At 44.2% G+C, this 144,179-nt stretch overlaps 1 protein-coding gene across 1 annotated transcript; it reads left to right on the top strand.

Moving 5' to 3' along the window:
* The first annotated feature begins 40,552 nt into the window (after positions 1-40,552).
* On the top strand, positions 40,553-116,219 carry xylt1 (xylosyltransferase I). Its single transcript, XM_069704959.1, has 11 exons — positions 40,553-40,912; positions 81,015-81,621; positions 86,374-86,546; positions 86,654-86,856; positions 92,213-92,293; positions 93,703-93,919; positions 94,341-94,517; positions 98,212-98,477; positions 102,759-102,957; positions 109,872-110,205; positions 112,540-116,219. Exons 1-11 carry the CDS (start codon positions 40,628-40,630, stop codon positions 112,860-112,862), a joined length of 2,865 nt encoding a protein of 954 aa, XP_069561060.1. The 5' UTR covers positions 40,553-40,627; the 3' UTR covers positions 112,863-116,219.
* The last annotated feature ends 27,960 nt before the right edge of the window (positions 116,220-144,179 follow it).

The following is a 144,179-nucleotide window of genomic DNA, read 5'->3' as shown; positions in this document are numbered from 1 at the left end:
CAGCACCCCATGTTGACAGAAAAAAACAGAAATGTAGAAATTTGTGCAAATTTATTAAAAAAGAAAAACTGAAATATCACATGGTCATAAGTATTCAGACCCTTTGCTCAGTATTGAGTAGAAGCACCCTTTTGAGCTCGTACAGCCATGAGTCTTCTTGGGAATGATGCAACAAGCTTTTCACACCTGGATTTGGGGATCCTCTGCCATTCTTCCTTGCAGATCCTCTCCAGTTCCGTCAGGTTGGATGGTGAACGTTGGTGGACAGCCATTTTCAGGTCTCTCCAGAGATGCTCCATTGGGTTTAGGTCAGGGCTCTGGCTGGGCCAGTCAAGAATGGTCACAGAGTTGTTCCGAAGCCACTCCTTTGTTATTTTAGCTGTGTGCTTCGGGTCATTGTCTTGTTGGAAGGTGAACCTTCGGCCCAGTCTGAGGTCCAGAGCACTCTGGAAGAGGTTTTCTTCCAGGATATCTCTGTACTTGGCCGCATTCATCTTTCCTTCAATTGCAACCGGTCGTCCTGTCCCTGCAGCTGAAAAACACCCCCATAGCATGATGCTGCCACCGCCATGTTTCACTGTTGGGATTGTATTGGGCAGGTGATGAGCAGTGCCTGGTTTTCTCCACACATACCGCTTAGAATTAACGCCAAAAAGTTCAATCTTGGTCTCATCAGACCAGAGAATCTTATTTCTCATAGTCTGGGAGTCCTTCATGTGTTTTTTGGCAAACTCTATGCGGGCTTTCATATGTCTTGCACTGAGGAGAGGCTTCCGTCGGGCCACTCTGCCATAAAGCCCCGACTGGTGGAGGGCTGCAGTGATAGTTGACTTTGTGGAACTTTCTCCCATCTCCCTACTGCATCTCTGGAGCTCAGCCACAGTGATCTTTGGGTTCTTCTTTACCTCTCTCACCAAGGCTCTTCTCCCACAATGGCTCAGTTTGGCTGGACGGCCAGGTCTAGGAAGAGTTCTGGTCGTCCCGAACTTCTTCCATTTAAGGATTATGGAGGCCACTGTGCTCTTAGGAACCTTGAGTGCTGCAGAAATGATTTTGTAACCTTGGCCAGATCTGTGCCTTGCCACAACTCTGTCTCTGAGCTCCTTGGACAGTTCCTTCGACCTCATGATTCTCATTTGCTCTGACATGCACTGTGAGCTGTAAGGTCTTATATGGACAGGTGTGTGCCTTTCCTAATCAAGTCCAATCAGTTTAATTAAACACAGCTGGACTCCAATGAAGGAGTAGAACCATCTCAAGGAGGATCAGAAGAAATGGACAGCATGTGAGTTAAATATGAGTGTCACAGCAAAGGGTCTGAATACTTATGACCATGTGATAGTTCAGTTTTTCTTTTTTAATAAATTTGCACAAATTTCTACATTTCTGTTTTTTTCTGTCAAGATGGGGTGCTGAGTGTACATTAATGAGAAATAAAATGAACTTTTTCGATTTTAGCAAATGGCTGCAATGAAACAAAGAGTGAAAAATTTAAATGGGTCTGAATACTTTCCGTACCCACTGTACATAATAGACAAAATTACATAATGTAACATTTAATGTAAAGCAACTAATGTGATGTATGTAACTTAGAATAACTCACTGTAACCCAAACTATGATCTTTTTCTTAAATTTAGTCAACAAAACAACAAAACTAATGTCTTATAATTAAAGAAATGATCAAAACCATAATCTGCACCAAAAACTGAATATTTTTCTTGGCAAAGTCATGTTTCACCATATCCTACTAATGTCCTTAAGCTGTTTTTTTTTTTAAATATCCTGCTAACAAGACAAACAGAACTGAAAACATAATCTCCTGACAGAGGAAACACTCTGAACACATGTAGTTGATTTTTTTTTTTTTAATTTAAGGATTAAAAGATGAACGTGAAAACAAAAGTATTACAACTTAATTCACGGTGAGATTATGTAGGCGTGACATCAGAACTAACAATTAGGATAACACTAGTATTAGACGGGGTTTAATACAAATATATCCCAAGCAATCGCTGCCATGTGATGGAAATAAAAGGAAAGTAGGAGGACGCACTAAAATGAGGAGGAGGAAGAAGAAGAAGAATGGATGGGGATGGAAGAGAAAGAAGTCAGTGTAGGGATCTTTCATCATAATCCTGTTACTGTTGAATAATTTAAGTATCTCCTTGCAGACATTAATTTCCTATCATCTACTTTGCTTCTAATTCACTGGGAGAATTAATGAGGATTGACATGGCTGCTCTTTCTTGTGCTGTGAAAGCCAACATGGAGCGGGTGATAAGCGGGACGTGGCACTGGAACAATGGCAGCTGGTTATAGCCTAATTACTTATTTTACATTTCATCCCAGCTTTCATTAGCTTCCAAGAAAATAGGGGTGTGAAAGTATATGAAATAATGTTAATTATCTGCCGTAATAGTGATTATCGAAATGATGAAAGTACTGCAGATACGCTGCCTTTCCTTTCCTTTTCTCCAAAAAGTCAATTTGCTTGAAAGTAAATCAAGCATATACCATCATCTTTAACGTGCATTATCTTTAAAAGGTCACCTCCATACAGTGTAGTCGACATGTCGAGGACAAAGCCATGCAGCTGATAGGCCATCTGTTTCAAAGATTGATAGCTCACTGCTGCTATCAACGATACGCCCATGTGCCTCTTAGCATTCTCCAGATCTTCATTGTTTTCCTTCAAGGACATCAGGGGTATACAACACCATATAAAATGACGTTTCTGAATAATAGAGAGAGAGACGCTGGGGAAAGAGCGGGAGAAACCGAGAGACGACGTTCCGGAGAGTCCAGAGACGTACGCCACTATCGACGACGGAGGGTTTGAAATACAGCGTTGTAACGTTGCACAGCTTTCAGAGCTCGTTGTTTTAGGGCAGGAAGGAGAGGAACGTCGCTGGAAGGAGTGTGTGTGTGTGTGTGTGTGTGTGTGTGTGTGTGTGTGTGTGTGTGTGTGTGTGTGTGTGTGTGTGTGTGTGTGTGTGTGTGTGTGTGTGTGTGTTGGGGAGGTGCGGCTTCAAAGATCTGTCATGTTCCAGGCCGACTTTAATGGGCGAGCAGGAGAACGGTGCTGCGGTGACATTCACAGAAACCCGAAGGGAAGGTTTTAAACGAGATAACAAAAAAAAAAAGGCAGGATGTCAGTTTCTACAAGTAGAGCGCTGAAAAGGGAAATGTCTTAATTTTGGGGGGGCTGTTTTTTCCGTGAGGGAACAACAGTCCTCGCTGTTCCCGCTCCTCTTTTATTGAGATGACTTCTTTTTCTAATAGCAGACATCATTTTACTGTCAAGCGCAGCGAAACTTGTGACCGTTTCTTGGCACTTGTATCTTCCGCACATTTCCCTTTTTAAAATAATTCAGATCCTTCAGCTTGTGCATGATATGAAGTCAACAGCACTCTTGGCACCTGTGATAGCAATTTAATTGAAATGTCAGTTGAGAGACGGCGACTCCAAATCTGCAGAATCTCATCTCGTTCTCTTCTTTTCTCTCTTTTGTACCTTCGCTGAGTTTAATCTTTCATCTCTGAGCCGGCTCAGAGGACGGCGAGGCCGAGACATGCATCAGGTGACGCGCTCAATGCCGCACTCATTTGACCCATCACCCCAACAATGCAGTCTGACTCCCCCAATTAATCACCTAACCTGCTCTTCACACCAACAACTGCACCCCCTCCCCCCTCTGCTGTTTCCACCCCCCCATCCCACCCCTCCGATCCGCGGTGACCCGCGGCGGCCAAAAATACCCCTTCGCCTGCGAGGGTCGAAGACAGTCGCCCACCCTTCCGCACGACTGCCAGTATAAATCTGGTGGAAGTAATTACCCATCATCCTCTGGGGGGCCGCACGCAGGCCTTCCCACCCCCCTCTTCAACTTCAACGTAGTTCAACCTTATTACAGGCAGCTGGGAGGAAGACGGCGGTGCGCGAGCGGGGAGAGTCGTATTTAGAGTTAATTGCCTCTGGCAGGTGAGGACATCAGTTCCACTGTGTGCCCGGGCAGATGGCTCACTGGAGGCAGGTTCAATCAACTAATTGTGAAGTTGTGATACGGCTTTGGGGAGGCGGTGACCTCGAGCGGCGGTTGAGGGACACGAGACAGACGTGAAGGTCTGCGAGGAGCGGAGTTCATTTCGTCTTCTTCCAAATGTTCCGCATTCGCTAAAATCCCCCCTTCAGACATTTCTGGAACTCTGAACATCAGCTGACATGCGCGGGTAGACGTTTTGGAATTCAAAACACACACACACACACACACACACACACACACACACACACACACACACACACACACACACACACACACACACACACACACACACACACACACACACTGCGCGCAGGTATGCATAAACACATGCGTACACGTACAGAGCGAGGCCCAGCTCAAGCTCGTGTCCTTGCCGTTGCCTTGAGCTGTTGCCTTTTATTGCTGAGGGAATTGGGGGGTGGATGTAAATAAAGTTGTAGGCTGAGGTGAAATTACTTTGCTGGCAAAAACAACAGTGGAAAAAAAAAAAAAAAAGGAGGTGGAGGAGGATGGAGGAGGATGGAGAAGGATGGAGCGGACTTCAGAAAGCAGAGGAAGAGGGACGGCAGGTCAGGTGTGCCCCCGGAGCTTCGGTCAGTGGATAATCTTCCCATAAGTTTTGACTCATTTAAATAATATGGATCACTCAGCAGATGTGAGAATGTTAAACCCTCAGCTGAGTTTAAACGAAGCAGAGTGTATATGAAATACACTGAACTTTAACAGACAGAATTATAGTGCTGTGAATATGAAGTTTTCAGAAATGATTATAAATCACCTAAAAAGATGGAGTGCAGACAGGAATTTGTAGTTAAGAGCATGATGGACTCCACAATCCAATTTAATCTGTCCCAAAGCTCTCTTTCCTTGTTTTCCACCATTCAAGCTCTTTAAATTGTACCTTATTTATTCTATTCTATTCTCGTAGCAACTGCTGCCACTGTTTCCATGTCAACTGAAATGTACCTCAGTGATGTTGCTAACTAGCAGTGCTGGGCACCTTAATATAAAACTTTACTCTATCATTACACATTGTTTAATAAATGTGAGCAAAAGTACTTGTTTCCAGTACATAGCAGCTCATTTTATTACTTTAGTGCTTCGCCAGGTGTCTTGAACAACTCTAAAGCCTCCACATCCACAATTGACACTTACATAATACATAAAATGATAGAATTAGACATGGTTAACCATAGATATTTACAGGTAGCCATATACTCATTTAATTTCATAGCACCGGACATTTTTTTCCATTCATCCCAAACTGTATTTATTTTTGTATTTCATTTTATTTGTTTGTGTGTATATAGTCTGTGTGTGTATTTATTCCAATATAAATTCTTATTTCTTATATCTTGTACATATTTGTAAATGTTTTCATATTGTGTGCACTTTTTGTTTTTTTTTGTTGCCGCTGTGATGACCGAATTTCCCCACTGTGGGATTAATAAAGTCAATCTTATCTTATTTGATCTTATCTTAGTGCCCATCACCGCTCACTACTGATTGTTTTAAACAAAACAAATGAATCCCTTCTTCCAACAATGAAATTGTCTCCCATTAACTCAGTCTGCATAAATGAAGTGAAACAAATTCAGGATGATTATCAGGCCACCCTGTTGAGTATGATGTTTAAATAGTTACTGTATTACAGGCTTGCAAAATCAATTTAACATTTGTTTTTGGACCGTGTTTCATTACTTCCAGCAGCACCGCTCGCTTGCACCACTGCGGCACAATTAAAAATCACTGCAGCGCTGCATAAAATGAGAAAAGCTATCCGGTCCTCTGAGCACGGATCTGACCGGTGCCGTTGGAGGCGGGAGGTCACGGATGGGTTCGTGTTCAAGCGGTCGCCGCTTTAACCAAACAAATAAACCATAATACTGTCTTTGATACATTGGGTTTAATTGGATTCTTTTGTGTGGGAAGGAACTCGTTAACTCTCCTGATGTTGGGATGAACTTTTACTCAGTTTTCTAACTTTAAAAAAAAACAAAACATTTTTTAATCAGGATGTTTTTCAAAGAAATCATAAAAATGGGATTTGTGATAGCGGGAGCGGCTTTGCTCGGGGAAAGTCCTTTTGTTTTCTCCAGGTGGCGTTAATCTGGCAGCAGTTGAGATGGAACATGTGCTGTAACGCTCTGCCGTCTCTCTGGCAGGTTATCCGTCATAAAGCCTCTCATCACTCCCTCTACCGCCACCCTCTCCTCGCAGATTACGCATTCGATCCACTTTGGATCTCTCTATCCGTCATGTGTGAAGTGTTGTGCCGTTGACCGCACTTTGTTGTGGCGATGTCAGTTGATAAACGCCGGCGGGGGGGCCGCTGACCCTCAACCTGAGAGCTGCGGGCGGCCAGAAAGGAGTGAAACCTCGCCTTGACACTGACGGGTCACTACAGCAGCAAAAAAGCAGCCGTGAGGGCGGCTCGGCTGCAGAAACAGCCAGCGAGAGTTTGAGGGATGAGTCGAGGTGGCGTTATACTCATCAGGCACAACGACAGCACTGCTGGATTGGATTTGTCTCCTTTTCTTTTTTTTCTTATTTTTTTTTTTATCCCAGCCATAACTCATTGAGGCCGTGCAGCTACTGAGCCGCAGTAGATGGAGAAAACAAGTGTCGTTCCAGAGGGTTATTGAAATGTTTTTGTTCTCTTATTTTAGTGCAAATGAATTCAGTTTATATTTGAGAGCAAAACGCTTTTAGCTCAAGCTTGTGTCAAATGAAGTGTGTTATACAAGCTCCTGGGCCCGGGGGAGAACCGCACTGCTTTCACTCAGCAATCCCTTGTGTTTGTGTTTGTGTGAATACAGTCTCTCTGTTTTCCCCTATATGTATTGTACGTGTGCAGACACTGATGTGCATTAGTGGGCGAGGAATAGGGATCCAAAGTGCTTTCGCAGAGGTGAGAGCATTGAAAGTTGGGTTGCCACAACAACCGCGATGGCAACTATAAATCATGTTAATGGCGCCTCTCATTGTGCCTCCATCTTAATCAAATTCAGGTGCTGAAAAAATGACGGGGCGCAGCCTGGAGAGCAGCTGAACTGTCAGCCAACAAGGAATAATGACAGAAAGTTTCAGTGACAAGCTGGCAGCTCCATGTGTGTTTTCTGTCAACACCGTCATATCTTTCCCTTCAGACGCTGCCCGTCACTGCAGTTGGTGACGAGAGCTCGCAAATTAGCTTTTTTACAGGAGCTTTCACTGTTGTCAATAAATGCTGAATAAATGCATGAGATTCCTGTTATCCTGTCGGCAAATATAATAAAAATCCATTTTAACGTGGCATTAATATATTTGACCCTTTTTAGAATGAGACACAAGTGAGGATAAATGATGAACGTCATGTGAAAATGTGTCTACGGATAAAACAGCAAAAGCATCAGCGCAACTTAGAAGCTACAAATGTATATTCGTGCATGTGAAATTGTAAGTGAGATGGTGTAAACGTCTCCATAGCAACACCTCTCTGTACTTTTGTTTTACTTCCCTGCTGTTTCGTAGCTGGATCTAATTGGTAGAGTCTTAAAACATGAGTGGGGATATTGATAACGAGTTACTTGCAAACAGTTGGATTTTTCTTTTAGTAGTAATTAAACGGCAAAATCATGGAAAAAATAAAGAGGGTTGAGAATTTGGAGCTACTCGTGGGTGCTTCAGTGGTACACCCAGAGGCTTTACAGAAATTAATCTTCTGGGAGCTCTTCCCATCTTTTTCCAGAGCTGTTGGTGTCTCCTCTAATAACCTCCCACCCAAGAAAACAACCCTAAATATCGTGCTTTACATTTTAAAACTAATCATTTGTGACTTGACAAGCTGAGTTTCAGGTGTCACGGTCGGCTGGTTTGAGTCGAGCTCTCATCAATTGTTAATATAACATTGATTAGTGCTGCTTTAGAAGCAAATATAAAATTCATAGAGCTAAAATGAAATTGCCTGCATCATGATGCACAACACACAGCTGTCTTAACGCACACATCTGGAAACAACACGTCCTGTGTGCTGGAAATCATTCAAAGGTGACATTGATAATCTTTATTAAGATCAATAAACATGTTGTATACATGTGCTGCATTTTATCTGTTGTATTTTAGCTGCGGTAGTAACTAACTTCCCTCTCTGGGATCAACAGAGTTCATCTCATCGTCCTCCTTCAGCCTCTTTCACAATGAGGTTGCAATAAAAATGCCTTCGGTCAACTATGATGCAATATATTAATTTTCAAGTAGTTCAAAACCAATCCGATTATTTCTGTTTGACAGACCAGAAAGTTTAGCCGTGCTGTTTGTGTATCTATCTACTTAAGTATTTCCCTCCAGCTCTGTTTTTGTGGACATTATTTTTAAAGCCTCTCTGTTTGACTGAAGACAGTAAAAGAGCAAAAGCCTTTCAAACCAATTGCCACACCGGGATAAACATCAGTGACTGTAAAGTGTCCTTTAATCTCAGGCCCTTCATTTTTACAGGCAGGTTAGCACAGTCACTGGTGAATCCAGCAACCAATCTACAAGACCTGCTTACACTTGCACATAAAACTACACACAAGTACACATACACACATACACACACTCCCAGCCGTGTACTGTGAGCTGCCTCTGACATGAAGGGGGCAGCCGCACCGAGGCGTGACCGGGGTTGGAGGGCATGAATCAAGATCACCATAAACAGAATTAAAAAGAATAAATACTTAGCTATCATAGCGGTCGAGTGATTTATTCTACACTTTCACAACGCTAGCTGAACAGCAGCCCCCGAGAAATCAATATGTAATTATAGACATCCTACCCTGGGCTGTTCCTCTCCCAGCATCCACCTCCCTCCACCCGCCCCGTGCCGACACCACCACCCTCAAAACAAATGTCAGAACAGGAACAAAAGAAAAAAAAAAAAGAAAAAAAAAAGGCTTCTCCCTGGTGAGCGCAGTGTTTTAGTTTGTTTACTGTCTGTGTTTGTTTCTTAGCGGCCATTTAGCATTTCTGTTTTGGATTTGATTCAGCTTCATGTAATTTAAATCCTCCAAAATGGATGTAAAATATTGTACTTTGAATAATAATTTGGGTCTTAAATGTTTTTTCCAACAAAAACGATTTATCTTGTAAATAATAATAATAATTCATAGAGCAGGAGGAAAGTAAAACCCGAGTAAGTTACTTCTTTACTGTTGTGCAATGGCACCTGAAAAGGGACGTTTTCTGGGCCACAACAACGACACGATTTTGTGTCCCTGCTGCTTCTTTCTGTTTCCCGATAATTTGTCGCAAACTTTGATATGAGCTCTCTGCTGACGTTTCCGGTGCATAAAAGATTTGCTCAACAAAAACCACTTCTAACTTATTTGCTGGGAGTACTTACTCACGAAGGTTGCAGCCTCACGATGCTGCTCGACTTATTGACTTCACTGTCGAGTCCCTTAAAACTTGGTATCACATTTTTCTTTGTATTTTCACTTAGAATCACACATCTGACTCCATATTTTATATTTTGTCCTTGTAAAAAAAAAAAAAAAAAAAAAAACCTTTCATCAGAGCTGCCTCTGGCCTTTTTTTTTTTTTTTTTTAGAAGTTTACACGTAGTTTTTTTTTCAACTTGGACACTCGGTGGCTCACTGTTCTCAGAGGAAACCACTACAAACGTTCTGCATGTACTGTACTGTATGTTGATTTGAGTAATTGTGTAAATATACAGGGCAGACGTGCACGTGACCGTAACTATGTTAAGGATCTGTTGTTTCATGTTGTGCACGCCGGGCTGTAAAAAGCGATGCTCGCTCCGGTTGTGTTGCTGAAGTGAGCAGCGTTCGCTCCGGTGATGCGGTCGGAGAGCCGGGCCTCGGCGGGCGCTGCGCGCCCTGACACATTGATGAACAGCTGTACCGGTGTGAACTGTGCTCATCGCTCTGTGCTCTCTCTCCCGGCTAAATCAATGAGGTAACCAGTCGATGCTTGCCCACACTCAAGCTATTGCCAAGCCCTTATCTGGCCCTGGCAGTTTAACGCCGACCCCCGCACAGGTAGCAGGAGACACACTAATCCATCTCCCCTAGCCCAGACAGACTCATCTCATCCCACAGCTGCAACCCCCCCCCATCCTCCGCCCTCCAACCTCCCTCCTCCCCCGTCTTCCAGCCTCACCCATTCACTTATTCAAACACCTTGTGCCTCTTCTCATTCTCTCCTTTACTCTCTCCCTTCATGTCTTGCACAGTTTTGTTTCCTCCTTATCTATGGACTCATCCATTTCCCCCCCGCTTCGACATCTCTCTGTGAATCCCGATCCATCTCCACCTCCCCCTCCTCCCCCACCCGCCCGTCTCCCACACCTCTCCCCTTCCTCCCGCTGCGGTGCCTCTCGGTCTGGCCGCCGGGAGACGCAGCTCTGTTCAAATTGACACACACATCATTGCCTATCAATATCTGCTCTGAACGAGGACCGAGATGATCGAGAATTTGAGCTGTTTTGATTCACGTCTCCCTCCTTCCGCCTCGGGCTCCGGCTTTCATTACAAAGAGATTCAGTTGAGCCGTACAAGAATGTCTGGAAATATCTGAGTATCCACAACGGCCAAATGGAAGTGAAGTCATGTGATACAACACACACACACACACCTCGAGGATTATTGCAGAGGAACAAGTGTCGTAGCAGATTGAGAAGCAGACCGTGAATGTTGGAACCTTTAAATCACTTATGGTGCCGTCCTCGTGGAAACAAAGCACGTAAACACCGTCTTTACTAAACGCTGGTTCTATGGTGAGAAAAAAACAGCCCATACAAGGTCTTATGCATCGCCATCTTGGTTTTCTGGAGCCAGAAATGACCATATTTGGACTCAAAGCCCCGCCCAGCTATACCAGAAGCCTGACGCCCCCCCCCCCCGGGCATGTCAATCAAACCGGGCACGCCTCGAAACATGCCGTTCTTTTAGGCCATATTTCTCATTAATTACGTTATTATTGTCAGAAGGAGTAAATTGAGTGGATGACACTATCATGATTTGTGTAAAAAAGAAAATGATTGACTTTTTGAACGTGGGTACTCTGTAGCCAGAGGTTTTTTGGAACCAGCCCCTAGTGGCCCTCAGTGGTATTACACTTTCAGGCACTCTTCTGCAACGGCTTCACTTTTACCAGCCCAATGCTTTTGTATCTCATCTATGGTGAACACTTACACCTCTTCATGTTGTACAAGACAACAAAGCTCAGGAATTAAAAGCTCACTTTGTAGCTGTGAGGAATTTTTACAACACACTTAAATGGCAAAAACAGAAAACAGCCCGCTTGTCAGTCCTTTCAAAATGCCACGAGCCCACCTTAACGCTCATAATGATTTATGTGCCTTCTTGCTCACGACACGACGACGACTCTCTCATTTTCTGTGCTGTCGCTTGGTGGTGACTTCAAAATATAAATGCTAACCTCTTTCGACCTATTGTGATTTTTCCTCTTCATTCTTCCATACCTTTAAAAAAATAAATAATAATAAATCCTCACTTGGCGAGGACCTGTAATCCAGATCATAAATATTTGAAAGGTTACCCATTTTTTCTCTCTTAATTAGAAATTAAATGGATCCTTCATCAAAAAGCCCGGTCTGAGTTTGATTATAAATGGGTCTGTGTGGGAAACGCAGCGCGTATAACACCCAAAAGTTAAAGGTCCAAGTACAAAAATAACTGGAGGCATGAAGTCAAACAAACTCTAAATAATTAACATTTTATTTGAAATACTTTTGCAGTCGCTGACCCACAAACATCATCAGGAGCTTTCTTCCCTGGTTATCTTCCTCCAGGATTTGTTTGTCGTGAAGTCTCTCTGCCTTCGTTCTGCTTTTTTAGCAAATAAAATGCAGCTCGGTTAGATTGACTGAATTCTCCTGTTTCTTCTGTCAACAGAAGTCATCAATAAACGTTGGAAGCCACGTGTCGGGCCGTGACAGGAGCAGCGCCATGTTTGATAGATGAGGTATGTTTCGGCTCATGAGCTGCTCCTTTTTTTATATTTTTCTCCATGAATGTTGCTGTTCACATCTTTTGATCGGGAGGTGGTGGTATGTTGTATACAGACGTTTTGCTTCGTCAGTCCACCGATTTCTTTCTGTGTGTTTGTGAGCTGCAGCTTCTCTAGTTTTGTTTGGAGGTTTGTAATTTGCGGAGAACATTTTCTCTCACATACATACGACGTCCTAAAGATGTGTTTTCTTCTCCGTGCACATGATTTTGCTCGTGCTCCTCGGTCTGCCAGGCTGTTTGCTAATTTTCCTTTTAACACCTGAATATCTAGAATGTTTCTGACTGTTATTTTTGGTGAACAAACTACCTTTGATATCTTCTTCTGACGATCTTGTTCTACGTTGATTATTATCTTCACTTGCATGGTCGCCTCTTTAACTTGTCATGTTGACAAGTATCCACAGAAGATATGGAGCAAATATCAAAAAGTATATATACGTGAGGTGGAATGGATCTGTGTTAGTGAGCTGTAGAGAAACAACTTTGTGCTCTTTGTGTGTCAAACACATTATTCATGCTTTGCCAATTATAGTCACCCTCTTTCTCACTTGTCTGTGGAGGAATTTAAAAACACACATCCGTCTCTTAAAGTGTGGATGGAGGGGAATATCTGACAGGAGAAATGCAGCGGTTGTGATGGTGGTTACCTTTAAATGATGCTCGTATGGGAGCAGGAAAAATATATAATTAAAACTATCAACAAGTAGGGTGGAAGAAAAAGTATGAGAAGAGAGAAAAAGACGTGCGTAAGAGCATCCTGAGATCTTCAGCTGGCTGTCGTACAGGCTGTCTGCCGATAGGCCGCTGATACGCTGAATTGAAGAAGAATAAATGGGAGACAGATAGAAATAGAGAGCGAGAGAAGCTTGAGAAGCATATGAACAAGAGCCAACAAAGAAATGGAGAGGGAGGGAGGAAGGAAGGAATATTGAAAGAGCGAAAGCTCTATCGCCAGTAGGCATTGGCATTTAAGATTCATTATGGGCAACCACGCCTGTGTCAACAGAGAGAAACTCAGCTGTCACCCTGATATACGATAGCAATGTTTCCCCCTCAGTCTGGATGGCCCACAGTAATTTGGTATTTAGTAAGTCATGTTTATCCGCCCTCCTTCTCTTTCTCACCCCCGCTCGTCGTGGTAGCTGCACATTAACATTTTGGCTAGCTTTACGAAGTTCCTGTAAGTAAGCAGGTCTCTCTGGATGTGTTTGTTTTTGCCTCCGAGTTGTTTGATGTGAAGCGACGTCAGGTTTCTGCGTTCGACGCCGGCTTCCAGGGTTTCACCAGAACATCTCGGACTAGACGTGACAATCGCGCTGCTCCTTCAGATAAGGTGGCGTGATTTCAACAATCGATGAGGCGGGAGCCGCCGTGTGCCGGACGTCTCCTTCATATGTGTGAGCTTTAGGGTTGCAGCGGCATGACAGTCGACGGTTATCATACCGCGCACAAGAGCTTATACCGGTATTAAAAACATTATAATATCGCTATCACAAAATGAACATGGGGGTTGTCGTCGGGGACGGATATCCAGTTTGCAAAAAAATGTGGAAAGGAGGAAATTAAACATCCTCAAAAATCACTCCACGCAGATCAAAGTATTTTTTAATAACTTTAATGCCGAACAAAAAAAAGGTGTTATTGTTTAAACATCAATCATAAAATATGCTACAAAAATAATTTTCCACATCACGGCTCGCAAATCCATCTGTTCGAGATGCGCCGAGGGGGGCTGACATCAGAGTGACAGCTCGGAGCCGTCACACACCTGCAGCAAACTGGACACTTTTTGATAATGGTAATAATAATAACAATAATAATAATGATATACTGTATAGTGATACTGTCGTGATATTTTCTGAGGCAGTTAGTAGACCATGAAAAAACTTTCGTGAGCTTTGAGAACAAACTCTCATTTATGTGATGATTAACATATTTACTGGTTGTTTCGTCTCGACCAAGTGTCAACATCTTTGACTTTGTATTTAATGACAGAAGTTGCCGCTTTTTTGAATGGGAGTCTACCAGAGCCCTTTTTGAAGACAGCTCCTAGTGGCCCTCGGTGGTATTGCATTTTAATCCTTTGAACCCGATTGACGCAAATTGCAAAAAGCGAGTATTAATTACAGCGATGCAACAAATATCCAATGAAACCGCAGTGTTCATGGTCAGATATTCACAGATTCTAGAGATCTCAACGGACAATATTTTATGATGCGATACATGTAAAAACATAACAATCGCACAAGATGAATGTTTTTTTTTTTCTTTATACAAAGGTTAATATAAAAAAAAACATTAGTATCATCAAATTAAATGATGCCTAGACTGCTCTGAAAAAACAAGATATAGAATGAATGGTTAAATCCAACAATGACCAAGTTATGAGCTTAAAAGTGAAATTACTCTGAAAAAAAGCCCAGAGTTCATAGTTAAGACAACGTCACTTTCATATACACTCTAAGAGCTGCAGCTGTGTGTGTGTGTGTGTGTGTGTGTGTGTGTGTGTGTGTGTGTGTGTGTGTGTGTGTGTGTGTGTGTGTGTGTGTGTGTGTGTGTGTGTGTGTGTGTGTGTGTGTGTGTGTGTGTGTGTGTGTGTGCGCCACTGGGTTTTAGAATTTCCACTTTAGCATTAACAATTGAAATGCTTGAAATGCAACAGGGGAAACTGTTTACTACTTTTAATGTGACAAAACTGTTGAGCGTTTCACTGACATTTTTATCATGCATCAACATTGCAGAACCACTCCAGTATATTTTTGTAACTGGCTTCCTGACAGTTATGCATCCTGAGGTATTCACTTGTAACCTTTTCTCATCGTCTGAATGCCTGCAACGCTTACAGGGGTCTTTTTATAGCTGAGCTGGCGCACCACAAACTAGGCCTGCGCTTGGCATGCCAGTGTTTGTTTTGTGATAATGTGAGCATGAATAAATGTTACGATTGCGCACGAGTGCGTGTGACGGTGCAGCTGAGGTTCACATACATGCGTTTACTTGGCATGCGTCGGAGGAGCACAAAGAGTCTCTGTTTGTGTCTGCAAAGTCACATTAGCTGATTACAGCTGTGTCTCCGGAGCACACGGCAGATTTTACCCGGCTCTGTCCACTGGAGGCATTTTTCCCAAAAGATCTTGGTATCAGTGAAGCAAAAAAAAAAAAAAAAAAGGCCTCGAATCCGAGCAGCTGCATCCTTTGCTTTGGGCCATGTGGCAAAGATATGAAGGCCGCTCCGCTCTTCCTCCGTGCAGACTGTTGTCATTCACCCCCGAGCGGAGTCACGCACAGCCCGGCATGGCACAACCTCTGCTGGTTGTCTCATCATCATTCCTCACCTGGGGAGCTGCATCCAGCCACGGATGCATACATGACGAGAGGATAAGAACAAGAGGGAGGGAGGGGGAGAGGGAGATGAAACTTTCATGAGGCGCTGGGTTGGTGTGGGCTGCCACAATGAAAATGCAAAGATTGAACTTTTCTCCAGGACCGAGGGTGGGGTGAATGAGAGTACAGACAGCCAGGAGGCGTGTGGGTGAGGGGGAAGAGAGGCAGGTGAGGGGCTGAGGGGAGTGGGGGAGTGGAGATAGCCCCTGGATGTGATGAGGGAAGAAGAAAGGATTTAATCCCACTGTTTCTCTCTCTTTTTTCTTTTTTTTTTCCACCAACTGCTCCAACTGTTTACTCCCTTTAATCTCAGCTCCTCTTTTTTCCCCATTGGCTTCAATTTTCATTTATTTCACTCGCTATCTCATTTGAACTTCCTGCTTTATCACATTTTGCTCCCCACCGATGCTCCCGGATGTGGCTGGTGCAGAAAGTCTGGCCACAGGAAGCACCAGGAGACCGGCGTTGGGAGGTGGCAGATGTCTCGGCTGCACCTCCGAAGGGACGTCTGCAGAATGTCTTTCAGTCATCTATCGTATCCACACACACACACACACACACACACACACACACACACACACACACACACACACACACACATATATATATATATATATAGTACACACACACACACACACACACACACACAGCGGCTCCACTGTTCTCTCTCTCCGCATCGTCTTGTCGCCCTCTTCCAGGAAATGTGCGGTGCCATGTTATGATCGATGGGTTGTGTTCGGAGACGGAGCAGCCTCCACTGTTTGTTTGTCTCTGTTACGCACGGCTTCAGGATGACAGCTGGGACCAGTACACGGCTTCCAGTCTGTCTGGCAGGAAAAGTTGAGCTCCTTTTGTTTAACTCGTCTTTTGTTCCAAAAAAAAAAAGGAAAGAGACGAGTTCCTTAGTGTCGTGTGGCTCAGCTATGAATACCCTCTGGTAAACCATATTCACCCCGGGCACTTCAGGAATTTAGAATATGACATGCTGCTGCGAGAATTTATGTCGTCCGAGCTTGATTGTGCAGCAAAGGAAATCAGAAGGATGTCAGCTGTGTGTGTGTGTGTGTGTGTGTGTGTGTGTGTGTGTGTGTGTGTGTGTGTGTGTGTGTGTGTGTGTGTGTGTGTGTGTGTGTGTGTGTGTGTGTGTGTGTGTGTGTGTGTGTGTGTGTGTGTGTGTGTTTAGGATGTTTGCCATCTGATGGCGTCTGTTTGAGGAAGGAAAGACAGGCAGGAGATGTGTGTCTAACGTGTGTGAGGATATGAGTTTGCAATTATATCTCTGTGTTTTATCATTTCCTGAGTGTACATACATGCTAATTCAATGTTCTGTGTGTGTGTGTGTGTGTGTGTGTGTGTGTGTGTGTGTGTGTGTGTGTGTGTGTGTGTGTGTGTGTGTGTGTGTGTGTGTGTGTGTGTGTGTGTGTGTGTGTGTGTGCATCACACAAGCATGAAAAAATGAGCAATCAGCAAAAAACCCACACTGAGATATGTTTTCGATCTGGAAGTCTAAACCAGGAAATGAGAAGAGGTCTCATCTGAGTTCATCTGCAAATAAAATCCGCTTTTAAAGCTCGAAAAATGAAATCCAAGCATTTCCTGATCAGAACTGCGGATGTCTCACTGATCCACTAATTACCTTTATCTTGGCACGGTGCTTTGGAAATTAACCAAAACTCCCCTGATAAAACCCCCACGCTGTAAACACCGCACGACGACTAATCTCACAGTAACTTTCCCCGTGTAAACTCTTTCCAGAGGCAGTTTTGTCGGCCTAATTCGGATCAAACACACTTTTATATCCGTCCAACTGGTAACACGAAACTTTGTTTTGATAGTTATCGACATTTTGACAACAAACGAGAATAACGAGGTGGCGATAAGCTTCAGACGTTCACGTTGGAATCGGCGGTGTTCAACTTACAGCAGACGAATCACACAACGTCCTTCTAATGTGGTTTTATTGGACTCTTATATTTTGATTAAACTGAGTTTCACTGTATAAACCTCCAACTATCCATCTGTCTGGAAGCTGGGTTTGCTGAGTGTGACCTCTATAATTAATGGCTCTAGTGGGTCAAGTCAAGAGATGTTTTTTGAATAAATATGAGATCATAAGAATTCAAGATGCGACTCTCATCTTGTCTTTAAACATACACGCAACAAAAATATAAATGCAACACTTTTGTTTTCACTCCCATTTCTAATGAGTGTGTGTGTGTGTGCGTGTGTGTGTGTGTGTGTGTGTGTGTGTGTGTGTGTGTGTGTGTGTGTGTGTGTGTGTGTGTGTGGGCAGGCTACACTGAAGTATGTTTTGTAACCGTTTTCAGTCAGATGAACACATGCCTTAATAAACAGCTAATGGACACATTAGCAGACAGCTAAAAAAAAAAAAAACACCTAAAAAGGTGGTTCAATGAATGTGAGGAATATTTATTGATTTTTACTTGCAACCAGGAATAAATCTAATGCTCTAAATCCACACAAGGTTTTTTCCTGAAACTCTTTCTCAGTCAACAAAATTGTTTTTTAATTGAATTATTTCCAGAATTTTGGCTGAATAATAAAATTTACAAAAATTAAAAGATGCACACTTTGAAATTATTTATTTAAAAAAAAGAAGCAAAAGAAGTGCACACATGGCAGCCTCCCGCAGCCACACCGCCTCCTGTACTCATGGAGACATCAAAGAATTTCTCTTCACAGCAGGGAAAGTTTTGAAGCTGGTTAAAATTATACGGTTGAGCATCAGTTGTTGTATCATCATATCATCATCCTCATGAAACATACAGAGAAACGCTGGCTGGCTTCACAGCTCTCATGGATCCTTCTGCCAGATAATGTTGGAACAACGATTCAATGTCTTATCACATCAAACAGCTTCATAATGGAGGGTTGATGATACTGTAGGTACTCATACAATAAACTGTATACACAAAATATTCACCTACACTATGCATATATTCATATTTTTACCTTCTTACACTGATTTAGACTGAAATACCGACATGAAACTACACAGATCAGTCCCTCCAGGATGTCACTAAGTTTTTTGTGATTATTGCGATCAAAATTTTAGATTTTGCGGGGGATTTTCTCAAAAGTGAGTTTTTTGCTTAAAATTGCGGAAATTAGAAAAAGTTGCACGTTCAGAAAGAAAAATGCGATTTTTTTTTTTTTTTAAAGCACAAAGGAATATATATGTAATCACTTCCTCTGATAATAATCATGCTGCACATCACAGAAATATTTTAGTTCTAATCTTTTTTTTTATGTATTTATTGAACTTTAGAGAACCATGGAGAGAACCATTACATAAATAAAACATAAAAGTGAAGTATCTTTCCAGAACAGCCAGTCTGTGACGGTATAACAACCTTTTCTGTAGCGGACAGTAATATGTAATCACTTCCATTGATAATAAGCATTTCATTAGAAAATATTATTGTGAAGGACACTTTTTCCACAAACCCCGCCACTTCCTATTTTTCCGTTTGTTCCGGTTTCCTTAAAGTTTATTTTGTTGAGGTGTACGGAGGAGAGCCGTATTGACAGTAAACGAGGAGTTATTTCTGTTCAAAAGTGAGTTTTGTCTGACAAGACGTACTTTATGTTGTTAATACTTTCAGCACATCTTGTGATGATAAAAAAGTTTTGCGGGAATTAAAAATAAATCGCAAGCTCCCGCTAATATTGTGGAGATCGCAAGATCACGATTTCCTGGAGGGACTGACGGATACATAAATATACATAAAAATCACTGTTGGTCGTAATTACTAAACAACCACCATGTAACATACCAATGAACACAAACATACCAACACAAGTGACACCCATGACTACCGGGACGTACACACATGAACAAACAACACATAAACACCAACAAACAGTGCATACACAGAATAAATTACACATGCACATAGTATGAATAAATATACCTGCCTTTTTCTCTGACACACACACACACACACACACACACACACACACACACACACACACACACACACACACACACACACACACACACACACACACACACACACACACGTATATGCAAATAAATCCCGCCTCTCTGGAGACTCTCGTGCATAAATACTTACACAGGTGGCAGAGCTGCCCGGGGTTTTCTGCGCACCTTTCCTCTAAACCTTGATGTTCTCTCCAATTCAAACACATCTGCTTAACACGTGTAGCCCTGAGCCTTCACTTCCACCTGACAGCAGAGAAAGGAGAGATGAGGAGAGAGAAGGATTTGGGGGATCGGGTGTCTCCAGAGAGTCTGATTAGCATTCAGAGGCGCATCTTCCAGTCCTCGTGCCCGGCATCCGTTAGAGCTCCACTCGGCCTTCACAAGCTGCGGAGAAGCCGGATGGAGTCTGCAGCGGTTCCTCGCATGTTTCCTCGGTCTCCTCTGTTGGATGCTACTCAGTCAGCAGCGTTGAGAAATGCTTCGGTGCGTCGATAAACTTTGCCTTCACTTGAGTTTTGTCCAGTTTTGGTGACAGTTGTGGTTGAATAGTAAAAGTTTAAAACCGCTCACGGTCTGATTTATGTTGCGTGCTTAATTTACACACAGCAACAACAAGCATGGCGGAAAGCTAGCTCCAAAAAGGTGAAACGACATCACTGGTGTGGGAAGTCGTTTGATTACAAAAGATAACATTTCCAATCATTTCCAATAATGTTTGAAGGCATTTAAATGCTGACATATAATAATAATAATAATAATAATAATAATAATAATAATAATAATAATGCATTTTATTTATATCGCGCTTTTCAAGATGCTCAACGATGTTTAAATGATCACAAACAACACAATAAAACACAAAATAAAAGCAGCTGATAAGATAATAAAACCAATATGAATCACATTAAAAGCAGCTCTGAAAAGGTATAAAACTATAATGCTTCTTTTATTGCAATGGTATATTCTTTAAATTTATAGTGGAACACTTTTACTTTTTTATTTTGCTCCATCGTCAAGAATATCATGACAACAGAAACATAACCTGGTTAGCAAAAAACACTGGACAGCATCCAAACTCCCTTTGGACAGAAGTAGCCAAAATAATTCATTTCAATAATTACATTTTTAGATGGTTTTCTTGGATTTTGTTCTTTTTGTCTGTGCTACATATTAAAATCTCCACGTCTCAAATATTAACTGTCATTTTATGCTTCTGGGGGTATTTATTTCATCTCTGGAGGACGTTACAGACCTTAAAAGGCAAACAAGGACATTTTTTCTTCTGATCACAGACTGAAACGTGGAAACATCTTTGGTTACAGGAAGAACAAACCTTGAGAATGTGTGTGTGTGTGTGTGTGTGTGTGTGTGTGTGTGTGTGTGTGTGTGTGTGTGTGTGTGTGTGTGTGTGTGTGTGTGTGTGTGTGTGTGTGTGTGTGTGTGTGTGTGTGTGTGTGTTGTTATTGCTGAGGGCATAAAATCAAAGGGGAAGAGAAGACAATCCAGGCGATTCTCTCCTTTGTCTCCCTCGGTGCTTCTCATAGACCTGCTCCTCTCGTCTTAATATCTTCTTCCTTGTTTCACCTTTTTCCTTCCATCCTCTCTGTGCCCTCGTCTCTCTTTTTCTCTGCGTTGTATGTCCCCCGTCTCCACAGCTTTCTCCTCCTCTCGGTCCCTGCGGAGAAAGACGACTGAAGCCGTCTCTACTTACTTAGGGATTTGCAGCATGTAAGAGAATGCTGCCTCTGCCTGTAACTTAAAACAGTGCCTAAAGTGAAAGAAATGAATAGTGACATGCCCACACACACACACACACACACACACACACACACACACACACACACACACACACACACACACACACACACACACACACACACACACACACACACACACACACATCTTCTCCAACTCATTTCGAACGTCCACATTGGAGTCATGCCTCCATGTAACAGCACATCCTGGGATAGTTGTTCCTACTCCCGAACCACTTCACCCCCAACCTGCAGCTTGGATAAACAGCTCTCATCATCTGGTAGAGTATCCTCACTTCCTCTCTGTTTTCTGTCTGACTTTGACCGAGTCCTCAGTGCATCATCCTCCCTCGCCGTTGGCGTGACGTGACTCTTAAAAGTAGTCGGGTCCTCGTGGACAGACTAGTTCCCGTCTGTCCATTTGTGGCTTCCATTAGCCCGGCCCATGCAGCCAGCCGCGCTGGTTTTCACACTACATTTCCCTTCATTCACTTTAACACTCCATTGGGTCTCAAAAAGAAAGGGGGAGGAGGGGAGGTGGGAGGGGGAGGGTGTAATTGCATTTTGAGTGATGTTTGTGTCATTACCTTGCTTCAAAGTCAGCGACAAACAACAACCGTTTAGCGACACACTCAGCGCGCCTGGAAAAGTCGCAGCTGGCAATTTGGAGCAAAAAATAGACGGTAGGTTTCAATAACTTTTAATACTCATCACACATCTTGGAGCAAATCAAAGTTTAGTTGGAATTTGAAGGTACTCATAAAGGACTTTGTTAAGAAACAACATTTAAAAGACCATAAAAAAGGTTATTCTTGGAAGCAGCATTGAAGCAATATTTGGACAAGCTGGGGGGGAATGAGGGGACACTAAGCCCCGCCCACCTATACTAGTATCAAGCTACACACTTTCCGATACATACCTCTTTTTGAGGCTTAATATCTAATTGATTATGTCATTATTTTCAGAAAAAACACCAAAACACTGATCGCAAGGAGTGAATTTAGTGAATGACACCATAACGACCTGTAGAAAAAAATTCATTGACTTCGTAATTGATAAGAGAAGTTGACACTTTTTGAATGGATGTCAATTGAAGCCAGAGGTTTTTTTGAAGCCACCCCAAAGTCATTTCTGCATTGGCTTCTTTTTATTTTATACATTCGATGGCGATGACGCTCATCCCTCTTCCATCTTCACACGTTTTATGCGATGCAGTGATTTCCAGTGAATTGTATCAAAGAATTTTATTATCAGACTACAATTCACCATTATGGTTCAAATGTACAATCCAAGTAGTAATAGAAGATGTTTTTTTAAAATGCGATAGTCACATCTTTGGCTTAATATTTTAATTCCACAATTAGAGATCACACTGAATGCGTAGCATGTCTTACAGCAGGCACGGTTCAGTGTTTGTTTTTTTACTTAATAGGCTACATGGTCCTGTTGAATATTGTTCCTGATGGAAGAACGATTTTAATATATTCTAGTTGAGAGCTGCAGTTGTTGTGTCACATGTAATTGTTATCATTTGGCGTGTTGTTACGACGGGGATTTAAAAAAAAAAAAAACCTGAGCCGGTGCTAGTAATGCCGCTGATGTCAAAATATAATTTCCTTTTTGTGAAGCATAAAATTTTAATAACTATGTCCAAGATAGAATTAATTTATAAGCCAAGCAGACTCCCAACAGTTGCATCAACACAGCTGCTGTTTGTTTATGTTTATAAAAGCTTACAAGCGCCAGTTGTTCCCCACTTTCAGATGCAAAAGATAATTGAATTATGTGCTCAATTTCTACCCCAAAGATGTGCGGAGCGCTGACCAGAAATAGACTGCTGTTTGTCAGATTAATGAGGGAGTCATTTGCCAAAGCGGGAGATGCTCAGCTGGACACACTTATCAAATATCCACATTTCAACCCGAAACACAGCTTCGATTCAACCTGTCAAAAAGTCAAGAATCATCTTCTCGTCTTTGTATCTTTCGTTGCCAATCATCTGAGACGGGCATCCCGCAGGGCGCCACGGCGACCTAGCCCTCCTCCTCCCGACAGTATTGGAGTGCGTTTGCGTACGTCTGCAGCGTGCTTATGTGAATACGTGTGTTGTGAACTTTTGCTGTTTTGAGCGTGTTTTTTTTTTTTTTTCCGCTGTGCTTCGAATGCTAATCCGCTCAGACAACAGGACCAGTCGTGTCCAGCGGCTGTGGGCTAAGGACAGAAGGACCTTGACAGCACTGAGTCTGTGTGAGCGTCAAGGCTGACCACCACCGCCCCCCACCCCCTCCACACACACACACACATCTCCTCTCACCCACACCAACTGGTTGGCCTCTCTCTCACCACGCGACTGTCAAGACAATTATGATTGTGCCTGTAGTGTAGAATTAGACAAATAAAACTCAGGAGAAAGACAACTGCCTGAAATGTGGACAACCATCTCATGTGCAGGTTCAGAAACATGTTTTGCCATCTTCGCAGAGGCAGGAGGCGAGTCCAGTTTTTTATTTTTTAATATTAAAATAAAAAGCCTGAGATAAAATGAAACACGGGCGAGCTTAATTGAGTGACAGGACAGAGAACAAGATAGCAGCTTGAGAGTAGCATAGAGATAGTGGAGCTCCAGATAAAGAGGAGAGAGAGAGATGTGGGCAGGCAGCCAGCGGTGGCTCTGGGGGGAGTCGGGGATTGCAGGCGGTTGAAAAACAGTACGCCAAGCACCTGGTCAGTCCGTGCTATTCACTGTATTGGCCTTAAAGCACTGCTGAGATGAAAGCTTCCAACAACCCCGACCCTAACACACACACACACACACACACACACACACACACACACACACACACACACACACACACACACACACACACACACACACACACACACACACACACACACACACACACACACACACAAATCCATATGGCATCCTTTGAGCGCATGCACCTGCACTCCTGTGGCTAAAAAGGCAACTCCAATTATCTCATAATAGATCTTTGCCCCCGTTGCTGGAATCGAGCCACCTGGACATCAGATGAGCTAAACTTCTTCTGCTCTGAGTCAGAGAGTGAGTTCAAGCAGGACAAAAATCCACATATTTGTCAGGTCAGTCCAATATCAGCAGTCGGCATTCACAAAATCACATGCGTCAACTGTAATGGTGCTCATTCATCACGGAGGAGGACCAACCTGGTGCGTGCCGTGCTCCCCGCCGAAGACTTATTGCTTGTTGTCAGCGTGAGGGGGCACTTCACAGATTAGATTCATCACTGACCTCATCAGAAAACAAATTGGCTGAAAATGTACAATGTTTGTCATTAGTTGACATGTGGCCTATTTCCCTCTCCCTCCCCCCCACCTCCCTAATTTGAGGCATCGGCGCTGCAGGCTGCCCACACAATGCAAAGAAACGTACCAGCGCTGCTCCGCTGAGAGCGGGCGTTGACTTGTATCTAGACAAACAAATCGATAAGCGGTCTACTCTGTTCCATTATTGGGCAGAAAAGTTAACCACCAGCACCAACAGTGGGAGCGCAGCAGCAGAGGAGAGTTGTGCGGGGGAGGAGGAACAAAACAAAATGAATTCCCAATTTATTTGAGAGTAAACACTCACACTGGCATCTTATTGATTGAGGACACGTTGGGTGGAAACTATTAGTGTTTAAATGCTGAATTCAGCAGAGCTGTTCCCTGCAGTGCCGCCACGACCACTGCCAGAAATGCCAAATATGGCATTAAAGTTTGACCTCACTTCCTCATAAAGTTCCTCTCCAAACTTTGGAGCATTAGACTTTGAAAATTCATGTGATATTTCTCTGTTCAAAAGCATGTCGTGACTAAGGTGGTACTTACTGTAAACATCAAGAAGCATTTCCAGGACATCTGTTGCATGTTTATCTTTTTGCATTTGATTTCATATAATCATCCATAAATGCAACATGTTATGCTGGAAGGTAGATATATTCATCGGACATTTCCTTAGAAAAGAAGGTAAAAATAGGTACTTACTGGAACAATGGGAGAAAAACGAACTATAATCTTCAAGTTGACTGACTTTAATCATTTGAATACAGGTACGTACTGTGTAGCTGCGCTTTAAGTGAGCTAAAGAGATTCATTTGTGTCGTCGCCTCCTGTGTCGTTGAGGTCATTGCTAATCAGCCAAACCAGTAGGGGCCTATAATCTCTCTCACCTACGCAGCTAAAAGTTGGGCTGCTCTGAGGGCTTTTGTAGCCGGCACATATATTTCCCAGGCTCGCTCCCTCATTACCTGCCTCCTTTCCTTTTTTTTTTTCTTCTTTATTTTTTTATTTTTTTTATCAACACCGTCTCTTGCTTCTCTCAAATCCTCGTTGGCGTTGCTATTTTTACCAACCTAACAAGCTTGCCTGGTCACAGAGGACTGTGGGGAAAGCAAGGGAAAGAAATGCTCAGCGATCGAAGATGTGGAACTTCTGTTCCGCCGGCCCTCAGAGCAAATGGCCCCGGGGGCTTACAGTACAGCCTGTACAGCCTCAGGATGGAGAGAGATGGTAGAAAAATAAGAAGGCAGAGTGGGAGCAAGAGCTGCTACAGTTCAGGCGACGGCGGGACAAACTCTTAACCTTGAAGGCAGATGAAAAGAATCAGCCTGGAGCTGAGTGAGTATGAAGGAAATCAGGGTTTAAATCAGGGTTGTGCGGTGGAAAAGTTTCAACCTTTCAAAAAAATGAGAGTCTTAGACTTTGATGCAGCTAAGTAGGAAAGTGGAACCACAGCGAGCTGTAAGAAGTGTTCCTACCCTCTCACAATGTCAACTTCACTCGTTCGACAGAGCCAGGCTGTCTGTTTCCCTTCGTTTCTGGTCTTTATGGTGAATTAATTGGCATCTCGATCCAGCTTCATTTTCGATGGAAAGACGTGAGAGTGGCACCAAATCTCTCTCCTGATTCTCAGCAGGAAATGTCAGTCTGTCCGGCAGTGTTCATACACTCACGAGTCAAAACATTATGACCGGCGCTGCCTCGGTGCTTGTCCTTTGCGTGCTGCCAAAAAAGCTTTGACCTGCCAAGGAGGAGAGTCTCCAGGACCTGTCAGGGTGCCGTGTGATCTCTGGCATGAGACATTAGGAGCAGATCCTTAAAGTTCTATAAGTTCGAGCTGGTCTTTCTCCGCTCGCCTGTCACTCACAGTTTTAGTCATCGCTGTGATTGCAGTCTGGAAACCCCGCTGGCACGAAGGTTCGCTCGGCCAATGTGAAGGCCGGACCGATCGCCGACCAACAAAAGGTGTCAGCGGTAGAGCTGGATGAAGCCCTACGAACAATTGCAATACGAGCAAATGTGGAGGAATTGAAGCTAGAGCGAGAATACAGACAGAATTTCTCAAAGTTTGCGACGGTCATTTACCGACACGGCGCTGCAACCTGCATCCTGCTGAGTTTCAACATGTTAAAGTTCCTTTGACAGTTTACGCCCATCAGGAACGTCTGGAGGGAATCTCCGCTGGAGCCCGGCTAGACGCATATATTCATAGGGTGAACTGTTGTAGGTCAGACTGCCAGCACATTGTGACCCAATCATTGTCTGTCCCTTCATGGACCATTGATTATCCAATAAACCGTCGTCCGGCTATAACAATGTTGGCCGGGAGAACCGACTCTTCTCCTTCCATCTGATATGTCCCAGACCGCAACATGCATTGTTGGTGTTAGATAATCGACATTAGTCAGTTGGAGCACATCTAATCTGTGATGGCTCCAACTTGCACTACTGTTCAGAGGTGGTTGATGGTTTTCCTTTTCATAGAATCACTGTGTGCAGGCATGCTTTGACACAGAAGTCAAACACAGTCCATTCGATATTATCCACTGGCTCCCGTTGTCACATGAATAACTTACGCTCAAAAGAGAGGAGCAGGTCTCAATGCACAAAAATCATTTTCTGTCTGTCAGACACGGAGACTCTTTGAACCCGTTTAACTGGGCTTTACATTATGTCCAGTCAGCGAAAAACTCAGTAGGGGCCGGTCCTGGCAGGGATACATTATTCAGGGCTGTAATATCAGCACAGCGGTAGATTTGTTCGGTAAAATGCGTTCCTGAGAGAGGAAGTTCACCGAGTGACTCGGGACAAACAGCATCTCTCTAAGGTCATAGAATATCAATATTAATAGATGTAAAGCTTCAGAGAGCTCTTCTATTCCCTAAAGGTTAATGCCACTGACAGGTTACAGGCCACGCCATCTATACAGTCTGGCTGAGAGGGAGGAAGGTTGTAGTCAAAGGTGCCCTTTTTTTTGTGGCCTTATTCCATTATGGTGACAATGGTGGGGGTTGGTGGGGGTGGGAGAGCACAGCCAATTACAGTACATCCTAAATGGACAACATGACTACTGACAGAAAAAAAGCTGTTCTTTGTTCAAATGTCATTCAAATCTTGTACCATTACGTTCCTGATTTCAATGGATTTTTCCAAAACAATTGCAACCAACAGGTTTATGGCCACGCTGGTGTCACGCGTCAGTTAATTCTCCGCTTTGTTCCAGATTATCACAACAGATATTGATGGACTTCTTCTATCAAACAATTCTTTATCCTGTGAACTGTCAACATGTCCTACATGGATTGGTTCAAACCTTTGTACAGACATTTATGGTTCTGAGATGATGAATCTTGGTTACCGTGACAATACTCTTTGACTTTTTCTGTAGTACTCTTATTGGATGGATTGCTGTGAAGTTTGGTAGACATTAGTGTTTTGACGTAACCTTTAATAATCCCTGACTATTTCTGGTTATAATACTTTTTTGGCCCAAATGCCTGTTGTGAGTTGTTTATGCTGCCGTGACAAGCATCTACTAATGCTTTCTGAGGCGTTTAGGCAACATCTGTAAATTGCAGCGTGCTGTGATCACTCGCATGTGAGGTGTTTAGGAGACATCTGTTCATTTCTGCTACAGTACACATCCCGGGTTAAACTCTGTCCCTCTAAATTACATGAAAACCAAAGATTTGTAGTGTAATTTTCTTTTAGTTAAAATGGGTTTTAAAAAAATAGTTATAGCTGAGGAACTGTCATGGTATAGACCATGTTGCCTGAGGTTGAATGGAAAATACCCTCTTTGATGGCGAGTCCATCGCACATCTTTTCAGAATGACTCTGGCTCATCCAGATGTTGCTTTGCAGACTTCAGTTGTGATGAGATCAGCTTTCCTTTTGATGACCTTGTTTTTTTTCATTAGCTGGTTTGGCTGGTTTTGGTGGAAGTTCTCTTGGTTTTTCAGGTCTCGGTTTCCACAGTTCCCTTCTAGTGCCATTTCTTAATGACAATTTGGACTGTGGAAATTGCAAGCTGGAAGCGCTTTGATATCTTTTTTTTATAGCCTTCTGCTGCTTGTAGGCATCAATTAGCTTCATTTTCAGATCCTAAGTCAGTTACTTCTTGGGTGCTACCACAAGGTTCGAAAAGTCAGAGAATTTACAAAGCTCTGAAAATGTCATCCAAATGACAAGTCTGACCTAAAGTCAAGTCAATTAAGGCCACAGGAGCGTTTAACAAGTAGAAGTGCAGCCAAACGTTTGCACGTCACAGTTCCTGCTCTTTATTAATTCTTTTTGTTTATGTTTCAGTTCATGAAATAGAAAGTAACGGTGTATTAACATTTGAAGGTTTGTTTGCTGCAGGACTTGTAATTATATCAGTGAAATGTGTAATTTACCTCGAAGGGTGCCAAACCTTTCCATATAATTGTAGAGACGACCACTCTGAGCCACTAAATTCACTGTAGCCTTGTTAAATCTCGTATCTCCTCAACTTTCAAACAAACCAGTAAGACGGCACTCTAATAGTAAAACGATGTATGATGATTGTCATGTTGAGAGACCACCGCCGGACTTCACTCGGACTGTCTCGTCTGATTACCTGCTGTCGACAGTAAAGACACCATCAGTATCTTTATGTGCTCGCTCTTCCACCAGACATTTCTTTTCACTTAATGGCCAAAAATGGTTCACAGTAAGTGAGAGAAAATCAATTATCAGAACAAAGACGGCTGAAGATTCCTTCAGTCGCCTCGGAAAACATCACAGTCAGTAACCCAGGGCTGCTGCGATCACTAGTTTTGTTCCAGATTTACAGTATATTTTATATCTTTCATCTGAATGCTGGTATTAAAGTAAAAAAGTGAGCTTTGATTTTACACTGGATGGGCCATGAATTTCAAATACCATTAAGAAAATGAAACTTTTTCCTTTTCCCTTGTTTTTACCGGCACCTGGTAGCAATGCGTTAGTACAGCCAGCAGGTGGTGGTAATGCTCCAAAAAGCTGTTTGCTAACCTCCAAAAAACAGCAGCATGTACAACAACATGTAACTGACGTGTAAAAAGATGTCAGATTAAATGTCACGGTACAAACAGGAGAAACATGCAAAGATTCAACAGTCAAAAGGTTGTGTTCAGTTCATCACTTGCTTGTTTTTATAAATGTATTTATTTTACTAGTAAACTCATCTCCACTGTATAACAGGTGTACTGTAGAAACCGTAGAACAAACTGTTAATTTCTTATTGAGTATGTTTTGCAAAAATGTTATACCACTGTCATTTTATTTGATTCCTATCAAGACTGAAGCCACTGATGCAGTCAATTCTTTGAGGTGAACACAGATTACCTGTGAATATTTTTCTGCATCACAAATAATGATATAATAATATCATGTGAATCGGACCTGAACTGGAGCTACTGCAGGCCGTGATCCCACTTCTTCCTTGTTTCTTCTCTCAAAAGTAGTTACTGTCTGTTCTACACTCAAAGGTCATACAGACATGAATAATTTGCCATTTTGAATGTCACACAGTGCTTTGCTCTTAAATAAAGCCGCTTCCGGTGTGCAGAAACATAAACAAAGAAAATAGAGATGGAGTACAAAACCCATTCAATTTTTAACAGGTTTTAATGACTCCAAACTGCTCTGATGAACTTGCAGACATGAAAACACCCAAATCAGACTGTTTTTCTTGAGCTGTGTGCAGCATGCTAAATATAAATCTTGTTATCTAAGTAAGTCTACAGTTCTCCCATCTTAAAAAAAAACCCAACATTTCCTCACGTTGTCTAGCATTTACAGCATCTGCTACTTCGTTGCTAGGCAACAAAAACATGTTATGGATGTGTAACAATGATGGGATAACCTTTTCGTAACTTTCCAGTGGTCTTTGAGGAGGACACTGGGAACCAGAACGGTTGCTGTGATATTTAGATTATTTCTGTAAAAGGCAAATAAAACTCTTTAATACACCAAACACGGACATCGTCTCCATTCCATCACATCAAACCACCACTCAGATGTGCAAATACGCCTCTCCATCTTTTGTTGGTCTTTGACTTTCCAGACCAGGTGGTGTTAATGCACTGTCTTGAAGAAATTTCCTTGTGGCTGACTTGACTTTTCCTTATCCAGTTGCCCTTATGAAGCTGTGGCTTCACATTGTCCTGGATGGTCTGTTTTCCCCGGGGATGCTTTGAGCTCTGTGCCTGATAAGAAGTGTTGTGTTCCTCCAGGGTAAGCTGTCTGATGTGAGGGAAGCTTAGTAACCTGGAATGCATCCATTTTCTCAGGAAACACATTCATGCACATGTGCACACGTGTCAATGGAAACTGACACACAGACTTTCACCGTACGGGACGCAGGAACCGACTGCAGATCACCAAACTGGCTACGAAATCAACCAATTACAAATGCAATATTTTGATGATACACCGTGACTACTTACAAAAACTATGTCAACGTCATCGACTCCCTGGTTACTGTTGCTGCTATAAAACAGTGAATAAATTGTGGATAAATGAATAAAAAGGCAACACAACCCCCGACAAATGTCTCTTTACACGATCACAAATTGATTGACTCAGTCCGACGGTTTGTCTCTGCTGCTCACGCTCTGCCCGGTTCGCATTTATCTGGCCAGCGTGAGATTGTGACACCAACAACAGATGTAAAACCTCAGGGAAATACAGAGAGATTGATCAGCTGGTGTATTCAGCATCATGTGAACCCATTTAGCATGAGCTTGAAAGTAATGGCGATGATCGAGATGTTGTCATCCAAATGAAAATACTTTTATTGGTTCTGTGAAAATAAATCATAATAGCTCATAATAATAAAAAAAGATTATTAAATGATCTTGTCTGCAGATTGAGGTGTTATTATAGTCCAGCTGGAAAAAAACCTTTCTGTTGAACATCGTTTTGTTTCAAATCGTGGGCGCCATCTCTGCAGTCTGCTGTCCAGCTCTCATAATACACCGGTGGATTTCTGATTCTGACATTTTCTGTCTTTGACAGGCACTACAGAAGACTTGAAACACTGCATTAACTTTTTAGCAGCTCTCTGCCATCAATAGTCAACAGGTGCTTCTCCTTTCCTGTGCATAAACCATCAGCCATGCATGAACCACGTCTGCCACTTTAGTCTCTTGTCGTATCGCAGTGGGGGGGGGCTGCCTCCGATCCCCCCGGGGCATCACTGTCAAGGACACCTGTCTGCTGCTGCGTTTCTCTGTGTTTGTACCGCGCTCCAGTCAGCACACTGCCTGATTACATAAAACGGCGAGTGCATGAGAGCTGCCCTACAGCAGGACGCCTAAGGCTTCACCAGTCGTGTTGTGCAGAGTTCCCCTCCCTCCCGTCCCAGACTCACTCCTACCAGCTGGCTGCTCATCTGTCTCTTCCGTCCTCTCCGCCGGTGGACGGGCGGCGTTGTGTTTGTGAGAGACGGCAAGTTACTCCGGTCAGCGTATGTGTGAGTGTGTGTGTCGGTCTGTCGGAGTGACAAAGAGGTCGACTCTAATTAAAATCAGCATTTGCTGCTGCAGGGAATGGGAACCATCGTCGTGGCGACAGTCGGCCCACTCGGTCCCCTCAGCAACAGAGCTCCAGCTAATGAGAGGGGAAGACATGGCTCTGCTGCCAGAGGAACATGTGCAGCTCTCCATCACATTTTATTTCTCCTTTTTCTTTGTCTTTATTCTCTTTTGTATTGAACATATAAATGCTTCTCTCTCTTCCTCCAACTCTACTCTCATCCGTCTCTCCCTTTCACTCTTTTACTAATTTAGTAGACCTATAGGCACACTTGCCACGCTTTGATTATATTTTCTATCCTCTGTCCCATTATCATGACTTCACCCCTTACTTTCCAATTACATCTATTTTTGTCTTTTAACCATTCTTCATTTCGCTCTTCTTTCATTTTTCTCCCATTTATGGCACCATGTGCATCTCCTCCCTCATTGATTTCGCCTCGACTCTCCTACAGTGGTTCTCATCTCAGTCGTAATTATCAACTGAACATTTGTGTAGTTTGCAGCCTCTCTTCCCCTCCTCCTGTCCCTCACGCTCCTTGATGAATAATTAATATTTATAAGATGCTCAAATATCTTTCCAGTGTCTGTGAGCTCATAAAGACATTTTGAAATTCCCTGCCACATGCATCTGTGTGGTCTGTAGCCTTATCTCCGTAGCGTTAGCTCTGTTTGCCTGCAGAAATACCACCAAGTTAATAATTTGTGAGGCAATTCAAATGATAACATACTGTATGATGAGAATACAGATTAGACTCCTGAATGTGGAGAAAGCTTTTACTATTAACCCGTCTTTGCCACAAGGGCTGCGCTCAAGCTGAAACATTATATTCACGCCTGCATAGCTGCATAATAGCCGGCAAAATTGCCGACACAAACAAATGTTTCATCTTTATTTTCCTTAAGTTTGGATAAACATGTTGGGTTGCTTCTCGTTCCGTCTCTTTTCTACGGGAGAAGTCGACAGGGACAAGATTAACCAACAGTCAAGCTGAGAATGAGCAGCTATAAAAAGCTCAGATGTAACTGGGAAAATGGCAGGAATGTCTAATTACTTTGTCAGTCGAAGAACCACAAGGTCAGCCGCTCGCGCTCCCAGAGAAACATCTTCCTTTGTCTCCTGTTGCGCTGTTGTTTTGGACTGTGAATGTGCTTTGTATGCATGTCAGTCAAAGCGTCCCTAAAGATGAAAACCGCAGTGCATACCTCAGAATAGTTCTTCTTCTTTTTTTTCTTCTTCTCCCCTGTGTTTCAACAGTATATAATTTACTTCACAATTGACAACATGATATATGCAAAACATTGACTGGTGGTACAATTTGCATCCAGCAATTTTATTGTTTTACTCCTCCAATTATGTTATTTTGACCTTCATTCAACTTCGAACCAGCAATCAATTTGTCAGAAAGCTTCAGCTGCTGTCTGTCAGATCTTTAATCTTATTTATTCACCTCAACGCCTCGTAGCTCTGAAACAAACTAAATGAATATCTTTCACAAGAGGGTCGATTTGTTTTTTCGCCATTTTATCATTCTTCAAGTAACACTGTATTCTGTGTCCCAAAGCTTCCTGAACTTTGGTTTGTAATCAGCTGAGTTAGTCAGGATGCATCTTTTAAACAGGGACGTTGGGACCGTTTTCTTGGAGCGGGTTCTGTAAATCCTGTAAATCTTGCTTCACTATCACTAATTTCGTGGTGCCCCCCCCCCCATCCCCCCCCCCCCACACACACACACACACACACCTGGAAAGCGCTGTCCAACACAGCCGAGCTATTTAGACTGATATAAATGAGGCCAACCGAAAGCTTTAACTTCAACTATCAAATAATTATTAGAAAATACACTATTAAGCTGTCAAGAGTCAGATTTAGATGTTCAGAAATCCTATTTAATATTTTAGTAATAAAAATGGTTTATATCATAGATGCATGTCACGTGTATCAGTCAGTGTTGAGAATCAGGTTGAGGATTTACTTGTGGTGGTTGGTACAGTTTTATTCCTCCTCAGACCACATCTCACATCTTATATGACTGAAAGGTTCGTCCCGGTGCCGTCTTGGTGCTTTTCAGAGATCTTGAAGAGTTCTCGTCTCTTTGCCTCTTGAAGGAACCAACGACACTGGTGGCCAAAATGTTTTGACCCAAAAGTTTTCCCCTTCAGCGAATTCAAATCTCCTTAAATTCGCCTTTAGAAAGATGTTTTTGAGGTTTATTTCATAAACGTATACTCCCTGCTCAGTACAGCAGCTTTCATTGGAAGCGTGAATGAGAGAGACTGGAACCTTGACATCAAACAGCGTTGTCAGTTTTGTATAATTAAGACGACCCAACGGTGTACTTGGTGGACCTTAAAACCAGCCGTCTTCAACCCGTCAGATCGAGGCCTTTCTCACTGTGTCGCAGCGTCTTTATTGCTGCACAGTAATCTGCGTTGAGCAGGTGGAAGCGATAACTTCTGTGAGTACGTCTTCCATGTTACGTCACTTAATCAACATTTAGCACCTGTGTTTTATACATTTATGTGACCGTAGCTACGTGCTTATTTGCAACTTCACCAGGGACCTGAAACTTTAGCAGAGAGGACACATCAAAGTTTGGGTCAAACTCGTGACATCGACAATGGAGCCCTTTCGAAATTCTCCAGATCTGCAGTAGTGAAGCAGTGAGCCAGGCGAAGTGTTTTGATCGTCATTTGCGATGCAAGAGAGGCCGAACGTTACAGTCCGAGACCAAAGATGGCGCATCAGGTCAGCGGCGCGACCGAGAGCATTCTAGTGGTTTCCGTTTACATTTGCAGGGTTTTTGCACCGTGAAATTGTCCCTTTAGGGTCAGACTGTCAGTGCCAAGTTGATCTGCAGCAAAACATTCGCTGGAAATGACCAAAGCTGTGATGCGATGGCAATCGGGTTCTCCAACATGACAACACGCCTGCTCACCATGAGTTTTAAAACCGATTCGGGCTCCCTGCAAACTTCTCTCTGTTCCCCAAAATGAAGTTCAGGATTGAAGATTCATCGTTCTGACACTGTAGGGGAGATGGTGCTCGACGCGCTTATAGAACAGGACATCCAGGAAGCAATCGAAGCATGGCATATATGTACATATATATATATACTGTATGTTGTTTAAAAGCTGTTGCTCAAAGGAAATAATGGTCAGCTCTACAGACCATTTTAGTGTCCTTCAGCCCATCGTTTTGGTTTTCTGTCCTGGTTTTGGTCTGAGCCCATCGAGGCGGCTCTTCTCCAACAAAACTGAAAGCCTCTTGTACACAACCTGACCAGCACACGACTGACAACTTGGCGGCTGATCAGTAAACATAGTGAAGCATTGAACAGCTAAACCACACCAGAGCTTAAAGGATTGGATGCGCATCGGATTTGCATATTTTAGTCCGACAACAACAAGATGATAATAAGAAAATAATAAACAACTTCATTAAAACATCAATGCGAAGGAAAATATTTAAAGAACACGAGTAACAAGACCCCAAATGAATGCCAATGTTGGTGTACGTCTACTACATATATACAGTCAGCGTGTTGTGTTATCAGTTGACTGCCTCTAAATGCTCATTAGCGGACAAAGGGAAATTGTGGAGGTTAGAATATATGAGAGTATATCATATATTTATAGTCATATTTACTCAAGAGATATTACATAATTATAAAATATCTTAATGGAGATCTTGAATGTGTGGCGAGTGTGCGACAGCCACAGAGAAATTCAAGTTGTAAATATTGGAGAGAATTGGAGTGATTGTCCAGTTCTCCTGTGTCCACTGTGCTGAAGTGTAGAAGCAGTAACCCGAGCATGAGGAGCTCCTTGTACCCTGAAGTAACGCCACCAGATCTGGTGTCAGTCTGCCCGGCGTGGACTTCTCTCAGGAAGAGTTTATTTCCAGGGCCGGCACATGCGCAGTCTTTAGTGCATTAAAACGATGTAATTTGAACCTTATTCTAATTGAGAAACACACTGCTGCATGTAAAACATTGTTAATGTGATAAAACGTGTTGTCAGCTTCTGAATTATTGAAGCGCACAGCACAGAATGTGTCCGAGTGCAGTTAGAAAAATGCCCAAAGACTCTCCAATGGAAACTGATGGGGATGTGTGATGACATCCAGTTGATTATAATTAGAGGCTGCGTCCCGTCACCCTCACCTGTGCCCTCCATGGACCCCCAGGTTAGCTGGCAAATCAAATACACTTTATATCGAATAGGCACCTGTCGTAATACATCTCCAAAGCCGTATTCAGCGTTACATAGTGCATGTCCTGCCATTCATCATGATCTGCTGTCCCGCTGTTTACTGCTACTATGTTAATATCATTTTTATGCACATACGGTACCGAGTACATGGCAGTCAAATGACAAACATACAAATGACCAAAAATACATTCATTATTTGCAGGACTGTAAAAGTGAGAATTTTGATGATTCAACAATGAAAAATAAAACTATTTTATTTATGTAAACAAAACGAAATTTGTTTGTCAAACCAAAATATTTTATACAACATACTTTAGAACCAGTTAACTTTGTATTATTTATGATATATTATTGATCTAGTATTCAAAATAGCTATAGTCTGAAGTCTAATGTTGACAACATAATTGTGCATTGTCAACAAGTGAAGAATTACCATGCAACATGGTCTCACTGTGCCTTACAATTATACTGAATACAAGCAAATAAAATAACAGATAACCCCATAGCAACATCAACGTTCGGGAAATATTTAAAACGCATAAAATATTGCAATAAAAAAATGCATGGAGGACAGGTGCTCAATGCATCATGGGAAGTCCCTCCCCAGCAGCCTCAGCAGCATAACTCAGAGATAGTTCAGGGTCACCTGAGCCAGCCCTATCTGTAAGATTTATTAAATAAATGTTTGCTTTGATGAAGGATATTTAACACTGCATAGAAAGAGTGATGAGTGGAGTTTCAGAGGTGTGCACTACCTCTTGACGGCATGATGCAGCCCTGACTTATAACCTTTGCAGGCCTGTGATTGGCTGATTCAGTGTTGAAGGGAGAGCATTATTTAGAAGACACCACTTGAAGTTCAACACTCATCGTACTCGAATCGGATATAGCTGTGAGCTTTTTTATTTTAACTCTGTGCACAGTGCTTCAGTCCTACTTTTGCAAATCATTTCTTGACTCATAAGTCATATTATTCATATAGTATTCCTTTTCTAACCGGCGCTGTTCCTAACCCCGGCGGCGTGAATGTCCTCCAACTGCACAAACAAAGCCAAACCAAAATGTAGATGTAGGTGGAAGTTGAAGTGTTGAGCTGTGTTCCTACCGGAGAAGCTTCCTGTCTCTGTTAATCACGAGGTGTCCGTGTGAGGAGAGCTCAGGAGGCATATTTAACAAGCATCTCTGAATCACTCCGAAGAATTCGGCCGAGTTTGGTTGGACTAAAAATATTCCCACCTCAGAGTCGGACTTGAGAGCTATTTAAGAAGCTTCCTACACAAACTCTCAGTAAACTGGAGACGAGTGTGAATGACATCATCCTTCTCAGATTTTTTTGAAGTTTTTCTTGGTGGTTACTAAAAACAGTCAAGAGTAACAGACTGATCTACATATATGGGGAATTTAATAACACAGTTAAGTGAAGTAAGACTTCAGAGAGTGCTTTGGATTTAGTGGGGTATGCATATTCAAAGATATCTTTTATGTGAGATATTCAGGGCCAAATCCAAGGTGACCATTAGTCTGAGCAGGATTTCTTTATAATCATGCTATGAAAGGATTAAATTCTGCTGTTGAAACTCAAACAGGCAAAAGAAAAAAACTAATCACAGTTATTGGAGACAAATAATAAAATCATTTGTTTTCTGTGGGCAGAGACAATTGTGGGGACATTATAGCGTCAATAAATCAACATATTGATTTTAGGTGCAAGGCATGTTTTAACTAGACCTAAAAATCTGCTTTGAAAAACAACCAACAAATGAAATAAGATCTTGTATCCTTATGAAGACTCCAAACATAATATGAGGGTGGATTGATAAGTTATGAAACTGCTCCTGCACGCTGCACATGAACGGAGCGCAGCATCGTGACGAGCACGGAGCGCAGACAAGCTTTAACCTTTGTGGGTAAACACGCCGACTTTCATCGCTTGATCGAAATGAGCGGCCGAGTTACACGTGTTTTAGTGACCAGTGGTCCGGAGAGTCTGAAACAACTTCTGCCCTCTGGTCACGTCCACAAAGACAATTGCATGGATCACAAAAAGTTGTGTAACTGAGGAACCGATGATGATCAGGCGAGAAAATTTGCAACGCTTACTCATCAGAGTTGTAGCTTCATCCTGCTGCGTGCACGTCGTGATGCGGCGGGCCGTTCGCACACAACAGCATCAGTCCTGGAACTTATTGATCATAAAGATCACTGCTAATGGTTTTCTTTCAGATTTCTAATGTTTGTGTACTGTAAGTACTGTTTCAATTTCAATATATGCTTTGTCTGCTTTTAACATAATTCCCAAAAGTATTTGCGGTACGTACGAGACCAAGTTTTACAAAGAACGGCACAGGGTGCAGTGGTTAGCACTGTCGCCTCACAGCAAAAAAGGTTCAGGGTTCGAATCCGGTCCTGGGCCTTTCTGTGCGGAGTTTGCATGTTCTCCCTGTGCTTGCGTGGGTTCTCTCCGGGTTCTCCGGCTTCCTCCCAACACCCAAAAAACATGCACCTCAGGTTAGATGGCGCCGCGCTAGTGGCAGCTTGTTGCAGCCGCTCCCCCCCGAGATGCTGCTGTAGCGAAAACATTTCCCCTCGGGGATTAATACAGTACATATAAAATAAAAAATAAAAATAAACCAGCATAGAACAAATAACACACAATACAGAGAAAAAAATACAAAGTAGAGAGAGAAAAATTAAAGTTTAGACTTCACAAACAGAAACAAACACACCTGGCTCTTACAATGTTTTTCTTCTGTTTGAATTACAAATTAAATTAATAAATTATCGACATCTGCATGAATGTGTGTCACCTGCTGGATGTTCAGACGGCTCAGCTTTCCAAACACAGGTGTGTTTTTTTTTTTTTTTTATACAAGACACTTTTGTATGTCTCGGTAGGATTTCATGACGATTGAATTCCCTTTAGTTTTTAGGTTCCTGGTATTTTTCATGCTCGCTCGCTGCTGTGACACTTCAGTATAACTGTATTCATGTTTTTAGTAACACCAGTACTTTTCCTTCCCACGACAGGTCAAAATGTCTGCTGTGTATAAAAAGGCCTGTTAGAGGAGATATCATGACCTTTTTTTTTTTTTGACATTATAAAACCTGAGAACCGCTTCAGCAGAGAGGTTTCACCTGAAACTGCATTTTATTTGTGGAAAAAATGAAGTAGCTCACTCCTGAGTTTCTGAGATGTTTCTAATTTTGAATTCGTTTCATGATTAATCTCTCCCTGGGTGGATAAAATGACTGTCGGGTGGTGTTTCCTGCATCTATTCTATTCCAGAATCTTGTTTTTGTGGCTGACGGAAAGAAGAGACGTTAGATAAGAGACGAGAGAGGCTGCCAAACTCAATGCTGTCAGGAAATGCATTCCAAAGTGGCAGTGCTGATCACAAAATCCACAGAACAAACACAGAGAAACCCACAAGCCGTGATACATAAGAACACACCCTGCGCATGTCCAGACTGTCGTTACTGTCAGCAGAGAAAATCAGGCAAACAGACCAGCGCAGAGTGGCACACGTACATTTAAAATGACTTTTGAGCTTAATTACACTTCATGAGATTCTGATATTGTTTTATTTAGCATTACAATTGCTATTTATTTTCCAGATTCTGGATTTTCTGGCTTAGGTCTTATTTGGAGGAGCTGTAACCGCCCTCCATCACGGGTCCAGACGGACGGCAGGTTGGCACGTTGGTTCAGAAGACAGTCAACCACATGACCAACCTCCGTAATTACAATTATCGCCCATTTTGGACTGTGAGCAGATCTCCAGCTCCGTGGTGCAGCTGTAACACACGTCCTGCAAAGCAGGGAGGAAAAAGTTAATTTCCCTCCTGGATTCCAGCTGGGCTCCTGCGACTGTGGTGAAAAGTAGAGATAATCTTTCCAGAACTTAGAGAGGCCCCTCAGAAATTTCACTGGGATGTATGAATTAGTTAAAAGCTGCCTGAGGCCATCATATATCTGGGGAACCGCAGTGCCAACGAATCGGTTTACTGTCTGTCAAGAACCCCCAGAGGCCCCGTAATACTGCTATTTTCTGCCTTGTAATAATTATAGTGGGCATTTGAACATTTGCAGGTGTTTGGTTATTATCAGAATTCCTTCTTGGAAAAATGAAAAATGAGACTATAATTTCTCAGAGAGCAGAGGGGAGTCGTACCGTCGCCTGGAGCTTCGTGTCTGTCCCTGAAGTTTCACCACACGGTGGCGCTGTGTCTCTCCTTCCCGACGCTCCTCCTCGTCTCCGCCACCGTACAGCTCAACCTCCCTCCCTCCCTCCCTCCCTCAGCCTCCTCCTCCTCCTCCTCGTCCTCCCTCTACTTCCACTCGTTCCTCCCGTCGCGCTGCGCAGAGCCCCAGACGGTCCTCCAGCTCCGTGCAGCCCCGGTGCGAAGATGGTCGGCGGCTTGTGTGCTCGCAGGTTGGCCCGCCGGTCGCGGTCCGCCCTGATAGCAGCCCTCACGGTGCTGCTGGTGCAGACGCTGATTGTGTGGAACTTCAGCACCCTCGACTCCGGAGAGGAAAGAGAAAACGGAGTCTCCAACGTGCGGGAGAAGAGGGACCGGGTCGCGGGCAACAAAGCCGCTGGCGGCGACTATTTCCAGCACGGGGTCCAGCAGCAGCAGCGGCAGCATCTTCCTGCGCCTGGGAGGGGGACGTCTCGTCACATACAGCAGCCGGTAAGACACGAGCGCTGCCGACGCATTCTGATCATATCCCCGCTAAAAAGAGACCGTGTTGCCGGGGATGCAGGGGTTGGCAGGCGGGTCAAAACAGCTCCGGTTTACGCGTTTGGGAGAAGCGCACGGCGGGGCCTCCAAATGAATGTTTGATTGTTGACACTTGAGTGGAGGCTGCCTGGCAGGGAAATGATAGGATGTCTGAAGCGAGGCAGATGCTAAGCGAGCCCTTGTTTTTTGTGTTTTTTGTGTTGTTGTTTTTTACTCCTCTTCTCTTGCACTGGGAGACGGGCTTCCTGGGCTGAATGCTTGCTGAGGACGTTTGAATGAGTCCAGACTCCAGTTATAAATGCCAAAAGCTGAAATGTGAACTCAGCGTGCAGATCTGTCCAGTGCAGAATGATATGATGGAGGAGCAAATCCTTTCGCTAAGACTGTAGTCTCGCTGTGAAGGTGCCTGAAGAGCAGAGTCACTGGCTGGGGTTGTAGCCTATACCTGTCACGGTCTATTTGCTGTTTCAAGTCAACTACTGTAGCTGCATGGCTCAGCAGCGCTGTCTGAGCAAGGCCAAATTGAAACATAACCTAATTTGCAGAGTAGTTTTTTGATGAGTGCACAAAGATAGGAGTCATCTGATGTTTGCAAAAACATGAACAGTTGTGTTGGAAGTGGCAAGAGGCAACAGAAAGCAAGCAGACCTGCATAATGAACATCTTGCACACAGAATGAACAAATCAGGTTAAAGATAGCCTGTGGAACTGCGCCCGTTCAGACTTATAGGATCTAATGCCAGGCTGTGCTCATTGAAAATTTAAAAAATTGGCTCCCAGAAATCCAAATATTTATTTGCAGATTCCACCGACTGAGCTTTGCACCCTGGAGGCTTAACACGCCGAGCAGGTTTTGTATTTGTACAGTGCTTCCGTGCAGCATGTGATTAATTTTCACAACCTGATGTCTGGAATTAAATTCTCGAAAAACGGAGCTCCTTCCTCGCGTGGTCTCTGAAGCAGTTCGGCTGCCCTGAAGAAGTTGGACGCCGCCGTTTCCCTTCATGAAGGCTGCCAGCCATCCGAGTGTAGCCCGGCTCCTCAGCCACCACGCAGCCAGTAGATAACCGGCTCTGATGGTGTATGATACACTGTGTGTCAGTCAGTCAGTCACTCGGAGCCGGCGCACTGTATCATCTGAATCACTCACTTCATCTGGTGGACTGTGTCCCACCTGCCGGCGTCTCCGCAGTGCAAAGTCACGCCAAGGACGCTTTTTATTCGAGTCAATTGTCTGTTTTTTGACAGAGAGCATCCTCTAACAGAATATCTCCTGTGGCGGACCGTGGCGCTCCTTACTGATTATTACAGCTTTTTTTTTTTAGGGTGTTATTATTATTATTTGCTGCATGAGATTATTATATTGCACATTAATCACATCACAGGAACTGAGGATGGGTCGTGTCAGAACCTTTTCATGCTGCATCAACACTGATTTGTCCAAATGTGTCCCCATTAAAACACTTAATGGATCTGCACACATGACCTTTTAAAAAGAAAGCCTTTTTTCATCCCTGCGGCTCTCGAGGCGCTTCACACTGCCTGAACGCCAGTCAGTCCACCAGCCAGTCAGCTGCCTGTCAGATGGCTCTCTGCAGCTCAGTGGCCCCCGGACCATTCAAATTCAACCGGTCGCCCCTCAGCCACATTCCCTAATCACTGCATTTATTACTCCCCCTCTTCTGGGCGGTGTGGGCAGTGTGTGTGTGTGTGTGTGTGTGTGTGTGTGTGTGTGTGTGTGTGTGTGTGTGTGTGTGTGTGTGTGTGTGTGTGTGTGTGTGTGTGTGTGTGTGTGTGTGTGTGACTTGGCACGGCAGAGTTGTCCAGCTCTAAGGGGTGACGCACAAAGCACCAACTGATGCTATATGAGGCTCCAACGTCTGAGAGAGTCGATGGCAGCACTTTGATCCAGAATAGAAAGAGCCAGAAGCTCCAGGATGACAATAGAAGAATATCTGAGAGAACTGGTGTTGGGTGGGAACGTTATGCATAGCTGAGGATGTGTCATCGCAGCAGGCGGCAGCGGCAGTTGTCATTAGTGGTTGTTCTCCTGGTGTGTCTCTCGAGGGAAACGTCTCCACCGCCGTATACGTTTCCACATTTACTCACATTAAAGACATTTCGTCAGCTGTGAGTTTTGTGTTTTCTCTCTGACTGTGGCGACCTGTTGCAGATTCCCAAAAGTTATATTCCTTAATTAGTTGGCTGTGTTTTTCCCGATGTTTTTGTTCTATTATTATGAATAGGTGCTCACTAAGCCGGAGTTAAACCATCCTACCTTCAGACTAAAGCTTTAAAAAGCGTCTGGCTCCGAGCTTCACATCTGGTCGTCTGCGCTTTCTTTCCATCTTCCGCGGTAGTCGTACACCATCATGATCCCCATGTGCCCGGCGGGTGTCCACACGGCTCACACATGTTGTAAAGAGTTTCCCCCCATTAGTCATGGTAATACACGTAACGTTACCCCTGATGTACATGTTTTCCATCGCGCTAACTTTTCCTAATGGTTTCCGATGGCATAGATGGTATCACGCACCATCTGGAGGTCTGAGTTTTACTGGCTTTCCCGACATGCTTTCACCGTGTGGTGACGATGGATGACGTGCTGAACCACAAATTATTATAAATTATATTGCAATATAAAGATGTTCTTCTCAGTTTTTCCCCACTTGGCTTTGCTGCAGGCTGAGCTTTGTACAAAGAGACGAGTGCCAGCTGATATTTTAATAGAATAGCTGGTGATTGACAGAAGACCTTATTCATATTGAGTCGGAGGAAAACACAGAAATTAGAGAAGAAAAATGTGCAAGGAATTCAAATCAGCTCTGCAGAGCTTCCCTGATATTAAAGCTCTCGTGTCCTTAAAACCACTTTTTTTTTTTCCAATCAAAGTGAAGCTGCTTTTAGCAGTCGAACGGCAGGAACAGAGCATCAGGATGAACACCGATGGGTTTATAAATGAGAACTTCCCCCCAATCATGCTGGAGTTATTGTTAATCATGCAGCGTTACCAGCAACAACACACTCCACATGCGTGTTGTGTTTTTGGAGCTCTGCTGAAATCCATTGTCTCCAACCACCAGCACAACCACGTGATTCATCCCACTGTGTCCATGATCACAGTGCTGAGTCACGCTCACACACACACACACACACACACACACACACACACACACACACACACACACACACACACACACACACACACACACACACACACACACACACACACACACACACCAGAACTCTCGCAAACACACAAAATGATGCATGTACGTAGATGCACGGAAGCAGCTCCCCACAAACTCACCCATATCCACTGAGCAGTTTATAACTCCACACACACTCACGTGCACACAAAGTATGAGTCATTTCTTCTTTTTTTCTAATCTCTATTTTTGAATTGTTACATAGTGCTGCGACATAGGATGTGACATGGGGGCGTGCTGTCGTGTGTGTGTGTGTGTGTGTGTGTGTGTGTGTGTGTGTGTGTGTGTGTGTGTGTGTGTGTGTGTGTGTGTGTGTGTGTGTGTGTGTGTGTGTGTGTGTGTGTAGCCGCTGGTCTGTTTGTGTTTATGTATTGAGGATGTCACCTTTAAATTAATTTTTTCAGTAGAAATATGAAGGTTTGGCTAACCAGCTGACTTCCAGTGCAACTGCCCGATGGTAATGTTAACTTAAAGGTCCCATATTTTATGGGATATTTTTGTCATTTTCAATACTAAAATCAACTTCAATATAGTTTTACATCTCCTTTCTACAGCGTCTGTCTGGAGCCCGACAAAGAACAGATTGAGTTGTGTCCGTCTTGAAATTGCATTGATATCAATGAGCCTCTCTTCTGATTGGCTGACTCTTTTCTGATTGTGACACCTGTAATTTTGTCAGGTCAGGAGGTTATCAGATGATAATGTAATTATTCTTATTGTCTTGTAGCTTCCTTTCTCCAAGACAGTTTATAAAAAAAAAACTTACAGAAGCCTAAACAGCACAGTTGCTGAATATGAACTGTGTGCATCTCGCGCTTTTACCGTATTTATGAAGCACTTACACCTGATTTATAATAAAAAGAAAAAAGAAATGAAAATCTGAATGAATGCATTTGAGACCTTTAAAGGCCGCTCAGGTGAATCAGTGTGAATCACTCAAAGGAAAGTCAGTTCTACGTAAGTCGTTTGAGGATTAGAGCAAAGCTTGTTGCCTTCGTTTCATTCGAACAATTTCACTCTTCTCATCAACAATAACTTGAAGTTGATAAAAAAATGAGCTGCACATTACAGAGAAGTAATAAATAGTGCAAATGACGTCATGTTTCTTGGGGTCAGTGTTCTCATCCGTCACTCGGTCTGTCGTTCGTAACAAAACCTAACCTCCTTTCTCACCTCGGCAGCTCAGTTCCCGTCTCACATCTCGGTCGCCGACGGTGTCGTCTGTTCACTCACTGTCAGCCGGGTTTCGTATCGTATCAAAGCCGCTTCTGCAGTGGTTATAGGCAGTTAAATTGGCACTCCCAAAAAGTAAATCGTCTTGAAGTGTGAGCTGATCTGCTTTAAACAGACCTGTGAACGTACATAATTACAGTCCTGAGACACCCAAAAGATCCACTGTGTGATTTAAAATTTCAAACATCCCCGTCATTACATCAATAAAGTATTATTCTGTAAAACCTGTAATGAGGGGGGAGAAGTAAAGTACAGTCTGACCAGCCGTCCGTCCATCTGCCGTTGAGGTGTTTTGTATTTTTTTTGCATCCGGAGAGAGAGAGAGCTTCTTTCTGGAAGAGCGTTAGTCTCAGTGAGAGGTGGGAACCTATTCGGATCTGAGGGAAGAAGTGTGCACCTCAGACTTGAAAGAAACGCATCGCAAAAAAAAGACACTTTGATGTTGAAGTGTAATTTGTATACATGACACCGGGCTTCTTCCTGCAACAGAAAAACATTTTATCATTACCACAACGTTAAAGCCCTGTCATGTTATTTCACTAAGCGGATCCTGCTAATATGCAAAATGTCAGTGTCAGTGGGGAACCCAGAAACTTTAGATTATGTGCCGAGCAGTTTGTGGACTGAAAGTTTGGGTCTCCACAGCAGCTGAAACACAGACACTTCCCGGCTAAACACTCGTCCAGCACAGCTGCTGCTAGAACGTTAGAAACACACTCGGGAACCGAAAACAGTCACGTGACTCGCAACAGTACATTACGTGGACTCTCGCTTAGGAGACGAGAGGAGAGAAAGTTCCTTGATCATATTATATTTAATAGGGCAAAAGAATAACCGCAACATCCAGTTAATGGCGAACGCAGCAAACAGAGCCGGCATCAATACTTTTAACTTTCTGATTAAAGAACCGTGTTCCCCGTCAACTCGGGCATGTCGACTTCTCAAGGTTCTTTATCCATATATTTCCAGACAGGTTATAGATGATGGTGAATCTTGGGCTTCTGTTCCCTGAACCTCTCCTCTAAACTACATTTATCGCCTGTATCATGATAACTGGAGGAGGCAGAGGAATAAACATGTATTTGCGATGCTTTGACCAAGTACAGGTCTTCCTCAAGCAACTTTTGGCAAATATTTTTCTTCCTGAAGGTGAAAGTATGAAGTGTGTGTGATGCTCTTCTTTCTCTTTGATGTTTTTTTTTTTTTTTTTTTTTTTTTTTTTTTTTTTTTTAACTCTGTCCATCAGGGTTGCATTAATAAAGTCCTTTAAGGGAAAACTAATCCATGAACTATTTAAGTCATTAAAAAAGCTGAATATTCTCTTGGTCCTAATATGATGATTTGCAAAACATGCACGATGAAGATATTGAAGATATCACTTTGGGAATTTGCTGACTAAACAATGAATGTAAAACCTAACTGATAAGATGAATGTGTAACCAAATACAAATAAACAGCTGCATCCCAGCTTATCATTGCACTGCAGCTCCTTCCTTATTGACTGTTTTTCTCCTTGAATGTGATTCTTAAAGGTGGGATAAGTTTCTGTAAAAAAACACGTTAAGAATTTTACCACAAAACATTCGAAAAATGTTTTTAAAGCACGTTTTCCAAAAATACCCCCAAAAATAATAACATTGGAGGAACATTGAAAAACGTGCTACTGAAAACTCAAAGAGGTTCAGTGACTGTGAAGGTCACTGCAGATTTGACCCTTCGTGTCCCGTGTGGAAGAAGTTACATCTGTTCATTTATTACCGTATTTATTCAGTAGAAAGAAAATCAACTCGGGGAGTCTATTTTTTTTTTACAGTGCATTCACAGAGAGTTCTGAACAACACGTTAGACTCTGTGTGTGTGTGTGTGTGTGTGTGTGTGTGTGTGTGTGTGTGTGTGTGTGTGTGTGTGTGTGTGTGTGTGTGTGTGTGTGTGTGTGTGTGTGTGTGTGTGTGTGTGTGTGTGTGTGTGTGTGTGTGTGTGTGTTGATGCTCTTTGTGTGCCCCATCTGGAAAAAAAATTGCTAAAATCAAAGATCATAACCGCTGTTCATCTGTCTCCTGTCACGACTACTCAAAGCTTATCATTACCACCAATTACAGAAGCAGCACTGTGTTTCAAACACCCCCCCACCCCCACAATCTTTCCCTCATCCTCTCCACAGATGGTTTCATTCCCCAACACATTAATAACGCATCATCCAGATGAATGAAGCTATATAATACCTAGCGTTGCCAATAATCCCGTAGGTAAGAGGCTTAGCAGACAGCCCTGAGAGAGAGACAGAGACAGACAGAGGGAGAGATAGGGGGGGGGAATTAGTTTTATCTGAAGACGGGTATCCATGTTGATATTTAGCAGAGAGCTAAAAGGCTACACACACACACACACACACACACACACAGGTTGGGTCCAGACCCTGGCCATATGGACGGGTTATTAGTCCCATGCTGTTTAGTAGTTTCAGGGTTATCCCTTTAAAGAGATCTCCTTTATTTAATAAAGAGATTAGTGCACACTGGACTCCAACTACACGACGCTGCATTGATCAACCTCATATTAAACTTTGTAATAATATATTTTGGCACGTTTTGATAGTCGTACAGTTTGATCCTATCACTTTGGTTCTTTCTTATTAAAGAAAGGTTTCAAGATTGAAGTCTCACAGCGGGGTTCAGATTTCAGTGGCCACCGGGGTTCATTTCACATGATAAAGGGTCCTTCGGTACAAATGACTCAAGAGTTCCAGTAGCCATGATTTGCTTTTTTAATTTCTTAAGCTCTCACAGCATGTGTCCGGGCTGAAGAATAAAATTCAAAAAACTTCTTCTGATCAAAGAAAACCGAATTTAAAGCCCCAGAAAACAAGCTTCTTTTCTCAATCTGGTTCTTATTATGAGTTTTCTACATGAACATGAGACAGTCTGAGAAAGATGGAACTCATTCATGAGATTGTTTGTTTCTGACCTTTGCTCTTTTCTCCGATGGAGCTCAGCTGGAGAAATTTAACATCAACCGCACGGAGCTGCTTTTTTCTTCAAGGATATTGAGTGTTATAAGAGCGATACTTCAAACCTATTGGTCGTGGATACTCTTACTGATGAAAACAGTTGTGTAAGCTCTCTTCTGTGGCTCTGGAGAAGCCCTGAGGATATCATAGTGATGTCATCCGGGTCATCTCAAGCAGCATGGAGACACTTTAAATTTAGAAAGCGTATTTTGCACCGTCGGTGTGGAGTTTGAAAGATGTGGACGTTTACAACACAGCGAGGGTCAGTTGAAAGATGGTGCATTATGGGAAATGTAAGGTCCAGCATTTTTGAATCTGAACCGTGGCTAGTATATATATAAAAATGGTCATGGTCTCTGCGTCTGAAGGGTGCAATACCACTAAGGGCCACTAGGGCTGTCTTCAATAGATTCCCGTTGAAAAAAAGCGTCAACTTCTCATGAAATAACAAGTCGATGGATGTTTTACACGAGTTGTTATGAAGTCATTCACTAAATACACTCTTTCTGAAAATAATCACAATATTAATTAGATATTAGGCCTCAAAGAGAGGTATGTTTTGGGGCGTGTCTGGTTTGATTGACATGCCTGGATTTGCGTCCAGGTTTCCGGCATATGTCTCTGACTCCTCGGCGACGGACAAAATGCCAGATTCAAGACTTAAAACCGGTCGTCCACAAACCAACGGGTGATGCCTCTTGATCTCGACCCACAGTAGATATTAAAAGTCCCTAAAAGTTGCCCAACTTTATGCGACCGCGGTACTGGAGTACTTTTGAAACCCAAATTTTAAGTAGCTTTTAAGGTCCGGCTTTAAAGTCCAGTTTGATTTCTAACTATGACGTCACAAATTCAGATTTTAAACTGATTTATTCAACAGTTGCATTTTTTTTAAAGCAGATACTTCTTACATGAAACATGCAAATTACTGCAGCTAAAACATCCTGCATCTAATCTTTATTCATCGCCAGTAGAGTGGCAATCAATTGTAAAAGTGTGGTGAAGTGTAATGTTATATTTATGGGTTTTCGACGGTGCTATTTTGAGGAGGATCAGGTCGTTTTTCTATCGTGGAACGTCGGGGAATTTTCTCGACGTGGTGTCGGCCGTCGAGCTGGGACATTTGTCTTTAGTGGCACTTCGTCCAACGTCCTTGTTGCTGCAGACTTTTTCAGCCTTGATCAGAGTGGCGTACTGTATGTAAAGAGTGTGTATTGTAGCGCCTGCTGCACTCGCCGTGAATAGACTTGTGTAGGGGATCATTAGACCGTATGGAGTGTGTTTGCCTTTCAAGCGTAATGGTGGCATCTCGCTGAAGAGACACTTGACAGCCTTGTCATCGGGGGAAGAACGAGGCCCACTTCTCTCAAACCGCTGCAGCGCCGCCACATCGACGTGCAGCACCTCGATCCACATGTGAAATGAACATGGAATCACAGCCACATGGACTCGTGACACGCTGCACTGAGCCACGGCCTTCCTACTTCATCCCTAACGCACCGTACACTAATCTCTGTGTATTGTGTTATTCTAATAAGACAGGCGGGAGAGGGGGGGTGGGGGGCGGGAGAGGGGGGGGGGTGACAGAGAGGGAAAAGAGTACATGGCAGTGTGGCGAAGACACGGGGCAGTGACGTGACGGCCGGGGAGAGATAGGGGCGATCCGGCCTGTCAGGGGAAGCTTTTGTCCTTCTAGTCCCCTGGAGCAAGAGGAGAACTGACAGCGGTGCTTTTCTTCCTCCTCTTCCTCCTCTTCCTCTTCTCCTTCTCCTTCTCCTTCCTCTCCTTCTTCTTCTCCTTCTTCTTCTTCCTCTTCTTCTCCTTCTTCTTCTTCCTCTTCTTCTCCTTCTTCTTCTTCTTCTTCTTCTTCTTCTTCTTCTTCTTCTTCTTCTTCTTCTTCTTCTTCTTCTTCTTCTTCTTCTTCTTCTTCTTCTTCTTCTTCTTCTTCTTCTTCTTCTTCTTCTTCTTCCTCTTCTTCTTCTTCTTCTTCTTCTTCCTCTTCTTCTCCTTCTTTGTCTTTCTCCTTCTTCTTCTCCTTCTCACTACTGAAGCTGAATGCCAACAGTCCAAAATAATTGTCTGTGTGATAAAGAGAGAAAGTGAGAGGAGAAAGAAAGAGACAGATACAGATACAGAAGAAAGCTGGAGGAAGAAATGTTGGGGGGGGAGAAAAGATAAACGTCTCATCCCTTCTACAAATCCGTTGTCGACTCAAATCCTGGCGTAATCCTTCGGGGAGCCCGGTTTGGTTTGAAGGCTTGTTAGCGTAGCGCCGGGCCGCGGCTGACAGAGACGGTGAGGTCGGACACCGTTTCTGGAAACTAACCTGAGTCCAAATGACGTCCAGTCACACGGAGGACGTCCGTCATTTTCCCCTCCGTTGGTGAAGTTAAGGATTTAGAGGTAAGCTGGTGCCGAGGCACTGATCAAGCTGGTCTTATCAAGCATCACTAAACAGTAGCTCTGATTCAGGATTAGACCGAGATGGATGCATGTTCACGCTGCTGCAACGTCTCCCCGCTGCATCCTGGAACAGCTTCGTCTACAGGTGACATTTTTCACAATACAGGTAGAAGTTCTGTATGAGAAAAATAATAATAAACTTTAGTTGTTCAGCATCTTTCATACAAAGAAATGCAGCTCAAACATAAAATAGATATAAAGGAACATTTGAAAATGTAGAAAAGAAATGAGATGCATGAAATTAAACACAAATAGAGTTCAAATATAAAATGAAGCAATATGCATTTTAAAGGTCAAGTGCAAGAGAGCTTCAAGAGCAGCTGGTTAAAGGCTGAAGTAAAGAGGTATGTGGTGAGCTTTCTTTTAAAACTATTAACTGAGCGAGCTTCCCTGATATCTAGAAGCTGAATCCCCAACATAAGCCACATAAAAAAACGCTTCCATTGCCAGTAGGATATAACCCCATCATGCCAGCGTGTTTAGGTGGATGTTCAGGGTCACATTGCGTAATCCCTCACCTTCGGGTCCCTGAAGCGGTTCAGCTGGAGGCAGCGACTGCACAGGATATTGGAAAGGTACTGCAGACGCACTACGAGACGCAAACACACACACACACACACACACGCACACACACACACTCCTCAACGTCACACACACACACACACACACACACACACACACACACACACACACACACACACACACACACACACACATTCCTCAACGTCACACACCTACAGAATGCATAAAAATCATAAAACACTCACCCACACAATCTCTCTCTCTCTCTCGCAAACACACACAGACTCTCTCTCTTTGAGAGTAAATAAAGTTATAAAACCCTCCGTGCACTACATGAAAAGCCGCTCCTCAGTATTCATGTTCACCCACCAGGACCGGGCTGAGAGCTCGTACTCATTACCGAACAGGTGTTTTTTCCATCAGCGGTGCGTTTAGATTCTGTCTGTTCTCCCCGCCGACACGCACATCACCACGCTCTCTTCATCTCCCTCCTCCTCTTCCTCTTCCTCTCCCCGATCGCCCCCTCCCTCCCCCCTCCCTGTCCCTCCCTCCTGCCTTCCTCTCCCAACCTGGAGTGGGGACGTCTCGCTGCGCCGGCCGCCCGGTCCTCCAAGACGCCGCGGGTCTCCCAAATCAGCTTCAATGAGGAGCCCCGCGGAGGCTGTCGCTGCCGGGGAGAAATTGCGGTGTAATTGAGCTGCGTGATAATAATACGTTCTTCTCTCTGATTTCCTACCAGCGGTGAATCATCAACACCATCATCATCCTGCCATCACATCAGCAACGCTCCGCGGACGCTTCCACACCGCCGCCGCCGGAGTTGACCTGCTCTTTCACTAGATTCCCTCTCTCTCGTCAATTGCTCTCGTTCCACTTATTTTATTCCCATTTCCTCCGTCGCCAGCTATCCTTCCAGTTTCTGTTCCCTTTCATTGGACGCCGTGCCTCAGAGGTATACAGAAATTACAATATACGAAACAAGCGTGTGTGTGTGTGTGTGTGTGTGTGTGTGTGTGTGTGTGTGTGTGTGTGTGTGTGTGTGTGTGTGTGTGTGTGTGTGTGTGTGTGTGTGTGTGTGTGTGTGTGTGTGTGTGTGTGTGAGCAGAGGAAGATAATTAGGATGTGATTGTGAATATCAAACACCTTTTTGCTTCATACTTAAAGCCATTAAATGCTTCTATGGTCGGAAGGGTGGCAGCTTGGTCGTTTCTCTGCATCAGCTCTGGTTTCCTGGTTTGAAAAATATTTGAATTTCAAACCCTGTGAAGATTTAACCCATAATTCCTCTGTTTGTCTCGCTCTCTCTCGGCCGCAGAAATGCTCACATGTTCGTGCATTCCCGCACGTCACACTTTCACGGGGTATAAAGGCCTCTGTGTTTCCCTCCATGGCATTTGCAGGCACTTTGTTAAAGGTGAGGGTGTGTGTGTGTGTGTGTGTGTGTGTGTGTGTGTGTGTGTGTGTGTGTGTGTGTGTGTGTGTGTGTGTGTGTGTGTGTGTGTGTGTGTGTGTGTGTGTGTGAGAGAGAAAGCAGGAGGGGAGTTTACACAGCTTTCAGTGCTTTAACCATCCCCATGAAAATTCCCTTCACAAAGAAGACAACCATTAGGAAAATCATTGACTGCTTATTGGTGTCAGCACTCTATTTGTGTGTGTGTGTGTGTGTGTGTGTGTGTGTGTGTGTGTGTGTGTGTGTGTGTGTGTGTGTGTGTGTGTGTGTGTGTGTGTGTGTGTGTGTGTGTGTGTGTGTGTGTGTGTGTGTGTTTGAAAGAGCTCAAACAAAGAACAATTCTGCTCCTTTCTCTCTCTCTCCAGTCCGGACAGCCAGCCTAACTTTTGCAAGAGGTGTGTGTGTGTGTGTGTGTGTGTGTGTGTGTGTGTGTGTGTGTGTGTGTGTGTGTGTGTGTGTGTGTGTGTGTGTGTGTGTGTGTGTGTGTTAGTTTGCAACCCCCCCACCAATCCATTTTATTTAAATAGGCCTACAACAATCTTTTTATGTAACTCCCGTTTTTTATCCGGTGTTTCGTGGCGAACACGTCGTTCCTTCACGAAGGGCCGAGTAAGTCTCTCGGCGCTCCTCCAGCAGCTCTCATGCATCCTTAATGGTTTTCTGAGCTCGTCTCTGGACGAGGTTTGGCTGCTCCTGTCGGGGCTGAAACCCGAGAGCACCAACCACATTACTGTACCTGTACACGCAAAACTACAGCGGCCGGCGTGTACATGAACTGTCGGAGTGTGACCGAGTTCGCTGCCTTTATTCCTATTAGCCTCGTGCACGGCGTGCATGCGCTCCAGAGGCATTATGGAGTTCGCACGACATCATTTTCTTAACTGCTGAGAAAAGAGATTCGGTCAAGGCACTTATAATTCATCCGCCGCACGTCTGCTTGCTTAGCACTCAGGTCTATTTGCCTAAAAGACACAAATGACTGCAATTTAACAGCAATAGAAGAGGACTGTAATGAGTTGGTAACTATTTGCTTGATGTGAGCATGTTGCTGCAAGGTGGGAAGAATAATCAAAGGAATGGGACTATATTTTTCACCGGCACTGTGGCCAGTGGCAGCAATGGAGATTAATGAGCAGGAGGATTACAAGCTTCTCGAAAATTATTATGCTACAGTTTTTTTCTCTGTCCTTGTTTTTCTTTCTTTTCTTTGTTTAATAGACTTGGGATTTAGCTTGTACCGTATACTATATTGCTTCTGCAGAAATTATTCCATTTGATTTGTGGTGGAGGGAGAGGGGGGGGGGGGCTGGTGGTTTTAAATGGTGCCTGCTTTATGCAACTGGAACAGCGAATGCGAAGCTCCCCTCAGTACATGCACACTAGTAGCTCTGTTCAAGGAAAAGCTGCACATTTACAATAAATCATCTATTTTTTTTAATGGATGACACAAATATAAAACGTGTTTATTTGCTACCTATGGACACACCCAGGCTTTTTCCTCCACTTTCCAGTCTAAATGCCGAGCTCGGTGAACTGGAACTGGCTGCTTACGTCAACTAGATATTTAATGTACAGACATTAAAGTGTTATTGATCCTCTCATCTAACTCTTGGCAAGAAAGCAAATAAGCAGAATTCAAAGTATTCCCTTAGAAGTGTTTTGATTATATTTGAGGGATGTGACATTTACATGGAGCTCTGGGGAACCTGAATGCATCCTTGTGTCAAAGCCTTTGATTGTCTGTGTTAGTGTTAGTTTTTGAAGAAAAGGACCCAAATGCACCACAGAGAAGGGAAGTTGTAGACGCGGAAAAAAAAGAAAGAAGCAGGTAAATAAAAACACAAAGACCTGCCTGAGGCGAACGTCTGAAATGCAGGTAATAAGCAAATGAAGCACAAAGAGCAGCCTGAGTGAGAAAAAAGAAAAAAGGATAAACAGAAGCTTCACAGGGAAAACACACAAAGCCTGAAATAGGGAGGAAGGAGATCCAAACCGCCAGACGGGATGTACGTGCTACACTGACAGGGCTGATTAGCAGAGAGGCTGCAGGTGAGCAGATTAGCGAGCAGGTGAGGTGGGCGTGGCCGAGCGGAAGGACAGCAAAAGTTCAACTGACGCTGCGTTCAAATGTCATCGGATTTACCGCGCACACGAGAAGAGTCCGTATGAACGGCACCCTCTTGGGGTATTCACGACGACACAACGGAAAGGTCAGAGGTCATGGAAGGTTGTTTTCTTAGTTGGATGTTAAGCTGCTGTATTGTGATTCTCAATCTGTGGAGTTTGTCTTCATGAACTTAGATAACAGCCGACGTCTGAGGGAAATGTCCATCTTCCCGACGGCCTCGTCTTTTCCCTCTGCGCCTTTGTATTTCCTGCATTACGTTACCCGCCTGTTAGCTTGCTAAGTCGTTAGCCTCTGTGGCTTCTTGACGCTGTCCACATTGACGTTGCCTAGCAACGGCGCTTTTACGACTTTTTACCACTCGACCGCCGAGCACGCGACTTCCCGTGTCGCGACCACGAGCTCACGAGCTCCGTTTTGAACGCAGCATGTGTAAAAACAGAAGAGCAGAGAACCGAGGTTATGACGCTGCACCGTCTGGGTGAGTTAGCGTAACTCCACTTTGGTTTCTGGCTGCCTGAACACTGCAACGTCTTAACGGTGGCCATTTCAGATGACAGTTACTACTACATCACACAATCCCCTCCAGCATGGTCGTCGTGAGCAGATGGAGTTGGATCATTTTAGTCGTGGAAGTGTAGATGTTCAAACTTTCCATTATACCGAGCGCCATCTGCTAATGAGAGTCGTGTTTTACGCTCCAAGGAATACGAGAGGATGAGGAGACCTTCAGTTGAGATTACAGGATCATCGTCTGCACGCAAACATCCCAACTGGTTATTAGCATAAATGTGAAGAGTCATTTCGTTTTAACCCCCTACCGTAAAAACATGTTTTTAACCTTGTCAACATGTCCACGTGGGGACAGGTTTAATATCTGGGGGACAATTTAATGAGTGAAATGAGCCTGAGCAGTGACGGCCTCAAAAACAGACGCAGACAGCCGGGGTTTCATATGTCACATACCTCAGGAAACCATCCTGCCAACTAGAAACCATGGAGCTGCAGGTGAGCGGCGGGGCGGGGCGGGGGGTGGGGGGGCTGAGGACGGGGACTATTTTAATATTCAGCTGGGAATGAGGAAAATTCGTATTTGGGAAATGATCAAACTTTAAAGTGAACAAACCCCAGAAAACAGGAAAGTGACAAACAGCCTCGTCATCGTCCGAATAAACGGGAATATTTTCACCTCATTTTCTTCCTTTAAAAAAAGAAAACGCCATTTCAAGTGATGTCAAACCAACAACAACGTCCCTCCTTCCTCGTGGGATGTTCCCAGTTGTGTTTTCGGGCTCGGAGGTCAGGACATTCCCAGCTGCTCGTCAACAGTAGATCGGTGTCGAGTTACGTCGAAGGCGATGGGGGATTTTCTCTTTGGAATAATGTCCAAAATGTCATTTTGATGCACAGATGTGAGTTTTTAGGGGTTCAATCAAGAGCAGAAAGAGGAATTAAAGCATGTTGTCGGTACAGTTTTGGCTCCGCTGCTCTTCTTCGTCACATATATTACTCCATGTCGTGCCCTTTGTACAACGATCCTGTCTTTCCTCCACCTCGCGCCACTAACCAGTTCTTTACATTCAATTTACCCAATAAGAACAGAAACATGATCCTGTGTGAGAAGCTGCAGCTCTGTATATGCTGGATTATACAAACCGCTGCGTGTCGAGTGTCAGAAATTCCTGAGATCCGACTGTGTTTGTAGCGGAGCTCAGTGTAGACGTCAGGTAGAGGAACCCATCACCGTGGTCCAGGACGGATGTTTAATGGATGAAGAGTTCGGGGGATTCACGGCCTTGGACGTACACAAAGGTGTGCAGGAGTGTGTGTGTGCGGCATTTGAACATCACAGGTCAGGGAAGGTGGTAGTTCTGTCTCGTGTGTGTGTGTGTGTGTGTGTGTGTGTGTGTGTGTGTGTGTGTGTGTGTGTGTGTGTGTGTGTGTGTGTGTGTGTGTGTGTGTGTGTGTGTGTGTGTGTGTGTGTGTGTGTGTGCCAGCAGCTGCTAACGCTGCAGCCGTGTGTTGTTTACGTCGTCGTGTCGCGTACGTTCGTCACACGCTCGTCGCGATTAGTTTTCACTCGTCGTCAACGATGTGCGTGTGTTGTTTGTGTTTTCCATATCAGCGTGCAGCTGTGCGTATTTAGCGCCTGCTGGGTCGCCCGCCGGCACCCGGCGCCCTGCTTCGGCTCCGAAGGGCCTCCAGAGGATTTTTCTTTCTTTCTTTTTTCTTTTTTTTTTTTTGCTGACAAATCGATGCTGCCGGACCGGCTAACTGCTCCTTCTGTGGCTGGCAGCGACAGCGACGTACTCTGAATACCAAACGATGGCCATGAGCACTTTTCTCCCTCTCTTTGTTTGTGACAAATACACACACACGCACACACACACACACACACACACACACACACACACACACACACACACACACACACACACACACACACACACACACACACACACACACACACACACACACACACACACACACACACACACAATATGACATCACTGAGCAAACCCCGACTTTCAGATGGGCCCGGCTTAAGAAAAAAAAAGCTCCAAATCCGGCCTAAAATCTGGATTCCAAACCTAATCCTCAACTCTCGGGATGTGATCAGAGTCGCTCCGGGGTGCGGCTATCGGCCGGCGCTCCGTTCCTCGTTGCCCTCTCGCTCTCCCTTCTTATCCCTTGCCCCCCCCCCTCCTCACTTATCCTCTCCCTTTTTTGGGGACAGCTGTTTCACACTGTGAAAACGGGGGGAAAGTAGCTTTAATTTTGCCAATAATGCCTCAGTCTGTGCATCTGCTCTGTCAAGAGTGATTAGCGCAGCAGAAGCTGCCGTTGCCGCGGTGACGAGCCCATATGGTTTCCGTATGTACTGGTAAGCATTCGGCTTGATCTGTCACTTTGTATTAGAATTTGTTTTACGTGGTAATATAATCATTAAATCTTTCCGCAGTACGGCGAGAACAGGGGAAGTGTGTGTGTGTGTGTGTGTGTGTGTGTGTGTGTGTGTGTGTGTGTGTGTGTGTGTGTGTGTGTGTGTGTGTGTGTGTGTGTGTGTGTGTGTGTGTGTGTGTGTGTGTGTGTGTGTGTTTGATTAAAGGTACATGAGGTTGTAAATGATGCTCCAGGACACGTTAACTTTTAAACCCGACGACAGTAAAACGTCTCCGAGTTCATCAGAATGTTTCGTGTGTTTGGGAGGATTTTCACTAGTGATTCAGTAAATGAGAGATTTCTGACTTTGTTACTGTGCGGTATTCTTGAGCCTAATCTCACACAATCCCCCCCTACACACACACACACACACACACACACACACACACACACACACACACACACACACACACACACACACACACACACACACACACACACACACACACACACACACACACACACACCACATGCACACACACACAAGGCAGTCTTTGCATTCACAGTGACTGAACCCAGTGAACCTCAGCTCTCCTACACTCTTCAATAAAGGTACTCGCTGCATCACACACACACACACACACACACACACACACACACACACACACACACACACACACACACACACACACACACACACACACACACACACACACACACACACACACACACAGGATGCTCTGTGTGGCTCTTTAACAGTTTCCTCTCAGACTGAGGGAGTACAGCTCCCGCCTAGTTTGGGTTTGCCACACAGTGCGCCGCTGTAGCCGGCTTCAGCTCCCGGTCCTTCAGCTGTACCAGCGATCAGCTCGTCTCCACCGTTTGCCAGAGCTAACCACATAATTACAGCACTCGTCTGGCCGAATCGCTCCTCAATGCAAACCAGATTGTGCAGTTGCAGAGAGCGGCTTTTAGCCGAACTCTCAGAGCGCCCGGGACGACGAGGCCGGCGCTCGAAGGCCCTCCTGACCTTCGCGGCGGCGCGGCGGAGACGGAGCCGACTCCCTCGGCTTATCTTTCTCAGAAGGTCGAGGATTAGTGATCTTTGGGTCTCGTAGCGTCGACTCGTGTCTTATGGATCGGCATCGAGCGGACACACCAGAATCCCAGCTCGCAGTGCTCTGAGCTGTGGTAGGAAAGTCTGATTGGTGGAACAGGATCTTTCTGGCATTCCTCTTCATTATGTCGGAGAAGGAGCAGACACACCGAGTCAACTGGTGAATATGTTTTGGGAATGTGTGGACATGTCAGGTGTGTATGTATTTGTGGCTGAGCGTGCGTGTCTCTGCCTTTTGCACGTCTAATTCGTGTACTTATCTGAAAGTGGATATGGATGACATGGATTTCCTGTGGCTGCATCCCGTCTCCAACACAGGAAAAAGAAGACGTAGACAAAACTCAGCCAGGAAATGCTTAAATCGAACGTCTCACAAAAAAAAAAAAAAAAAGAAAGAACCCGGGGACTTCCTCGGCTTTCAGTGTTTTCCTGCGCTGTACTTCAGAGAGTAAAAGCGGAACTGGAAAGAATGGAAGATCTAAAAGAGACAAATTGGTGTGTCAACTAAATGAATGATTTGTTATTGTCGCCTTTTTCTCTGCTTGATCTGTGAATCAGCTTCAGCAAAACCCCGCAATCACAGCAAGAGGCTGTCAGGGAATGTTTGGTCTTCGCACTCAGCGTCTATCAGGGTCAACACATGTTGTCTTCCTGTTTCTGATACTATTCCTTCTCATTCAGGTTGATATAGACCTCATACTGATGGAGATGACATATAAAACATCTGCAGGATCATTATAAAGCCTTCGGCTCATTAGGATAATTGCAACCATACTGTTGGTGCTGGCTCCAACATCTCAACTGTAACTTCTTTCATTGTTCACTTTATTTCATTCTTTTTGTTTCATTAACTCTTCCTCACAAGGGCAATTTTTTTAATTTTTTTATAAATATATATATATATATATAAGGTAAAAAGTTCACGCTTTTTATCGAAGGCTTCAACTAACAATTATTTTCATCGATGATTCATTCTAAAAACTTTTCTTGGTTTATAAAAGAGAACGTAGTCCGACATTGTCTATCACACTTTGACGGAGATGAAGTTTACATTGTTCATCGCTAGTCAGGAGTCCAAAACACCAAAACTAGATAGTTCTAGAAATCAATCAAGTAATTACATGAGATTTAATCAGTCACCAGATTTGGTGCAGACCAGTTGATTTGAGTGTGAACAGCTCCTGCTGTGAACTAAGCAGAATCATTTTAAGTCCAAAATGTCAAAACCATTGAAAAAGTGATGTCATGGTTCTGTGATGGAATAACCTGCTAACGCTGTTGAAACGTGTCGTTTTCTGTAACTTGAATTCACTACCGGTTCCTGAATGATACTTTTTTTTCGATATCAACTTTATAACAACACAAGAAAAAACTTTGACGCTACAACATATTTCCGCGTAAATGCCTCACAAACAAGTTATCGCCAGATGCACCCACATCCTGCAGAACACGTAGCTCACGCTGGTGTGTGGCCCAAGATCCGCTTTTGAAAAGTGAAATGAGTCGTTCAAATGTCTGATTTTAGTTAAAACCGTGTAATTTTATTAACGGCTGCCTAAGTAGAGCTTACGTATGCTAAGGCTAACTGACGCTAATGAGATTTACTCCTGTGTAAATGTACAAAAACCTATTAATGTTGGTTTGGCCTATAAGGTATGAAGGCTTTTTTTGGTATTAGATAGTATCGGAGGAATTTGTAAAAAAAGTAAAAGTATCAAAGTATAGTACACTGCGCTGGTGTATATTGTAATATTAGGTTCATTCAGAAAATCATCATCATCATCAGGGAGAATCTGCAGAGCTGCAACACGCTGCCCAAACGGCAGGTGATGTTTAACCACGACTCAACAGCACGCTGTGAGGGAGGCGCTGAGGAGGCGCTGAGGAGGTGCTGAGGAGGCGCTGAGGACCCGCGGACCGGTCGTGTGCTGGACGCCTCCCGGTACGCAGTACGTCCTACTGCGCCGGTGGAAAACAGGGGAAGGATTTTTTTTTGCCGTGTCAGATGCTTTGCAGAAAAGTAATTTCCTCCTGTTTTCCATCGGGGCTGGAGATAAGCCAGAACTCCTGGCGCACGGAGGAACAACAGATTATACATATTTTCTCTTATAGCGGAGAACAAAGAAACTCACACTCAACGACAGTGAGAGGAAGGCTGTAAGACGGTGCGACGTCGTACGAGGTCTGGAGAAGTCACTTCTTACACCCACAGTACTGTCGATAGTGACCAAATAAACATACAGTACATGTACACCAAGACCGGCACAACAAACATCCCAAAGTTAACAGCAGTTCAACTCACAAATCTCTGAATTTCTCATTTCACCACAGAGACACTGAAAAGAGATTTCTTTATTTAAACCCCCTCTCATTTATTTATTTCCAACGATTCAATTATGTATTTACCTCCGCTGTATTTACTTTTGGCAGCAGCAGAATTCGGTCGTCAAAAAAAAAAAAAAAAAAAAAAAACACCGCACATCATTAGCGAGATAACCCCACTGAGCAAAACTGACAAGTGCGAGAAAGAAAAGGCAAGCGAGAGAATGAGAGACGAAGGAGGCGAACGACAAACATGATGAAATAAAAGTTTTTTCGGAATAACGCTGCGTGGGAGGAGATTTGGAGTGACCTAATTAAAATGTTGGAATCCTGAGAGGAATAAATTAAGAAAATGTCAGTTAGGCTGAGCTGGAGGAGGAGAGATTAAGAGGCGCAAGCTCCAATACTGTCTGATTTCTGCTCTTCTTCTCTTTTATCGCCGCTGCATGGGAACATTGGTATTTAACAACAACGTAGTGAGTTGGTGTTTTCCCTTCATATAAACCATCCGAGTACACGGACAGAGTCTGTGATGACGTGAAGGAAAAAGCAGAGGAACGTGCGTAACCAACTTCAGAAAGTGTCACGAGATAGAAGTTGAATAGGCTGCAAGCTCGTCTGACATGGATGATCAAACTTCCCGAGGAAACTCTGAAATGAAAATGGAAATGTGACAATAGAGAGAAAGGAGACGGGGAGCGACGGAGCTGCACATAATAGTCCCACCTTACAGTTTAAGCAGCTTAAGTTTCCACATCGGCGCTGTGCTGTAGCGCTATAAAAAGTCACTGGTCTGTTAGCATCACCTAGCCAGCATCCTCGCAGACTTCCACCAGCCATCGCAGATACCCCCCCCCTCCATCCTCCCTCCCCCGGGGGGAGCTCCATATGGGGCCAACACTTTTCTGCTGTGCTGGACAGGATGGGACCATACGGGCGCCGTCGGACTGCGTGTAGCGTGTATTAGAGCACATGACAGCGATGGTAATGTGTCAATTGTCAACAGGGAGGGGGAGGGGGGGGACAATGAGCGGTAGTTGTAGAGGGGGAGGTAGGGAGGAGATGGAGGAACAGACAGCTGGTACCAAGATTGGTGTTATTTAAGGATGACTAAGTGACATGTTGACAAGAGGCAGATAAGAGGACTCCGTGGAACAAAGATGAAAAAGTCGGTGAGGCTCTGATGCCCGTGTGCTTCCGCAAAGCACGAGATCTTTGATTCTGCTTCCCTTTGAAGTGATTCATGGAAATAACACCATGTGGCATGCATGAATTTCAGCACCGGATGGAGGAAGGAAAAAAAAAAGGAGAGTCTGGTGCAGCATCTCTAATGCCGAGGCTCCACGCTCTCCATCGACTCGCACAGCCGCAGCGGGTTGTTTCCACCTTTTGACGACGCTTCACCAGCGTGTGCCGTTTGTGCAATAATCACTCACTTTACTCTGAATCGCAATCAATTCTGAAAGTTGAAATCCATCAAAGTTTTAACAATGAAAAACTCCTGCGCTGAAGAGGATGTTAGATCTAATCTATTGGGCCATAATCGGTTGCAAATGAACAGTAGTTTCAGTTTACATTTCTCAAGGGAGCTGAAATGAAAGTAACTTCCCCCCCAACACTCGCATGCCGCCCTCCAGCACTCAGACCTGCGCCGTGTAATGCGGGCGTGGAGTGTTTGCTCGGAGTCACAACAACGACAACAGCAGGTCATTTGTTTCAATCTAACAAGAGATGGTTGCAACAAAGCTCAGTTTTTTGGGTTTTTTTTTTTGTTCAATTCCTCCCAAAACCTCTCGTCAGCTGACGGGAAGCTTTACATAATTTCTGTCATGATTACTTATCCCGACCTTAAATCTCCTGCGGACGGTTAGGTGTGTGATTCTCTGCTCTCCTGTGCAGCGCCCGGTCTGGTCTGCTGGTTATTGGTGATAGTGTTACAATGGCTGTGGGGCTACACTCCACTTAAGCTGTCACGCCTGTAATAAACAGCAAATTTCAGTGTGAAGCAGCTCATCTGCTGGTGTGCACGAGTCTGAAAGAGAGAAAGAGGAGGGAAGCCAAAGGCCACGGCGAACATGGCGCCTCACGGGAGACGTCTGCCTGACTACGTCGGACGCGGTGAAACAAAAGAGAGACTCAAGGATAGACAAACCACAACTAACACGTTGATCATCTTATCAGGCAGAAAGGTTCAAGTGAAGCCGAGTCGTTTAGTATCTTTACTCTGGCGGTTGGCTGTTTGCCAGCGTTTTGCCTCGTCAGCAAATTTACACGCGATTACCAGCGAATATCTCCCTCGAGATGTGATTTTATTTCTCTTAACTCAAATCAGCTTCATCTGAGCCTTTAGACTATGTTATACAAGCATAATATATCAAGTATACAACTCTATCTGTCCACAGCCAGTATGGACAGAGAGAATGAGCCAGTAGGCAGGATTTTAATCAAACGTGAAGTCGGGATGGGTCACACATTTTGAATATTCGAATAGTCGTTTTAATCTCCAAAATCGATTAGTACACAACATTCATCGAAATGTTTTATTTATTCAAGCAACTTACTACTGAACGTCACACCTTGAATATGACGCTTGAATGATAGTTGGATGTCAAGCCAACTTCAGAAGTGTTTGTGTGAAAGTTTGAACGTCTGTCAGAGTTACTGGTGGAGGTGGAGAACTTGGTCTTTTCTGCATCGAAAGCCAGTCTGTGGTTAAAGGAGGCAGATGAAACATGAAGGCTGGGGGGAGCCGAGAGCTTATAAAACGGTATCATCAGCAAAGAAATTTAGAATTTAATTGGTAGAATTGCGTTACTTAAAGATAAAGTAAACAACAGTGGACCAACAATAGACCCCTGTGGTGTCCCAGCTCTGGAGTTAATCACCGAGTACCTTCAGAAACAACAATGAGTTGCTGGTGCTCTATTAAATTCGAAATCTTGTGATGTCCTGCTGAATATATTTATACCACTGCGTTTGAAGGAAGCGCTTATTCGCTATTCACATTTAATTTTGCAGAAAAAAATCATCCCAAAGAGGCTCGATGCTGTTTGATCAACGAGGCTGCTGTTGTCTGGCAGAGCTCACCAAGTTCTTCTCTCTCTCTCTCTCTCTCTCTCTCTTTAGTTTTTATCACTCGTTTTTAAAAAACAATAATTTCCCCTCATTTTCTCAATTGCCCACATCTTTGTTCTTTATATGTATCTCATTTGTTTCTTTTCCGCTCTTCTGTTTTCTGTTTTTTTCTCCACTTCCTTTCCCTCAGCAGCCCGTCGCCTCCACTTCTGCCCCGTGTGACTGCCGCTCCTCCGAGTGTGAGCGTAACACGTGTGTTTTCGTTTTCTGGTGACATTTCTGTGCCAGGTGTGACAAATGGCAGGCAGAGAGGAAACATTTATTCCCCGTGGTGAGCTTAATTAGCCTATCAGCTAAGCCTTGGCACCAGCTTGTTTTGAGAAAATCACACACACACGTTTATCCACGAATAAGAACCCACCAACACGCAACAGACAAATCACTTCTGTCAAAGAGCCGCGCATATAATTGGACAGTACAATTAAATGATGTCTAAATCACTGCTCCAATCCTTGTTTTTCTCCTCTGGCTTTCCATCCAGGGGGACTCGGTCGTAGCCAACCTCATCTTTTCTCTATTAAAAGGTTAAATCATTTACAAATTACAGCTCTCCTCCAGCAATTAGCATATGGTGGGTGTGTAGAGGCCATACAAGGCCAGCAGGCAAGACTTGGGGGAAGAGGAGGAGGAGGAGGAGGAGGAGGAGGAGGAGGAGGAAGCATGTGTATCTCTGCTGTGTGATTTTGTGAGCTAAATATTGCAATCAGTGCAGTTGTTCATCACATATCCATCTACGCATCTCAGTGTGTGTGTGTGTGTGTGTGTGTGTGTGTGTGTGTGTGTGTGTGTGTGTGTGTGTGTGTGTGTGTGTGTGTGTGTGTGTGTGTGTGTGTGTGTGTGTGTGTGTGTGTGTGTGTGTGTGTGTGAAACATCTGTTTTGTTCTGTCGGGCCAAAACCGCACATCTGGATCTCGGGGATGGAAGGAGTCCTGGTGTCCAGCCACCCTGCAGCCGAGCAAGACGGTTGTAACACATCACCACTAATTACACACAGACGGGAACACAAACACACACCGGCTCATAAACGTGCTTTCAGCTGAGCGAGTGGTGTCTGAGGGCTTTTTCTTTTGTGTCCTCTCTCCTCAATCTGTGGACAAATTACACACATTATTGGCTGCAAAAAGAGACTCCCCGTCTACCCGCTCAGGCTCTTCCTCTTTCACACTGAGCCGGGGCCTTGGTTTGTCCCCGTGCCCCCCCCCCCCCCCCCCCCCCCCCCCCGCTGTGGAGAAGGAAATGAGAGCCAGAAATGTTGCTGATGGGTCTTCCTGCAAAGCACCAGGGTTTCCAGGCTTTGATGCCAGCCAGGTGGTGGAGGGGGATATTAAGGTGCCCTTTCAAGGTAGAGGTGGAGGGTGGATGGAGGGAGGAAGAGAGGGAGGGAGGGAGGCGGGGGAGGAGGGGGGGGGTTGAACAATGTAATTTGACCAGATTGTGTTCTGACTTGTTTTGGGTGTGGCCCGGTCAGGAGGTCCTGCTGGCAACAAATGTGGTGTGATGTTGGGTTTAAAAGGTTTGGTGCGACTCCATGCTGCTCTGAGGTGGGATTAACACCGGCAAGTCAAGAATACAGTGGTTGTTCTTAAACACCTTAGAAGTTACTCAGCAGTTTTCTAGTTACTGTCAATGTACTGTAGAATCGGAGGTCACGTGTTGCTTGTTAATGGTGTTTTAAATCATTCACAAAGGAAAAGAAGGGTGCTAGTAGTCTACTTACCTGGTCAAGCAAGAGTTAAAAATTTGCATGTGACACACTGGGTTGATAAAGACAATCCACTTTGTCCAGGCAGGGTTTGGCATTAGTGAAAAGCCCCTTCTCGACTGCCAGGAGATTTAGAGTCCTGACTGACTGAGAGAAGAGAGCCGCTCTGTTACTGAAGAGTTAACGGGAGGATGGAGGCGTTAACAATCTCTGCGGGCAACGCTGGTTGGTCCATCGTTCACCGTTAATTACCGTTGCCAGATTGCCACTGAATGTTGTACAGACGTCCCGCGGGGATAAAGCTTTTGGTAATTCTTGTACTGGCGTCTCCAGACAGTATTTAAATTTGAGTCAATTGTCTGAATAACTATTAGATGAACTGACTTCAAATTTGGTACAGCCATTCATGTTCCCTTCAGGAGGATTTGTAATTACTTTGGCGACCACCTGACTTTTTACCTGGAAACCGTCACAAAGTCAAAACTTTTAATTTTCAAGTTCCGTTGATGCAAAATGAATAATATTGCCACCAGCCTCAGCTGTGCTAATGAGCACATGTTGGTAAAATTGTGAACATGGTAAACATAAGGATGTTCGTGAGTATATTAGCATTAGCATTTTGGTGTGAGCATTTATTCGCTGCTGTACCTGCAGCCAGAATTAGTAATGATCTCGAAATGACTCTTTTGGCCAATCTACCTCCTGAATGTGATTGACAGACAGCTTTACAGATTTTTAACACTGCCACCACTAAAGAGCACCAGAGAGTCAAATCAACAAAATCCTGAAAGCTTTACCGTTGTTACTGCAGTTATTGGAATAAAAGGGACTTAAGACTTTCTTTTTTGTTTTCAAGCCTGTTTATAATTTTTTTCTCTCTACAGGTTATCATTTGACTGTTGATTTTCTTTTCTTGGATCCATTTGACGTTCTTAAAACTATCAAATCAGCTTAAAGCCTGAAATCTCTTTTCTGCCTCAGGATCATCTGTGCTGGACAGTGGGGCCTTCAATCATTTCGAAGTTTTAATGATCCGAGTGTCAGACCAAAAGATTGTATCGGCCGTCTGTGCTCTCGTTATTGCTGGCTTAGGTGCTTAACTCCTCACCTTCACTTTCTCTCCCTCCGACTGCCTTCCTGTTTTCCTCTGATCTTTATCGTGCTGTCATTCCATTAGACAGATAACTCCGTGGTCTTTTGTCACTTTAAAAAGTTATCAACCGCCTTCCTCTGAAATAGTAGATTGTTACGAGAGTTCGCTTCTTTCATTTGGCGGTGGCAGCTGAACCGTGTTGTACAGAGGCCGTGTGTCTCGCTGCATCGCAGCTGTCGCTGGAGAAAAAACATCCGTTGTGAAAATGCAGATCTGACCACACCATGTGATTTCCAAATGAATTGATTATAATCATTCGGAAAATTGTATTCAAGACAAATGTTTTACTGCTCAGCCTGCAAAATGCATTAAGTGAATGTAAATGCAACAACTGAACCGTTCACACTTTTGTAAAAAGTCATTTTTTTTTTAGAGTGTTTCTCTGCTTCGGTTCACGTTCATGCAGCCGGACAGATTTTCAACCCTCAATTCTCTCAGCAGACACCGAACCAACGGCTTCCTCAACAGGCTTCAGATTCCTCCAATACGGCCTCAATCGTTTCTGTCTGACAGAGAAGAAGTCATTATAAGATTGTGTCCAGACCCTAAATATCTGCTCTGGGAATAACTGCAGCCCTCGAGGGATCCTCACTTACATGGTAATGCGGTGCAAAGCAGATAGAAGCCGACACAAACCGTTTTGGTCCTCAGTGAAAGCTGAAATATTCATTCATAGTCTGAATCGAGGCTTCATTTTTTTTTTTTACAAATCAATTGTAGCTAACAACTTCATTAGCAGGTCGACAACAAGACTTTAACTTAAAAAAAAAAAATTGCATCGTACAATCAATACTGAACAAAATACACATAATAAACAAGGCAACAGCCACTGAGGAGTAAATGAATAAATAAAGCAGGTTGACATTGATTGAGTGTAAATGAACCCACTGACAGATGAAGTCCTGTCGTGAAACACAAAGCAGACAATCTGAAACGATTAGTCACTCAATCAATTAGATGATCACGTCATGATTTGTTTTTTTGTTTTTTTTTTAAAGGAAAATGTCTCCCAGGCTTCTGAAACATGATAATTTCTCTGTGTTGAAATTGATAAACTGAGAAAATAGTATGCAGATGAGTTGCTAATTAAAATGTGAGTTTTACAGTAACATCGACTGCTGTACCTCCGTTAGCACTCATCATCGAACAGCCTAATTACATTAATAAAAATCATCTATTAATTTAAATTGTCTGATTTTCAAACAGCATCTGAAAACCCGTCTCCTCGCATTCAAGCCAACGTCTGAATTTGTGATGTGGACAACAAATCTTTGCTTTCAAAAGTGATAATTTAACATGAACAGACAGTCACAAACATTATCCCCATTTATGTGATTATCGTGTCTTTGTGACTGTCTTGTGTTTGAGTGGTAAACGCCTGTAAACACTTTCTTTGCGACGTGAACAGATGACACCGTGTGAAGTAGTTTGTTTCAAGCTTTAAGGCCTGACTGAGAACTCACCAGCCTCGTGGGTGGCTTTAATCATGTGTCTGCTTCATGATATATTTTGAATCCAGAATTTTTAAGATTGACATCTGAAGCGAGCCAATTTAATCCCTAAAGCTTCCTCAGCACGAAGGCCTGAATATACAGAGAACTCAAACGTCTTGATGATTCAGTCTTCGCCCTGAGCTGTTAGCTCTTCACAGGAGCTCTGCACACAAACCTGCAGAAACTTAAATGTCTTTTGCACCTTCTCAGACCTCGCTATCGTTACATCATCTTATCTCAGCTGAATGTTGTTGTTTTTTTCCTCTTAAATATTTTGAACTCTAGCTCTCTCTCTGGTTTTCCTGATATCCTGCAGCTGTCAGGGCAGTTGGCCTCACAGGAGCTCAAGCTTACACGCTTCCAGCTTCAGGTGATTAATTCTGGGCCTCCTCCCCATCGTTTTATAATCTCGTTCGCCGCACTGTAAGTCTATCAATGCACAAAAGTTAATTTCCTCCGCAGGTGTAGACGGAGCAGATAGGGTCCTAACTTGTATGCACGGTACGTGTAATCCTCGTATTGTTAGTGACAATCTGCGTTCCCAGAAAAATGTCTGGTGTTATTGGCCGGTTCGGTGCTTCGCTGCCCGGAGCCGGATTCTTCTTCACAATGAATACAGATGAGAGAGACAGAAATGATGAATGACGAGACGCCGGTCTCATTTGAACTCGCTGTATGTTGTGCGTGTGAATCATCAGAACCAACCAGGAAACCAAAACATAATTAAAAACACATAATTAACAGGAACCGTTCACGTCGGTGAGATTTACGCACCGAAACCTCCGTCGGGAAAAAAAAAAAATCACGTTTTCTTTTTTTCTTTTTTAATTGTGACTTGTGAACTGTGTTGTGTTTTAAAGTTACTGCCTACTTGAAGTTATGCAAACTTCGTCGTCATGGCAACTGCCCCGACTCGTGGTTTAAAAGAGGAAAGTGAACAGCGGTCTCCTGCACCCAAATATGATGTTATATTGTAATTTTGGAACGTTTTTTTTGTATCAGAACAGATTTAGACATCAGCAATTTTTCTGTCTGTAATACAAATCTGCCTATTATTAGATATTCCATTACAAAAAGCAATAATACACATTTTATTCAATTCAAACAGACGTATTTCTATTTCACTTTCACACATTTTGATGAAAATAAAATTCCCGTTTAAATGGTTGTTTGTATTCACTGAATTAGCGACAGACTTTTAGAAACCGGTTCTATTTTCGGACAAATTGGTCATCAGGGAATAATGTTTTTCAATTCTCCATATTATTTGTGACGCAGTAACGTGCTTGTTGAAGCTTGTGCTGCCGGCAGAGTCTGCAGTCGTATTGTGGAAGTGAAACCATACTGCACCGCTGTGACATATTTACACATCATTAGCATGCCAGACATATGCACGACTGACTTTTCTTTCTTCTTCTTTTTTTCTACCCGTCGTGTCCAGTGAAGTTACAGTGATGAATGAATATTGCATGAACCTGGATGCTGGCATGTTCTGTTTTGCTGCGACACGAAGGACCGAACCCCGCTGTGACCTCTGCATCGGGGTCACGCCGGGATCGTGCGCTGTCACCGCATGTCACACAGATGCGCGGCATCCCGGCCATGTTCCCTGACACACTCGTTACAGACCTTACATCAGGCGTTCCCACCAGCCCATTCATGCAGGAAGAAGAAGCCCCGCCCCCAAACCTCCTTGTTCTCGCTGTTTTACTTTATCTTACATGTTCGCCTTCATCCTCTTCTACTTGTAATGTCTCTCTCATTGCCTCCCCCCTTTCTCTTTCTTTTTTTTTTATCTCTCTTATCCTGGTCCATTTGGGACACACACACACACACACACACACACACACACACACACACACACACACACACACACACACACACACACACACACACACACACACACACACACACACACACACACACACACACACACACACACACCTCCTTTGCACCCCTATAGATCAGCTGTAGGATCCCACCATGCTGTCAGATGTCCATGTGGCCTCAACGCATAGAGGGGACCCTGTGTTGGGATGCCATTCAGCGGGGGCCCTTGATGTCACAGAGAAATTGCCTCCATCTCACACACACACACACACACACACACACACACACACACACACACACACACACACACAGTGCATAGAGACGCCACCCCTCCCCCGCTCGCCTTTCTCCTCATGGCCGTGGTGAATGGAATCGCATGGCTGTGCAGTTCAATCACTGTCAAGTGCAAAGAAAAGGGGTCTCTTGTGCAAAATTTCATGATTCACAATTGATTAAATAGGGGTGTCATTTCATGGCTGAATAGGGAGGTGTGGGAGGAGGGGGGGTAGGAGGGCTTTTTCATGCCCTTGTGAGATATGTCTCAGAAAATCTCCTGACGGGCTCCATTCAGATCAGGAGATGTAAAGTTGTGGGGGGGGGGGGTATTCAGGGGGGCAATAAGGGGCCGGTATATGAGAGAGGAGAGGGTAAAGACACACAGTAGGAGAATTGCCAGTATCTTTCTCCTGCCTTGTTAAAAGGGCTTTCATGCTCTTTAGAGATATAGAGCTAATATACTGTGTGTAAGCTGTATGATTTAGATTCCTGTTGTCGTGTGGAAATTCCCAGGTTTCACCCGGTGGGGAGGCAAAGGAGGCCAGAAGACAAGAGGAAGTCGTCTTAAGAGTAAAAAGAGAAGCAATCGAGGTGGTTTTGAGAGCGTGGAGTGATTTCAGTGCGTCCTACAGGAGGACGACATCATGGTTACGGTCAAATATCTCGGCGTTGATCACATCATATCACAACTTCATCTGCAGAATCATGCTGTGTGGTTATTTGATGATAAGATTTAGTTTCCATTTTACTGTGAAAAGACTGCAGTGTAGAAAAGTTTTTTAATTATCAGGTGCCTGCTGTTGATCGCCCCACGTAGCATCATGTCAGGTTGTGACTTGCTGTGTTGGACCAGCTGTTGACAGTTCAGGAAGCTGTGGCAACTCTGTGTGAAACCTGCAGACTGGATATAGAAGTGTTTGTAGTTCACGGGTCTGAAAACTGAGGCCGACGCGGGAGCGCCTGAAACTGCAATACCACCGAGTGCCACTAAAAAAGTCTCCATAGACTCCCATTCAACTCGTCTCATACGAAGTCAATTCACAAGTTTATATCACAAATAATCCCTCATTCATTAGAAAATAAGCCTCAAGAAGACCTGTTTTTGGGGGCGTGTCTGTTTGATTGACAGGCCTCTGGTGCAGTCAGGTTACAGCTATCAGTGGGCGGGACGTAGTATCAGATCAGATGTCATATCCACCGCTGGCTCCTCCCCCAGCTCGTCCAAATATGGTCACTTCCTGCTCCAAACCGCTCCGAACTAGCAAGATGAGGACGGATAAAAATCCGAACTTGAACCCACCGACCGCCGGGCGACTTCACGGCTGGTTGCCACTTGGTTACACCTCTGAGGACCCGCCTCCGGGAGCAGCACAGTGGCCCAACCGTGTTACTGCAACGTCCGCATTCACACACACTGCATCATGGGAAACCGAGCCGGTGTAAAACAGCGAGTACATTTTTCTGACCTGTTACGCACTCCGCAAAATCACTCTGACATGGAAAGTCTAGAAGAGCCACACGATTATTATATTTGAGTCCATTCATGTGTGTCGTGAGCCAACAGGAAGTCAGACGGCAGGAAAACCCGGTGGTGCGTGATTTCTACGGGAAGAATGCAAATGTGTACGCAGGAAGGACCCGGTTCTGTGAAAGCTTGCAGAACATCTGGGTACCTGATGGAGGGAAACTCCTTTGACTTGATACTGTTTGGTGCCGCTGGGCAACCGTGTGGTTCAGATGGTGGAGCGGGTAGATCGGTTGGCGGTTCAACTCCCGGCGCCTGTAGGAAGAAACGCGGATGAAAATAGAATTCTTCAGTCTACAGGAAGTGGCCTCGGGCAAGGCACGGAACAGCTGACTGCTCCTGATGGCAGGCGACACCTCGCGGTGCAGCTCTGCCAACTGGTGTGTGAATGTGTGTGAGATGGTGAATGTGTGTGTGAGATGGTGAATGTGTGTGTGAGATGGTGAATGTGTGTGTGAGATGGTGAATGTGTGTGTGAGTGTGTGAATGTGTGTGAGATGGTGAATGTGTGTGTGAGATGGTGAATGTGTGTGTGAGATGGTGAATGTGTGTGTGAGATGGTGAATGTGTGTGTGAGATGGTGAATGTGTGTGTGAGATGGTGAATGTGTGTGTGAGATGGTGAATGTGTGTGTGAGATGGTGAATGTGTGTGAGATGGTGGTGTGTGTGTGTGTGTGAGTGTGTGAATGTGTGTGTGAGTGTGTGAATGTGTGTGTGAGATGGTGAATGTGTGTGTGTGAGAGGTGAATGTGTGTGTGTGAGTGTGTGAATGTGTGTGTGTGTGTGTGAATGTGTGTGTGAGATGGTGAATGTGTGTGTGAGATGGTGAATGTGTGTGTGAGATGGTGAATGTGTGTGTGAGATGGTGAATGTGTGTGTGAGTGGTGAATGTGTGTGTGAGATGGTGAATGTGTGTGTGAGTGTGTGAATGTGTGTGTGTGAGTGTGTGTGTGAATGGGACACTGTGGGGTGATGAAACGCTGTATAAGTGCCGACAATTTACCATTTTGAAACGCGTGTTCACGTGTGATGGAGTAAAAATACCACGTCAGACATGAAAATTGTACTTGTATTCTTTTTTATTTTTATTTTTTTTTAACAGTTCTCTTCACTCTACATAACTACTGAGTTACTCACACTGTCAAACTCAATGCTCTGCTGCCTCCACAGCAGAGAAACCATATATTACTGCAGTCACACACATACGTGGACACACACACACACACACACACACACACACACACACAGAAATACACTCAGGCCCCAGGATAAATGTGACTTGTACTAAACCTGTGTGTGTGTGTGTGTGTGTGTGTGTGTGTGTGTGTGTGTGTGTGTGTGTGTGTGTGTGTGTGTGTGTGTGTGTGTGTGTGTGTAGTAATCCGTCTATGTAAGCTTCTGGGAAGCCAACTAAAGATTTTTTTTTTTAAGGAGAGAAGGCAAACCAAACCTTGTGAGACTTCATTTTTGCCACATGCTTTGGGGATTTTAGCTCCCACATTGTTCTCATGGTTTCCGTGGGTTTGTTACACACTGAGAATACATTTTTAGTGGAGTTATTCAAAGTCATCTCTCAACTCTTATTTCTCCTTAATCCAATTTAGGGGGAAAGTTCCCAAAGAGAACTCAGTATTTTACTGTATTTTTTTTTCTGTTTCTCTGCAGTGGCCTCAGTTCATTTAACGGTTAGCAGATTTTAAATTAAATCATGACTGTTGTGCAGCTCGTTTACAGTTTGTGCATTTATCTGATGCAAACAGACTTGGGGCCAAAATGAGCACCTCCGAAGTCCGGCAGCGCCTCCTTCAATTACAAACAGCCCTCCTCCGTCGTCCTCGCAGCTGCATGTGATGCACATTATCACCTCTCAATGTTGGACGTACTCAGGGAGAGGATTCGCCACAAGTTTTACACCAATATTTATCCAGATAACTAAAATTGACATCGTACAGACTCCTGAGGACACGTGGGCAGCTTGAATTAGATTCAACAGTATGTGAAACAGTTGGATCTGACTGAATTCATATTTTTCAGATGAACCAAAACAGCCAAGAGTCGGGATTTTAAAGGTCCATGTTGATGAGCCCAGAATACAAATATACATGATGTATAAAGATTTTTTTTCTAAGGCAGGAAGACAGTAATTAAAACACCGAAGCGGCTGTATTGAACATTTGGTGCTGAATCTGATGACAAAAACTGACTTTTGGAACAGATTCTTTAAAAAAAAAAAATTTTTAAAAAGGAATTTCCCATAAAATTCTTCTATATTTTTTTTGATAACATCCCCTTTTTATAATTTTTTCCAATTCTTACGCAATGTTTTCACATTATTTAGCAACTGATTTTATTCAATTTGTTAGTCCAGACACAGAAAACAGCATGATTATATATATTTGGTCCTTTTTGTTTACTTTCTTACAGAGAAGTAAATGAGAAGATTTAAACTTTGCTACGCTGAAACACAAAACTAAAGCTTGCAGGCGATTAGCTTAGCTTTGCATAAAGTCTGGGAACAGAGAGAACCAACAATATCTTTAATCTGCTTACAAATCGTGCAACATGCCATCAGCATACCTTGAATTTAACTTAACCAAAAATGGATTCCGTTTTTTTTCAGTTTCATTTTAAAGATATACAAACTTAACAGTAGAAAAAGCTCCTTCAGAAGCAAACGTTAAGTTAGATAATGTGGAACAGGAGCTGCAGACATTTTGACTTCTGTCACAGAAGTAAACACTCGTGACTCCGGCTCCTGAAGAAAGACACAACGGCGCTCTTCTGCTCGAGTGTACCGGTTTGTCATGAGTGAGCGTGCACGACGCCAGCACCCTGAAAATAACTGTGATTACTAAATTGAATTCAGCTGTCATAATTTTGTACTATTTATATTGATGCTTTCCTGCTGTGGTATTTCCAACAAGTGAAAAGCAGGACTTTGGTGTTTAGCATCGGACAAACATTCAATCTAAGTAGATCACAGAGTCACATAAAGCTGGATTTAAAGTTAGCTCCAAGTCCACATGTGAGACAGACAGCAGAACAGATAAATATGGCGGCTGAGTCGTTATCACCCTTTAAATCTCTTTCATAAAACGGAGCCCTTATCTACTTTTGATTTTACTCGGCTTTTGATGCGTTATCTTTATAAATAGTTTGGTTATTACGGTTTTTCTCACCCAGACAGCTGCAACAAAGCTAACAGGAGCGCGAGGCAGATGCCAGTCTCTCGTAGTCTGAACATGCCAACGAGGTCTAATTGGCCAAAGCGATCATAATCGCCCGCAGCCTTAAATGTCGTCTCTGTAACGCCTGAGGAGGATTTCGGATGAGCCTTTGCAGGTTTCACATATCAACAGGCCATCAAAGCACGTTGGAGAAAAAACCGGTGCAAAGTATTTCTTTAATTCCACTGTGGCCTGGAAGAAGCACCGCGGAGAGTTAAGAGGTTTCTTCATGTCTCTGTGGTGAGCGGGAAACAAAAAATAAGGGAACTTCTTTCTTCCTTGTTTCTGCGGTTATGAGGTCGGAGGCTGGGGGCTTTTTGTCTACTTGCCCAGTTAAAATCCTCACACGCAAATATAGTCAGTAAAGTTAAAAACAAATATGTATGACACAAGAAAAGTCCATCAGAAAGAAGTGGAAACTACAGCAGTTTATGAGTTCACCTCGGAGAACATCCACAAACCCTCGCATCATTGTCTCTGCAAGTGTTTCATCTTTCCTCAGTGCTTTTCAAAGTAATAGATCGCAATCATTTGTCTTTTTATCAGATTCCCACAGGAGAGTTTTTGTTATTATTTTTTATTTTGTTAAACATTAATCTGTTTTTCTTTCCACGTAGTGCGTCCTTCCTCCAAATTTAATTTCCGAGACTGAAAGCTGTTGTAATTTTTAGCTCTTCTCACTGTCTGCCTCCTCTGTGGAACACACACACACACACACACACACACACACACACACACACACACACACACACACACACACACACACACACACACACACACACACACACACACACACACACACACACACACACACACACACACACACACACACACACACACACACACACACACACACACACACACACACACACACACACACACACACACACACACACACACACACACACACACACACACACACACACACTTACACTTGTCACAGTACATGTGACCCGTTTCAGCCTGTGGAACAGAAGAGAGTTGAAGGATTTGGCCGAAGGGGGAAAAATAAATGTCACAGGAGCTCCCGAGTAGAAGAAAGAAAACAACGACAGCAACATGTAGCGCGTTCAGAAAAATGATATTTGTACTTCTGCACTTCTGTTTCATACATCATTGTTCTTATCACAGTACTTCTTACTCCACCTGGGGTTATTAATCTGAGCTCATTAGCCATTAGCGGGCAGGTCGTAGCAGAAGCTGGCCGACGCGCTGCCATGGCGACACGGCGCCTTCCTGTACTCCCACACACACACTGTATTTATTCAAATAAAGAAAACTTGACTGTATGTACACTGTGGTGTGTTTGTCCATAAACAGCTCACACAGTCACTTATCTCAGCTGGGGAGGCGGAGGTGTGAGGGGGTGGGGGGGTTGCTGCTACCTTTTGCTCCACCTCACATTTACCATGGGACTGCAACAGTAAATGATGACATTAAGGAAGAGGGGGGGCAGGGGGGAGGCAGAGCAGTGCCGATGAACTGCTTTCCTTCCTAGAGGGAGGGAGGGGGTAGGGAGGAGCAGAGGGGTGAAGCTGGACAGGTGCTGAGAGAGAGATATGTGCTTTTTCTGTGCTGCACAGGAGATTGGAGAGAAAGGGAGGAAAAGGAAAAAGGACAGGTGAAATATTTCCCCCTGTGGTAGAGCAGATGAGGGCCAGCGCTTCGTTGAGAAATGGACTAAACCATCCCGGGGGGAGGGGGGGGGAGGGGGGCTGAAACTCACAGGCCTCTTTCTAAATGTACCAACCAGCGATGGATGATTCTTACGTTTTCACTCCTCAACTGAGCTCAGGGAGCTCGCTGTGTGTGTGTGTGTGTGTGTGTGTGTGTGTGTGTGTGTGTGTGTGTGTGTGTGTGTGTGTGTGTGTGTGTGTGTGTGTGTGTGTGTGTGTCCGACATTCCCAGGGAGCAGAAAACATATCGCCTGTAACAATCAATACCCCCCCCCCCCCCCACCACCACCACCACCACCACCACCACCACCTCTTCCTGCTCGGAGCCCCGTCCCTGAGATTAAAGAGCAGCACAGCTACTGGAGGCCTTTGCTCACAGGATGGAGGAGGAGGGAGGGGGGGGGGAGTGTGAGGAGTGTTTATCCGGAGGAATCTCCTCAGTGCCATCTTACAAATACGACTCGTTCCCACTGCAGGCCTCATGGGGCTAACCCTGTCTGGATCTTATCCACGTCAGTTAATTAGCAAAACAAAATGAAAATCCCTCCGATGCCAAAACGTTTGTTGGATTCAGGTTCTTAAACGAGATCGTTTTTCTGCTTTATATCTATATGATCAAAAATCTTCGGGTTTCGGAGTATCGCTGTCGCTTCTCGTCGCGTTATTTAATTCAGTTGCTGAATTTGAACTCAGTAGAAATGTTGGAGTTTCTGTCCGCTGCTTGTTTTCATGAAGGCTTAAAAAGAATATTTGCTTTCTCTGTTCTCATTCTGTAATAAAAGAAAAGGGCCCGTTCCTCTTAATCTCATTCCAACTGAGGATGTTTGGAAAACTGGAGTCCACTTGTAGTCGGTCTTTCTGCTCAGATAGCTTTAATTGCTTTAAATTGTCTTATTTGGATCATTTTTTGTTTATTTAGTAATTGTTTTGTTTTTATTTAGCGATTTCAATTCCAATATGTTTGTTTTGATGATGCCTTTTGAGAAGGTACATTTAATTGGGATCTCCTGTAGAAGTAGAGTTGAGGCCCATGCGGCTCTGAACGAGCGGAGATCGGGTCCACCTGGGTCAAAGAGGCACTCGTTCCCAAGGTCGTCCCTGATTGGCCACAGAGATCAGGTGACAGGTTATAAAAGGTTGTGGTTGGTCTGCTTTTTAGTTGTTGCTTTTTTATGAGGGCAGCATTTTTTTAATTTATTTTTTTACTGCCGTTATTGCTTTTTTTGTTGTTGTTGTTGTTGTTGTTTTTTCTGGCTGGTCTATAAAAATTAGATTTATTTCCTGCTTGCTGGTCCGTCTGTCCCGCTCAGGTTTCCCACCGTCTTCAAGCACAACAGCTCGATTGACAGTTTGAAACTCGTCCAATGTCGGTTGTTGAGAACTGGGAAAGATCGGTTTCTTTATTTTTTAGATTTACTAGTTTTTAACGTTAAACACGGGGCGAGGCTAACGAAGTCTGGCTTTTCTCACTTTCATCACACTTGTGGGATATTTAATTTTTATTTTCTCACTCTTTGAGTTCAGAACTTTCCCAGATGCTCATGAACGCACCATTAGCTTAGCATAGCTTAGCATAGCTCAGCTTTGAGGTGCACAAAGTGTCCAATTAGTGGTTCAAACTAACCTGTAAACAAAACAAACAAAAACTATATTCCCTTTTAAGAAGCAGGGCTGGTAAACAACTTGCATTGTAATTTATTGCTGATCAACAACAACAACAAAAACATGACCAAACATTTCATGCCTTTAGCATGTCGTATCTGTAAACCAAGACACGCTCTTGTTGTTGATTTTTGCTTTGCGTTTGCTCACTTGGGCATTTTTCCTCATTTAACTGTGTCCCTCGTCTTCTCATGTCTCGCAGTAGGACTCAAAGCGGGAATATCTCCGGGGCGAACACCTCTACTTTACTCTCTCTCTCAAACACAAACAGTCATGTGTACACTTTGAGCAAAATAAAATCCACAAGAAGCATGCACAGTGCGCACGTAATCGTGAACGCACACGGACTCATGTTACCTCTGCAAACATCCAGTGACTTGCACTGCATGGATTAGCCTCCCTAAAGCGTTCCCTTTGAAACTCGGCAAGTAGGGATTTCTTTTTAGGTGATCACTGGCCTAAGCAGCTGTTACATGCGGGATTAGCAGGTTCTGCCATTCAGACAAACACGGCCTGTTTAAACTGGCAGGGTGAAGGAAGTGGAGAAAGACAAGGAGGAGAGGAGAGGAGAGGAGAGGAGAGGAGAGGAGAGGAGAGGAGAGGAGAGGAGAGGAGAGGAGAGGAGAGGAGAGGAGAGGAGAGGAAGAGGAAGCTCCGGAGGAGCTGACGATGAGGATGTTGTTCTCCCTGTTATTTTTTTTATTTGCCTCTTGTTTCACTCGGATCGTCTCCTCCTCCTCCTCCTCCTCCTCCTCCTCCTCCTCCCGTCTCTCCGAGTGTGCGAGCTTGTCGTCCGGCCACGTTTTGTGTAATTGCCCTGTGCAAGTGTTTGCAGGGAGAAAGAGGTTGATGGTCTGATAACAGAGGAGTAGGAGGAAGACATTTCCAACGTGTCTCTCAGCGCTCCTGCTTCCATCCTGATTCTCACATACCTCATACTGCACTTCCTCCTCCTCCTTCCTCCTCCTCCTTCCTCCTCCGTCCTGTAAATGGAGAAACACATGTGGGATCCCTGTTGTTATGAGCTTTATCTCTCTCCTCCTGCTGGTGTTGTCCTTCCGTTCCCCCCTAACGCCTCCTTCTGTTGTGTGTCTAGCAAGGTGTGCGACAGTCAGGCAGCTTTCTTCATGTTTTTTCTTTCTCTTTGTGTGTGTGTGTGTGTGTGTGTGTGTGTGTGTGTGTGTGTGTGTGTGTGTGTGTGTGTGTGTGTGTGTGTGTGTGTGTGTGTGTGTGTTTTTGATGCATCGCGGTACATTTCCCTTGAACAAGCCGGCCTTTCCTGGGAGCAGAACTCGTGTCAGCGCCGCTTCGGCTTGCACACCCTACTATCCCTCACTGCCCTTTTTTTCTTCTTTCCGCTCTGCCCCTCCTTCGCTTTCAGCCTATTCTACCAGAAAGACAGGAAAATTGTACTTTTTAAACACACACACACACACACACACACACACACACACACACACACACACACACACACACACACACACACACACTCACTATCTTGTATATGCAGACACACACTGCTGACAAGTTGCAGCTTTTTCCAGTCAGACGTCACATCACTACAATTTCTTCACATTCTCTTGTGGCTCCAGTGAAAAAAAGAAGGAATTGTCCACATGCATGCACACACATGCATAAAGACAAACACCCACACAAGCACACTGGGCCTTTATCCCTTCTTGGTAATCTGTTTACGCAGTGCTGGGCCCATTTGAGGGAGAATTTAATTGAAACCGCAGCTAATCTGATGATGGCACGGAGCGCCGGAGCTCCGTCCTGCATCACCTCCAGTCAAGTTGCACCTTGTACTTCTCACTCAATACCTCGCTGCTTCATTTCATGCCTCACGGTCCAACGCAGCGCTGCCCACTCATACATGCCACATTGATTGTTAATCCTACACTTGATATGCGCCGCGCTCGCTCAATTCTGATCTTGTTTTTCTTGTTTGCCCCCCTATCTCCTCCTCCTCCTCCCCCTCCTCCTCCCTTCTGTTTACCCAACGCTTCCCTTCTCCTTCTCCCTTCTCTCTCCATCCAGGATGGATATTACTCCCACCGGCCGAAGGAGAAAAGCAGAGTCGACAGCAACAATGAGAACTCTGTCCCCAAAGACTTTGAGAATATAGACAACAGTAACTTTGGTGCTCGCTCGCAGCCTCACCGGCAGCCTCACCGGCAGCCTGTCGGAGGCGCCGGCAGCAAGCAGCAGCAGCGGGAGCATCTGCAGGAGAAAGCTCACGCGCAGCAGCAGGCCTGGCGGGACAACTCCCCCGGTCCGGGCCGCAGCTCCAACGAAGTTCTGCCCGTCGGCCACCAGCCGCCGGCGGTCGGGAGCAACAGCTCCTACCCGGGTGGTCCGGGCGCGGCGGGGAGGCCGCAGCAGCAGCACCACCGGGCCTCGCCGGCCCAGCAGGTCCAGTCGCAGCACCGACACCAGCACCCCCACCGGAGGCAGGCCACGGCCGCCACGCTGGAGGTGACCTACGACCAGCCGCCCGAGTGCGAGATCAGCGGGAAGGAAGCCATTTCAGCTCTGTCGAGAGCCAAGAGCAAGGAGTGTCGGCAGCAGATCGCAGAGGTGTACTGCAGACACAAAGACGGGCAGCTGATGCCGGAGAAGGTCACTCGCTACTGCCCCCTGGAGGGTAAGTCCGTCATTGTAATTCATCTGAGCGGCGGTTTGATTTTAGTCCGTTTGAACGGTTTTGTCTGTGAACTATCACACCGAAGCGTGTAATACACCTGTTGGTCCACTAGAGGCCGCACATACATGACCAGGGTCAAAGGAGAAGGTCATGTGATGGAGGTCATGTGATGAAGAGAGGTAAGGTCGGCGTGTGCAGGAGGTCGAGGGTTGCGTTTGAGCGAGAAGGCAAAACGTTGCGTTACGTACGGCGTATTTAACTTTCGCATCGTACGTGATGTTACCTGCGTGAAATTACTCATATTGAATCAAACCCGGACCTTTTTCTAACTCTCACCTATTCGTTTTGGAGCCTAAACCTGAGGCAAGTTGTATGTATAGCTTCCCAGCAGGAATCAATGTTCCCTGAAAGGTTTGGTATCAAAATCTGAAATATTTCCTGATAACGTCAACTTATCGTGTCTAAATAAGCAACTCGACACATCAGGAACATTCGTCACTTTATTTATGGCTTTATTTCTGACAGTAAGCTGAAAATAAGCAAGAAAGAAAATAGGTTTTTCAGGCCATTCAAGTTTGATTGTTTTAGACTCATGTAAAAAAAAAAAAAAAAACATTTCGCTGAGTCGACAAAAAATTCTGATGTAGCTCAGCTCGCGAGAAGAACACTAAGAGACACGAAACTTTTAAAGTGAACATTTGTGTGACAGCAGTGAAAATAGAAAAGTAACTCCTCTGGTCTTTTGTTCCTTCATTTCATATTATTTAAAAAAAAAAAAAAAACTGCACAAATATATGAATAAAAAAATGAGGAAATCAACAAATCGGCTTGAGCTACATTTTCTGGCACACTTGCTGAAACACACGTCGCAAAGAGAAAAAGTCCAAGAAATGGTGCTGACAGGCCGTCAGTCTTTTTCCTCGTATGATTTGGCATTTAACTTTTCTCCCATCACGTCCCGCTGCTCGAGAAAGAAGAAATAACGCCTGCCAAGCTGAGAACAAACAGCGCCAGGCTTTAGTGCATTGTAAAATATTTCCTGTTCTTGTAATTGCAATTTCTCATCAAAGGCAAGAAATGTCTTTTTTTTTCTTTTTGCTGATGTGTAATTGGTGAAGGAAATTGTTGGAGAAAATTGGGGGATGCTGCTTGTATTCTCTCCAAATTGGTTTCCAATTTTCATTTGTTTTGTCAAACTGGCCGCAGAACACAGGCTCCTCCGTCCCGCTCGCACACTTTTTCTTTTTTTCTGAAGAAGTTCTCAGACATCTGCGGTCTGCTTGTGGATCCCCGTAAAGAAAATCTGTCGCCGCCGCAGCGGTCGGTGAGCGGCGCGCTTCGGCGGCCGTGTTGAAGTGAACATCGCGGCGTGGACTGCAGGCAGCGTGTGACAGCAGGGGAGGAGGAGGAAGCTCTTCCAGCTCCTGCCTGCTCCCCCGTCAGACACCTTCCCGGCCCTCGCTCCTGTTATTATAACTCCAGGAGGCGACCTTTGTACGTTCCGCTTCCCGAGAGCGGCGGGATCGTTCGGCGGCGCCTGAGCTCCCGTCCCCGTCCCCGTCCCCGTCATCTCGCCCCGCGACTCGTCGTCCCGCTCAGACTGACAGTTTGATCAAAAGAGACAAAGGAATTGAAAAGGGTTTTCTTCCCCTGGTGGCTGGGCTGTAACAACACGACAGCTAAATTAAATCACTTTTCTGTCCCTCTGTGTCTGCCTGCTGCCTGCCAATGTGTTATCCCCCCCCCTCCTCCGTCCCGTCTTCTCCATCCCAATTCAAAAAACCCTGTTCGCTGAAAATTGGCCAATTTGATTTGATCAGTATTTTGTCCTTGAGGCCTCGGCTAGATTAGCAATTGTGTTAGCTGTGTATTAGCATCGTTGAATGCAGCAGGAATGCGTTTGCTCTCTTTCTGAGATCTTTGAGATCTGTCTGAGATCTTTCTGAGATCTGTCTGAGATCTTTGAGATCTTTCTGAGATCTGTCTGAGATCTGTCTGAGATCTGTCTGAGATCTTTCTGAGATCTTTCTGAGATCTGTCTGAGATCTTTGAGATCTGTCTGAGATCTGTCTGAGATCTGTCTGAGATCTTTGAGATCTGTCTGAGATCTTAGATCTTTCTGAGATCTGTCTGAGATCTTTCTGAGCTCCCTAACGATGATGAGACGCGAACGCCGTCGCCTCCTATGAATCACACTTCAAGCTGCTATAATCTATATAACGTATATATCATTTATAACGTATAGAATCACTTGTGATGTGAAAGCGAACGCTCGCTGTGTGTCTCCGTCTGACTTCGTACACGTACTTGTGCAGCAGATGAATTTTGAAATCGTGGAAATAACCACGACATTTGAATGCATCACCTGCCAGCAGGTCTGCAATCTAATCTACGTTGTTGTTGTTGTTGTTGTTGTTGTTTTTATCTCATCACTGCGTCCAGTCGTAACTTCCACCTGTTAATTGGAGCTGCTGAAAACAACCCGGGTTTCACTCTCCTCTAAAATGCTTGAAAACTCAAGATTTTTTACTATAATTCAGAATTTTATTTTTTCTTAAAACGGATTTATACATTTGGGTGTTGGTATCGGAACTGAACACTTTAACAATACCCAGCTCTACGTGAAAATAAATGAAAATGTGTTGTTGTGTTTATTTGATTCAAACCATCTAACCGTGATTTATATGTGCACACGTGGCTTCGTGGGCGGTTTGAAGCTGCAGACGTCGTCACCGAGACATTTTCAAAAGCAATCTGCTACGAGCCCTCGTTCTAACCTCTCAGACGTGAAGATGGAGGGTGGGGAAGAGCCCCAAGTTACGCAAGATGATGGAGGAAGAGAGCGCGGTGATAGCAGATGAGGGAAAGGCAGTTTCAAAGATTGATGGCCGAGGAAAGAAGGACGATGAAGAGCGATGAGTTCAAGAGGAGGGCTTTGGATTTCTTTCCTCCGCGGCTTCTTCAGGTGCGCAGTCGGCTCGAAGGAAAACTACACATGCTCCTCTTCACACACACACACACACACACACACACACACACACACACACACACACACACACACACACACACACACACACACACACACACACACACACACACACACACACACACACACACACACACACACACAGCAGTGCTCATTAGTTCAGCTAGCTAGCATAGCACACACTCTCAAAGCTCTTTGTGAAGCGACTTGCCAATTATCCGTTGCGCAAACCAAACCAGTGAACCTTCTTAGCTGGCCACCAATTACTGTTCATCTGATACGGCCCACCAGATTTCCCCCTGAGCTGTCACACGGAGGCAGGGAGAGAGAGGACAGCGAGAAACAAGCGGGAGTGAATGACAGGAGTCGCGGCCAGTCGGAGCCGAGGGAGCGTGTCATTAGCCCCGCCCTCGTGGTCAACCTTTAAACACGGGACGTGTTGGACACCCGACCTTAAATTTGACAGAATGAGATTAGTTGAACGGGCGGGCCTTCGTCGCCCCGCTCATTAAGAGAAGACATGTTGGACCGTTGCCCTGAAATTTTGAGTAATTACAGGAATCTCAGGGGTCAGACGGAGAGACGAGTCGGGGGGGGGGGGGTTGTCCCTGGGAGTCCTGGGAAATGAAGTCCCAAATTACAGCCATTAATCTCCTTAAGGCACGTTCAGGGGACAAACATGTCTCATAAGCACATTCGCTGCAATAACCAAAGATTCGAAGACAAACAATGTTGGGGGGGGGGGGGTTGAGGGGTTTTGAGGGGGGGTTTGGGGGGGGGGGTTGGGGGGGGGGGTTGACGTTGCAGAAATGCCTGGAGGAAGGTTTGTGTTGAAGTTTGAAGTGTTAAGGGCGGTTCTGAAACTACACAACGGAGATATGTGAGGAAGCAACGGCTCTCCGGAGAGTTGCTGAAATTGTTTGGTGTGACAGCCCCCCCCCCCCACCACCTCCCCCACCTCCCGCCCTCCTGCCCCCCTTACCCCCCACCCTCCCGACCAGCCCCCCGTTTGCCCCCATGCTCATTGTTGTCATTTGTTCTAAGTCCAAGGCGTCTTCTGGGAGTTCTGCCTGCGAGGAATGATCCACCCTGAACGACCCGGTGAAAGCGCCTCCAGGATTCCTGTCTGGAGGGAAGATGGTTGTTACGTTGTGTGTTTGTTGTGTGCGACTGAAACTGTCATCGTCCCAATTCAGTTACATAATAAATGGATGAGTGACTCACAGCTCCGTGGTACAGTTTTTTTGTTGTTTTTTGGCCGGGCTGACGTAGCACTCTGACATTTATTCATTCACTTATTTGTCCATAAATCACGTTGCTTATGGCAGGAGAAGTTATTCTGCTTCCAGCAGTTACGGTCGCTGCATCGCCGTCTCGCTGTGTCTCTTAACGAGACCCTTTTAATCTGAAATGATAAAACAAGCACTTCCTCCTCTCAGACGCTCACTCTACCCTGTGAACAGTCACTTGTGACATCGGAGTTAATTTTTATGAATATGCTAATCACCGCTCTGATTGGTGCTCACTGCGTTGCTAAGCAACCTCGTTGTTTAGCTAGTTCCATTTATTGTTTAATAGTTATAATAATAATTTATTGTTTCATTTGCTTTGTCCCCTCGAAGACACTTACAGATGCTCCACGTGGAACATGGTGACTAACAACACTGTTTGTGTTTGATTGCTGAATCAAACACAAACAAACCCTGAATATATTACGAGTTAAATGCAGATCTATATTCACATTCATGGTCCTTCTGCCTGCGCAGGTAAAGCCAACGTGAACGTGCAGTGGGATGAGGACTCTGCAGAGAGCTTCCCATCCAAGCCGGTGAGAATAGCGTTCGTGCTGGTCGTCCACGGACGAGCCTCTCGCCAGTTTCTCCGCCTCTTCAAAGCCATCTACCACTCCTCCCACTACTACTACATCCACGTGGATCAGGTGAGCCCCAAACAGGAAGTACTGGTTCAACTAATTACACTCTTATTTATTTATTTATTATTATTAGTTTTTTTTTTTTTCATGTCTTATCAATCTCTTTGTTGCAGCGCTCCAACTACCTGCACAGGCAGGTGCAGACGTTGGCGACCCAGTATCCCAACGTGAGGGTGACACCGTGGCGCATGGCCACCATCTGGGGCGGGGCCAGTTTGCTGACCATGTATCTTCGCAGCATGGCCGACCTGCTCGCCATGAGGGACTGGAGCTGGGACTTCTTCATCAATCTCAGCGCTGCCGACTACCCCATCAGGTAACGCAGCGAAGGGGAGCTCAGTGGAGGAAGGTCATCTTTAAAAAATATTTTAAAAAATAAAAAAAGGTCCCGGGAAGTTTAAGGAGCAAGAATCCAACACAAGTCACAAGTCTGTATGTTTTTCTCTTTAAGAGGTCAGTCATCACATCGGTGGCGCTCTCCGAGGCCGTACGGAAGAAATTCAATACACAGCAGTCGGAGCTCCTGCGGTTAACTGTGAGCTTTAAATACAAAAGTCTCTCCAAACCAAACAAATCAATGAAGTAGAACCGCTGCTTTTCTCCAACACTATTCATCCACTGCTTCTCTTCCTTTGTGTGCACTCCATTGAATAGGTTACATGGTGAACTGATTGCAGTTTAATTGTCCCGGGTCAATACCTATTGACTTCCCATGGTGTACTGTACGGTCCCAAAGTCATCTCTCCACTCCAAGACCTCCCCCTCCCCCCACACACACTTTAAGAGGCAGTAAAATGTAATTAAAAAACTACGTGAACTGGACGTAAAGTCGTGGAAATAGTCTGTTTGAAGAGGAATTTCATGACTTGTAGGTTGGTTTTTTTTGAGTTTATCGTCCTTCGGGGAGTTGAAGGTCTGTTGGGTTTTTGATGCAGCTCTGCAGCAGCCAATTAAAAGCCTCCTATTAAGGGAAGACTTATCTCTTGTGCGCAGCCAGATGTCCACCAGTTGAATTTAGACGAGCTGTAATGGCCACTGGGTGGAAGGAAGCTGGATCTGACGTCTCTTGCAGCTGGAACAGAGACGCCGGAGCAAATGTGGGTTTGTGTTCGAGGGCGGGTTCCAGCGTATCGACGGACGCCGCTGACATCCCGTCTGCTCGCCGTTGCGCGTGTGCACGCCTGAGTTTCTGTGCTGCCGTGCGGATAGCTCAGCGTGTCTCCGCACCTGCGTACAGTCGTGCATATTTACTCTGCCTGTCTGTGTGTCTGTCAGCGTATGATTAAAGGTATTTGCCAGCGTGTGCGCGCCGAGACGCCGTCTGCTTTCCCATCTTTTCTTTTCTTTTCTTTTTTTTCGCCTCCTCATTTGCATGAGCGCGATGTTGTTGGGAAAAGGGCTGACAGTGGAGGTTTTAAGCCCCATATGTTCGCAAACGAAACGATTGATGGAGCGAAAGAGGGAGCCGAGAGGCAGAGATGACAGGGAGAGGCGAAGGAGCAAGAATAAGCAGTTAGGGAAGGGAGACGGGAGAGAACTGCATGTTTCTGGATGCATGCAATATGGAAATATGGAAATTGCACTCTTGTATCTTTGCTTAGCAAGTGCATTCGTCACCACAGTTTGGATTTGACCAAGTCTTTTGCGGTGCATATTATTTTTTTAAGAGTTGCAAATGTGGTACTTTTAAAGTGGCAGCTCCGGGTTGGAGTCCCTGTGAGCGGAAGCACCAACGTGACTCAAGAGTCCTCAAGCAACAAACTGAAACCTATTCAGCTGTTTTTTGTAAAAAAAAAATTAAAAAAATCTATGTCGGAAGAAAAGTTCTTCCTCAGAAATAAACACATCAGCGTTACATTATCATTATGTTGCACAGAAAAAAAACCCGACTGCAAACCCCTAAAACTACATGAGCTTCAATTCCTTTGTCAATTTACGACAAGCTAGAAAACATTAATCCTATTAAATGTTTCCCACTAAAAGCCTGCACTAGTGTTTCTTTAAGATGCGGTCGTTTTTGGTCTGTCCGTTGTGACTGCGTTGTAGTGGGCAGGAATGCGGGGGGCTCCCTGCCCCCTGCTCTCTGCTCCCTGCTCCCTGCCCCCTGCTCCCTGCTCCCTGCCCCCTGCTCCCTGCTCCCTGCTCCCTGCTCCCTGCTCCCTGCCCCCTGCTCCCTGCCCCCTGCTCCCTGCTCCCTGCCCCCTGCTCTCTGCCCCCTGCTCCCTGCTCCCTGCCCCCTGCCCCCTGCTCCCTGCCCCCTGCCCCCTGCCCCTGCTCCCTGCCCCTGCCCCCTGCTCTCTGCTCCCTGCTCCCCTGCTCCCCTGCTCCCCTGCCCCCTGCTCCCCGCTCCCTGCTCTCCCCCCTGCTCCCTGCCCCCTGCTGCCCCTCCCCCTGCCCCCCGCCCCTGCCCCTGCTCCCTGCTCCCTGCTCCCTGCCCCCTGCTCCCCTCCCTGCTCCCTCCCTGCTCCCTGCCCCCTGCTCCCTGCTCCCTGCTCCCTGCCCCCTGCTCCCTGCTCCCTGCTCCCTGCTCCCTGCTCCCTGCTCCCTGCCCGCTGCTCCCTGCCCCCTGCTCCCTGCTCCCTGCCCCCTGCTCCCTGCTCCCTGCCCCCTGCTCCCTGCTCCCTGCCCCCTGCTCCCTGCTCCCTGCTCCCTGCCCGCTGCTCCCTGCTCCCTGCCCCCTGCTCCCTGCTCCCTGCTCCCTGCCCCCTGCTCCCTGCCCCCTGCCCCCCGCCCCCTGCTCCCTGCTCCCTGCCCCCTGCTCCCCGCGCTGCCATAACTATTGCTGTTGTTATCAGTGGGACTGGAGACGAGCATTATTTCCCCTCTAATTCCCTGATAATGTCTGTCCTGCCGCATGGATGGCTCTCAAAGGCAATCCCAGAGCCCCTCACACCAGTGGAGGGGCTGTGTGTCCAGGGGGAGATATACCGTGTGTGTGTGTGTGTGTGTGTGTGTGTGTGTGTGTGTGTGTGTGTGTGTGTGTGTGTGTGTGTGTGTGTGTGTGTGTGTGTGTGTGTGTGTGTGTGTGTGTGTGCGTGCGCGCTGCCCAAAGAGGCCAGAGGATGAGTTACACGCTTGCTTTGTCAGAGAGTGCAGTCCCCTTTTTCCCAGCTTTTATCTACACGGTCTCCTTTACCTTTTTTATTTATTTTTTTTATATTTTTTTTTTTTACCTCCGTTAAAGCCCTTTTTCATCCTCCAGATTTTTTCATCAGTCAGAGCTTTGTGAGCCAATGACTGGCTGCTGGCGTCGTATCTTCTCATCTCTCTTTCACTTTGTCATCTGTGCCTGAAAAAAAGGTCTCATATTATAGCTTTGTTCCAAAAGTGATTGGTGTAAAAAAAAAAAAAAAAAGCCTTTATACCCCATTATAACCCCAAAAAATAACTCTAGTGGGACTTTTAATTGACTGAAGTTACAGAAGTGTTCGTAGGATTTTCCAGGAGAGCGATGATGAACTCTTCGGTGTGGGTTCATGCTCTTCAGCCACTCCTCCTTGGAAAGATGGAATCTTTAAACCATCTTTAAAGTGGCACATTACGAATATAATCTTTAGAGTATTATGTGGTCTTCACTTTCCTGTGAGGTGGCCTTGAAATGGGCTGTGTTACGATTTTAAATGAAATTGAATTAAGACATTAAAACATTAATGTAATAATCACAAAGTTAAATTGGCTTTGATATTTAAAAGGTTAATTTCTGTTTTGTTTTTGTAGCTGCATGGCAGGGCTGAAACTTGCAGCAGTGTGTGTGTGTGTGTGTGTGTGTGTGTGTGTGTGTGTGTGTGTGTGTGTGTGTGTGTGTGTGTGTGTGTGTGTGTGTGTGTGTGTGTGTGTGTGTGTGTGTGTGTGTGTGTGTGTGTGAATACCGCTGTGAGACAGAGCAGCCACAGGGCTGCCAGTAAGCAAACTAGACCCAGTGGACGGGGTGACCACTCAGGTGGCAAATCTGGAGCTCGACATGGATTCCCCCCTCGCTCTCGCTCTCTCTCTCTCTCTGTGTGTGTGTGTGTGTGTGTGTGTGTGTGTGTGTGTGTGTGTGTGTGTGTGTGTGTGTGTGTGTGTGTGTGTGTGTGTGTGTGTGTGTGTGTGTGTGTGTCTGTCTGTGCCTGCGTGCCAACATGTATGCGGCATTGTCAGTGTGCACAGCAGCAGATACGCAGCGTGTGTTTGTGTGTGTGGGAAGCAGAGACAAAGAGGACTGCGTGCGTCTGTACTGTACATCATCAGTCCGGCTGCACAGCTCAGGACCTCCTAAGATAACCACTCCCCCCCCCCCCACCCACCCCCTCAGGCTGTGAAATTGCTCCTTCAAGAGAAAATGACATTAATATGCGCTTGTCCCTCCCCCTGCTGATCCTTGAGCCTCGCTGCTCTTTTAGAAAAAAGCAAGGCGAGCCGTCATGAAAGGCTCCGCTGCAGATGAAATGTTAGAAGCATTGACTGCAGCGCAGCCTGCAGAGCAAAGCTTTTAGCCTGTCTGGCCTGTTGTAGAGAGCAAACCGCTCCACAATGTAGGAACAGCTTGAAGTCATTCATCAAAATCACGGATAGCGCAATCTTTTGTATGATCGTAAACAGCTTCAGCGGCTTGAAGGGACGGAGCGACTGATACCGAGAGCGGCCGACGGCTTTAATTGATCGGTCTGTGACTTCAGGCTGTAGTTCAACGGTCTGAAGCACACGGCGGCCAAGTTCACGTCCAAATCCACGTTGACTCGTTTAACGATGGATCATCTGAGCGCAGAATAAGTTCGGGGTTGTGGGAGTTTGTACTTCTAATGAATCGATGGTTATTTTCGGGCGTGACATGATGTGGACCAACGAAAGTGTCCTCTTTCATTCCCTTTAAAAGCCGGGTGTGTTTACACCTCGGTGGATTACCGCTGTAATGGAGGATTTACCGAAGCAGAAGAAAGTAACTCGTCTCTGCAGGAGATTAATGTGCATACTAATAATCTTTTTCATTTTTCTATTTACAACCAGCAGAGAGTGCACCTGTGCACCTGTTGTGCGCCCTCCTATCGAGGCTCCGGGATAATAACTGAAATACTGCGCCGTTGACTTAAGAACAGGTTTTTGGTTAGTTGATTGCTCAGTTGCTTTCATCAGCCTGTAAATAGCAACGCAACCAACAACGTGTCCTGACCAGACATTATCTTCAGACCAACACACCCATGGGGGCAAAACAAAGAGGACTCTGGACGGGAGAACAACAACTGTGTTGGATGGAGGACGGAGCCCCTGAAAAGCTCCTCAACATTTTGGTTTTAAATCTCTCCTGTTTCCTTTTGGGAAAATACATTTTCCAGGTCTTTAAAGTCACAGCGAAACACGTTAGAGTGGAATTTGCTTCTGTAGTGTGACACGTTTCTGAGAAATATAAGCGTCCACTCACAACTCCCTCAACCAGCTTTGTTTGATCAGGAAGAGGAAAATTCATAAATAATTAGAAGTGAGAGATCAGTCTGCCACGAGCAAACTGTCGCGTGCAGGATTACATGATGGACAAGAAGAAAACACAGTTAGAGCTTGAACATGTTCATTTCTTTTGTATTATTTTCCCGTTAAAACTTCTACTCCACCTTTTCACTTTGTGCTGCTAAATCAGTGTTTGTATCTCCTGGCTGCTTCTCACCGGATGTTCCTCGTCATTTTCTTCAATTTTTCAGGACCAATAACCAGCTGGTGGCCTTCCTGTCCAAATACAGAGACATGAACTTCATCAAGTCCCACGGCAGGGACAACGCCAGGTAAGAGACAAACTTTCCAACTTCACTTTAATCTGCATCACAACACAACGCCCTCACTGTCACTCTCTCTGGCGAGCTCTGTGTGTGTTTCTCTCTCACTCCCACACACACACACACACACACACACACACACACACACACACACACACACACACACACACACACACACACACACACACACACACACACACAGCGCCCTCCTGCCAGCCCGGCGTGGTCACTGAATCATAATACAATTAGCTCCCATCTGTGGCTTCGTGAATGAACCTTCTTGGTGGGGAGAGCTGGCGAGGTCGCTGCCAGACGGCCGTCTCTGCTGACACCCCCCTCCCCTCCCACTGCCCCCCCCCCCCTTTTTTTTTTCTTTTCTTGCCCCCGTCGCCGCCCGGTGGCGACCCAGTCATCACCCCACACTGTGGGCAAAAACACCCCCGAGCACATGAAAAAGAGCAACAAAAAAAAAAAAAAAGAAGTCCTGCATGAATGCACGAGTCAGCGTGAGTCAGCAGTACCTTTTTGTGTGCAGTCAGAGTGTTTTATTCAGTACTGTTTGATGAGACGGTTCCTCATTTAAACTCTTTATCAACCGCAATAAATATCTGTGATCTACCAGCATATGGATGAGACATTGAAATGCTTGGAAATTGAATGTCTACATTTCTAAAACATCCTTGGCATGTTTATATATATGTGTGTGTGTGTGTGTGTGTGTGTGTGTGTGTGTGTGTGTGTGTGTGTGTGTGTGTGTGTGTGTGTGTGTGTGTGTGTGTGTGTGTGTGTGTGTGTGTGTGTGTGTGTGTGTGTGTGTGTGTCTAAGCCACATGTTCAGTCTGACCTGGCTGCCCTGAATTTGACTCCCTCCATGTTGCACTCGATACGTCCACCTGAGTAACCTCCTCTGTGAATCTCTTAATGTGTGAAGTTACAAGTGCTAACAGCACATCCGTCGAGTCATTTCGGGTCCAACGAAGGAGGGATGAATTCTGCTTTAATGCACTTTTAGAGCACTAAACTAAAAAACATAATCCTGTTTACGAGTGGAGCCGTCCCCTCGTTCACCTGAGCACATTTTTACTTGTAATTTTCAGAAATATTCATTAAAAACATATAAAAGTTTGTATTTATAACGAGCAGATCCAGACTGCAAAACTGATTTTCACCCAGAAGTTATTACAACCAACACTTTGAAAGTTGTGTTTTCTCCCGCAGGAAGACAACATTCAGTAAATACAGTCCTCTTGTTACGGCTAAATCATCTTTTTTTATGAGAAGAAAGAACTTGTGAGAAAACTGTCGACAAGCAGCAACTTGCACAGCTTGGTTTTATGTAAATTGTGTTTCTTTCACCTGAATTTTGTTATTTTTAGAAACAGATTTCACAACGTTCAGCTCTTACATGTGTTTGTTAGGTTCATCCGTAAGCAAGGTCTCGACCGCCTGTTCTTTGAGTGCGACACCCACATGTGGAGGTTAGGAGACCGGAAGATCCCGGAGGGCATCTCCGTGGACGGCGGCTCCGACTGGTTCCTCCTGAACCGCATGTTCGTGGAATACGTCATCAACTCCAAGGACGACCTGGTCACCAACATGAAGCGCTTCTACGCCTACACTCTGCTGCCCGCTGAGGTAACACACACACACACACACACACACACACACACACACACACACACACACACACACACACACACACACACACACACACACACACACACACACACACACACACACACGTAGCATCATTTATAGAAACTATATACACTGCTCTCTTTTCATTGCTCTGTTAGATGTGCAGGAAAGTAAAAAAAAACAATGAACAAAAAGATGAACATAAAATCATAAAGTGAAGTGAAGGCTGACTTTCTGAGAATAGAATGATCTCTGTGGGAGAAATTGAATATTTATCATGAGCAAACTGAATCTCTGCTGCGACTCTATTTCCTCTCATGAATTGGATTGTGTAAGAAAACGAAATAAATAAAAGGTATAAAATTATCTCATTTCGTTTCTCCGTCTTTCTGTCCGCGGCTGTTTTCTGGTATCGCAGTCCTTCTTCCACACCGTGCTGGAGAACAGCGCCCACTGTGAGAGCATGGTGGATAACAACCTGCGCATCACAAACTGGAACCGCAAACTGGGCTGCAAGTGTCAGTACAAGCACATCGTGGACTGGTGCGGCTGCTCGCCCAACGACTTCAAGCCCGCTGACTTCCACCGCTTCCAGGTAAGAAGAAGAACACACAACGCTGATGGACGCTGTCTGTGTTCAACCAACTCCAAAGTTTAGAGGTGCATTTTATACAAAAGGCTCTTATTGGCGACGTTAATGCTTTGCATGTTTTCTGGGCTGGTCCTTTCATTTTTTTTCATGTTTTTTTCAGCAGATTCATAAAGAATAAATGATAAAAAATGAAATTATTTTCCACTGGACTGCAGGTTTTTGCAATGCAACAAAAGTCAGATTCAAATTTCCTTTATTGTAATTCTTTGTGTATTTTATGAGATTTTTCTCCTAAAACAAAGAAAAACTGTGGAAAGAGTCATAAAAGTAGTAAAACAACCCAATTAGTAAATAAATAGATGAAATGGTGAATCACACCCATCAGACAAACTTTCAGTCAACATGAGAAGCATGCGTCACTTTCAGTAGATGTGTTTGCAGCACACACAACACACCTCAGTGCATTGTGGGAAATCAGCAGCTCCCAACGGCTGTCGTCTCAAATTCGGCATCCAGTGTGTTCGCACAGCTTTCACAGTCAATACATGCAAACGTATATCTGGAGCAGCGTGACCCTGAAGAAAAAGCTAAGAAGTAGTAGCAGTAATTAGATCTTCTTTGTGAGGGAGAGGAAGTTAGCTGGCGTTACAAAGTGAATGAGTGGCAGTGATTTCAGGACCCAAGAGAAAGTCTGTACCGCAGTTTGACTTTTAATGTTCCCTCAAAAAGTAAAAGTGCAAAAGTTATTTCTGCCTCAGTCAGTTATGACTTTCAAGTGCTGTGAGTCACTCAGTCTCTCCTGTTCTTCACATACCAGCCGTCGCACTGACCTCACTTCTCGCTCTGCCAAACTGGCCCGCCGTCTGTCTCACCTCAGTCTCCGACGGTTCGATGCCAACACATTACCCAGGGTTCCTTGGCACCGCCGCCGGGTCTGGTTGGCACCCTGGTATCGGTGTCGTCCAACCCTTGAGAACAAGGCCGCGAGCTTTCCGCGAGCCAGCCGGGTCCCGACATTAATAAAACTGAATACCCCACCGAGCGATCTCTTTGAACCTCGGCAGACGAGCAGACTTGAATTTGGTTTGTAGATGAGAATAATAATTCAAAGTACAACTGTCTGGATTCCCTCACAGGGGTTTTAAACTGCACTCCCTGGGAGGAGGGGGTTCTTCTGCGGGGGCCTTTTGTCTCAGTGCATCATTGTTCAGTAATGTGCTTGAGAATGAGGTGAGGTTGGGGAAGTCTGTCGGAAAGACAGGCCGTGACAGGTCGGTGCTTTCAGATGGCTGCACAGAGGGCATGTCAGAGCACACAGGATCCGCTGGATAAAGACTACAACTCCCTCCTTTGCATTTTATTTGATAGTCAAAGCATCATCTGGTGCTGTGAAGCCTCACCAGCATCCCACAGCCGCTGCTCCGGCATGTGAGAAAAAAGCTGAACTCTCAGAAATGTCCCACGGCTTGATTAGGTCTCCGGGTTTTCTTTTTCTTTTTTCGAGCAGGTAACACCGACGTGTTTGGTGCCGGCTCACTATTGATGAATAGTTTGGTGTCTGGGACTGAAAAGATGTCTTTGTGAGTAAGCCAAGCTGTGGAGGCAGCAGATTTCATGATGCACCATCAACCACAGCAACCAGAGTGTGGCAGGGACCGAAAGGGGGGGGGGTGGAGCGGAGGTGGCCAGACAGGACGATGAATGGATGAATAAATACAGAAAAGGACGAGACTGTGAAATTATAGTGCGGCTGCTTCTATTTACATGCTTATGAGGCGTCGGCTTGGACCTCCTTCCTGCCTCCTCTTTGTCAAATCCCCTCGGCTGCTGATATTGACTGTAGTTCCTGTAATGAAGCCGTCTGACACCGATGCCCTGAGTGACTCGCAACTCCCGAGATGCACCCGAAATCCCTTCGTCAATAGCAATTGCATCATGATGTGATTAACCTTTTTAAGACCTCTCTCGTTGGGGACTTGGGGGTGTGAAGGAGGGGAGGGGTGTAACGAGGCCGATCGGTGGCGTCTCTACCTTACAGGACTTAAAGGATCTGCTGGAGTCTCGGTGTCGGATACGGACAGAGACATCGGAGGTCCTCGTCTCAGTGAGCTGTGAAAAGGACCAACAGCATATTTTAGTTTTTATTTTTTTGCTCCGAAGAATATTTATTCAGTTATTTTCCAGGAAAAAATAAAAATGCTAATATTAAAGAACAGGACCGCATAACTTTGTAAACCACAAAAGTGTTGTTGTTTTTTTTTCTGAAAAGGAGCCGAGCTGATTTTGCATATCAAAGTCTGTTTACAGGTCTTTGGGAGCTACTAACGCGCTTATTATGTGAAAAAACAGTTATATAAAGGCTTTCTCTTGTTTTAAAGAGGAGCTGCACGAAATGATGTGACAGTTTAGAAAGACGTGAGTTCACCGGACCGCAGCCGGACCGCTCACGCACCCGCCGCCACTCACCAGTTTCTCCAAATACTTTAAATCCATTTCCGAGCTCACGTTTTGTTGTTTCTTCCGGAAAAATCTTAATTTGAAATGCCTTCGAAGTTGATTTGAATAACCATCTCACACAGATTCACAAGTTTTGTACGTTTGTCTGGCAGCAGCTGTTTGGAAGTCGTTTTAATGGGCTGCGTTTCAGTCGCTCTTTCATACTCAACCTGTTGTCTGATGACAGAAACTGAGGAATCTTACATGCTTACATGTAAAGTTAAGCCGGTTTTCCTTTACGTGTGCTGGTCCAACCTTTCACCGTCTCAGCCTCCACCCGGCCAATAAAACACCTCCTGTATTTTGAAATGCATGAGGCAACATTAGACGCTTCCAGCAAACAAATTTCCTACCGAACTGCCATCAGTTGAGTTGCATTGTGGGTAATGAAGGCACTAGGTTATATGGGAAATAACAAAGAGGATATTTCTGGTTCCATTTTTTTTTTCTCAATGATTGTGAAATGCTGAATTTGTGGGTTAAATCTTTTAATCACCTCACAACCCTTTAATTCATTCTGGAGCCCCTCGTCCGGTCCCGACCCGGATGTTGGGAACCACTTGGGTAGAGGACGCCGTTTGTGTTGCAGAAGAATAAAAGAGGAGAGACTGAGGAGAAAGACATTTGATTTAATGCATAATAATTCATTGCCGAGGCTATAAGAGAGAGATTTCCCTTTATTTTTGATCTGCTACCTCCAACCACCTCCTCTGCTCACTCCTTCTCTCCTCGGTTACTTCCTCACATCTCACACATCGGATTTGTTCCCCTGACATCCCGGCTGGCACTCCACCATTTCTTAATCTTCTCCTTTTTTTTTCTCTTTATCTCACCCGTCCCTGCTCTGCTGTTCTGTTCCCCTCCCTCCTCTCTCTCCCTCTCTCTCTCTCTCTCTCTCTCTCCCTCCCTCTCTCTCTCTCTCTCTCTCCCTCTCTCTCTCTCTCCCTCCCTCCCTCCCTCTCTCTCTCTCTCTCTCTCTCTCTCTCTCTCTCTCTCCCTCTCTCTCTCTCTCTCTCTCTCTCTCTCTCTCTCTCTCTCTCCCTCCCTCTCCCTCCCTCTCTCTCTCTCTCTCTCTCTCTCTCTCTCTCTCTCTCTCTCTCTCTCTCTCTCTCTCTCTCCTCTCTCTCTCTCCCTCCCTCCCTCCCTCCCTCTCTCTCTCTCTCTCTCCCTCCCTCCCTCCCTCCTCTCTCTCCCTCTGCAGCAAACAGTGCGTCCCACCTTCTTCGCCAGGAAGTTTGAAGCCAGCGTGAACCAGGAGATCGTGAACCAGCTGGACGCCTACCTGTTCGGTCCGTTCCCCCAGGGAACGACGGCGCTCGGCTCGTACTGGGAGAACGTGTACGACGAGCCGGACGGCGTGGCCAGCCTGTCGGACACGCAGCTCACGTACTACCACTCCTTCTCACGGCTCGGCCTGGCGAGGGCCGCCGCGTCGCTGCAGGGGAACCCGACGGATCACAGCTGCAGGTTGGATTAACAAACACAAAGACCGCCTCATCTATTCACACGAGCATCTATTCTTCTGTCCCGTGCACATTATGGTCATCCGTATTATTATCACACGCATGCGCCGACGTCCGCAGGTGCACAAACCGGTTTGTTTTTAACATCTCCAAACCCAACAACGCCCGTAGTAACACCAGACACCACAACACGCCTCTCTGCTTCTCCCCCGGAGCGTCACACGGATCACGTGTCGTGGAAGTAGGAGAACAATGGATGGTTCCAATCAGCAGCTGGGAACTCTGGGTAATGCTATTCATTTTGTAACACAGTATGACACTCAGTCAATTTATCCCCGAGATAACGACGCCATGTAGGTCGTGACCCTGAAAGCTGGTCTTCAGGCTGGAAACGTATGAAGCCCGATGCTGTTAGGTTAGGTTAGGTTAGGTTAGGTAATTATTTTATTAATCCCCGAGGGGAATTTTTTTTAACATGTTGACATTGTTGACATGAAAAGGGGAAAACCACACGGTGCTTTTCATATTTAACGGGCGAGCGGAACAGTTGAGCGTCCTGAAGCGTTTCAGCAGCATATGTTTTCATCGGGTGGAGGTGTGTCTGGAAGTGTCAAGCTCTTTTCTTTGTTCGCACGCTGATTAAAATAAAAAGAAAGCAGTGGCAAATGAATTCTGCTGGTTCCAAACAGAGAGCAGAGGTGTAAACTGGTAATTAACACACAAGTGGAGAGAACCTCATGCATCCAACACAAGGCGATATACACTGAGACGACGTCTTTACGTTCATCAGAGTCAGATTAAAAGAAACTAAAAGGAAATCAGCTTCATACATGGAGGCAAACGCTTCTGCTCTGCGTGCAGAGAAAGGGAGCGTCTCAAACAAGCAGCAATGGTAAATAGCTGAGAGGTCAGAGGTCATCGGTCTAAGTAAACAGGAAGAACTTCTCTAAATATGTTTTATACGTGAAGCTGTCCATATGTCTGTTTACGACACATGTCTACGAGGACGTCTCGCGTCCTGTTTACATATTTGCACAAATATGACCGTGACCTCGTCCACCGATCTGGATGTCTGCGTAAACACATCTTAAGGACATGCAAACCAATTATTTGCGAGTTGTGTTAACATTTAAAAGTCGTCTTGGGTAAAGTTCAGGTCAAGTTTGAAGTCCTTGTATGCAAACTGAACGTCAGAAGGAGGTTTCTTAATGCTGGAGGAGGATTTCAGTTCCAATCAGTCTGAATGGTGTTTGTGCACATTTAGAGTTGTTGCTTTCGTTCAACTTGTTCTAATTGAAAGTAGGAAAATGGACGTTTCTCAGTAATAAGAGTGATTGAGGTTGTGTGTGGCCAGCAGTACATGTGAAAAGCAGATATTTCTGGTGCTCAACATGAGGACTTATAGTAACCTCCTCTATGTATTTCCACAGTGAATGACAGGATTAGAGAAATAGAAACCTGGAAGCTTCCCCAGCATTAGTCTTGGTTTGTGCCTGTCATGTTTTAACATTACAAATGAAAGTGCCTGATTTACCCCATAAAAAAAAACAACCTGTACCTGGCAGCCTTTGAAAAAAAAAACAGTTTGTTGTTTAGCAACAATTACTGCTGCTCTGAAGGTTTTCCCACAATCCTCTGGGACTTTTCTAACCATCTGGATTCTGGAAATATTCTGTCTGCTGCACAATAACAAAGATTTTAATCCATCCTCGAAGTTGCGCCACTTTTTCAGCCAAAAATGACATTTCTCCTTCCTCAATTTGTAAAATGAGGGAAGTAAATATGAATATTTTATGATATAATATAATATTTTATATGCAAAGTAACACCGTCGAGTTTTTGATTGTGACACGTGTAATCTCCACTTGGATTAGAAAGTGCTGCTGCAAGACAGAAAATGTTACAAACTGTTTTACGTCTTGAAACAGACCGAATATTTTGCATTTATTATAACTGAAGGTCTCCGAATTTAATGTCACGACAACACGTGGGAGACACAAACTGGTGCGAATCAAACATCCACGTTATGTCGCGTTACGTATGCTGTAATATAATTATATATAGTATGATGTCATAGTTTAACACACGGCCGTGTTGCTTCGCTTCTCGACGGGTTTGGACAGAAACTGATCTCAGCAGAATCACTGGAAGGAAGCATGAATAATTCATCGCATCTCATGATTCTCTATGTAATATACAGACATAAATGCATCGCTAATAACCTTTAAGATGTTGCTAGATAATTATATGATTCTACTTTACGAGGAATAAAAATGTGGAACTAGCATGTGCGACACAATGAGGTATTACTGAGATGAAGCTGAACAAGAAGCAGGAATAAAAACCAAATTGCCTCGTGATTTTGGTAATTCGGCCACTCTGGTTTATTAGAGTAATAATTGAATACACAACGCGTGTGGTGGGACTGTGCAAGGAGCCCGCCTGCCTAGAGCTGTCTTATTTATGTTTTATTGATCTGGAATTTTTCCTGATCAAAACAGATTTTTGCTTCAAGGAAGTCACAGCAAAAGTTCCAGCTTGGAAATATCTCTTGTTCAAGTCCTGGTCTGAAGTCTCAAGTCCACCCATGTATGGAGTGTGTGTGTGTGTGTGTGTGTGTGTGTGTGTGTGTGTGTGTGTGTGTGTGTGTGTGTGTGTGTGTGTGTGTGTGTGTGTGTGTGTGTGTGTGTGTGTGTGTGTGTGTGTGTGTGTGTGTGTGTGTGTGTGAGAGAGAGTGATTTGGATCCTTTCGCAGGCCGCTGTGACTCAATCGGAGAGACTGTGGTGTAAAAGGCTGAATGGAGCTTCTGTGCAGGCGACGCCCCGGCCGCTGCCTCTCACACTGGCAGCTACGTCTCTTTTGGGAAACGACGGGGGGATGGGAGAGGGGGAGGGAGGGGCAGAAAAGCAGGATGAAAGGCGAAGAAGAGGAGAGAGGAGAAAAACGGGGAAAGATAGAAGAGAAAAGAGGATAAAGAGAGACGGGAAACGAGAGCAGGAGAAGGGAGGGTGCAACGTTATCCTGGTGGGTGTAAATATTTGCTGTTCTGCTTGTCAGGGTAGCGTTTACCAGGACGGGTTGACTCCTGGTCCTTCAGTGGAATACTGATGAGGCCACGGGCACAGGGGAGCAGGGAGTGTGTGTGTGTGTGTGTGTGTGTGTGTGTGTGTGTGTGTGTGTGTGTGTGTGTGTGTGTGTGTGTGTGTGTGTGTGTGTGTGTGTGTGTGTGTGTGTGTGTGTGTGTGTGTGTGTGTGTGTGTGTGAGAGAGAGAGAGAGAGAGAGAGAGAGAGAGTGAGTTAAGCTGTGTGTAAAAAGAGGAGGAAGAAAGAGGAGTCTTAAGGAAGCAGAAGGAGTCGGGACGTGTGCAGAGAGCAGCTGTGGAGCGTTTCCCCCGGCGGTGCCCACCCCGGCCCCCTTTTTGTTTTTCCAGGAGTCACTCCGACTGACCGCCCCGAGGGGCCGAGCCTCTGCCACGTACGACACGACACACTAACAAACAACGGACTAATCAGAGGGGCAAGACCTTCATTCGGCTTCAGCTGACTGGATGACCCAGTTCAACTTTGTTCTGCAGACTTATTATGTGCTTAGCTGTGTGTGTGTGTGTGTGTGTGTGTGTGTGTGTGTGTGTGTGTGTGTGTGTGTGTGTGTGTGTGTGTGTGTGTGTGTGTGTGTGTGTGTGTGTGTGTGTGTGTGTGTGTGTGTGTGTGTGTGTGTGTGTGTGTTCAGGACTCTGACTAATCTGAATCTGCTGCCAATACAGCCCATGACCATTCTGCAGTTTTCAGACCGACTGTCACATGTCATCTCCAGCACATGTTGTAGAGCAGTAATTACCACAGAGGAGGTTTGTTGTTTGCTGAGAAGTTCTCAAAAGACAACTGACATTTTAATTACGTGCTCGCCAGCCCGTAACGTATATATCTTTGATCTCGCGTAATTGTCGCGGACAGGCATAAAAAGTAAAAGTGGGAAGGGGGGGAGGCCCGTGTTTCCATAGCAACCCACGGCCCCAGCACTTTGTGGGAATTATCTGCATACTCGACACATGTCTTTGACCAATTGGATTTCTGTTAAAGGTCAGTGAATTAATGTTCACCGTGTCACACAATCACACTGACTCTGCACTAACCTTCACTGCCAGCGCAGCATTAGCGCGTCCAAGGCCGACTCCCTCCGAGACGTTATCCGTGCGCATCTCCATATTCTCCTCCTCTTACAATCCCTGAAAAGCAGGTCGGCGGGTATCGGGTGTGCTAATGGATTTGTCACTGCTCTGCCAGGTACTTCCCCATGGGCCACCCGGTGTCAGTGCACCTCTACTTCCAGTCGGACCAGTTCCAGGGCTACCTGGTGAAGCACCACGCCACCAACCTGGCAACCAGCAAGCTGGAGACCATGGAGACCTGGGTGGCACCCAAGAAGAACTTCAAGCTCACCGCCCCTCCCACCAGCACATTCAGCAGGTTGCAGTTCGCAGAGGTGAGTCGGCATTCGTATTAAAAACAAAAACAAAAATTTTTATTTGCATCGAAGTCATTTGTTTTGTACGAGTCTCAAAAGAATCAGTCAGAAAACCACACAGGAAAAACACGGTTCAGAGGCGTATAATTAGAGGTGAGATATACAGCTCATTGCCATGGTGACCTCAGATTCATTGCTTTTGCGATGGCAGGACTCATGGCAGCGCGTCTCCACACAATTAAACCGGCGTCTGTAATGGCCTTGTAAAATGTAAATTGATTGAATTCATCCAAGTTTACAGGGATGAGCGCTCCATGTGCTGCTTATTTGTTGTTTCCTAATAGAACGTCTTCTCACCTTCACACTGGAATGCTTCCCTTGATTGTCTTGTTATGTTAATCTGTGTTTCTGTTTACCACATCGCCTGTTTATGATACAGCCGCTCGGCTGCGATGTGACAACCTCAAACTGTCTTTTTAAAAGGGACAAAAATAACTGTCTGAATCTAAATTGACCTTTTTTTCTCCACTTTGCTGGACACAGAAATGTCAACAAAAAAAATGGTTTTGTTTGTTTGCTTTGTTTGTGCCTGTGGACAACACTCCCACACCTGGACGCACCTTGACCCCGCTCGACCTTTTCCAGCGGTTCCAGAGCGAACACAAAGGGATCCAGACACTCGGCCGCCATGCGGCTCCCCCTCACTAAGCCCTGTTTGTGTGTCTAGCCTGTGAAACCGTGAGTGACAGAGAAGTGATGTGAGCTGTGGCTTTTATCTGGATGCTCAGCCTGAGAAAGCATTGGCTGTCTGGCACTGTGCAGTGGCTGTCAGTCAGTCAGTGTGTCCGTCTGTCATTCAAAACGCCAGCAGAAACAGCTTAAATAAGACGGTGCGGCGTGGCAGCAGCGGCTCTGTGCTTTTTGTCAACTTAGCAGATATGAACCATTATACTAAAGCCGTACGCTGGAGTTTGCTAGATAAACCATATGGTTGGCTTAACAATGCCTTCCCTGTCCTCTCGTAGACATAAAGAGAGACAGATACGTCTTTCTTTTCGCTCCCCTGTCGCTGCCTTTATAGGCCTTTTTACAGCATGATTTAGTGGAGGAACACTTAAAGCCCACGCAGTTAAAATTAGTATTTCACCTCAAGTCAAACTTGACATTGAGAAGTATATCACGCTCTTCTGGATAAACCTTACACAGTAGAATGACTGATGGTTTTAGTCCTCAATGTACCACAGTGTATATTTACATTCATATCATGGTGGATGAAAAAATAACAGCAGAAACATGTAATTCAATAAAAACAACTCCACAAACTATAGCCTCAAAAATTACAAAATAGTTAAATTAACAATTATTAAAGAGAATTAAATACAAACCGTACAATTGGTCTTTTGTATTTATACAATATAATATAGACCAAAAAAAATCATATCGTATGTAAACCCTCAAGCCAGATTCAACATGAGATATTTTCATAAAGCCCCAAAGTGTTTAGGATTTCTTGTAAATTTAAGCCCGTTCGTATAAATTTTGACAACTATAACAGCATAAAACAACATACTGTAAACATGATACACCAAAATATGTCCTTATGAACCTTTCAGGGAGGTTGAGTCCAGATAAGAGGTACATCAATCTGTTTTTGTAGACAGATTTCTTATTTTATCTGCAAGAAGAAAGTTGTTGAAATACATTTTCATAACAACTAAATGTCGTTATGCTTTGCTTTGAAAAAAAAAGTAATTTTCTCTTTTGTGCCCTGCATGGTTATACGACCAAACACAAACGTACTAAAAAACAAACTTTGTGGTGTGAATATAACAGATTAATTCAATTCAATTCAATTTTATTCATATAGAGCCAAATTACACTCAATCACAACGTTATGGAGAGAAACAAAACCATCCAACAACTCCCAGATGGAAGAAAACTGTAGACAGAACCAGATTCAGAGGAGGGCGGCCTCAGATGGTTGGGGAGAGCAGAGAGAGAAAAGAGCAGCAATGAGATGCAACAAACGGTTACCACTGGGTTGGTTGGTCGGTCGGTCAGTCGGTCGGTCGGTCGGTCGGTCGGTCGGTCGGTTGGTGGGGCACTTGTAGAAACTTGCACCTCCGGAGTCAGAGATACCTGCAAAAAAAAAGGTGCAAGCAAAGCCTTAAACAAACAGACGTTTGGGTAACTGAGTTCCTAGTTTGCCTTGAAACACCACCGTCAAGTCTGTAAACTATACATGAAGCAGTTAGCTTAGCTTCAAACTGTCTGGAGAAATAGCTTCAACAAGTAACGTCCCGTCCGTCTTGGCAACAAAAACCACAATGTGTTAATTTGTGAATTTGTGAGCTTTACGCTGTTAGCTTTGACAGAGCCAGACTGGCTTTTTCCTTTCTTTGTGCCAAGCTAAGCTAAGCTAGCCAGCTGCTGGCTTTTCTAACGCACAGACCTGAATGTGGTACGAATCTTCTTCTCAAACTCTGGGCAAGAAAGTGAATTTCCTAAAATATCAAACCTTATTTTTAAGTCTGTTTTGCAGCGTCACACGGCTTTATAAAGGAACATCCACTGTGCATCTTTATTAGCATTCATCCGTCCAACTCGTTGTGCCTCAGTAATGTAATCGGTGCCCCCGGGGAGTCCTCCGGTGCCGCTGGTACACACCTGTGTTTGATTACCCCGCCAATAAGTGCCACTAATAAGCCTCTGAATGGAGCCCCGAGGGACGTCGGTGCCCTATCGGCTGTAAGCAGGGCCAGATGTAGAGTAGGACTGTCCGTGCCCTTGCCTGATCAGACCGACCTGCTTTATTTAATGGAAGTGTCAGACTGTAGGCGCCGACACGCCGGTGACGCAGAGAAAGAAGTTGTGTAGGGTCGCCGGGTCACAGAGAAGAAATGGAATCGAGCTGGATTACGAGATGGGAGTGTTTTATGTTTTCTATTAAGTCGGGCGCGCTAGTGAGCAGAGGATGAAACAAGTAATACGGGTAATAGATATGAATGATGGGGCCTATGTGGAGAAAAGTAATGAGAATGAAATGTATAATGTACGAGTCGTTATGGGATCAGGAAATTCTCCTTCCGTCGGTCAACAACAGACGATAAATGAGGGTTAAATCTGGAAAATAGCTGTTGGTGATTGCTGGTAATAATTGGTTTGAGTTAGTGGAAAGTTAAAGTGCCAAACCTGCAAATGGAGTTATTGACAAAAGTGGATAGAGTCTCGATGATTTTGCCAGATCAGCATTAGTCCCGTGCTCTTTCTAAGGATGGCTATAAGCGAGTGAAGGTCAGAAGCCTTCGACTCGGTGAGCGTCCGTAAGGCTTGATTGGGTATTGGTCTTGAGCCAAAGCTTAAGGGGCAGAAGCAGCAAGGGACAGGTTGAGAGCGGAGGTCATCGTAAGCTACAGGCTGAAGCTGAAACGGGCCAGAAGTTAATCCCCGTTTGACCTACTTCCATACTGGAAGAAAGAGTTCCTCGCTACTGGTGGCTTCATCTGTTATCTGCAGGTGTACCTTGAATTTAAATCACCGAGAGAGCAGCGCTTAGTCACGGCAAATAGTTACAGCGATATTTATAGCGATAAACTTTATGAATGTTGTTCAAATGTGCCGGCAAAACTTTGAGCTGTTGTGAAAACAATTCCATATGCGTCATTTGTAGAAGCAGAAGGAGACCTGGCTCTGTGCATAAATAGCAAACATGTCAATATCTACGAGGGTGGATCAATAGGCTCAGAAACAGACTCAAACGCTTTTGTGAGCAGCGGTTCGGATGCATCGGCAATCTTTTACGCACCTGAAACCTGAGCGGAGAGCGCATCAAAGAATGTGACGAATTATCGGAGAACAGAAAGAAGTTACAAGGAGCCGAAATCCTGCGATCGGGAGCAACGACGGTGCTGAGGAGCAGGAAAGTTGTGCTTTTTCAACGTGCTACGAATATCAGGACAACACAGGAGAACTCAGTGTTGACAGTCAGACCCTGGGGGAAGAATTCATGGGGCTCAGCCCCCCCGAATGTCATGGTTTTGGACTGTGATGTCCCGCCCCTCAGGAGGAGCGAATGTCAATCAAAACACGACTGGAGGCTCGTTGCTTCATTGCCACAAGCTTCCTGAAGCATTTTCAGTTTGATGTGCGCCTTCTGGTCACGTCCATGAACACATCGTTGTGTATTTGAGCATTGGATTGAACTGGTTATGAACGAGTTATATTCAGACTCTCAGAACGAGGGGACCAATTTATGAAAATATGGAGACCATTCCTGGACCATATTAACATAAACCAGAGAATAAATGGATTCTGTTTATATGATAAAAAAAAATTTTTTTTAAAAATGTAAATCCCAAGGTAAAACATGTAACTAATGTGCCATAGAAACGTCCGTAACTCGGGTGCTGATTTTGATCAAAGAAAGACATTTGCAGCACTTCTTCATCAGGGTGAAACCTTCCTCCTGCTCTGTGCACATCGTTCGTGCGCAACAGGAGCAGTTTCTGAACACGTTTTTATTTGGGGAAGAAATTGGCTTCTTCTGTGGAAACCAGGGTAGTGACTGAGTTTTGGTCATTTGGCAGGCAGCCAGACAAACCAGTTGCTTGTACACCTTATTAACCTGCGTGTACACACCACATGTGTGTTGGTGCGTGATGAAGAGTAGCTGCCAACTCATCTGGCCTCAAACTGCTTGAAAAACTTGGAACTTGGACTGCAGCAGCAGCAGCTGGGCATAATTTATGCTGCGCTTAGTTGATGCTCGTTGCCGAATAAACTACGGGAAGGAACCAGAAGCACGTCCCGAGAGGGTTCCCTCCAACCCTCACTGTCAGAATCTCCCTTTCACAAATATTAAGTTGGCTCTCCGTGAGGAACACGTTGCAATTCCTCTGTCGATACTCCCTTCATTTGGTTCTCGGGCTTAGATGGAGAGTGCTGCCAATCAATCGCGGGGTGTACTGTGTGCCGGCCTTGAATAAAATAATGAGCTCGAGAGGTGCCGGATACGAGAGTTGATTCGTAATTTGAAGAGAAAGGAGCCGAGGTCCGAGAAGCCGAACGGCAGAGGTCAGTCCAATAATTAAGAGGAAATGCGAGGTGTCTTTAATGGACGGGCCGAGACGTTTACGTACGTACGGTGTCTATTTATACTGCACAATCGCAATTTCAGTTCTCAGAGGATGCAACACAGAGTCAGTTCCAGGCAGCCATTGATCGTCCGGCCGGGTGAAGCCGTGTTAATCAGCCGCCGCTGTAAGGTTGAGCGCCTCCTGCCGCCGCCGTCCCTCTCACATTTCTGCAAACACCCCGAGACATCTTTTACTGTCAGTGTGTGTGTGTGTGTGTGTGTGTGTGTGTGTGTGTGTGTGTGTGTGTGTGTGTGTGTGTGTGTGTGTGTGTGTGTGTGTGTGTGATGCCTCCCTCTGTATCACCCCGTCTCCCTCATCAATCTCCGTGTCTCTCATCTTGCAGTTCTGAGATCTCTTCTCTACAGTTACAGTCTCGACCACAACGAACACATTAAAGCCAATTAGCTGCTCTCGTGTCCTCTTCCTGTTGTTGGGATTTGTTCTCCCTCCTTCTGTTCTCTCTTTTCTTTTTCTTTTTTTTTTACTTCATTCTAATGAACAAATCTTTGTAGAGAGATTATTATTATCAAATCTTAAGTGAAAAAGACACAATCTGTGTATTGTGGAAGTTCGCTATATAAACTTACAGGATGTGATCATCTTCAAGTGGCTCGTTGTTCCCCCGGTGGTCTTCCAGTGAGTTTCAGGCTGGCAGCTCCTTCCATGTTGTGCAGCCAGAGACTCTGTTATTTATCATAATTCACCAAAGATATATTTGACTTCCTGGTACTATCTGTTACATTTTTATTTATCACAAAATTGTCACAGAGAATGCATCTTTTCTTCCGTCTTTGTGGAGGCATTGAGAGCTCATTTTCACGGCGCTCTCCTCCCCAGACTCCCCACTTTCTTCTCCTGTCAAAAGGCTGCGGTCGCTGAGTCTGCATATAATCAGCGTCGTCCTCTGTTGCTGTTTTTTTTTTCTCACCGATGTCAGGTTGTAATCTTCTCCTCTGTAGTTTCTGTTGAAGACAAATACCGTTCACGCTACTGTTCATTTGCCTCCTCTCTCCCTTTCTCTTCCCATCACTATGAAGTGTGTTCAGAGAGCAAACAGGGATGCATTTGATCTCCAGCTGCTTGGGGATATGGTCGGGGTGGAAGTCATACGCCTTCCTCCGCCTGCCTCTCGCATTCCTTGTTGAGGAAACACACCAGCAGCTGTGGACAAATATACTGAAAAGTGCAGAGCGACACAGTCAGGCCTGTCAGCCGCTGCATATTCTAACATTATATAACGTCTGTGCTGGAGTGAGGTGCCGTTTGATGAAAAATGCATGCTGGTGATAAGTCCCCATGATAATTTAGAGCAGATATTGGTTATATATGGTTAAATGGTAACGCATGCAGAGTGTGTTATTTATTCATGATCACGCTGCACTATATGCAGTTGGAGTAAATTTATGTATCATCATCTCCTGTGCTTTTTTTCTGTTGTTTATCTCCCTCGTCTCTGTTCTTACCTCATTCTGTCACTCACTCTCCTCTTCCCTCTTGTTTATTTTTTGTATTTTTTTTATCAGATCGGCACCGAGAGAGAGAGAGAGAGAGAGAGAGAGAGAGAGAGAGAGAGAGAGAGAGAGAGAGAGAGAGAGAGAGAGAGAGAGAGAGAGAGAGAGAGAGAGAGAGAGAGAGAGAGAGAGAGAGAGAGAGAGAGAGAGAGAGAGAGAGAGAGAGAGAGAGAGAGAGAGAGAGAGAGAGAGAGAGAGAGAGAGAGAGAGAGAGAGAGAGAGAGAGAGAGAGAGAGAGAGAGAGAGAGAGAGAGAGAGAGAGAGAGAGAGAGAGAGAGAGAGAGAGAGAGAGAGAGAGTGGGACGCCAAAGAACGCATGTTCAGAAACTTCGGCGGACTGATGGGTCCCATGAGCGAGACGGTGGGCATGCAGAAGTGGAGCAAAGGGCCCAACGTCACGGTCACCGTGGTGTGGATCGACCCCACCAACGTCATCGCTGCCACCTACGACATCCTGATCGACGCCAGCGCCGAGTTCACCCACTACCGCCCGCCGCTCAACCAGCCCCTGCGGCCCGGCGTGTGGAGCGTCCGCATCCTGCATCACTGGAGCCCGGTGGCCGAGATGCACTTCCTGATCTCCCCGCTGGCGTACAGCAAGCACCAGCCCATACGACAAGGTGAGGAAGAGACGGATGTGTCCTCACATTTATCAGCACTTCCCTTTTTTGTTGTTTTTTTATCCTGAGCGTAACACAAAATTACTATTGATTGTGCTATTTGTACAAATAGTCCTTGTTAAACTTGCTGTGCTGTTACTCAGATGATCATCCGTCAAGAAAGTACCTCCGGTGTTTTTCTAATTGCCAGACGTTTCTCTGCACGAGGTTGAGCGAGAGCTCCGAACTGCATTTTCTTTGCGGACCTTCAAAGTGCAGTTTAATCCAGCAGATGAATTCTCATAATATTGAGTTTTTGTTGTCAGTGTGTCACAGGAAGTTTTCAGGCTGTATTTCATGGGTTTTGTATCATTAAGTGTTGCCAGTGGTGGAAAGTACATTTAGAGCGGCGGTTTCACTCATTCAGTTTTCTTACATTAGTGCTGTTTGACAGGAATTCTACATTGAGTTTACAACATTGTGTCCCAGACTAATGACTAATGCTGCATTCACTGTGAAGTAATGATTGCTGAGTCAGGTGTTCCAAAATGTCTGCAGACACACACACACACACACACACACACACACACACACACACACACACACACACACACACACACACACAGCCTTGTATTTGCAGTGTTGCCCTTTCTAATCAAGCCTGTGGGCCTCGGCAGACCCTGGTTATTTGTCATCAAGTCACCTCTAATAACCCGGCGAGCTGCTCATACATACTAAACAGAGTGTTAAACATCGGCGCACTTAGCCCTCCAAAAACAATGACACAATTAAATCAATCAGTCGCCATGGATACGGGGCAGGACGGCATTGTTCTAATCCGTGAGCGGCCAGCTGGCCCTGAAAGTCACATGATAGCTGAGACGTCGGCGTAATCACGTCTCTGCGTGTGATAATCTCACTGAGCCGTTTAAACGAGTAAAGTTGCAGCTCCCATCTTTAACCTGAGTCTCGGTGGGAGGGGGGGGGGGGTTGTGATGCGACGGTTCAATATCAATCACTGCTTTCTTGTTGTTTAAGTTAGTTTGCGTTATGCAATTATGTTCTGCCGTCCTATCAATGGATGGATGGGGGAAAAAAACGATCCTCAACTTGAAGAGATGAATGAAAAATACAAGTATACAGAAGTAGAAAGTCCTGGTGCCTGCAGCAACCTTTCTGGCTTGGTATGACTGACATTATTCAGTATTATTATTCATATGTGCGGTCTCGTGCCAAAAAAAAAACTAACTTTCTTTTATTAATTTTTGCTCGTTGAATCCAAAATATGTTTTCAGGATTTCTCTATGAGAGTCTTTTTGTTCCAGTTTACTCACATGGATGTTGAAGAGCAGCAAATACTGGCAGAAATCACATCAACACATATTTGTGAGTAACAACAGCCTTATTTATGAATAATGAATATAACCCCTTAAAGGCCATACCTGATAATACATTCTAAAATGAGTTTGGAAGTCGGCGTGAAAAGCACTTGAACATTCACCGATTTCAGTTTGTGGGACCAAACAAAAAAAGGAAAAGTTCGAATTTTGCTGGTTCGCGTAAATTACTGCCAAGTCTGGCACCTGGTTTCCCTCCTACATGCTGCGCCAGTAAAACTTTATGATGTAGCCTTCCACGTGGATTGGCAGCAACACACACACACACACACACACACACACACACACACACACACACACACACACACACACACACACACACACACACACACACACACATCCTGCAATAACTTTTTTTTTTAAACACAAACACAAAAACTGGACACAGACGCATGACTTCACAGCGAACAGCACGACTCTCCGCCCGTCGGTTGGACATCGGCATTTCTGGCGGAGCATCTCGTGTCTTTCTGCCACCAGCTTGTGAAAAGCGCTGACGTCTCCTGACATGTGGGTGACGGGGGGCGGGGGGGTTTGTTCCGCGGCCACGCTTAGAGGGGGATGGCTAGCACCCCCGGTTAGAGGACCGGTGAGGAATTTAAAGAGAAGAGGGCTTCAAGGAGAAGTCGTCTCTGTTTGCCAACTTCCTTCAAGGCTCGGCCGTCACGGGAAGAAGGAATGAGGACACGTCTTGAATATTTCTGACTGTTTCCAAAAAGTCTGTGTTGCAGTGACTCGACACACCACATCAAAGAGGAGGGTTGAGCGAGGCCACTTGCACAAATCAATCCAAGCAAATTAGCAACCAATTTAAACTTGTGAGATGATAAGAAGGGAAAGCGCGCTCACTGCTTTGATATTGCTTCCCTCCGTGATCCCGCCCTACAATCTCTGACCGCTGATTATCCACTCACTGTCTTTCTCCGTTCTCTCTTCCCTCCTGCCCACATCTCTCCAGAGGACACTTTGAAGCTCCACAACGGGCCGGCGAAGAACAGCTACATGGAGCAGAGTTTCCACGGCCTCAACCCGGTGCTCAACATCCCCGTCAGCCTGGGCTACGTGGAGCAGGCCAAGAGGAACGCCGCCCTGACCGGCTCGGAGCTCGAGCGCTGGCTGGACGGCCTGGTGGGCGAGCTGTGGGAGGCGGCCGACGTCTGCGCCGTGGGGCCCACCGCCTGCCCCGTCATGCAGGCCTGCCTCAAGAACCCGTGGAGCTCCCTGAGCCCGGACCCCAAATCCCAGCTGGGAGCGCCGCGCGCCGACGGCCGCATCAGGTAGCAGCGAGGCCTCCAGCTGGACGGGAGGCTCTAACACTGTTTGTTTTTATTTATTGGAGGGAGGGGCGAGTGCTCTGTCTCTGTCTCGGGAGGAGAAGGAAACAAACGAGAGATTGGATTCTTATTTTGGGACGTTGGCGAGGGTGTCGGGACAGAAAAGGCGAAGGAATGATGTCCTGATCCTCCCACCGGGTTCCTTCTTTTAGGGGATTGTGCTGGCTTTGCTATTTCAGTTTCTCTGTATTTATTTTCCTTCTCACGGCTGAGTTCTACTGTGATCAAGCGTTGCAATTTCCGAGCATTTATTTTGCTGCTGAATGAATTCTGTAGTCAGCTTTTAACATCCTGCTCGCGGCGCCGTGGTCGTGTGAGTGTGGACCGTCGACACCGACCCGGTTCCGCTGCGATAAGGCCTTAGTTGCAAGACGTACGCGAGGAGTTAGCCAGGTACTGAAATAAATGTGCCTCCTTAACTTTTATGTCCACATCAACAACATGAGACGATATCCGAGTATTCAAAAACCCCCAAACTGTTAAGAAAGATTATTTTGATACGACTCAAATAAAAGTACTATTAAAAGCAAATTTCACATTTATGAAGAAACTTTAAACTACTTATGTTTTGTTAAAGCCAATTACTTCAGACCTCTGATTTCTAGATAGGTCACTGAACAGGGCTGGGTACCAAACTTCAATACATTTACAGCATCGATAAATGAATAAATAAAAACTTCATTGCGATCTAGTTTAAAAAAAATAAAAATAAAAAGGCAAATTTTGAAACCTCGGTTACATCGACACGCTTCAACTTTAAAACGCAGAACTTTTGCTCCATCGAGTCAGTTACGTGCAGCGTTTACTTCACCTACCGTGCACGGTATCTACCGACAGCATGTGAGGCGTTTAGGGACCATCGGTAAATTGTAGCGAAGTTTAGCAGTAGCTTCCTTGTGAGGTGTTTAGGGAACGTTGGTAAATTGTAGCAAAATCTAACAATATCTTCTTTGTGAGGTGTAAATTCTTGCATCTGGCGATAACGTGCATGTGAGGCGTTTAGGGGACATCTGTTCATTTTAGTTGGTATCAAAAAGGCATCGGTACCAGAGATTTTTGTACCCAGCCCTCTCAGTGACGTTTGGAAATTCAAGACTTCCTTCAGTTCAGTGCCTGATCGGGTTGTAGCTCAACCAACAACCTGCAGAAGTCACATTTCATTTCTATAAAAAAAAATTAAAAAAAGAGGAATTAAAATACAAAGGCCTTCTCAGAGTAATTGAACAACTGGAAAATAAATGTAATAGAAATTCCATGTAGATGTTTTACTGTTAGAAATTCCTTATTTCATAGATGCTTCTTTTGTGGTTGTTCTAGGATTTTAAGATTTAACATTCACATAGTGTAGATTTCTTTAATAACATCCAGATGTTGCAACAGGCGGAGGACAAAGAAAGAACTGTTTTGTCCGTCTTGGTCTTTTTTTTTCTTTTTTTTTTTACCGACCTGCCTCAAACTTGAAACAAAATTATCTCAAGCTGACCTTAAACTTTTTGTCCTTGTTTTATTTGTTTTAATTCCTGTCATTTCAACGACACTCTATGTTGTACATAATTATACAAAAAGTCTCAAATTGTGTGAATGACGGGAGGTGAGTCCATGAGTCGCTATTTATTTATAAGTTTATATTAATACTGATATTTTTAGTCAGTGACTAAATAACTGCGACGCTGCCTTGGCAGCATGATAAATATTTTTTTGTAAAAGAAAGCTGCCTTTATTTACAAAGGCCAACACCCCAAACTTATTCTGTACCTTTTTATTGGCCCGCACCCGTGTGTTAGTCCGTGTTGTCCTGTCTGAATAGATCTTCTTGTCTCGGTTTCTTACATGGCTGTTTGCCAAGTGCATCACAGGAAAAAAAAAAAAAAAAAAAATACCACCCTGACCTGCGAGGTCAGAGGTCAGCTTCCTAACAACCTCACCAAACAGAGAAGGTGAACAAAAAACAGTCTTCACGAGCGAACACACTGGACGAACGTCTGGACCGAAGGAGAAACTTTCTGCCGTTTCACGGTTCCCGTCAGTTTCAGAAGGAGATGAGTGGCAGAGACATTCATGCTGTGACAACGATGTACAATTTCAAGTGAATATTATAATGTATCTCGAATGCAAAACGCATAACTTATTAGTTTGGCACCTTTTCAACTCTATTTACATTCAAAGTCCTTTTTCTGCCATCAAGACAATCTGTGAACATTTGAGACGAGTTCATTTCACTGAGGGGAAACGCTGCATCGCAACACGTCCTGAACAAGAGCTGCGGTCACATATTTGTTTTACCTTGAAATAAGTTCATCTGAAGCCAATTAGGTTTTCAATCTGTGATTGTCAACATTGTTTAGTCATCACGAGAGCCAAACGAGTGTTTTTGCTCCGGCCAATTAGGAGACATTACCGTTCATTAATGTCAAGTTCACCTTGCCGCTCTGTCAGACGTGTGTTGGAATCGCTATCTCTTTAAAATCGACGCTGTTTCCTGGGTTAAGGTCGTAAAAAGATGACTTTGTTTTTCCACTGGCCGGCTTCTGCTGCCCTTCTTCTAACTTCTAGTGCCACCGTGCTCTCAACAATTACAGTACATATTACGATGTAAGCTCAATGACAGTTTTGGAAAAAGGTGAATTAATTAAATGTAACTAAATGTGAAAGTCCTATTTTGTAACAAAAACATTAACAAATGAAGAAGATGTACATAAGTATTTTGTATTGAAATATTGTCTAAAAGGTATCGTACGTGTAAATACAGATGTGGTGAAATGACATAAAGAGTTTTTTTGACGTGTCGATATCTGGGCACAAAGAGTGAATTGATGGTGTTTATTGATCAAAGTACATAACCTGTTTCAGTGTTTTTGGACAGCTGTGACAACGACCTTGTCCTATCTGCCTCTCAGAGAAAAATCACATGCCAGATTGTTGTTGTTCTTGCTGGAATGTATTGTTGAGCAACTGTTGCACAAATTTCTCTGACTGACGTTTCCCCTGGTGTTTCTTTGTGGGGAGGCTCTGTGTGCCTTAGCTGACTTTTAGAACCTTCTCTGTCCATTATAAAACAAAAAAATCCTTATTTTGTTATTTGTTTTGACCTCATGTGAAGAATACCATGAGTCTGTCAAGTGATTCATCGGTACCGCAACACCAAAATGATGTCTGCTGTTGTATATATCATCAGGCCTTCTGTCGTTATCAGCTTTTATTTTTTCATCTCCTGCGAGGGATTTGTTTTGTTGTACTTGACTGGCTTGTTTTACTTTTCTCTGACTGCTTTTTGGAAATAAAATTCTATGGAAAAACAGCTGAAGTGGGTCTGTGCTGCAGCTGATAACAAAACATTGAAATATATTTCCACTTTTACTGTGTTGTTCCTTATTGAACGCACGTAGCTTTGTAGCTATCATTACAATTTTGTGGATATTAATATTAAGTATAAAGTGTAATTAGAGGATAGGCTCCAGCCCCCCGTGACCCTGTTCAGGATAAAGCAGGTAGAGATAATGGATGGATGTAATTAGAGGAAGGGAATTTGTTAAAACTTACATCAGAACACCACATGCCTAAAAAAAAAGGGATTTAAAGCTTTCATCAAATAGTCAAATGAAAGTTGATTATTTGCAGTGATGAACCTGCAGAGAATTACAACCAAATTCTCGTGATCACCTCAGTTCTGCGAAGGTTTTTAGTGTCTTTCAGCTCGTTGTTTTGGTTTTACAGTCCAAAGCGTTTTTGATTTAATCACATCACTCTCACCAGCATTGTTTCTACTTGAACTCAGCAGCTGTTTCCAGTTTTAAAAAAACAAAGAAAAAAAACTGGGGACTGTAGTATGAAATAGGTTCAACACATCCAGGAAATCTTTCCATTATCTGGCTTTCGTAAGCCTAACAAACGTTTTCACATTCAATGGTGAAAGTGAAGAGTGAAAGTGGTTTAAAACTCATCAAATCAACGCAGGGTTTCTTAATCTGAAAGAGCGACATTTTACAAACGGGGAGCAAACTAAAATATTACACAAACATGAAGTTAAAGACACGATCCAGGCTGTAAGCAACACAGCTGCCAAATGCAAAAGAACAGCTGGCAAAACAAAAAATAGCAGCTGTGTGAAGGCGTAAGTTAAAAAGCTTATTATATCACCGCTCAACCATTTAATCACAAGTAAATCTGGCTATATTATATTCTTATTACATGTATGACTATTTTAGCCTTTCAGATGCGGGGGAGGGGGGGACCCATAGTTTTGACCAAAATGGTCATAAAAATGTAATTCTATAATATGTTGTCATAAAAGTCATAACATGTCACGGAGAACATTTTAGCTAACAACCTAAAAAATACATTTAAAAAAAACGGTAAAACATTACAAAAATGTAATAACTCAAATAGAATATAAGATTTAATTAAAAAAAAACAAAAAAATTTAAAAACGGATTTCAAAAGGTTTCCAAACACTTGAGAGATGTTTACTGGAGATAAAAAAAAAATCTGCATGCACAGTTGGAAATCATTTGTGGCTTCAACCATTGTTCATGTCATCAGTATTTCCAAAACGAGGTGGTTGAATTGTTACTCCGAAGCCGTCTAGTTGTTCCCATATGTTTCCCTCCAAATTAGCTTCAACAATTGTCTTCACACAAACAGCCACATCACACAGCTGCAGCTGAAGCCTTTGAAATGAATCACAGCTCTGGTTTGTACACGGCAGCCATGAATGCAACATGCAAAAGTTTAGGCACTCCCGGAAATGTTGTTTTTTAAAGTGCAAAGACTTAAAGAATTAAACCTCATCAGCATTTCATCTAATGTTTATCTCATGATTTACATTTTTTTTCATTTAACTAAAATAAAAGTTAGGACTCACATTTGGCCTCAAAGCTTTAATTGAGTCGTCAAGAATTGTCATTCGAACTGACGCTTCCAGACTTTCAAAGATTCACTGACTCTTCAAACCTTTCGACAACATTCAACAGCTTTGAGATCCTCCAAGCAACCGAGTGTGAATCTGAAAATGAAGCTAATTAACACCTGTGAAGCAGGAGACGCCTATAAACAGATATTGAATCCCTTCCAGCTTTCAATTCCTGTCAGAGAATTTATTGGGAAGTGACACTTACAAGCGAACTGTGGAAGTCGAGACGAGATGTAGAAGAAGAAAACCACCAGCTTGTGTTGAGCGATGATGAAGTGATGATGACATTTTTCATCACGAGTGATGATATCAACAATTTGAGCTGGGAGCTCTGAAACATTCACACGAATTTCAGAGTATTTTTCATTCGGTTTATTTCAGTGTTACTTTAAATTCGTTCAGCGCTCTTGTGATGGTTACTGACACGACACAACCAGCATCGAGTAAACCTGGGATGGAGAAAGGCTGATTTAAACATGAGAATATTCATCACAAACAGAATAACACGCTTTAGATAATGAGGATCCTGTTCCTCGAACAGGATCCTCATTATATGCTACAGCACTGCTGAAAACCCGAAGACGACGCGAGTGAGAAATCACAGGTCACCGCGCTCCAGACTGTCACAACACGCAAAGACAGTAAATTCACACGTGGATACAAACAACAAACGAGTCTCAGTACTACGAGGGATTCAAGTAAATAACTGCCTGCAGTAGGTCAGAATGAGGAAGTGGCCTAAACAAACAAAAAACAATTAATGAACAACATCAGAGGAGTTATTCTGCCTTCATGAAACACTCGCAGGTGTTTCTGTCCACAGGTCATTCAGGTGTCACAAACACCAAACACAAACAAAACGAAAAAGGAAATCAGGAAACGGTATTAAAACTGCCCAGAAATCACCAACAAAGTCACCAGCTGGTTAAACATTTAAAAAACCCCAACGTGAAGTAAAAGCAACTGATTCAATAATCACCATTTAAAATAATAATGAACCTTAAAAAAGCTGAACAATGACCTTAATACTGCAGATTCACTTCTCAAAGCATCCTCTTCATGAAAAACATCACGTGGCCACTGAAATGTCCAAAAACATACACGTGCATCAAATTCCCATAAAAGCACTCACTCAGCCTGGAGGGAGGTTTGTGTCTTCTTCGGCCTCCTGCTGAGAAAAAACTGGCTCCGCCCACCACAACCAGCTCTCTTTGTCAACTCCTCAACCAATCACAGCGCAGACATCAGGAAGTCACCAGGTGATACTAATTAAAGCTCTTTAAAGTGCATGACAGTCAGTCTTTCTTGGGTTTCTTTGGTCTTCCAGTTGTTGTTCTTGTTGTCGCCCTGCTGCAGTATGAATCCTCCACAAAGATCAAATCAAAATTACTTCATTTTATTTTGTTTTATTATCAAAAAATACAAAAGTTAGCAACAAATGAAAACACCAAAGATCAAAAAAAAGAAAAACACAAACAGAATTCACAAAAAGTGGGTAAAAAAAAAAACTTTCTACAAACATAACTATATATTTAAGAAATTAAAAACATTCCTAAAGTACACAAAAATGAAATGAAATTATTCTTTGCAAAATGAAGGTTTTAATTCGAACACAAAACAAATTAAAAAAAGGTAACTTAGAAACCACGAAAGAAAAAAAAATTCACCAACCGATTCCATAAAACTTATTAAATTAAAAGAATGTAATATTACAACAAAAAAGAGTCTCACTTGTTCAAAACACACCATCAAAATAAACCGACAAGTTTAACGAAGAAAAAAATTAACAAACGAGGATATTACAACAAAAATCAGATACAAAATTCAATTCAATTCAACTTTATTTATTATGCGCCAAGTCACAACACAGGTTATTTCATGGCACTTAACACGTTAAAGTCCTCACAGCAAGACGTTACAACATTATACAGAGAAACCAACAATTCAACAATTCCCACATAAGCTAGGAGGGAAAAAAAACTCCTCTTTAAGGGAGAAAAACCTCCAACAGAGGGAAGGAAAACTCCCTTTAACAGGAAGGAACCTCCGACAGAGGGAAGAAAAACTCCCTTTAACAGGAAGAAACCTCCGACAGAACCAGGATCAGAGGTGGGCGGCCATCTGCCCCGACCGGTTGGGGTGAGAGGAGAGCAGAGAGAGAAAAGGACAGCATAGAGATAGAAGAGAAGAACAAAAGGTGACAGTCAAAATATAAAAACGCACCTTCCCATCGTTCATAATCCGAAGTGAATGAAAACAAACAGGAAACAAGAAAACGTGGTCGTGGAGTCGATTCGCTGCAGGTGTCCAACTGCAGAGTAACAAACAGCCTCGGTTCACTGCGGTAGGTTTCTCTCTCTGACGATCTCCGTACATCCATCCTTCTGTTACTGCCTCAAATAAAATAAAATAAACTCTCAAAACTGGCATTGATCAGAAAGAGGACGTTCTGATCAATAGTGTTTGACCTCAGTTAGAGTCACTCCTCGTCCTCCAACAACACAGCTTTTCTTTTGACAGCTCTTTTGGTGTCTCGCATTATTTATTTATCAAATTCTGCATCTGTGATGAAGTTATTTTTCTTATTTATCTCTCAGTGAACAAAGCCAGATGTATCGATCGGTGGTCACTTCTGCCCGATCGTGCTTTGAATACAACTCGTCCAGTTTCTGCAAAGTGTTTAACGGAGCGTCCGCTTACAAACCTTCAGTCTGCAGACGTGTTTATAATCAGCTGTCAGAGGATTTATTTAAACGAGCCTCTGATGAGTTGATTTTCTGGGAGCTGTCAAACTTTTTAGACTCCACTGTACGTTTGTACAAAAGAGTAAATCTTCAGTTTGAAGGGGGAAATATGCGGCAGCCACCGGGAACAAGACCCGATGATGGAGTCCAGTGAATATCAGCAACTTACTGACAAAGTGTCGTCTGTCTTAATACGTCTTTTCATAAATAAATAAACAAAATGTTTGCTTACAGCGTCTGAAAACAAAAGCAGAGAGACCCATCGATACATGGAGAGACCGGTGTGTGTGTGTGTGTGTGTGTGTGTGTGTGTGTGTGTGTGTGTGTGTGTGTGTGTGTGTGTGTGTGTGTGTGTGTGTGTGTGTGTGTGTGTGTGTGTTCCCTGGAGGCCCTCTAACATGAGGCAGCAGTGTTGAGTGTTTGATCAAAGGAACTCTACAGTGCCAACAGATCCCATCTACTGTCCCACGATAGATTAGACCCACTGGGACTTGTGCCTAATTAGTCCAGGCACACACTGCTGCTGTGTGTGTGTGTGTGTGTGTGTGTGTGTGTGTGTGTGTGTGTGTGTGTGTGTGTGTGTGTGTGTGTGTGTGTGTGTGTGTGTGTGTGTGTGTGTGTGTGTGTGTGTGTGTGTGTGTGTGTGTGTGTGTGTGTGTATTTTCTGGTATAAACACAGACCTTGTGAGGACCAGTAGTCCTCACAGGGACCGAAGCTCGGTCCTAATGAGGTGAGACGTCTTTCCTGAAGTCCTGTTAGGAGGACAGTGTGAACTGAGATTAGGGATTAGGATTCATGAATTAATAAATGGAAGTCAATGTATTGTCCTGACAAAGATACCTGCACATATTCTGTGTTTGTTTCCTGAGTAGGCAAGTACATGAGTCACTAAATGAGGAAGCAAAAACACCAACCCAGCAGAGCTCAGGGTTACATGTGTGTGTGGGTGTTCGGTTTAAAGCGGATGTGAAGTGCTTGTGTTGCTAAATTCACCCGCAGCAGGTTTAATGTTTGCTCGACGACGAAGTGAAACATTAAAAGCTATCCTGTTGATGCGGGGAGGAAATGACTGGGATTAATAGCAGATAAACACGCTGATGATCATTCTCGGCTTTTAACTCGCTGACACACATGCTGCTTGATTAATTAGCATCCCTGAAACACGGGGAGAGATTGTGATTCCAGCGACAGCAGGCATCGCTCTGACAACTGTAACTTCAGCAATGCATTATGAAAAATGACCTTTTGATTGACAACCTGGTTATTTTACACCTGTATCACACTCAATATCACACCCATATAAAGTGATGACATATACCTGCATTATCAAGCTGAAACAAAATCACAATGTTATTTATTGTGAATATGAAAACACAAATGTAATTATTCATCCCAAAGAATATGATTCTCTTGAAATTTGGTTAAATGTAATATTCTTAATTCACCTATTTGTCAACAAATTTCTCAAAAAATGTATGAATGAATGAATCTTATGTTGCCTGTGTGGTTAAATCAGATAAATCTTATTCTTCTGCTCCACATGGTGTCCATTGTTGTCATAAATATTATTAAAAACACACCAGCGAGGCAAACTGTTGCACCAGGTGACCCGTTCCTTCATTACAGTGAATATGGATGCTGTAGTTTCTATCTGGAGTTTTTCCCACACAAACCATCCGGCTGCTTTAAATAGTCAGTATCATGCCAAATGCATATTAATCCGCAACTGAAAATAGTCCCTCATAGATTCACTTCTTACACTTTTAGTACAGTTTGCCAAAAGCTATAGTGCCAAGATTTGTGGAAATTAGTCTTCTTTTAATATTAAGAAATAATAAATTCCTGGTCTGTTTTGTTTTTTAGAGCCGCATTCGCACATTTCATTTTAATCACAGAGTAATTTGTTTGAGCTTATATCCATTAGTGTGTTAAATACAGGAGGGAATGAGTTTTTTTATTGTAAAAGAATTGAATTACCACATTAGGGGGTGCATTGAATCCTCTTATCAAAAGAAAACTTTTAAATAAAAGTCTAGTTTAATATGTGAAAACATACTGCTATAAATTCATGTGTTGCCGCTGATTTTCTCTTCTGCTCTCATCTCTCTTTGTTATCGTCTCTGTCAGCTGCAGTGTAAGAAGTTTAAAATTTGATAAAGCTCTCATTAAAACTCCTCTCTTGACAATACTCTTAAATAAAATGCAATGTGTCACTTTTAAAGTCACTAACTGACCATCTAATTGTGAGACGAGTGATTTCACCTCTTCATCCGTGCAGCCGGCAGCTCTGAGACGCCGAGCATCGAGATTTCACGTCCCACTAAGCAAAGCTGTTCTGCAGTCTGACTTATCTTCAAACTGAGGTCGCATCGTCAGGCTACACGATGCAAAATATCAAAACCCCGGGACAAATGTAAATTGGATTTTTAAGACCTACACAAACAAAACAAAGTTTATTTTTATATTTGCAGTGAGTATATCATAAAGTAACCCATCAGTTTTGTTATTTAAAAGAAACAACGTCTGAAAATGAAAATGATTGTTTTATGTGGAGCTTCTTTTTTCTTTTTTACAGTTAAATGTTACACTGAAATGAAAAGATTCGCCGGGATCCAGATTAAATTCACTCTCACACAGACGTCGTGCTCTGCTCGGTGGCCAGACTTTTAAAAAGCCACTTCGCGTTTGGAAACAATGGAGACTTTATCGGTGACGCTCGCAGCCATCTAACCACGAAGCGCAGAGCCAAGTCAAGTGTCAATCCGAGAAAGCATCAAGTGGCCATCTGTCCACTCGTGCCAGTCAGCATGCGAACACACAGATGGCTGGTTTCTGATGCCTTTCCACGTTCGAAGGCTTCTTTCTTTTGAAAAGAACATTAGAGTGATCGTTACTATTAAAACGTACTTTCACTGATGTTATATTTGGTCTTTCTTACACTCCTGCGTTATAAAAAATCTCTGAGCTAACAGAACACATTAGGTATTCCTTTACACAACTTCTGGCAGAGCTTTTATAAGTGCACACTCATGCAGACCAATTACAGACCGAGCTCGGCTCGGGTCCCGAATATTAAGCTGCCTCATAAAATAAACCAACCTACTTTGAAAGCTAAATGAAAATACAGTAATAGAACAGATGCAACAAAAGTGTTTACAGGACAGAATACTTTCCAGCCAAATATATATAACTCACATTTATTTAGAAATCTGAAAAAGAAAATCATAAAAGCATATAAATTTATTTGATTTTTACTTTGAACCAATTTGTATTCCCCGCTACACATGTTGAACATCTACCACTGTTTAAATGATAAGGTCTGGCAATGTTTAAAAAAAAAAAATGTAATTGTCATAAAATGTCACGAAAAGATCTTCATGTTGATGTTTTTAATAAGACTTAATAAGAGCTTATCAGGACGTGGGTGAATGCATTGTTTGTTTTGATCATTTCATGGTACAATATTTGTTGGCAATAACAAAAACATACAGTCATTGTTGGCTTTTTTGACATATTTTTTACAAGAAAATATTTGTCAAATGTTGAAAAATTCAATGATTTCCATGAGACGTCCTTATTTTTTGACATTACTGTTGAACATTGTCGGCCGTAATCCATCATATAGAGGACAAAGTTACTATTGTACCACCAAACCGTGAAACTATCCAACAATGATAAGACACAATTTCTTTATTTTCTTGTATTTACACATACAAATATAAATTCTATTTACTTCCTTTAAATGTTCATCGTATTTATTTCCAACCATTAAAGTCTTCCAGCGTCTCCTTCAATCACACATAAGCTCCACCCGAAGCTTTTTAAAAGTGACACTGCATTTATCACCAAACGCCCCCAAATCCAGGTCCTTTCTTTGAGGACACTATTGATGCATCTGAGGCGCCTGAAATTTATTCAGTTTGGAGAATTTGTGACAGCTCAAGGGTAGGCATGTATTCTTTCATCAGCTGCCCTGAATATGCAGCGAGCTCCACTGGCTTTTCTCCCTGTGTGTTTGTTATGGTCCACCCCGACTGTTGTGCCTTTATGAACAATTCCTCGCTGCAGCTTTGAGCTGCACCGCTGAAAATGTTGTTTCCTTTTGACTTTTAAAAATCCACACAGAGGCCAGTGAAACACTCAAGCTGAGATGAGAATCGATCTGAGTCCGTGGGTTGGGGAAAGTTCCATTTGAAATCGCTCTCACCAGCCACTGAAAGATTTAAACGAGATGGAAATGGTACGACTTTGATCACCAGCTGTCTGGTAATGACACTTATCTCTGCAATCGTCTTTCCAGTGGACGGAGTAATGACATCATCTTTCAGCTCCGGCGTGCTGCTGCTGCTTCTCTGCGGCGTACAGGCAGACTTGTAGCTGCACATCCGCCGAACACGAGAAGAAGAAAAAAGAAAAGATCTTTAACAGTCAAATCCGATTTGAAGCACCTCCACACTGCACTGCTCCGAGTTATACTGCCAAGGCGATGCATTTCCTGCCAAGCAGAAGGAAGAGGGAAGTTCTGTACGCTTGTGAACTGGAGTGGGCGCTAAATATTTCAATAGCAGCTCACAAACGGTGAGAAAGTGCGAGAGAGTGCATAAGATGCTCGGCGGTAGACGCCGCGGGGAGAGAGGTGACGGGGTGGTGCCGGTGTTACATGAGGAAGTGTCTGAAAACATCAGCAATCGGACGGATAACAACAGCGGGGACGTTAAAAGCGAGAAGTGGGCCGGGGCCACGTGGCAGGTTGATCCGAGAGGCCGGGAGGAGGCATCCATCGGGCCTCCACCCACACACCTGCTGCCACAAGGTGTGCGAGAGCTTTTTACTCTCAGACAACACGACCGCAGGCGAAGGAAACCACCGCCGAGAATAATGAGTTCATGCACGGGATTCATAAATCTGTGTGTGGAGAGGACGAATGGGAAGTGTCTGCAAAGATCTGCTGTACATCAAGCAGACAAAAAAACAAAACAAGCAGAGGTGGACAAAGATCGCATTTTCTTTGAAGAAACATACGCAAGTGTCATTTATTATCTCGCCAGCCGGTTCATACATTTCAAAGACCGGTTTAAGTCCCGATGCCTCTTGGTCCTTCAACCACTCTGTGTGTCCCAGAAAGTTCGTCTGGGCTGGAAAGTTGACCCACAACACGCTGATGATCATCGCAGCAGTGGAACGAGGCCCGCTGGTGCCACGTCAACCTTTTTGAAGTGATCAAAATGAGCGTGCATCTTTCTTCCACAGTAGTTGTCCGTCTTGTGTTCATGATTTCAAACCGAACGGCCGGTTAATCAGAATGATTCATCTCATAGTTACTACTTTACACACCAGACATGGAAAGCTGTCGCTCCATCAACAAAAGTGTATTTATATTTGTTTGTGTCATATTCCAGTCTGTCACTGAGCAATGCTTCTGGGTTATTACCAGGCTGGTGAAAATGACTTCATAGGAAAGATCTCGATATAAAAAGTGACACCTCATTAACACATACGTGATGACGTCACACTGTTCAAAGAGCTCAAACTGGACAAGGACATTAGTGAGCTCGCCACATACCTGCCAGCTGACGACAGTTTGTAAATATAAGAGATGAAGTTGTGCATATACCTCTTAATTCTCCATATTTACCTGTTCTGATCTACTTATTTATATCTACTCTCACATAATAATTCATGTTTTCATGGAGGAAAACGGCATTTACAAGGAAGGTTAGCTAGCTTACTAGCGATCTACCTGCTGGTTTGTGAACTGACATTTGGACGCCTTGACACCATTTTTCACCATTTTTTTTTTTGGAGCCAGAAGTGACCGTATTAGGACCAGCTGGGGAGTAATGAAGAAGTGCCTTGAACTGCAATACCACCGAGGGCCACTAGGCTCTGGCTCCATTGACTCCCATTAAACTTGTCTTACAAAATACAAAGTCCATTTTCCACAAGTGATTATGGACAAATACTAAGGACTGAAAAAGCGCTATGTTTGGGGGCGTGTCTGTTTGATTGACAGGTGCAGTTTAGTTTACGCTACAGGTGGGCGGGGCATAGTGTCTTCGGGGTTCCCAATCAAATCGAGACAGATCCGGGTGACGTCGCGGTTGGTCGCTGGCCACCTACAGCTGAAGCCTGATTGCACTCCAGGCATGTCAATCAAACCAGACATCGGTGTCAATTTCAGGAAGACCACACTGATCAGAAGGAGCGAATTTAGCTAAAGACATCAAAGTCTGACATGTAGTCAATATTTTATGGGACAAGCAAAAGACGTCCAAACTGGCCAAAGATGACACAAAAACACTCGTACAAATGTCTGTTAAAACAAAATAGAGAGGAAGTTTTCTCCTAAAGCAAAGCAGACATTTTCCTCCTGCCTGCACTGTGTTGAATCAACATATTCGGATTATTTAGTCCCAGTCTAACACAGCGCATCGATTCGCTCGGAGCGAAGAGGCCCGAGGTCGATTTTAAAATGCTGATCAGCTGTGTGTTTGAGTTAAGCTTTACAGTGGAAGTAAGTCGGGAGGAGAGAAGGGCAGACCGAGGAAGGAGACATAAAGATGGAGGCAAACGGGGAAGGAGTGTGTGTGTGTGTGTGTGTGTGTGTGTGTGTGTGTGTGTGTGTGTGTGTGTGTGTGTGTGTGTGTGTGTGTGTGTGTGTGTGCGTGTGCGTGTGCGTGTGCGTGTGCGTGTGTATGTGTGCGTGCGAGGACAGTGAAGCAACCAAAAAAGAGACAGAGACAAGGAGACGGCTCCCAGCAGAACTCTAAAACAACAGCGTGTCTTGCTGACGGATGATACGCGGAGGCCGGCTGGCCAGCCAAGCGAGCAACCCATTCCCTCCTGAACAACCCGTCACAGAGTCGGATCCACATCAGCAGCACAGGAGAGGAGGAAGCAAAGAGGATGGGAAGGTCAGAGGAGGAGAAAAGAGAGTATACGAGAGGAATAGGTGAGCGGGGAGGTGATGGCACAATAACGGAGGAAAGTACGGATGGTGTGGAAGGAAAGACGAGGAGGAGGCGAAGTGAGTCAGAGAGGAGGCCACGGAGATTTGAAAAGGGCAGTTAAGCCGTCCCGGTAAATTATTCATTTAGAAATCAATACAACCCCCAACGCAGTGGTGAAGGAGGTTAAAGGAAGAACATCAGAGGAGATGCAGGTAGATGGGAGAATTTCAAGTGATTTATTTTTTTAATTTGGGATCAATAACTTTGGACGCATGCGGGCGGTCGTCAGACAGCCGACAAAGCGTTGGGTGACCAGACAAGTCGACCGAGTTTTTATTAGTTTAGTCGCAGGAAGAAGAAAAACAAACTTTTAAATGCTGCCTTTTGAGAGACGTTAAAAATAAGTCTTCAACTTTAGGAAGGCGGGTTTCTGGGTAACCTGGAGGTGAAGTGACGCCAACAGCAGTGTTTAACTTACTGTAATCAGCCGTAGAGTGTCCAGATAAGCCGAAGTCTCAGTAAGACGTATACAATATATAAATGTTGTGCATGTGCCTCAGAAAGGGAAATAACGGCCCAGTTGGTGGTCCGGACAGGAAAGGCTCGTCAGCTGACAGCCGGGCTCCAGTAAATACACTTCACACAGTCTGAAACACAGACTTTATATAAAAGTGGATGTAACTAGGGGGTCCGAAAATTTAGACCAATTTTAAGGCAGAAATGCCTTAAACTGCAATACCACTGATGGCCACTCGGGGTCGGCTCCAAAAAGCCCTCCAGCTCCACAGACTCCCATTCAACCTCATCAAATACATCAATTAAAGTAATGATGGTGTCATTTGCTACAGTCACTCCTTTTTTATTAGTTTCCTGGCAGTCAATTTGAAGAAGTTTCCATCTTTTTAATTAGATATTATGCCTCGGCCTCCTTCAGGGGCGTGTCTTTTAATTGACAGGCCTGTGGTCCAGTCAGGTTTCCGCTATAGATGCGTCCTCGGGTTCCCCAGCTCGTCTAAATATGGAAACTTCTGGCTCCGAAATAGCAAGATGGCGGTTAGCAGCTGTGGATCTGAACAGTGTGTTCAATTGGCTTTTACTCCTCGTCCGACCTGGCTGTCTATTTTCTGTTTGTAGCCCAGACGCCGACTTTATTAGGTTAAATTAAACATGCCGTGCTGAAATAAATTAACAAAATGTTCCGACACATTCAGAATCATTAGTGTTAACATGCCGCTTGCCTTACGCCGCGTGGGCTTGTAAAAGTTATGCTTAAAAGGCTGATTATCATGGTTTTGTGTTTATCTGTAATGTAGCACAGTGTTAACCATGTTTGTCAGCTCATGGAATTAAAACCATTTTCTTTCATGAAATTAATATCACAAACGTACGACGATCAGTTGATTATTGGCTTCAACTAACGACTGCTACTTGGCTTTATTTTCGGGGTCCGGCATGTGATCTCCAAGCAGCTCGACTTTTCTGAAGAGTTCGTTTCGTCCTTTGTGTTGAAGAAATGTGTTCTTTAAAGACCTGCGTGGGCGAGAGAGACCGTTGTAAAAAAGTAAAAAGGTTGTAAATCAAACCCCAATAAAATGACGTCATGGATTTACCTTCTAGAGCGCACACGTCGTCTTATTTCTAACGTGTGTGTGTTAAACTGCAGAGCTGCTGACGGGTGGAAGTAGAACAATTACACATAAGTGAGGGCACGAGCCTTTTGTTTGTGATCAGATCAACCCGTTAAACCCTCCTGACTCATCGCGTCCCCGCAGCCTCCTCTCCAAAACTTTGCCTTTGTGCGCCGTGGCCGGAGGGATGGAGGGATACATCTCTTAAATGTCATGAAGACTGATGGCGGGTGGTTTTAAGCGTGGTGACATTACGGCTCCTCGACTCTCCCTCTTCCTAAGTCAGGCTTGTCTGCTTTCCGCGCTGACATTTCGCCGGCCGTGTTTACATGGAACTCAACGGCCAAAATGTCACTCTGAGATTTATAGCTGTGAACAATGACCGGTGGAGCAAAGAGGAAGAGGAGAGGAGAGGAGAGGAGAGGAGAGGAGAGGAGAGGAGAGGAGAGGAGAGGAGAGGAGAGGAGAGGAGAGGAGAGGAGAGGAGAGGAGAGGAAGTGTGCACGAGCAGGTGCAGAGAGGCAGAGAACAAATTAATTTGAACGTTCATTGTCTTTCCATCTTCTTGCTTTTCCCTTTTCAACGTTCACCTCCTTTTCAATTCTTTGATATCCTCTCCTCTCTACTGTGAAATTCTCTTTGCCTTCCTGGTCAGTCTTTCTATGTTTCTCCTCTCCTCTCCTCTCCTCTCCTCTCCTCTCCTCTCCTCTCCTCTCCTCTCCTCTCCTCTCCTCTCCTCTCCTCTCCTCTCCTCTCCTCTCCTCTCCATCTTCCTCTTCCTCTCCTCTTCCTCTCCTCTTAAATTCTTTAAACACTAAGACTGACGCACTAATCGACTGGTTTTCAGCCCAAATGCCGTTTGTTCCTCCTGAATACATAAACAATTGTCATAAATATCTTATATTATATTTACAAAAAGAAGAAGGCTAAATAATCTCCAGAAGTCACGTGGACGCTAGTTACCAGCAAATGTTACACAACAGAAGGAAAGTGGATGTTTGAGGATATTTTTAGCTCCGGGTTTAATCGTTTTGGGACAACAATGGAGGTCTGTGGCACAGAGGAATAAGCTACCGTGCTTCGGCTACGAAGGCAAGAAGCAGAAGAATTGTTGCATTTGGTGTTTATATAACAGCCATTGGAAATAAGAAAGATATAAAATATGACTCAGTTAACTTAAGACGGGCGCACGAGGAACATTTTAGAAGCTGAAAGTGGGATGAATCCTCGCAGGGCTGGTTAGCTGGTGAGCTCAACTTTACTTTGTGTTTTTGGGTTAATTACTTCTGCTGGCGTTTGTTTTCATGATTGAAAATCAATTCCAGTTGCAGAATAAGGAAGGAAAGCTCTCGTTTCGCTTTTTTCTTTCACACCAGCGTTCGTTTTTGATGGAGACGTTCGAACAGGTGAAGGTCAAATAAATCTGGATGTTGATGCGCAGCTAATGAGCTCGCCTCTCTCAGGCTCTCCTGATATACAGCTGAGATAGCTTCCTGTCAATATCAGGGATGATTCATTAGACCGTTTGCATCTCTTTCTCATTGATTATTGAGTCTTCTTGGTGTCATTTTGCCTTTCTGTGTCTCTTTTTAGGGTTTTGTTGTGGGTCTTTGTGGTCCTTTCACGTTTCTTTGCAGTTGCTTTGCATCTTTGTGGAGAATTTGCATCCAGTTGTGTTTTTGTGTTTTTTTTGTGTCTGTTTGTGGCCCTTTGTGTGGCAATCAGTTTGCTTCTGTTTGCATTTGTTTTGCATCTATTTGTGTTTATTTTCTCTCTGTGGTTATTTAGCATCTCTTATCTGGTCCTTTTGTTTTCAACAGACAACATTTTGCCATTTTAAATTCTGATGTGAACATATTTTATTCTTCAGTAAAACCATCTTAAAAACGTGTTTTTCTGTGAACGTCTCAGTCTTGCTTGTCTTTTCTCAGGTTTTGGGTCGTCTCACTTGCGTTTCAGATGTTTCAGATTCTCTTCTCATAATTTCGTGTATTCTTATTGTACGTTTTCCCCTCAGTCTTCCCCTGGGGGAGAAACACACACCACAGGACAGGAAAATCTAAAGCTCACACTTTAAATGCAACTTTATATTTCGCTTTACACGCCATTTTCCTTCTTGTTAAATGACTCTAACATTCCTGGTTAACAAAATAAGTATCAATGAAAAGAGAATAATTGGAGGGAAAATGTGACTGAATTCATCGTGGAAAAGAAAGAACATGAAACTTCTCTCATAAGGTTCAGTGTCACAGATGTGCATCACATAACTCTGCGTGGTGATTTCGTGAGAGATGAGAAGTCACATCTCAAGGGCATTGTTTGGCTTCCTTTATGGGTTGCATGAAAAATGTGCTTTCTGGCCCGCTGCGCACCGGTACAACGTGTGTGACCCACATAAAACAGTCAAAAGGAACAACGGCCCCGTCCTATGTGCTTACTGTTTGTACACACATCATATGTCACAGTGCACTGGGTGTCATCATCGCATGGCGGGGACATCAACTTCCTCTGTGGGAGCAGCTCTTGTGTATAATGTGTGGGATGCATCATTCCTCAGCTGCTGCACTAACCACCACAATCTCTCAGTGTGAAGAAGTGATCTGTCACGCTGGCAAGGTGGCACGCCGAGTCCCACGAAAAACACGCACCGGGAAACCTTTCTGTATGAAAAGGACTGCATCTCACTGACAACATGTGTGGCTGTTTGCTCTGAATGGAGATTATTCATCAGCACTTACAAAATAATGTCATTTTTCACAGAACAATATTAGGACATGAGAACCAGCCTTTATTGGAGTCAATTATTTAAAAAAAAACAAACAGGAAGCAGGAGGTTTTCAGCTGAGACTTCTTTGTGTTGTAAAACTGATCGACTCTTTTAAACCTTCCTTTCAGCCGCCACCTCTCTGAATGCACTCACTAATCACGTGCTAAAGGGAAGTAGACTACAATTGATTCTCTCTTGATATACATGTTGTGTTTTCACAGCATCAATAAACCTCTGACTTGACAAGTGAAATGATTTTTTTTATATTCTAGTCCCACTAAAAACAGGATACGTTTTAGGTGTAAGATGTATTAAATAGGATGGTTTTTGAGCCTAATCTCAAAATTCGGCCTAAAACGCAGTCAACCTTTTCCAATTAGCCACCTTCACAAGCTACATAGCTAATGTTAGCATCAAGAGTTGTTTACTCACCAGTCTGGAACATATTATTATACATATTATTTACTATTAATAAATAATCAAATATAAAGTGCCAATGACAAAGAAATGCCTCTGTTGTTAAATAGTCAACGTTAAATGGTCGAACTGGGGGGGTCAATATCTTCAACATGATTGACAAGAGGTTACCATGACTCACTAGCGCCCCTTGAGGTACAACATTGTATTACGTGACGGTAAATTCCAGGCTATTTGATTAGCATGCAAGCTTTACCTCTGAAAAACAAAACATACATGTCTTTGACAGTTTTTTAACATGATATGGGACATGACTCAAATATTCTAATTGTTATTATAATATTTAAAAAAATCGATTTGTATATGCGACTATTGTTCTTGCATCGTTCTCTTGTATCGTTTATTCACATTCTATAAAAAAAAAAAAAAAAAAAAAAATTTAAAAATAGGTCAATTTTTTTATGTTTAAAACTAAAATATCTACAATTTAATACCGTAATATCTACTTTTTCTACTAGTTTGAATATTTCTCTCTTATTTTTCATCCGTGTCCGACCATCTGCAGAAGTAAGTAAGACGGACCAACTTTACATCCTCCTCCAGTCCTCTGAGGTTTCTCCTCCCTCGTCTCTTCCCTCTCTGACTGCAAAGTCCAACCAGTCTCTCCGTCCTGCCTGCTCTCCGGGCTCCTCGGCCCAGCCCGTCATGATGAATGTGGAACAGGGCCCGGCTCTGGCTCCTGCCATTACCCTGTGACAATTTATTACCCTTTATCTGTAGGCACAATTAACCCAGGCCCAGGAAATAGGGACTTATCAGTCCTTCATTACCAGGACCTGCCCATGTCCCCATCTTTCTCTGTCACCTGATGCACACACACACACACACACACACACACACACACACACACACACACACACACACACACACCTCGCTCTGTGGGGGCTTTCACTTTCCCTCTTTGTGCATGGCTTGCTGTCTCTCATATAGACTCGTACTCTCTTAATCCCTGTCCCTTTCACACGTCCTTTTGTTTCCTGTCACTCCCACACACAGACTTTCTTTGAGATTTTATTTTTAAAGTAAGATGATGAACACCCTGAGTGACATTACAGAGCTGCTGTTCTGATCCGTGTTTAACGGCCCATTACATTTACACACAATTGGGCTAAAATAGAAAAGAAGAAAAAAAAGAAGCTATCACACGGTGGACAGGTTTTAGTGGAACTGATTTCTACTGAAGCAAGAGTTCCTGTGAAAGAGATGGCATGTTGAGTCATCCTGACTAACACAGAAACTGTTTTGGAAAACAGATTTTTTTTTTTTTTTTTTTTTTTTTGTGAAAATGGAACTCATCACAATCGTATTATTGTGGAGGCGGAAATGTCCAAATCTGTTCAAATGAAACCCAACATATTGGCAAGTCTAGATACCACCAGAGGTACTTTATTCAGTTTCACAGCTACAACAATACTTATAGTCTTTAAAGTAGGGCAGTGGAATAAGTTATAAACACACACACACACACATAAATATATAAATATATATATACCTGAAATATGCAAATCTGCATAGAGCAGATCAGCTGAACAGGAAGTCAAATCTTGAGCAGACTCCAGATCGTATGTTAGATCATGACATCAACATCCCCACCGATATTTCAAGTAGAAGAAATTAGTTCGATATTTTGGCCGTTGCTATCTTTGTTTTTGGAGCCAGAAGTGACCATATTTGGACGAGATGGAGGAGGAGCGAGAGAACATAACACCCGCCCACATCTCGTGAAAACCTGACTCCCCCACAGACCTTTTTGAGCCAAACACCTAATTAACGATGGAATTATTTTCAGATGGACCACCGGAAACTAATACGAGTGAATTTAGTCACCATATAGACTCACATATAAAAACGTATTGACTTTGTTTTTCATGAGAGGAGTTGAATAAACATCTTTGGAAGCAGAGAGTATTTTTGGGAGCCAACCCCTAGTGGCCCTCGGTGGTATTGCACTTTAAGGCACCTCCGCATGGGCCTCCTTTTCATCCTCTTTTATATACAGTCTACAGTTCTCCCCCGCTAACAGGGACTGGATGTGAAGTACACAGAAAATAATGAGGATGAATGTTTTTCAAACACCTCAATCAGAGCTGCAAATCTTTGACCCACTTCAGAGCTGGACTTCACTTTGTAGGCCACAACACAGCAAAGTAGGAAATAACAATACGGTCAGAAAATATATTCAAACATGATAATAGGAACCAGCGTGCCAGATGTTTTCTAGTCTCATATGACAGGATGGAGACGATATCATGTCTTGCCCAATAGCAGAAACATAATCTGCAGGAGTCCCTTTGTACGTATGATAGGACTAATCTGTCCACATTATGCACACATGTCAAGAGGGATATCCTCAGCGTGAGCATCCAGGCGTCGGACAATAGAGTACTACAGTACATACACCACAGACCAGGTTGCTATTCAGGCGTATTCAAAGCTAATCAGTACCAGCCTATATGAGCGATTGCCACTGGCACCAACCACTGGTGACTGCTGACATTTCAGACTGCGCTGCCGTCCTGCAGAATGGGATGTATGAAAGCCACAGTCCATCAGGACCGAGGGGAGCCAGCTCTCCTGCAGCCCCGACCGAACTTCCCTGGAAGCTCCGGGTCTCTGCAGCCACATAAACCGCTGCTTGTGAATATTATATAAGAGTATGAAGTTGACTAATGAATGCAAGTCCTGTCCAGTTTGCCAGGAGCAGGAGGATGATGACAGCCGCGCTTAACAATACGGACATTTAGGAGAGCTGTTATGTATTAGTGTGAGTGAGTGTGTATGTGTGTGTGTGTGTGGGGGGGGGGTGGATGTGTGGGTGGATGTATGTGTGGGTGGGTGCATTTGGGAGGTGTTCTTCATTTGCAGCCTTTACAGGCTCATAAAGTGAGCAAAACAAAATGTCTGTTACATAAACAAAGATATGATGAATGATTTTCTTTTTTTCTTTTTTTTTTTTAGTCTTGGACTCAAAATTATTTCTATATTCATCTTGAAATCTCTAACAGCTCGTTCTCCTATAGAAATCAGTCTGTATGTGTCGGCACAGATTGAGATTCACAATAATAAGTTTGGAAAATGATAACTTTCCCTGTTATAGCGGTCCATATGGGAGCTGAGTCTGGAAACGCAGAGGCAGGATCAGAAGAGCCAAGACTCCTGCTGCCAACTGATAACAACATAAACAAATAGTCCCACTTATACATCCCACTGACTTACATTCAACTGTATGTATGGGGTCTAAAAAATGAGCAAATAACACACATATTTCATAAATACAAAAATATTTCCACCTGTAGCTTCACATTGACCAGATTTTCTGCTTTAAAAGGAATCTCTTCAATAAAAAAGGTATTAGAGAGTTTACTTCGCCCTCTCTGTGGGCTGCACAGTCACAGACGAGGATCTATGAGAGCCGGCAATCAGTCATCTCGGATAAAAGGATGAATTCAGTGAGGAGCACATTCGGCCCCAAATGGAGCCGAAGCAGCAGCTTGCTATTTTAATAGAGATGTTTCCTCAACGACGCCGTATTGCGAAGATGCGAGCTCAGAAAAAAATATGTCAAGTGTCACCATGAAACGAGGAAAGATCAACACATGAAAACTCCTCCTGAAACAGCCTTCACAACAGGAAGACTTTATCCACCGAGCTTTGAAAATCTGGTATCTTGACAAACGCAATGAGAGAATCTTAAAGCTCATACTTCCTCCTCCCCGGGGGGCGCAGCACTAAAACTGCAACAGCTTGTGTGTTACTTGGTTGTCTTGCCAGGAGAGGAGAAGGTAGCAGGCATCAAGACGTGCTGGAGGCGACGTGCCCAAACAAACGTCCACTGGCAGGCGGCGCTTTCTTTACAACTAACAAACTGCATCTTTAAGCAAAGATTAGTTAAAGGATTACGGGGCTGGATGCTTTTAGCAGCGCGAGAGTGCTCGATCTCTTTCCTCAGAGAGTTATCCTCCCTCCCTTTTCACTCATCCTTTATACTCATTAAACAGAATGGAGATGTGTGTGATAGAGCAGGAAGGGAAAGAGGGAGAGAATGGCGGAGGGAGAGGGTGAAAGGGAGAGAATTAGATTCTCTGACACCCGCTAATTGAGCGATCTCCTCTGCGCCCGGCCCAGCCTGCCAAGTTTTAATTAGCAACTAATCAAATCAATATGGAGGCTGCCAAGCGAAGAGGAAAGCACCTCGATCGTGAGATGGCTGCCTGGATCACAGCTGCGTCTGACCTTTGCACCTGGAGGTAGTTTTTCAAAGGCTGTAAGCGTCGGCAGGCCGACGGTGCCGACGGTGGGTACGTCTCTTTGTGAGAGAAGGATGGAGCGATCCTGAGACGGGCGAGGTAATGATGTCTGGCATTACCCAGCTGCTTCAATATTAAGATAATTAAACAGAGCTGATGCTCACAGAGATGTCTTGTCGCTTAAAACGGTCGTTTGCACGACAGAAAAATGGAGCCGCAGAGACTTTTTTGGAAGTTGCTGCGTCAGCGTCCTGCTACTTAACTAGGGTTTGCATCAAAGATATGCAAAAGAGGGAAAGTGTGAGGATGCACATCTGCCCTGCACACACACATTTCTGCAAATATATTCAGACATTTCTGCATTAATTCATTCCAAATGCCACACACACACACACACACACACACACACACACACACACACACACACACACACACACACACACACACACACACACACACACACACACACACACACACACACACACACACACACACACACACACACACACACACACACATATACACACCTTCTGCCTTCCACCAGACTCACCTGCCCGTCAACAAACCCCTCGAAACGGGTTAATTACAGAGAAACCTGATGCGAGGTGTTGCCCCGCACCGTCTTCAGAGACATCCACATCAGCTGGAGCTGAGAGGCACTTCTGCTCTCTCATCTGCCTCAGAAAGCTGCCAAACACATCCTGACCTCCCCTGGAGGCGGCCAGCTGGGGCCGACGTCTCCCGGAGCCCAGGACCCCCCCGGCTCCCACAGCTGCTGCCTCTCTCTGTGTTAAACACACACCAAGTACATAAGCGCGCATAAAAACACGAACATCGACATCCTGGTCGCACGGGCCCTCGGACCACTAGTGTTCTTCATCCAACGCAAAGTCAACGTCTTCATCGACAACGCACGAGCAAAGTGATTTCAAGATATCACTGCAGAGGCCCAAATTCACACAAGCGTCCCAAATGTTTTTTATTTTGTACTTTTCTCGTCTCTGCAGAATTGTTTCACCTGGTTACGGACGGAGTCGGTTCACAGGACGTTCACCTCCTGTGTGTTCAACAGACTTCAACCAAACTGCCCTCCAACATGTAGCTCCAACTCGCTCCTGATAAGCGCTCGTTTAACAACTGTTGCTAAATGCCAACAACAGCAACAAGTGCATTCACAGCATAATTGTTCTCAAGCAAAGATTAAACAATTTGGTGTAAAATAGAGGAGATTTCCATTCATTGCGTTGCCTTTTTACTCCGTAATTTATTCTGTAATGGCCCTGAATCCCCAGATTGCTTGGAGGAATGTAGAAACTATTAACATATTCAGTGAAAATCCTTGGCTTTCAGACAGCTCTGTGTTATTTTGATAGGTATTTTCATTATCTTTGTTCAACTAAAGGCTTGTGTTCAGGGACCATGAGAGAATTATAATTTTTTTTTTGTGAGATACAGAGAATACACACCCTTAAAGAAGATGATTCACCACCTGTGAATAATAAACGCCCTCCGATGTTGGCAGGTGGGAGCCTGCAGCAGTGACTGCACAGAAAATATCTCTGGAAGATGTTTTTTTTCACAAAACAAAAATAATACAACAATCTTCCAGTAGAATAGCATAAATCCTGATATGCGATGATGTAATGAAATAGAAATGAGACCCAATGCTGTTGTGGAAGCAGTGAAACATCTCAGCAACTACTGGATGGTTGGCCGCGAAATGTGTTTTTCGTGCTGCCCAAAGAACGGAGTGTGATAAATTGGTGAAAGTATAAAAACCTTGGAAAGTTTGTCGACCATCAGGTCAAAAATTTCACTTTAGAAAAAAAAAAAAAAAAAAAATGTCAGTAAACTGCATTTTTCAGGATGAAGAAAATCTCACTTCATTTTGTACTTGTATTCATGGCTAAAGATGTGAGGATGTAAGGATGAGTGGACACTCACTGACTCTGCTGTGTTTAGTGTTAATAAAACATCTCATTACTGGATGCAACTCGATAGGAACATAAGCTGGATGTCACAAAAAATTGGGGATGTCTCAAATAGACTGTGTATAAAAAGTGGACGTAGCTTCTGGGTTTGAAAAATGAGGCCGTTGCCTTAAACTGCAATACCACCGAGGTCCTCTAGGGGTTGGCACCAAAACTGCTCCGGCTCCATAGACTCCCATTCAATACATTTTACAATACAAGTCATAATAATGTCATTCTTTAAAGTCAGTCCTTCTCATTAGTTTTCTGGTGATCTATCTGAATTTTTTTTACTCTCTAAATAGATTTTAGGCCTAAAAAATTGGTATGTTTGGGGGGGTGGGGGGGGGTCTGTTTGATTGACAGGTATTGTCAATCGGGTTCGCAATGTCAGATTCACTCCAGCGTGATCAAATGTGGTCACTTTTGACTCAAAACGACTCTAAACATTGAAGATGGATGACTTTGTGTGCTAAACAAAAGCACAGTCAGATGTGATTGACAGTTCTGATGTATCTCACATCACAACTTAGCAAATGTTAGCAACATGCTAAGCTAAGGTTAATCTTTCCTTAAACTAGCGGCTGATCAGAAACTAGTGATATAAGTTGCATCTCCATCATCCAGCTGATGGAAGCGATATTCACAAACAACTTCTGTTGTTGTTTTGTTTCAAGTACTTGTTTTGCAATAAAAATGCTACAGACTGATGTAACGAGCACACCTTCTGTTAAGCTGTACTCTCACTCGTTGTTAATTATTTGAGGCTAAAGAGTAATTATTCTTCTGATTTACTGGCGGGCAAACTGTACATCATCCACATAAGAGGCCAAACTGCACCGTCGGTGCTCAAGGTGATCTATAGCGGACGGAGGAGAGGCCTAATTAATAAAGGCGGCCTCTCCGTGGCACCTCGTGGCCTCCCCGCTATTATATGAACATTAGCAGCTTGTGTTCACCGCCTGCTAATTAACCCTTGCTGAACATGACTGCTGTCTGGCTTACCTGGACGACCGAGGCCTCGTCTTCACATCATCATCATCATCAGCAGCAGCAGCGGGATCCCAAGTGAGGCGCCTGAGATGGGCCCCGGGGGAGCAGGACGCCCTTCAGGACAGCCAGGGACTGCAGGCCAGAATGGATGGCTGCATTCACAGCCATAAATTCACTGCTTCCTAACTATCCCATTCATCATATGCACACCAGACTCCTCCACGCCGTGAATACACCAACAGGCATCACCCACCCACCCACCCACCACTCCTGCCTCCCTGGCTCGCCCCAGTAAATAAGGCGTACAGACGGAGATAGGGCAGAGAGTGAAAAACATAGAGATAACTGTATCAGTGAAATGACCATATGACAATGCACAGCCCTCTATTTCACCTTGGAAATGCATGAATTCATTTGAAATTGGGGGAGACAACAGTCCTCTCCCCCTCTCTCTCTCTACAAAAGCTACATTTTCATATCTTCCTCTCAGCTGGTCGCCATTTATTCCAGCATTTCCTCAGGTTTCTGTAGATACGGCATCTGTCGGGTGGTGGAATAAATCACATGGCTGGAAGCAGAAGAGCCGCACAGAATATGATCTCATGCAACACCAGGACGGAAAACAAACAAGATGGGTTTGCGTCGGTGCAGAAGTATTGTCGGAGCACGTGCACCCTTAAAAACTGCAATCTCTTTTATGTTGTTGTTTGCTCTGATGCTAAAGGGCATTGTTTGTCTGCTTTTGATCTGGATTCCACTTTTCATTCCCAAACTTTCTCAATAAATGCACATTTATTGCAAATGGAGGATGGCGTTGATCAAAGTTTGAATAATTCTTCACCTTTCATCGCGTTTTTTAGGTGAAAAACAACAACAACAACACCTGAGCTCAATTATTTTCAGGAAAACTCAGTCAGTTACATTTAATATCCAACACTTTCTTTCCCAGCCAGTATTTTGATCTAAAAGTATATTTAATGTTTAAATTCATAAGCCAAGAAGTGCCTTGATTCATTTTGTGTTTCACTTTTCTAACCGTCTTTATTTTTCTCCCTCATTTCACTGACCAGCTCAGTGATTAATGGCGGCAGAGACACAATGTGGAGCGGAGTAAAAAGAAATTTCTCCCTTTTGACTGAATCCACGTTTCATACTTTTACTGCCATTTCAATATTAATTCTCTTATCTCTGAATCAATCATAATTAGCCTTGGTTGCTTGCCAACCAGCCTGGCCTGACTGCAGTAGGAGGACCAGGACCGGAGGAGCAACACGCAACATGAGACATGTTTCTACTGCCCTCAAGTGGTCAGAGGGGGGAACTGAGAGTACAAAGGAGGCAGAGAAGCAGCAGGTATTAGACACAGTGACACCATCTATCACCCGCAGCGCAGGTGGGAAGTGATGCCATAGCAAGCAGCTCATAAGTTTCCAGACTCCAATGGTTCGTCTCTCAGTTTTCCGTCGTGATAAATGTGATATTTGCACGAGGACTTCTGCGTCCACTGTAAAATGCTTTCTACACGCCAAGAATTTACAGCACAGTGCTCTCCTTTCCTCAGCCCAGGTCACAGAGATGCTCGAGGCTGCAAAATGTACAGACTGAAAACCAATGTGGACAGAAAAGAAAAAAAAACTTCGTCGAACACTGAGAAAATGTTGACCTTTTGAATTCTTGCCCTGTTTTTTTTTTTTTTTTTTTTTACCAGACTAAAACTCAGTAGAAATTCAATAATTTATTCATTCTGCTGTGAAATGAACCACTCTGGGGTCATTAAAGGGTCATTCCCAATAACAAAACAAACCGACAATAAAGAAAAAACATCTAAATTGCCAATTTGGGTAGTGAGCTAGCGGTCCAACTGGGGATTGAGCTGGCTTCATTCACCACCACTGAAGCTCCCATAGTATCACTGCACATTTGTTTGGAGGTGGAAATGTACCGTTGATATTAAAACTAAACAACCAAACAACTCCTCCATACACCAAATTCGTAGATGCGCATTTTCAAGGCAACGACGTCAACAACGCTTCAAACTCGGAGCTACAGTGTGGACGTGGACGTCTCTTTTTCTCATTGCTGAAGAAAAAAACGTATAAAAGTGGACGAAGCTTCCAGGTCTGAGAAAGGAGGACAAAGTGAAAAGTGGCATAAGCTGCAATACCACCGAGTGCCACTAGGGGTCCGGTCCAACAAAACACTCCGGCTCCATAGACTCACATTCAACTTCTCTCATGAAATACAAGGTCAATACATTTTTTTCCACAAGTCATGATGGTGTCATTCGTTAAAGTCATTCTTTCTTATGAGTTTTTCTGGTGGTCCATCTGACATTAATTCCATCATTAATTTGATATTAGGGGTCAAAAAGTGGTATTTTTGGGGGGGAGGGGGCGTGTCTATGTGATTGACAGGCCTGTGGTGCAGTCAGGTTTCCACGATTGGTGGATGGGCGTCATGTGCTCGGGTCAGATTTACTTTGTTTCCCCCTTCAGCTCTTCCAAATATGGTCACTTCAAAATAACAAGATGGCGACGGCCGAAAAACCGAACTTCAGTCTTCAGAGCGGCAGTTTACGAACTGATGGGCTACTTCTCTCCATTTATCACTCCTTCATATCCATGAAGTTAGAATTAAGGCTTCTTTAAACCTTTGACATCCGGCGGCTGCTGATCTCTTTGATATTGAAGTGTGTGGTTTCATCATATTAAGATCTAAAGAGCTTTCTAAGGCCTTCGGCAAGAACAGATCTCCTAATAAATAATTCCACTGTAAACAAAACCTCCCACATGTAGATACTCGTCCAAAATGTCATCGCAGAACTTTCGGCCGACTCCTGAATTCTGCACAACGCGACGCCGTCCGACCAAAAGTTAAAAGTCGGACCGTTTGATTGAACAGAATAATGACCCGCCGAGGAGCGGTTCAAAAGAGGGAATGAGGATCATGATGAAGTGGAGATGGAGCGGAGACGTCTGAATCCAGATGAAACGCTGCTGGAAGATTTGAAGATGTTTAATGATTCATGGAGCATGTCAGAGACCAGAAGACGTCTCCTGATATTCTCCCTAAATTACATTTTCCTTGTGGTGTTGAGCACTTTTTTGAAGACGTTGTTTCAAACAGGATAAAATATTTGGTTCTTCAAATATCTTACCAAAAAAAAAGTCAATAATTTTTATGGAATGAACTTTTTTTTTTCAACACAACTGTTGATCTTGTGACTTTCTGTTGGTCAGTAGGCTGAAATGCGTTAGCCATGTTTATTACTGTATGCCAAAGAAAATAATCAATACATACGTGTGTCATCATGCTTCCATAAACTCCGTATTTTAAATCTCACATTAATCAGAGGCTCAAAAAGACGTGACCCGCTCCGCCTCGAGGCTCTCTCTGTCAAAGCAGGCCGAACAGCAGACTTCATCTTTCCGTATTAATGTCTTCTATTTCTTCGGGGACATCTCAGGGATCCAGCTGACATACGGTGAAGACGGGAGAAGCATGTCGGAGGCACCGCGGCCCCCAGATGTACGGTGACATGTCTTCAAGCAGACTCTGTCGGCGCGCAGCAACACGGAGAGCTTCGGAGGAACTCGAGCTGCAGGTGATTTCCTCCTCGAGCCCCTTTAACTTCTTAAATGGCGGCTTTTTCTGCACTGCGTTTGTTTGAACGATGCTTCTCAGCTGCAGACGCTCTGAGGAGATGAAACGGGTTCATCAGCAGTGTGAAATATCGTTAAATTAACTAGTGGTGGGAAAATAGTGAAGCCGAATAGAATGAGAATCAGAATCAGCGTTATTGGCCAGATATGTTAACACAGAAGGAATTTGACTCCGGTTGTAACTTGTTCTCTGTGTGCAAAAACAGACATAAAAAAACACAAGTAGACATTTATACAGCTGAGAAACTCAACTAAATTATACTAAAATAATCCAGCAAGCTGATTCCCAAAATGTTTCTATAGTTTCTGTGAAGGAGGTCCGACGGGTCAGCAGAAACCAGCAGGAATTTAACCTTTTCTTTCTTTCTTTCTTTAAACAAGCCTTTTTAAGACATGCATATATATTAAAAACATTGAAATCTTAAAGTCAAACAATAAAACGTGTGTTAAAGCACCTCGCTTCTGAAAAATCAGCTCTATTTCTGCTGAAAAATACAGAAAAGTAACAAACCAGCTCGTCATCATCCGTTATTAACCAACAAAGGGACAAAATGCAGATCGGGACGTCAAGTATTGAACCAGTCAAAACACTTCTCTTCCTTTAACAACGAATATATGAAGTGACGTCAAACCTACGTCACCGAGCTCCTTCTTTCTCTCCCAGTTCTCGGAGGTCGGGAACTTTCTTACTTCCCAGTTGCTCTTGAATGCAACATAATTTTACAGCCTAAAATTTTATTTCACAGCACATGAAGACCACAAAAAACAACACATGCTGAATATTTTATTATATATCACGTCTGAATCTATAGTTTGAAGCTCGGGACATTAACCTGTAACAACAGGGTTTATGAGTTTTATAATCCTCATGTATAATCCACTCTGTTGAATCTGTCAGGCCTTGCAGCAGTTTGTG

The sequence above is a fragment of the Brachyistius frenatus genome, unplaced genomic scaffold (assembly GCF_029030835.1).
Source record: "Brachyistius frenatus isolate BFR_SWC_R1_liver_20210118 unplaced genomic scaffold, ASM2903083v1 Contig_53, whole genome shotgun sequence".
NCBI lineage: Eukaryota > Metazoa > Chordata > Actinopteri > Embiotocidae > Brachyistius > Brachyistius frenatus.
This window is presented reverse-complemented; position numbering and strand designations above follow the sequence as displayed.

What these genes read in the sequence shown, in the direction of transcription:
- xylt1 (XM_069704959.1), top strand. Translation starts at nt 40,628, where the DNA reads ATGGTCGGCGGCTTGTGTGCTCGCAGGTTGGCCCGCCGGTCGCGGTCC. An exon ending in ACACTCTGCTGCCCGCTGAG is followed by an intron (nt 93,920 to 94,340) that starts GTAACACACACA and finishes CTGGTATCGCAG; the next exon opens with TCCTTCTTCCACACCGTGCT. An exon ending in CTGACTTCCACCGCTTCCAG is followed by an intron (nt 94,518 to 98,211) that starts GTAAGAAGAAGA and finishes CTCCCTCTGCAG; the next exon opens with CAAACAGTGCGTCCCACCTT.